General features: G+C 38.8%; 2 protein-coding genes across 2 annotated transcripts; both read left to right on the top strand.

Annotated features, from left to right (window-relative positions):
- The first annotated feature begins 58,206 nt into the window (after window positions 1-58,206).
- Window positions 58,207-61,653, top strand: LOC122019266 (ras-related protein Rab-2A-like). The gene is made up of 5 exons (XM_042576755.1): window positions 58,207-58,648; window positions 59,498-59,609; window positions 60,313-60,403; window positions 60,906-60,980; window positions 61,352-61,653. The coding sequence occupies exons 1-4, from the start codon at window positions 58,207-58,209 to the stop codon at window positions 60,969-60,971; spliced, it is 711 nt and encodes a 236-aa protein (XP_042432689.1). The 3' UTR covers window positions 60,972-60,980; window positions 61,352-61,653.
- Window positions 61,352-108,815, top strand: LOC122019267. Its single transcript, XM_042576756.1, has 3 exons — window positions 61,352-61,607; window positions 61,693-61,746; window positions 108,610-108,815. Exons 1-3 carry the CDS (start codon window positions 61,382-61,384, stop codon window positions 108,813-108,815), a joined length of 486 nt encoding a protein of 161 aa, XP_042432690.1. The 5' UTR covers window positions 61,352-61,381.
- The last annotated feature ends 35,364 nt before the right edge of the window (window positions 108,816-144,179 follow it).

The following is a 144,179-nucleotide window of genomic DNA, read 5'->3' on the forward strand; positions in this document are numbered from 1 at the left end:
TGCATAGGTCCATTTATAGACTAAAGCAAGCTTCTCGGAGTTGGAATCTTCGATTTGATGATGAAATCAAATAGTTTGGTTTCATCAAGAATGAAGATGAACCTTGTGTCTACAAGAAGGTTGTAGGGGTCATAGTTATCTTCCTCATATTGTATGTGGATGACATACTACTCATTGGGAAGGACATCCCTATGCTTCAGTCTGTCAAGACCTGGCTAGGGAGTTGCTTCTCAATGAAGGACTTAGATGAAGCATCTCACATTCTAAGCATACAGATCTATAGAGATAGATCTAAGAGATTGCTTGGCCTAAGTCAGAGTCTATATATTGACAAGGTACTCCTTCGGTTTGCCATGCAGAACTCCAAGAAGGGGTTTCTGCCGATGTCACATGGCGTGAGTCTTTCGAAGACTCAATGTCCCTCTTCTAGAGAAGAGAGAGACCGCATGGATCAGATCCCTTATGCCTCAGCAATAGGATCTATCATGTACGTCATGCTATGTACTCGACCTGATGTCTCGTATGCTTTGAGCATGACGAGCAGATACCAATCAGATCTAGGTGAAAGTCACTGGATAGTGGTCAAGAATATTCTTAAGTACTTAAGAAGGACTGAAGAATATTTCTTGATATATGGAGGTAATGACGAGCTAGCTGTAAAGGGTTATAGTGATGCTAGCTTCTAGACCGATCAGGATGATTATCGATCGCAGTCAGGATTCATGTTTTGCATAAATGGTGGTGCTGTGAGCTGGAAGAGTTCGAAGCAGAACACAGTAGCTGATTCTATGACAGAGGCTGAGTACATTGCTGCATCAGAGGCAGCAATGGAGGTAGTTTGGATCCGCAAGTTTATCACAGAACTTGGGGTGGTTCCTAGTATCGCTGACCCTATTGAGCTCTATTGTGACAACAATGGAGATATAGCACAGGCTAAGGAACCTTGCTCACACCAGCGGACCAAATACATACTACGGCGCTTTCATCTCATTCGAGAGATTATCGAGAGAGGAAATGTGAAGATTTGTAGAGTAGCCACAGAGGCTAACATCGCAGATCCCTTAACCAAGGCTTTGGCACAGAGAAAGCATGATGGTCACACTAGGTCTTTGGGGCTTAGAGCCTACACTGATTGGCACTAGTGCTAGTGGGAGATTGTTAGTTAGAGCCATAGAGCCAATCATTTGATTATTGTATTATGGACTTGTTGTATCATGTTCTTATATAAATAAAGGCATTTGTTTTTGGTGCCAAATAAACTAAGTATAATAGCATCCTTGAGTAGAAGGTTCTTACCTATATCAATCGATTGGTTGAATCGATAGTGAGATGATATAGGGAACACTACTCTTAATCATTCCTAGTCGAGTATTAACATTCAGAGACAATTTAATGCAATAAGACTAGCATGTAGGTCAACTCGATGAATTGATCTCACAAGTCATGGATATAGAGATATCAAGTTGACACATGGGTATGCATTAGAGAATATATACTAAATGACCCACCATGAGAAAGTATCATGGATCGTTATATAAGTGTCATATACTTTCTCATGTGGCTATTAGTATGACTACTAGTCCTTAGACTGAAGTCACCATAGATCCCTACATAAGGAGTTATGTACTTTGGTTTCGTCAAACGTCACCCGTAATTGGGTGGATTATAAAGGCGATTATTGGGTATGTAACAAATTATGCGGAGGGATGTGAGTGATGTAGATGAGATCTATCCCTCCTATATGACGGGAGTGACATCGATATTCTTGATAGAGTGAGACCACGAAGTGCATGGTCATGCCCAAATGAGTCAATATGAGATATTGAGCTCATTTGATTTAGTGAGTCTACTTAGAGTTCAAGATTTAGATTGGTCACAGGATGACATGGTCTATGCCTCACATTGATCAATCTAGATGTCTAGGATAGAAGGACACTTGTCATATTTTGTGAGGAGTCACAATTAGTAGTCACAAGGTGATGTTGGATCTCAACATTCTTGTAACTTGGGTAGTAATGATGTGTTGCTAGATACCGCTCATTACTTATGCTCCTAAATGGGTTTAGGGGCATTGCCAACGTTACAAGAACCTATAGGGTCACACACAAAGGACAATTAGATGGAGATTAGGTTCATATGATGAACCAAGAGGATTAAATTCATGTGATGAATCAAATTGGATTAAGAGTAATCTTAATTGGGCTAATTGAGTTGGACTCAAGTTGATTCATGTGTTCAATGAGTCTAATTTAGATTATGACTCATTGAATCAATTTAATTAAATGAATTAGATTCATTATATTAAATTGGCTTGAATTAAATGGTTGGATTAGATCAACCATGAGAGAGATTAAGTCAAGTTTGACTTGACTTGAGAGGAAGAGGAATAGTCAAGTTTGACTTGACTTTATGCCACATCATTTATGCGTTGGCATTAGGAAAACCAATGATGATGTGCCACATCATCAAAGCTAGCACATGTGTGTGTCATCTCATGGAGGTTACAAGTCTCCTTCCATTTAATGTGGCCGGACACATTAAATGAGAATGAGTTACAATTGTGGTCGGCCACACTAATGCTAGGAGAGGGGTTTTCATTTTGTGAGTTATTCTCATTCATTCTATCTTCTTCCTCAAGCTCTCCTTCTCCTCTCCCTCTTCTCCTTGGCCAAACCACCTAGGTGCTAGCATACCTATTGTTTGGTCTTCTCCACCTAATTAGTTCGTGTGGATACGCATAGAGAGTTGTCTACCTTGACAACTTGAGATCCGGCATCTCCTTGGACAAGCGGAACTCGCGAAGGGCACGCTACGAGGGTAAAACTCTTTAACATATAGTTCTAATATAGATCTATAGGTTGGTAAACTCGTACTCGTAGTTTTTCGAAAGTTTTATTCTTCGCACGGATTCGGTGGCGGGGGTTTCGGGGTTTCCGCGAGGAGAAAAAACGGTTTTCGCGGCCCGAAAAACCCCAACAGATTAAGGATCTAGGCGTAATTTACATTTGATTAGTTAAACCTAGGTATTTCAAAAAAGAAAATTAAATATATAATTTCTTTGAAAGACTCTGTCTAGAAGTGGTAGATGATCGCATACCTAAGAAGGCTAGTGCCTCGCCATAGCCTGAGAGTCAATCCTTGAAATATGTATTTAATTCACTAATTGGAAAACCTAAGTCTAACTCAAATGTAAATTAATCCTTAGATAAAATCTAAATTAAAGATAACCATCTCACAAGAATACATAAGGTTCCCTGATTGATAATCTAGAAAGGGTGAGATGAACCTACGATTAAAATAGTTAATTAGATCAATTAAGATTAACTTAATTAATTTTGAAAAATTAATGGTAATTAATTTTAAAATTATTTTTAATTTCAAAATCTTACTTAATTTTATAATTAATTTTAAAATGATAATTACTTTCAAATGATTATCATAATTAATTGATTTAATTTTAAAAATCTTAATTAATTGCAACTTTAAGTATCATTTAATTAAGCCTCAAAATTATTATAAAATCATTACTTAAAAAAAAGGTTAATTATTTTTCAAATCATAATTTCAAATTATTAATTCTTAGATTTTCAAAATCGTAATTAATTTTTAATATATTTTCAAAATCCTCAAAATTTTAATTATTAAATTTTAAATCTAATTACTTATTTTTAAAAATAAAGGAAATTTTTTTAAATTCAAACTTATATTCTAAATTTCAAATTTAAAATTTTTAATTATTGGTAAAATCAAGATAAAGTTAACTCCGTCTCACACTCACTCATAAGCTGAACATGTTTAATAATCTAAAATGGGTGAGATGAAAAATTAGGAAAATGAATAATGATCTTTATGTTTTTTTCCATGCTTGGACTCTAGGACTTTAATCCTTTTTGGCTGGCATTAATTAAGGGGGAGTGGAAAAAAAAAATTTAAATTAAACCAAGTTAGTTTTAAAAGGTATTTTTAAAAATAATAATATTAAAAATTATTTTCAACTTGGCTTTGAATTATTAAAAATTATTTTCAACTTAGCTTTGAATTAAAATATATATATATATATATATATATATATATATATATATATATATATATATATATATATATATAAAAGCTTAATATTGAATTAAAAAAACTTAATGTTTAAACTTAATGTTTATCAAAAGTATCTTTATCAAAGTTTTTTTAACTAAGTTTTTTATGAAATTTTTTTTAAGTACTTACCTGCACCCCTCTCTACATCTTTTAAAGCTAAGTACTAAACTTATCAAGATTTTTTCACAGCTAAGTATTTTTCAAGGCTAAACTTATGAAAAATCCCTTTAAGCTAAGTACTCTTTTTAAAAACTAAGTAATTAACCAAGATTTTTACTCTAACTTTTTTTCAAAAACAATTATTCTCAAAGCATTTTTAAATTAACTAAGTACTTTCAAAGCTAAAAATTTGCTAAGTGCTGCCCTTCAGGGGAGCTCAGAGTTACATAGAATAATTATTTTTCTATTCTCTCTACGAATTTTCTTTTTGATTTATGTCAAAGGGGGAGAGAAAAGTCAAAGTTAAGTAAGTAAGTAAGGGGGAGTATAAGGAAAATTTAAGTAAGGGTAAGTATAGGAATTTTTTTTTAGAAATTGTTTTTATTGTATTTCTACTTATGCTTAAAATTCCTTATATTACTGTTATGTTTTTACTTAACTTTGAACTGTATTGTCATAATCAAAAAGGAGGAGATTGTTGGTGCGGGAAGCATCGACGATCGAACCTACGTTTTGATTTATGTTAGCTAGAGCCCTAGAGCCAATCATTTGATGATTGTATTATGGACTTGTTGTATCATATTCTATATAAATAAAGGCATTTGGTTTTTGGTTATTATACTTACCTGTATTGGTACCAAATAAACTAAGTATAATAACGTCCTTGAGTAGAAGATCTTACCTATATCAATCGGTTAGCTGAACCGATAGTGAGATGATATAGGGAACACTACTCTTAATCATTCCTAGTCGAGTATTAACATTCAGGGACAATGTTAATGTAATAAGACTAGCATGTAGGTTAACTCAATGAATTGATCTCACAAGTCATGGATATAGAGATATCAAGTTGACACATGAGTATGCATTAGAGAATGTATACTGAATGACCCGCCATGAGAAAGTATCATGGATCGTTATATGAGTGTCATATACTTTCTCATGTGGCTATTAGTATGACTACTAGTTCTTGGAGCTAAAGTCACCATGGATCCCTACAGAAGGAGTTATGTACTTTGATTTCGTCAAACGTCACCCGTAACTGGGTGGACTATAAAAGCGATTACTGGGTATGTAATGAATTATGCAGAAGGATGTGAGTGATGTAGATGGGATCTATCCCTCCTATATGACGGGAGAGACATCGGTATTCTTGATAGAGTGAGACCACGAAGTGCATGGCCATACCCAAATGAGTCAATATGAGATATTGAGCTCATTTGTTTTAGTGAGTCTACTTGGAGTTCAAGATTTAGATTGATTAGAGGATGACACAGTCTATGCCTCACATTGATCAATCTAGATGTCTTGGATAGAAGGACACTTGTCATATATTGTGAGGAGTCACAAGGTGATGTTGGATCTCAATATTTTTGTAACTTGGGTAGTAATGATGTATTGCTAGATACCGCTCATTACTTATGGTCCTAAATGGGTTTAGGGGCATTGCCAACGTTACAAGAACCTATTGGGTCACACACAAAGAAAAGTGGATGGAGATTAAGTTCATATGATGAACCAAGAGGATTATATTCATGTGATGAATCAAATTGGATTAAGAGTAATCCTAATTGGGCTAATTGAGTTGGACTCAAGTTAATTCATGTGTTCAATGAGTCTAATTTAGATTATGACACATTGAATCAATTTAATTAAATGAATTAGATTCATTATATTAAATTGGCTTGAATTAAATGGTTGGATTAGATCAACCATGAGAGAGATTAAGTCAAGTTTGACTTGACTTGAGAGAAAGAGGAAGAGTCAAGTTTGACTTGACTATTTGCCACATCATTAGTGATTTTGCATTAGGAGGACTAATGATGATGTGCCACATCATCAAAGTGTGCCACCTCATGGGGATTACAAATCTATTATCTTTAATAGCCACATTTAATGAGAATGAGGATTACCTTTTTGGTTTTGAATGAGAATGAATTTTTCATTCACTCACATTCACATCATCTTCTTCCTCAAGCTCTCTTTTTGCTCCTTCTCTTCTCTTGGTCGTGGGTTTCAAGCAAGGGAGAAGAAAGGAGAATGAATCTAATCCAAAAAGAAAGGTTAGTGAAAGTCACATAGAGTTTTTAGAGGAGTGTGTTCTCTTCTTTTCCTTTCTTCATCTTCCAATCCTATCCGAGAGCATCAAGAAGTGCTAGCACACTTGTGGTGTTCTCTTCTCCATCCTTGAGTGTTAGAGAACACTTCTTGTTCGTGTGGATACTACTAGAGGTGTGTACATTTGAACACACTCGAGATCCGACGTACCTTGGACGAGCGGGATTTGCAAAGGGCACGCAACAAGGGTAACTTTCTAAACATGTAGATCTAAGTGTAGATCTAGTTAGTAAACTCGTACATGTAAATTTTGTTCTATACTCTTCGCACGGATCCGGTAGCATGGAGGTTTCGGGGTTTCCGCGATGAGAAAAAGCGGTTTTCACGGCCCGAAAGACCTAACAGTGGTATCAGAGCCACGTGCGAAGACAAGTACGATTTTGTTTAGTATTTTTATGAAAAATATAGCTTCTGTGAATTTCTGTAATTTCATGATTTTTATAGTTTTAAAGGGTATTTTTCTCGTAGAAGCGAAGCACAAGTGTTTAGACACTTCTAGGCTTCGACTACTGAGAAGATTTTTCCATAACGACAATGTTTCGACCCAAAACTTTTTGGGACAACGGGCTAAGGCGCTGTAGGATCGCTTAGGAGCAACTCGCGATGGTTAGATCGCGGGTAGGGGTACTGCCCCTAACCCCGCAAGGGGATTTGCTCCGCGATTGCGCCCGAAATCGCTAATCGGGACCGCCGGGAAAAATTTACTCATAAAATTGTAAAAATTATGAAAAATTACAAAAAATTATGAAAAATATATAATTTAGAATTATATATTATTTTTGTGATAGTTATGGCCCAAAAAGACCCAATATGATTGGATTTGTGTTGTAATTTATAATACGGCCTGCGTGCCGTCATATGTTTGTGTGTGCTGTATTTGATACGCGATCTGCGCGTCGTGCCTCCCTATTTATATTTTGGTTGTAAATTAGATTTAGACTCGAATATAACTCGAGTTTCAAAATGTAATGTAAATTTTGAAGCAGTTGAAGGTCCACTCAAGACAGAGTTACGAGGAAGACGCGAGCAACACAAGGTGGTCAAAAGGAAGGCGCTTGAGAAGCTGTTGACCTTAGGTTGACCATCCGATCTTCTCATTGGCTTGAGAAGATCGTAGTAGGGCCATGACATAATCACAAAATTATTTAATTAATTGCTTTTGTGTGTATGTGATGCATGCTAGTTAATTAAGTAATTAATTAGTGTCTAACGATTAGATTAGATCTAAATCGTGCACATGATGCACCCCACGATTAGATTAGATCTAAATCAAGTATATGATACGCATCATCGATTAGATTAGATCTAAATCACGTCGACTCTAATGTCTACCGTGTCGTGATACTTATCACTACCTCGATCAAATGTGTTGTTGAATCTGCCAAAGCAGAGCAACACATATTATCTTGGTAGGGTACGGAGGGACAATCTTGGTCCCGCTTATCAATGCATGGGCGAGTACAAACTCAATTAGATTGAGTATTCCTAGTTTACTCGGTTGGATCGAGTACAACTATAGGCATTCTTCCAACGGTTGGAAAGGTAGGACAAAATCACGTTTATATTAATTCTCGGGTGTATTAGCCAAAGCTAACTCGAGTTTTAATATCAATGCGGATCTTGATCTTATAAACAAGAGTTGCATAGAGATGTAATTGGTAATCGTTACCTACCAATCATACTAAAACTTGGACGTATTAGCCAAAGCTAACTCAAGGGTTAGTATGATGTGGATCTTGTCCCATATGAATTATAGAATTCAGTGGGAGCATCATTTAGTTAAAGACCTAATTAAATGATTTAAAAAGAATATGATATTTATTTTCTGCATTTTTCTGTCGTAGAATTGTCATGACGTCAAACACGAACATCTTCTCTCTGCGTTCTGTCCTTAAGAAGGACAAGCTCAACGGAGTAAATTTCCTAGACTGGTACAGGAATCTGAGAATAGTTCTCACTCAGAAACGTAAACTGTACGTTCTGGAGCAGCCCATTCCGGAGGCATCTCCTACCACTGCCACATGAGCTGACAAAGATGCTTATAAGAAACATCAAGATGACGAATTAGATGTGTCATGTCTTATGCTCGCGACAATGAATCCTGAGCTTCAGAAGCAACATGAGTTGATGAGTGCTTATGATATGGTTGAACATCTTTGTTACCTATATCAAGGACAAACAAGGCATTGGAAGAGAAACTCCAAAGAATACTTGGAAGATCTTAAGAAGAAGAGAAATAAGATTTCTACTTCAGGTATACATGTTATAGAAGTCAACCTCTCTATTTCTTCATCGTGGGTATTAGATACCGGATGTACTTCGCACATTTGTACTAATGTACAAGCGCTGAGAAATAGCAGGGCATTGACGAAGGGTGAGATAGACCTACGAGTAGGCAATGGAGCACGGGTTGCTGCTGTTGCTGTAGGAACTTATCATCTATCTCTGCCCTCTGGGCTTGTACTAGAATTAGATGATTGTTGTTATGTGCCTGTATTAACTAAGAACATTATATCAGTTTCTTGTCTGGACAAGAAAGGTTTCTCGTTTACAATAAAGAACAAATGTTGTTCCGTCTATTTAAACGATATGTTCTATTGTAATGCACCTCTAATAAACGGACTCTATATTCTAGATATTGAAAGCCCTATTTATAACATAAATACCAAGAGGTTCAAGTCAAATGACCTGAACCAAACCTATCTCTAGCACTGTCGCTTAGGTCATATAAATGACAAGCGCTTATCCCAGCTCTATAAGGATGGTTTGCTGGACTCATTTGATTTTGAATCTTATGAGACGTGCGAGTCATGCCTACTAGGAAAGATGACCAAGACACCTTTTAGTGGGTACAGCGAAAGAGCGAATGATTTGTTAGGACTCATACATAGTGATGTATGTGGCCCTTTCAATGTCGCTGCTAGAGGCGGTTATAGGTACTTCATCACATTTACTGATGACTTCAGTAGATATGGTTATGTGTACTTGATGACACATAAGTCAGAATCCTATGAAAAGTTCAAAGAATTCAAGAATGAAGTACAGAACCAGCTTAGCAAGAGTATTAAGGTACTTCGATCAGATCGAGGTGGAGAATACTTTAGCCATAAGTTTCGTGACTACCTAACTGAGTGTGGGATTCTATCCCAACTCACTCCTCCTGGACACCACAGTGGAATGGTGTATCTGAAAGGAGGAATCGTACCCTATTAGATATGGTACGATGTATGATGAGTCACACAGATCTTTCGACATACCTTTGTGGCTATGCTCTAGACACGACAGCTTTTATACTCAACCGAGTTCCAACAAAGGTCGTGATAAAGACACCATATAGGATATGGACTGGGAGAGATGCCCAGGTGTCTTTCATGAGGATTTGGGGTTGTGAGGCTTACGTTAGACGTCAAGTCTCAGACAAATTAGGACTCAAATCCGACAAGTGTTACTTTATTGGATATCCCAAGGAAACTAAGGGATATTACTTCTACATTCCCAGTCAGCACAAGGCAGTTGTGGCAAAGACTGGGGTCTTTCTAGAAAGGGACTTTGTTTCTAGAAAGACTAGTGGGAGCACGTTCGATCTTGAAGAAGTTCAAGATGTGAACGATAGCACTAAAGCCTCGATGGAAGTTGAACTGAAATCACAAAGTGTTGTGGATGATGTTGTTCCACAAGGAATTGAGGAACAACAACCAGTTCAAGTAGACATACCTCTTCGCAGGTCTGATAAGATACGTCGTCAGCCTGAGAGATACTCATTTCTCTTGTCTGACCATGATGACGTTGTGCTCATAGATGATGAGCCTACCACCTATCATGAAGCTGTGATGAGACCAGATTCCGAGAAATTATTAGAGGCCATGAGATCCAAAATGGAATCCATGTACACCAACCAAGTATGGGCTTTAGTTGCTCCACCTGAAGGGGTAAAACCCATTGGATGTAAATGGGTCTTTAAGAGAAAGACTGACATGGATGGACTTATCTATAAAGGTCGCTTGGTAGCTAAAGGTTTCAAGCAGATTCATGGTATTGACTATGATGAAATCTTTTCTCCAGTAGCGATGTTTAAGTCCAATCGGATCATGCTTGCTATTGCAGCTTACCATAACTATGAGATATGGCAGATGGATGTCAAAACCGCGTTTCTGAATGGAAACCTACTCGAGGATGTGTACATGACACAACCTGAGGATTTTGTAGATCCACAACATACTAGCAGAGTATGCAAGCTGTATAGGTCCATTTATGGACTAAAGCAAACTTCTCGGAGCTGGAATCTTCGATTCGATGATGCAATCAAACAGTTCGGTTTCATCAAGAATGAAGATGAGCCTTGTGTCTACAAGAAGGTTGTATGGGATATAATTGTCTTTCTCATATTGTATGTGGATGACATACTACTCATTGGGAAGGACATCCCTATGCTTTAGTCTGTCAAGACCTGGCTAGGAAGATGCTTCTTAATGAAGGACTTAGGTGAGACATCCCGCATTCTAGAGATACAGATCTATAGAGATAGATCTAAGAGATTGCTTGGCTTAAATCAGAGTATATATATTGACAAGGTACTCCTTCAGTTTGCCATGCAGAACTCCAAGAAGGGGTTTCTGCCGATGTCACATGGCGTGAGTCTTTCGAAAACTCAAGATCCCTCTTCTAAAGAGAAGAGAGACCGCATGGATCAGATCCCTTATGCTTCAGTCATAGGATCTATCATGTACGCCATGCTATGTACTCGACCTGATATCTCGTATGCTTTGAACATGACGAGCAGATACCAATCAGATCTAGATGAAAGTCACTGGATAACGGTCAAGAATATTCTTAAGTACTTAAGAAAGACTAAAGAATATTTCTTGATATATGGAGGCGAAGATGAGCTAGCTGTAAAGGGTTACAGTGATGCTAGCTTCCAGACCGACCAGGATGATTATTGATCGCAGTCAGGGTTCGTGTTTTGCATAAATGATGGTGCTGTGAGGTGGAAGAGTTCGAAGAAGGACACAGTAGTTGATTCTACGACAGAGGCCGAGTATATTGCTGCATCAGAGGCAGTTTGGATTCGCAAGTTCGTCACTGAACTTGGGGTGGTTCCTAGCATTGCTGACCCTATTGAGCTCTATTGTGACAACAATGGAGCTATAGCACAAGCGAAGGAACCTCGCTCACACCAGCGAACCAAACACATACTTCGGCGCTTCCATCACATTCGAGAGATTATCGAAAGAGGAGATGTGAAGATTTGCAGAGTACCCACAGAGGCTAACATCGCAGATCCCTTGACCAAGGTTTTGGCACAGAGGAAGCATGATGATCACACTAGGTCATTTGGGCTAAGAGCCTACACTGATTGGCACTAGTGCTAGTGGGAGATTGTTAGCTAGAGCCCTAGAACCAATCATTTGATGATTGTATTATGGACTTGTTGTATCATATTCTATATAAATAAAGGCATTTGGTTTTTGGTTATTATACTTACTTGTATTGGTGTCAAATAAACTAAGTATAATAACGTCCATGAGTAGAAGGTTCTTACCTATATCAATCGGTTAGCTGAACCGATAGTGAGAAGATATAGGGAACACTACTCTTAATCATTCCTAATCGAGTATTAACATTCAGGGACAATGTTAATGCAATAAGACTAGCATGTAGGTCAACTCGATGACTTGATCTCACAAGTCATGGATATAGAGATATCAAGTTGACACATGGGTATGCATTAGAGAATGTATACTGAATGACCCGCCATGAGAAAGTATCATGGATCGTTATATGAGTGTCATATACTTTCTCATGTGGCTATTAGTATGACTACTAGTCCTTGGACCTGAAGTCACCATGGATCCCTACATAAGGAGTTATGTACTTTGGTTTCGTCAAACGACACCCGTAACAGGGTGGACTATAAAGGCGATTACTGGTATGTAATGAATTATGCAGAGGGATATAAGTGATGTAGATGGGATCTATCCCTCCTATATGACGGGAGAGACATCGGTATTCTTGATAGAGTGAGACCACGAAGTACATGGCTATGCCCAAATGAGTCAATATGAGATATTGAGCTCATTTGTTTTAGTGAGTCTACTTGGAGTTCAAGATTTAGATTGATTAGAGGATGACACGGTCTATGCCTCACATTGATCAATCTAGATGTCTTGGATAGAAATACACTTGTCATATATTGTGATGAGTCACAATTTGTAATCACAAGGTGATGTTGGATCACAACATTCTTGTAACTTGGGTAGTAATGATGTATTGCTAGATACCGCTCATTACTTATGGTCCTAAATGGGTATAGGGGCATTGCCAATGTTACAAGAACCTATTGGGTCACACACAAAGAACGAGTGGATGGAGATTAGGTTCATATAATGAACCAAGAGGATTAGATTTGATGAATCAAATTGGATTAAGAGTAATCCTAATTAGGCAAATTGAGTTAGACTCAAGTTAATTCATGTGTTCAATGAGTCGAATTTAGATTATGACTCATTGAATCAATTTAATTAAATGAATTAAATTCATTATATTAAATTGGCTTGAATTAAATGGTTGGATTAGATCAACCATGAGAGAGATTAAGTCAAGTTTGACTTGACTTGAGAGTAAGAGGAAGAGTCAAGTTTGACTTGACTATTTGCCACATCATTAGTGATTTTGCATTAGGAGGACTAATGATGATGTGCCACATCATCAAAGTGTGCCACCTCATGGGGGTTACAAATCTATTCTCTTTTATGGCCGCATTTAATGAGAATGGGGGTTACCTTTTTGGTTTTGAATGAGAATGAATTTTTCATTCACTCACATTCACATCATCTTCTTCCTCAAGCTCTCTTTTTGCTCCTTCTCTTCTCTTGGTCGTGGGTTTCAAGAAAGGGAGAAGAAAAGAGAGTGAATCTAATCCAAGAAGAAATGTTAGTGAAAGTCACATAGAGTTTTTAGAGAAGTGTGTTCTCTTCTTTTCCTTTCTTCATCTTCCAATCCTATCCGAGAGCATCAAGAAGTGCTAGCACACTTGTGGTGTTCTCTTCTCCATCCTTGAGTGTTAGAGAACACTTCTTGTTCGTGTGGATACTAATAGAGGTGTGTACATTTGAACACACTCGAGATCCGGCGTACCTTGGACGAGCGGGATTTGCAAAGGGCACGCAATAAGGGTAACTTTCTAAACATGTAGATATAAGTGTAGATCTAGTTAGTAAACTCGTACATGTAAATTTTTGTTCTATACTCTTCGCACGGATCCGGTGGCATGGGGGTTTCGGGGTTTCCGCGACGCGAAAAAGCGATTTTCGCGGCCCGAAAAATCCAACAATTATGTCAAAGGGTTCAAAGTTAAGGTGTTTTATTATCTGATATGTTGAATGAGCTTTGCAGGAAACGTCCTAAGTGTACTTAGGCAAAAGCCCTAACTGCGATTAGGCAAGTGGAAACCCATAGGGGGTGGTAACCCTAGGTGAAGAAAAGTCCTAGTTGCGATTAGGCAAAGGGAAAACCCTAGGGGGTGGTAACCCTAGGTCCTAGGGGGTAGTAACCCTAGACGAAAAGTATTGACAGGTCGAAGCTTCAGGAAAAAATCCTAGGGGACGGTAACCCTAGGTGGAAAGTCCCGGTGTCGCGAAACAAGTGGAAGACAGGACGAGTCCAGCAAGAAGATCAGAAGACTCGAGCACCGAGTAAAAATCCAGTTGATCTGGAGGATCAACTGGCAATAGTTATACTAAAACATCCCCATGATTATCCCTCAAGTTTTTTTTTTAAAACTATCCTCTTGCCATCTGCTATGTAGATAACTATAGTACAATCCTATCAAGAAGAATTATCTTAACCAATGAAGATGACTACATCGAACAAGAGTTTAATGAATAAAGACAATAATCCCCAAATATCCCTCTTATCAAATACTAAAGAAGAATCTCTCGCAAAGAAACCAATATGCTCTGCACTCCTAGACATTCAAACAGTACCATGCGTCCATCCCGCCTCCTCGTCTACTCCGTCCGAGGGCCTTCCGTCATATCTTGAGAGTCATTCTCACCTGTAATGTAGACATCATGAGTCTACGACCCAGCAAACACAATCCAATATGAATAAAAGGACATCCATGAAGTAGAAGAAATAGCAACTAGAAGCCAACAGAAAACATAACCCAATTACAAAATAGCAAAGAAAGATCTACAATGCACAAGTGATCCTACATAGCTAATAAGGTGAATATGTCACATATCCGATAATCACAATTAGAGTCAATCAACAATCCCATGACCCTAGAGATACCTCTTAGGAGAACATGCAGTCATTTAGCCGAAGCTAACAATAAATTATGGTATCAGTTATAAATTACAGTATCAGTCATGTTTAGAATGGCCCTCTTCGGAGCTCATCCTGGAGCACCCATCCCGTACTATAACCACATAAGCTCATACTCATCCAATTAGCTTTATAGGAAGCCTAAATCTATCTACATTGTAATGTAAACAATTTATCATGCATAACCATTTAATTCATTTAATAAATATACCAATCCATAAGGATCTTTCCATATCCGTATTATACATAACATAAAAATACCCAATATAAATCATGTGTATCAAAATTGATAATCAATCACCATATGAACACACATACGAGTATAGAGAACAGATATAAACATGCAAATCAAACAAAGATCAAGTCACAGTATTACTACTAGCAAGGAAACATGAGTCATGTTACCCAAATTCCTATAGTAAACCCATAGCAGAACCACAGCAACCCACGATAAAACTTCAAAATCAACACTGAACAGTTGTCAAGCATAGCATCGTTTATCAATTTAAAACCACACGAATTCCACAAATGTTCACGAGATTCGAGCGTTGATCAAAAATTCGCAAAGCTACCTCAGTCATCTACAGAAATGAATCAACAACAATTTGTTTTCTCATCAACTCATAATGTTTCAGTGGAGAAGAACCAAATCACGTGAAAATCCACCCAAAACCACAACAGTTAGGAGAATAGACCAGCAGCCAATTAGAACAGCAAGAAGAACGAAAAAAAAATGTTAATCAGCATTCTATCTGAAGCTTTCAGGAACCTAAGACGAAAAGAGATCATCCTCCAAATCGACTTGAAGACCTCACCGGAACCAAAACCAACTCCAGGACTCCACAGAAAACTCAAAATGAATCCCATTCCACCAATTAACATCTCAGCCACACATATAAACAAGCAAGTAACATTCAGAAACTCGCAACATCAACAACATAGAGGAAATCGAATCCAATCCCATTCACAGCCAAGCGAACAGCGTGAAAGTCACAAACAGACAATTCCACTGCCATCAAACTCCATCGATACAGAATGCACTGGCAAAATCTAGAAAATCATGCGAACCAAGCAAGATCTTCATTGAAACCTCAAAGCGAAACAATACTCCACAAATGTGAAACCCATCCAAGAAAAATCAGTGCAACATCCCACGGTAATAAGCATAATCACATCGAAACCCAAATCCGCATCAAATTACCATCACAGCACTTGATTCCAGCATCGTTGCAACCAACCCAACCACCAAACGGAACACCGATTAAAGCCACCATCCGACAAGAACCTCATGACAATCTCAAATTTCAAAGCATGAACCCAACAAACATTCTCCGAATCAAAAGAAAACACTGAAACCTCGATTAAAACACAAGCATCACTGGATAAGATGTATTGCGATCCTTACAGTCAAACGAAACTCATCACTGGATAAGATGAAACCTCACAGATTTCGCAATTAGCATAGAGATTGAACTTGCCTTTCTCTTGCCCTGTCCTTCCTGGATCACCTCTGGAAACCCTGGTGTGTTGCCAACGTCATCGGTGAGGTCGTCGAGGGTCTTGTGGCTCGGTCACAGTGCCCCCGCGGAGTCGCCGACATGGTGAGATGCTTGGCCGGAACTCGAAGCTCGGTGGAGAGCTCGACCGGAAGCCGCGACGTGGAGAGGAAGAAGCAAATCGGTGATTTAGGGAAGAAGCAGTAAAGGAATCGGCGATTTTTTTTTCCTTGGTTTCCTTTTATCCCTAGGTCACTAGCTTAGGGTGATTAAAATTAATCAACTCCTAGGTATCATTTGCTTCCCTTGATCTTAATCATTCTATCCCCTTAAATCATGTTATTTAAGTTCATTTAAAATCCTGAATTTATTTCCTAAAATTTGTAGAAAAATTAGTAAATAAATTCTTTTATTAACGCTTGTGAGACCTTAATTTATTATTATTATTATTATTTAAATTAAATTTCTTAATTAACGTTTGGTAGACCTTATAATTCTCCCTCCCTTATAAAAATTTTATCCTCAAAATTTTGACTTACCAAATAATTCCGGGTAGCAGTTGCACATATCTCGTTCGGCTTCCCAGGTAGCTTCCTACATTGAATGGCTTCCCTATAGAACCTTTACCATTCTGATCTCCTTGTTCCACAGTTTTCGAATTTGGCGATACAGGATTTATTTCAGCATCTCCTCAAAAGACAAGTCCGACCTCCACTGAACGGACTCATGACCAATTATATGTGAAGGGTTAGAAATTACCTTTTAAGCATGGATACATGGAACACATTATGAACTCCTAACAGATTGGTTGGGAGGGCAATATGATTCGCTCAGGTTCCAATCCACTCCAAAACCTCGAATGGTCCAATATACCTTGGACTAAGCTTCCCCTTCTTTCCGAATCTCAGCACCCCCTTCATTGGTGACACATTGAGAAATACATGATCCCCTACTGAAAATTTCAAATCCCTTTATTGTTGATCGACATAACTCTTCTGACGACTTTGCGCTGCTTGCATTCTGTCCCGAATCTTAGCCACCAAATCCACTGTATGGGTCACTATATCTAGGCTCAGAACTGTCCTCTCTCCGACCTCATCCCAATGCAATGGTGTTCTGCACTTCCTTCCATACAACACTTCATACGAGTCCATACCTATAGTGGTCTGATAACTGTTATTATAGGTAAACTATACCAGAGGCAATTTTGACTCCCAGCTTCCTTTGAAATCTATCATACATGCTCGCAGCAAATTCTCCAACATATTCTACTCTTATCTGTGCAACTCTTCAACATATAGAAACACAGAATATATTGAGTAATTTTGACTATGCTAATTCCAACTCTACCAATTTTCTCTAGGTTTACCATCTATTGGAGCTCAACCAAATTACATTCAATTTATTAGTATCACCAAATTGTTTCTAACATAAAATAAATATTATATATGTATAGTATCTAAGAAAAATGAATGAACGAATTCATCACCTTGTAAATCTCTCACATGGATAATTGAAGACACGACATGAAGGTATAGATAATTTAGATGGAACATTCTAATCAAGTTATGTTTAGCTCCTCTATGTAACCTTGGTTCATAGAAATACCAAGTGAAAAATATAATAGTTTTATAGCAATGAATACCAAGAATAACCAAACCTACTTCCAAGAGAAAACCTTCACATAGGAGTTAAATATTAGTCTGCTAATACGACACTAAGAAAAGACTGTTATGCAGCAGATACTACCCATCTTAAAAAAAATGACAAGAGAATAAGTTTAAATTCTTTTATAAAAATAATTTTTTGATAATTAAAACAAAGCTCATTGTGCAACAGGAAGAAGTTGAAACTTTAGTTAAAAGGACTTATAACATGCGCTCTAAAGTTATAATCAACCAACCTTTTACACTTTCTACTCAAAATTATAGATATAACAACCTTACATTGCATAAACTATGGTTGACATCTCACACTTCACCGGGTGACACTCGGCACAAACAACGTCTCATATATCGGTGTGTCAATCATGTCAATAAGTGTCATGTCATTCCAACACTCAACAGCCCTTGATAATGTTGTATCTTCTTCTTTTCTTATTTAGTTATTTTCTCCTTTCACATCCAATTCACCATCGGCACCTCAAAATGTCGACATGATGCCCAAGATACAATTCGAGATTTCAAATCTTACCAAAAACTAACCCACAATTTAGAAAACCATACGACTGAAAGTCACTTAACTTGGACGAACTCGTACTAAAAATACTGAAAATCCCACCAAAATAAAGAACACTGTGCAGTGACCAAACCACAACCCCAAAACCAACCCTAGATGACACCAGATTGCACTTAGAAATGCTACACCTATCTTTAACTAACCCCTTTCCATGTTGTGTTGAGTCATTATAGAGGAAGTGAGACCATCCACCAACTTAAACTTTAGTTTTAGAGTATCCTCACATATCAAGCCGGTTCAGTTTTTATTAATTAGCAAGCAGGACAGAATTCAAATATGTCATATAAGAAAATGTAAGTTCCAAGATCATTTGTTCTAATAGAAAGATTGCGTAATAAAACATTGGATATCAAACCCTACCAATGGATGTCTTATGTAACCATAAGGTCCATAACATGACAAGCCACACAATTCAAATTCGTAATAGCACTACATCATATATAACTTTATATAAGTGCTCAGGAAATGCTGAAGAGTCCGGAATGGCAGGGACTAGGGAGAGAAGAATGAAGGATATCAAAGGGCTATCTAGGATGGCCAACAATAACATGAAGATCTAATTACAATGTTTGGGCATCAAATGATACACACTCAAAACCCTGTCATTAAAAGGCAGCTTTGGGATAGAAACCACAAACTTGAAGTCGAACTATATAGCATATACAATCGTAAAGGGCAGATTGCATCAGGAACCCATGTTATGTTGTTCAGGTAATTTTGCAGCATTACAAAATAATGACTAGGCAAAACAACTATCAATAATCACCCCCAAAATACTTAAGTTCATAACAAACCCTCAAGAATTCCTTTTTTAGGTATCTTATCTTTCCATTTGATCTTTGCATTGTTCATCTATGGAAATTACCTGAACACATTTTACATCCAATGACAAAGGACCTCCAGACGTAAGCTAAAGTTGTTTATTTAAGCAAATTATAATTCACCATTCAAATTCAGAATTATAATGAAGGCAATCTTACAATCTTGTGGACAGAAGTAGATGAGTTCCTGACAAGATGGCTTGCGCATGCTATCCCTTAGGAGTGTGCTCTGATACCAACTAAAACATCCCCATGATTATCCCTCAAGTTTTTTTTTAAAAAAAACTATCCTCTCGTCATCCGCTGTGTAGATAACCATAGTACAATCCCATCAAGAAGAACTATCTTAACTAATGAAAATGACTACATCGAACAAGAGTTTAATGAATAAAGACAATAATCCCCAAACATCCCTTTGATCAAATACTAAAGAAGAATCTCTCGCAAAGAAACCAATATGCTCTGCACTCCTAGACATTCGAGCAGTACCATGCGTCCATCCCGCCTTCTCGTCTACTCCGTCTGAGGGTCTTCCGTCATATCTTGAGAGTCATCCTCACCTATAATGTAGACATCATGAGTCTACGACCCAGCAAGCATAATCCAATATGAATAAAAGGACATCCAAGAAGTAGCAGAAATAGCAACTAGAAGTCAACAGAAAACATAACCTGATTACAAAATAGCAAAGAAAGATCTACTATGCACAAGTGATCCTATATAGCTAATAAGGTGAATATGTTACATATCTGGTAACCACGATTAAAGTCAGTCAACAGTCTCATGACCCTAGAGGTACCTCCTAGGAGAACATGCAGTCATTTAGCCGAAGCTAACAATAAATTACGGTATCAGTTATAAATTACAGTATCAGTCATGTTTGGAACGGCCCTCCCTGGAGCTCATCCCGAGGCACCCATCCCGTATTGTTACCACATAAGCTTATACTCATCCAATTAGCTTTATAAGAAGCTTAAATCTTGTTAGTGTATACTAAAGTCTAGTTTTTTGTAAATATTTATTTTTGAAATAAAGAATCACATTGGTCAAATGTCTACATTTATATGCTAAGTGTAGTTGTTCAATTAATTTATATTGTAGATAACATGGTGAGTGGTGTCACACACAGAAGATCATGTTATCAATTTCTTATAAATTATAAACAGTAGCTCACGACTAAGATGGAAAGGAATAAACCATTAGAATAGTCGTAGTGTAATTTGGTATTAGTTTATTTTAACTACAAAATTACACTAGTACACTCTGAGTATATTGATCGGGACCATTTAAGGAAAGTTCTTTTATACTGACTGCATAAAAGAACAAGATCTTTATTATTATGGAAGTGTGTGCTTTTAATCATGATAAAATAGCAAGCACATATACTCAATATTCATTTCTTCAATTTAAGAAAGGGTGCGATTTAGTTCGATAAATCAATAGGCCCGATAAGTTGGGAAATGGTATTATTTATATAGTGTGTTATTGATTATATAATGAAACTGTGTCCTAGTAATCTAGGTTGACAATGTCCGTAAGAGGAGCTCATAAGGATTGTCATGTAAACCCTGCAGGTGGACTTAGTCCGACATGACGATAAGGTTGAGTGGTACTACTCTTGGAGCTAGATATTAATTAAGTGAGTTGTCAGTAACTCATTCAATTAGTGGGCATTTTATATCTTAAACACAGGGAGACTAACACACTCATGATAAGAAGGAGCTCATATATTAATATGGGATTGGTGCGGTAGTTCAATAATAACTCTTTAGTGGAATGAGATATTATTGATGAACTCGAGTTGGTGTTCGGGGCGAACACGGGAAATTCAAGTTCATCGGAAGACCAAAACCAATTCCTCCTCTCGGACTCTGTCGTAACCTCTTATTTATAAAGTGTTATACTCACCCATACCCACCTTCTTATCCACCTTAAGGTGGTCGGCCAAGCCTAGCTTGGAGCCCAAGCTAGGGCCGGCCAAACCAAGGTGAGATGGCGGCCGGCCCTAGCTTGAACCCAAGTTTAATTTGCCGATCACATTAAAATAAAAGGATTTTATTTTTTAAAATCTTTTCTTATGTGGAAGTCATGGTTTTAAAAAAGAGTTTAAAATTTAAATCTTTCATTTTATAGTTTTCTACAAAAGATTAAGAGAAAGGTTTGATATCTTTCCTTATTTGTAATTAAAAGGAAGATTTTAATTTTTGATAAAACTTTCCTTTTTTAACCATCCTCATGATTTTAAAAGAGAGTTTTAAAATTTAAATCTTTCCTTTTATAATTTCTACAAAAGATTAAGAAAAGATTTGATATCTTTCCTTATTTGTAGATTGAAAGGAAGATTTTAATTTTAGAGAAAATTTTCCTTTTTGTAAATCATCCACATGTTTTAATAGAGAGATTTTAATTTATAAAAGTTTCCTTTTATGACCAACCATGAAGGGAAGTTTTAAAAGATAAATTTTTATTTAAAAATTTTCGGAAACAAATTAGAAAGTTTTAATTTTGTGTTTAAAGCTTTCCTTCCTTGGAGGATTAGATATAGCCAACCACACTAATAGAGAGAAGGATTTTTAATTAGTTAAATTTTCCTTTTCAATGGCAAGGAAAATAAGGAAGTTTTTATTAAAACTTTCCTTATTTGCCAAGACTAAGAAATAAAAGAGAGGGTAGAGGTGTCTCACCTCACAAGAATATACATCTAGTATTCCTCTCTTTTCTTCCTTCATGTGGTCGGCCCTCTTCCTTCCCCTCTCTTCTTCTTCTTGTGGTCGAACCTCATCTTCTATTGGAGTTCTTGTGGTGGCCAGATCTTGTTGGGAGAAGAAGGAGAGAAAGGAGGCTTTGTTTCTAGCATCCCTTGGAGCTTGGTGGTGGTGGCCGAACCTCATCTTCTCTTGGAGTTCTTGTGGTGGCCGAAACTTGTTTGGAGAAGAAGGAAGCTTGGGTGGATTCTCGTCTCGGTAGATTGTCACCCACACAACGTCCGAGATAAGAAGAGGAATACGACAGAAGATCGTGAGGTCTATAAGCTATAAAAGGTATACTAGTTATTAGTTTCCACATCATAACTAGTTCATCCTTTTATTTAGATCTTTAAATAACAAACACAAGAGACTAATGAATCTTGGTAAAAGAATTTATGTTTTCGATTTTGTGTTTCTTTTGTTTTTCGAACTTGTGATTCGATTATTCTTTTTGGTTAAATCTAGGGTTACTATAAGAAAATTAAATATTAAATTTCATTGAAAGACTTTGTCTAGGAAGTGGTGGATGCTCCCATACCCAGGAAGGCCTAGTACCTCGCCATGTTTAACCTGGAAGTCAATCTCTGTAATTAGTATTTAATTGAATTTGTAACATGGGTGGATTTGGATTAATAATGTTAAGCATCGTTTGTGATCCAAGAACAGATAAGTTGAATTTAGAATCAATAATGTTAAGTTCTGTTTGTGATTCCAAATTTAATTTCTAAAGAATACAATAGGTTGTTAGGAATGGTTCAGGACTTGTACAAAATTTTTTGTACTGGGGAACCGGTACGATATTCCCAACAGCAACCAACAATTGGTATCAGAGCTAGGGTTTGCCTCTGTGTGTTTGGTTTTCATTTTAATTATGCACATGTCATACATAATTTAGGCAGGATTATAGTAGGATATGCTAACTCTTTGGTTGCAGGGTCCAACTATTATGACTTATAGTGATTGTGTGTGATTGGACCCTTGAGCATGTCAAGAGCATTTTATGTGTATGCATGATTGTATGTATTAAATACAGCATGAGCTATATTAGTTTTAGGATTTTACATATTTATTTCGATTTAGATTACATGTACATTCCTTCGTGAAATATAGGATCGATAAATGTAAAATTCTATTTTTGTCGCGGATCGTATCCTTGCGAGGCGTGGTACTATTTGTAGACTAGAGGCGTAGCAGAAAAAGAGGCAAGATAGATGTAACGACTAGACCCGATTGCGATGGCTAAAGATGGCAACAGCTAGGGTTGGCAGCACACGGAGGACAGTGATGGAAAAGGTCATAATAGTTGGAAAATTATTTTTCCATATTTATTGCTTTATTTGCTGTAATGTGTGTGTGCATGGTTAAAATTCCTCACCTTAAATAACTAAGTGGAAAAGGAATTAGTAAATAAATTCCACGGTCTCCATTACTAGTTTGTAAGTGATGCAACAAACTGCGTGTTAGCTCTGAGTGCCTCCCTCCACAACGGATGAGTTTGTTTGCGGATCACTAGGTCAAACTTTCTTTATGGATGGTTATAAGAAATTATTTAGGAGTGTGTGATCTTCTCCAACTGAAGGGGCACAATCCTATTTAATTGACTAAGTATCAAGTAATGGTATACACTTAGGCACATTTAATAGTATCCTCCCCAACGGAGTCACTGCTATTATTTGTGTGACCAAAGGAATACCAACTATTAATTTTATTTGTCATAAAGTTAGGATGACAAGATAATAAAATTAATGGGTAAGACCCTCCTTTTACAAATGTTTGATTTTGTATACGTCTACACTAATGTGGCATGCAAAATTCACGATGTTTTGAGGTGTTGGTAAATTTAAATAATATTGTTTGAGGAATCAATATTATTCTAAATTTAGAGTCTTGACCAAAAGTTTATTTTGTGATTCTTAGGATGACTTTCAACCCATTGCTATTATACTGAAAGAGAACAAACTTACTGGTCCCAATTATATAGATTGGAAAAGAAACCTAGACATTGTCCTATCTGCTGAAGACTATAAGTTTGTACTGTTAGAGGTCTGCCCTAATGTGCCTAATAGAGATTCTAGTGAAGAGGAGATTGAGTATCATAGCAAATGGGTCAAGGCAGATGAGATGGCGCGGAGTTATATTTGGCTTTTATATCAAATGTGTTGCAACATCAGCATCAGACCATGCCTACTGGCCATGACATGATGTACAATCTCAAGGAACTCTTCGAACACTAGAATCAGGCTGACAGGTAGGACTGTATGATCTCTAGGTACTGGACTAAAAGTAGGAATGAAGAAGCCGAAAGGTAAGTGCTTCATTTGCATGCAGTCTGGACATTTGTAGGTGGACTATCCTCGTAGGAAGAGAACAATATAGGTATATCTTATTCTCTAGTAGTTGGAACATATTTAGTGGTGTTATCCATTGGTACCTGGCGTGTAGACATGATAACCACTGATCATGTCAGCAAATCATTGCAGGGGTTCTAGGAAACCCGACAACTACACGAAGGAGAAATCACTATTTACATGGTGCTACAGAAGTAGCAGCTGTTGCAGTGGGAGATGTTTATAGGAATAAAATATTGGTTTTAAGAAATTGTCTTTACGTACCAAGTTTTAGAAAAACCTTGATTTCAGTTTCTAAACAATACAAGGATGAATATTCTGTCTATTTATGATAGCAAAGGTGTTATCAAAATAAATAGGGAAGTTATCTGTTCTGGTACGTTCGTTGACAATTTGTATACTCTAAATCCAATAACTCCCATAATGCAACAAATGAAAATTAATAACACATCTTCTAAATCTAATAAAAGAAAGAAAACTTCGGATATGAACCAAATATATCTTTGGCATCTAAGGCTTGGTCATATTAACTTGAGTAGGATTCAGAGGCTCATAGCCGATGGACTCTTGGGTTCATTAGTGTTGGAAAACTTTCCAACTTATGAATTTTGCTTGAAAGGTAAAATAACCAAGAGACCTTTTAAGGCCAAGGGGTATAGAGCCAAAGATGTGTTGGAACTAGTTCATTCTGATTTGTGTGGTCCTATGTCTATCCAGGCAAGAGGTGGTTTCGAATATTTTGTCTCTTTTATAGATGACTATTCGAGATATGGGTATATTTACTTGATGCGCCGCAAGTCTGAATGCTTTGATAAGTTCAAAGAGTACAAGGCTGATGTAGAGAAACGTTATGGTAAAAGTATCAAGACACTACGATCTGATCATGGTGGCGAATACCCCTTTGGAGAGTTTAGGAATTACTTATCAGAGGCAGGTATTCAATCCCAATTGTCTACACCTGGTACACCCTAACAGAATAGTGTGGCAGAACGAAGGAGTAAGACTCTTATGGAAATGGTTAGATCGATGATGAGTTATTCAGAATTACTAAATTCATTTTGGGGATATGCTCTGGAAACAGCGATGTATATTCTAAATATGGTACCTGCTAAATCAGTACCCTTTACTCCCATGGAATTGTGGAATGGGTGTAAGCCTAGTCTGAGTTATATTTGGATATGGGGTAGTCCAGCACATGTGCTGAAGGGAGATACTGACAAGTTGAAATCACGTACAGAAGTTTGTCTGTTTGTAGGATATCCTAAGGAAGCGAAAGGTGGCTTGTTTTATAATCCTAAAAATCAAAAGATCATTGTTAGCACCAATGCTCGATTTTTAGAGGAAGATTATGTAATGAACCATAAGTCCATGAGTGAAATTGTTCTAGAAGAAATACGAGAGGACACGCCTACTTTAGTTCCAACAGTGCAAGATGAAATATCACAAGAAACTGCAACACGTATCATAAATTATACACAACAATAGACAATGTCTCGTCGTAGTGGAAGGGTAGGCAACCTGAGAGATTCATGTTTTTGAGAGAGCCTTCGGACTTGATCCCTGGTGAACATGAATCTGATCCCCGGACATATAACGAAGCACTCCAAGATAAAGATGCAGCATCTTGGCAAAGTACGATGAATTCTGAAATAGAATCTATGTATTTTAATAAGGTCTGGGAGCTTGTAGAACCACCAAATGGTGTAAAAGCCGTTGGATGTAAGTGGATCTACAAAAGAAAAAGAGGGATAGATAGGAAGGTGGAAACCTTCAAAGCAAGGCTTATTGCGAAAGGGTACTCAGAAAGAGAGAATCGATTATGAGGAAACTTTTTCGCCGATGGTCATGTTTAAGTATATCCGGATACTCTTATCCATTGTCGCTCATATGGATTATGAGGTTTGGTAAATGGATGTCAAGACAGCTTTCCTTAACGGAAGTCTTGAAGAAACATCCATATGAAGCAACCAGAGGGGTTCATTGAAAAAGGCAAAGAGTATCTAGTGTGCAAGCTAAAATGGTCTATTTTTGGATTGAAGCAAGCTTCAAGATCTTGGAACATCCGATTTAATTAAGTAATCCAGTCGTATGGATTTATTCAGTGTCCGGATGAGTCTTGTGTATACAAGAAGTGTGATGGAAACGTGGTGGTATTTCTTATACTATACGTAGATGACATTTTGTTAGTTGGAAATAATATCAAAGTGTTGTCGGAAGTAAGGGTATAGTTGTCCAAGCAATTCAATATGAAGGACTTAGGAGAATGCGCACATATTTTTGGAATCAAAGTAATAAGAAATCACAAGAAAAGGATGTTGTGCTTGTCCTAAGCTTCATATATCGATACAATCCTTGCTCGTTTTAGCATGCATGACTTCAAGAAAGGTTTTTTACCTTTTAGGCATGGAGTAGCTTTATCTAAAGAGATGTCTCCGAAAACATCAAAAGAGATAGAAGAGATGAAGGCAGTTCCTTATGCTTCACCTTTAGGAAGTCTAATGTATGTTATGTTGTGCACGAGACCGGATATCTGTTTTGTTGTGGGCATGGTTAGCAAATATAAAAGTAATACAGGGTAGGGGCATTGGACTATCATAAAGCATATATTAAATTACCTAAGAAGGACTAGAGATTATATGCTGATATACCAAGCAGATGATCTGCTCCCTGTGGGTTACACAGATTTTGACTTCCAATCAGATAGGGACAATAGTAAGTCGACCTCAGGATTTTGTGTTTACTTTAGGAGGTAAAGCCATAACAATAGAGGAGTGTTAAGCATAAATGCTTTTCGGATCGCATCATGGAAGCTGAGTATGTGGCAACCTCTGAGGCAGCCATAGAAGTTGTATGACTCAGAAACTTCATGATGGACTTAGATGTGATTCTTGATTTACCCAAAAATTATTATAGTGTATTGTAATAATAAGTGGTGCAGTAGCAAACTTTAAGCAACCACAAGCTCATAAGACAAGTAAATACATAGAGCGCAAGTACCATCCAATACGAGACATCGTATAACAAGGAGAAGTTGTTACCACCTACATTGCATCAGATGATAACCTGGGAGATCCTTTCACTAAGGCCCTTAAGGCAAAATCTTTTAATGGTCATGTTGAGGGGTTGAGAATCAGATGTATGGCAGGGTATATGGCAGCATAGTCTTTTAGTATAAGTGGGAGATTGTTATAGTGTATACTAAAAGCCTAACTTCTGTAAACATTTATTTTTGAAATAAATAATCACATTGGTCAAATATCTACATATATATGCTAAGTGTAGTTGTTCAATTAATTTATATTGTAGATAACATGGTGAGTGGTGTCACACACAGAAGATCATGTTATTAATTCGTTATAAATTATAAACAGTAGTTCACGACTAAGATGGAAATGAACAAACCATTGGAATAGTCGTAGTGTAATTTGGTATTAGTTTATCTTAACTACAAAATTACACTAGTACACTCTTAGTGTATTGATCAGGACCATTTAAGGAAAGTTCTTTTATACTGACTGCATAAAAGAACAAGATCTTTATTATTATGGAAGTGTGTGCTTTTAATCATGATAAAATAATAAGCACATATACTCAATATTCATTTCTTCAATTTATGAAAGGGTGTGATTTAGTTCGATAAATCAATAGGCCCGATAAGTTGAGAAATGGTATTATTTATATAGTGTGTTGTTGATTATAGAATGAAACTGTGTTCTAGTAATCTAGGTTGACAATGTCCATAAGAGGAGCTCATAAGGATTGTCATGTAAACCCTGCAGGTGGACTTAGTCCGACATGACGATAAGGTTGAGTGGTACTACTCTTAGAGCTAGATATTAATTAAGTGAGTTGTCAGTAACCCAATTAACTAGTGGGCATTCTATATCTTAAACACAGGGAGACTAACACACTCATGATAAGAAGGAGCTCATATATTAATATGAGATTGGTGCGGTAGTTCAATAATAACTCTTTAATGAAATGAGATATTATTGATGAACTCAAGTTGGGTGTTCGGGGTGAACACGGGAAGCTCAAGTTCATCGGGAGACCAAAACAAATTCCTACTCTCGGTCCATGTCGTAGCATCTTATTTATAAAGTGTTATACCCACCCATACCCACCTTCTTACCCACCTTAATGTGGTCGGCCAAGTCTAGCTTGGAGCCCAAGCTAGGGTCGGCCAAACCAAGGTGAGATGGTGGCCGGCCCTAGCTTGAACACAAGCTTAATTGGTCGACCACATTAAAATAAAAGGATTTTATTTTTTAAAATCTTTTCTTATGTGGAAACCATGGTTTTAAAAGAGAGTTTAAAATTTTAATATTTCTTTTTATAGTTTTCCACAAAAAGATTAAGAGAAAGGTTTAATATCTTTCCTTATTTGTAGTTAAAAGGAAGATTTTAATTTTTGATAAAACTTTCCTTTTTTAACCATCCTCATGATTTTAAAAGAGAGTTTTAAAATTTAAATCTTTCCTTTTATAGTTTCTACAAAAGATTAAGAAAAGATTTGATATCTTTCCTTAGTTATAGATTAAAAGAAAGATTTTAATTTTAGAGAAAACTTTCATATTTGTAAATCATCTACATGTTTTAATAGAGAGATTTTAATTTATAAAAGTTTCCTTTATGGCCAACCATGAAGGGAATTTTTAAAAGAGAAATGCTTATTTAAAAATTTTCGGAAATCAATTAGGAAGTTTTAATTTTGTGTTTAAAACTTTCCTTCCTTGGAGGATTAGATATGGCCGACCACATTAATAGAGAAAAGGATTTTTAATTAGTTAAATTTTTCTTTTCAATGGCAAGGAAAATAAGGAAATTTTTATTAAAACTTTCCTTATTTGCCAAGACTAAGGAATATAAAAGAGAGGGTAGAGGTGTCTCACCTCACAAGAATATACATCTAGTATTCCTCTCTTTTCTTCCTTGGTATGGCCGAATCTCTTCCTTCCCCTCTCTTCTTCTTCTTGTGGTGGAACCTCATCTTCTCTTGGAGTTCTTGTGGTGGCCGGATCTTGCTTGGAGAAGGAGAGAAAGGAGGCTTTGTTTCTAGTATCCCTTGAAGCTTGGAAGTGGTGGTCGAACCTCATCTTCTCTTGGAGTTCTTGTGGTGGGCAAAACTTGCTTGGAGAAGAACGAAGCTTGGGTGGATTCTCGTCTCGGTAGATCGTCGCCCACACGACGTCCGAGATAAGAAGAGGAATACGACAGAAGATCGTGAGATCTATAAGCTATAAAAGGTATAATTAGATATTAGTTTCCGTATCATAACTAGTTCATTCTTTTATTTAGATCTTGAAATACCAAACACAAGAGGCTAATGAATCTAGGTAGTCGAATTTATGTTTTTGATTTTGTGTTTCTTTTGTTTTTCGAACTTCTGATTCGATTGTTCTTTTTGGTTAAAACTAGGGTTACTATAAGGAAATTAAATATTAAATTTCGTTGAAAGACTTTGTTTAGGAAGTGGTGGATGCTCCCATACCCAAGAAGGCCTAGTACCTCGCCATGTTTAACCTGAAAACCAATCTATGAAATTAATATTTAATTGAATTTGTAATATGGGTGGATTTGGATCAATAATGTTAAGTATCGTTTCCGATAGGGCTGTAAATGAGCCGAGCCGAGCCGAGTTTTGGGGTGTTCAAGCTTGTTTGATAAGATAATCGAGTTGAGCCGAGCCGAGCTTAAAATGAACTAAGCTTTTGAAATGAGTGTTCAAGCTTGGCTTGGTTTATTTTTTATAAGCTTGAGCTTGTTTGAAGCTTGGCTTGAGCTTGGTTCCTTTAGATGTTATCAAACTCTCAATTCAAGCTTGGCTTGAGCTTGGCTTGGGCTTGGTTCGAGCTTGGCTTGAGCTTGGCTTGAGCTTGGTTTGAGCTTGGTTCGTTTAGATGTTATCAAGCTCTCGATTCAAGCTTGTTTGATTGTTTGAAACTTTTAATTGTTTGATCAGTTATTAAAATTGATAATTTAAATTTATTTATTTTATTTTATTATTTATTTAGCATATTGAAAGAGTTTTATTAATAAATATGGTTCGTGAATATTGTTCACGAACGTTGTTCACGAACATTGTTCACGAACGTTGTTCACGAACGTTAACGAGTTGAACACATATGTGTTCAAGCTTGTTTGTTTAGCTTAACGAGCTGTTCAAGTTTGTTTGTTTAATTAATCTTATGTATATTGAACGAACATAAACAAGCTCTTACCAAGCCGAACACCAAGCTTGTTCACGAACGCTTGGTTCATTTACAGCCCTAGTTTCCGATCCAAGTCTAAACCACTAAGAACAGATAAGTTGAATTTGGAATCAATAATGTTAAATTCTGTTTGCGATTCGAAATTTAATTTCTAAAAAACACAATAGGTTGTTAGGAATGGTTCAGAACTTGTACAAAATTTTTTGTACAAGGGAACCGGTACGATATTACCAGTAGCAACCAGCAAATCTATCTACATTGTAATGTAAACAATTTATCATGCATAACCATTCCATTTATTCAGTAAGCATACAAATCCATAAGGATCTTTCCATATCCGTATTATACATAACATAAAAATACCCAATATAAATCATCCGTATCAAAATTGATAATTGATCACCATATGAACACACATATCAGTATAGAGAACAGCCCACAATATAAACATGCAAATCAAAACAAAGATCAGGTCACAGTATTACTACTAGCAAGGAAACATGAGTCCTGTTACCCAAATTCCTATAGCAAACCCATAGCTGAACCAGGGGAAATACATTATTATGTCCTTATTATTACTGAGTTTTCCCATTTATATCCCTAAAATATTTTCGTTCTCATTTATATCCCTCATAAATCGTTTTTGTTCTCACTTATGTCCCTGCCGTTAACTGGTCCGTGAATACGAGACGGAATCGGCATGTGATCTGCACGTGCTTATAAAAATCCCCTAAAAATCCTAATTCCTCATTCATTCGACGCAAACCCTAACGTTTCTCTCCAAATCTATTCTTCCTCTTCGTTAAACCCTAGCTCTCCTATCACACTAGATTCTGGCCCCATAGCTTAGTCGAGCCGATGACTATAAGACAGATTTACAGCATGCATCTTGAGTCGAATCCCGGCGAAATAGGTTAAAAGTGCCCTCTCTCCCTCCGCTGGAACAATGGGGCCTTTTGCCTTTTGCCTTTTGCAACGTGATCACAGTAGATTCTGAGAAGTGCTGCTTCAGGGTCTTCTGGATGGCACTGTCTGTTGCTTCGTCAAGAACTAAGATCTTGCTTTTTTTTTCAGGATCGCCCTACCCAAACAGAGAAGTTGGCGCTGGCCACGCTCCAATTTTCTCCATTTTCAGCGACTGCATCAGAATGAGTTTTAAGATCACGAGGCAAAGGCAAGAAATGAAGGCTATTTACCTTCAGAGTCGATAGAGCAAAGCGACAAGTGGTCACCTTCCATATATCTTCGGCTTTCTACTCCTCAAGTGCGCCAATGTTGCCACAAATGGTTCGCTCAAACATGGTCGGGTCTTGTGGGATCATGCTCAATCTCGGTCTTAGATCGTGAAGTCCTAAAGTCTAGATGTCTATGCCTTCGATAACTATCCGGCCGACTGTTGGATCGATTACGCGGAAGAGTGCTTGCATTAGAGTGGACTTTCCACGACCAGTTCTTCCCACAATCCCAGTTTTCAATTCTCCAAGAAAGGTGTAAGTCAACCCTCTCAACATGAAAGGTATGCTTTCTCCATATCGAACATGCACCATCATCGAATCATCACTGTAGTTATTGATTGTATAAAATTCACGAGAAAGATTGGTGTCACCTGTAGTCCATGCAGTTTTATTTCTCCAGGGGATGGCCAACTGGTATCTAGTTTGCTCGATGTTATTGAGAGAGGTGGTCCACTGAATGTGGTGTACTGCAGTATCCTCTCCACGGATATCACGGCAGAAATTCCAAATCACGCTGAGTAGCAGTATATCTAGACTAAGTCCGTACATCACAGCAACACCAGAAATGCTTGAAAGGGAAGAACCCCAACTGGAAATGGTCACAATCCTGAATTAAATGCGATAAATAATATCACAAAATTGAGGCATTTACAAGAAGATGATTTAATTGGAGAGGAGAGCTAGGGTTTAACGAAGGGGAAGAATAGATTTGGAGAGGAGCGTTAGGGTTTGCGTCGAATGAATGAGGAATAAGGATTTTTAGGGGATTTTTACAAGCACGTGCAGATCACATGCCGATTCCGTCTCGTATTCACGGACCAGTTAACGGCAGGGACATAAGTGGGAACAAAAACGATTTATGAGGGATATAAATGGGAACGAAAACATTTTAGGGATATAAATGGGAAAACTCAGAAACAATAAGGACATAATAATGTATTTCCCCGCTGAACCACAACAACCCACGATAAAACTTCAAAATCAATACTGAACAGTTGTCAAGCATAGCATCGTTTATCAATTTAAAACCACACGAATTCCACAAATGTTCATGAGATTCAGACGTTGATCGAAAATTCGCACAACCACCTCAGTCATCTACAGAAATGAATCAACAACAAATTGTTTTCTCATCAACTCACAACGTTTCAGTGGAGAAGAACCAAATCACGTGAAAATCCACCCAAAACCACAACAGTTTGAAGAACAGACCAGCAGCCAATTAGAACAGCAAGAAGAATGAAAAAAAACGTTAATCAGCATTCTATCTGAAGCTTTCGGGAACCCAAGAAGAAAAGAGATTATCCTCCAAATTGACTTGAAGACCTCGTCGGAACCAAAACCAACTCCAGGACTCCACAAAAAACTCAAAATGAATCCCATTCCACCAATTAACATCTCAGCCAGACATATAAACAAGCAGGTAACATTCAGAAACTTGTAACATCAACAACATGGAGGAAATCGAATCCAATCCCATTCACAGCCAAGCGAACAGCGTGAAAGTCACAAACAGACAATTCCACTAGCAATCAAACTCCATCGATACAGAATGCACTGACAAAATCTAGAAAATCATGCGAACCAAGCAAGATCTTCATTGAAACCACAAAGCGAAACAATACTCCACAGATGTGAAACCCATCCAAGAAAAATCAGTGCAACATCTCACAGTAATAAGCATAATCACATCAAAACCCAAATCCGCATCAAATTACCATCACAGCACTTGAATCCAGCATCGTTGCAACCAACCCAACCACCAAAACCACACGGAACACCGATTAAAGCCACCATCCGACAAGAACCTCATGACAATCTCAAATTTCATAGCATAAACCCAACAAACATTCTCCGAATCAAAAGAAAACACTGAAAGCTCGATTAAAACACAAGCATCACTGGATAAGATGTATTGCGATCCTTACAGTCAAACGGAACTCATCGATAAGGACTCCATCGTCTCCCAGTTCCCTATTCCATACCTCACAGAATTCACAATTAGCATAGAGATTGAACTTGCCTTTCTCTTGCCCTTTCCTTCCTGGATCACCTCTGAAAACCCTCGCGCGTTGCCAACGTCGTCGGTGAGGTCGTCAAGGGTCTTATGGCTCGGTCATAGTGCCCCCACGGAGTCTCCGGCATGGTGAGATGCGTGGCCGGAACTCGAAGCTCGGTGGAGAGCTCGACCAGAAGTCGCGACGTGGAGAGGAAGAAGCAAATCAGTGATTTAGGGAAGGAGCAGTAAAGGAATCAGGGGGGAAATACATTATTACGTCCCTATTATTTCTGAGTTTTTCTACTTATGTCCCTCAAATGTTTTCATTCCCATTTATGTCCCTCATAAATCGTTTTTGTTCCCATTTATGTCCCTGCCGTTAACTGGTCCGTGAATTTGAGACGGAATCGACACATGATCTGCAAATCGTCAGCTGAGTTATGTGTTGTTCATCATATTGACAACTAGAGATGCTGATGCCAAACATTGCTGTATCCTATGCCCATGTTCTGTCTCGTTATTTGCAGACATAATATTATTTATTCATTATTGTTATTGTTGTTGAATCGTCGAATTTTCCATTATTAATAAAATGAAGTAGATGGAAAGAGTCTTCAAACATGCATGAGTTTTACTCAGTCATAGGACATTCATTACGAGGAAACTGTGATTAAATTTGGGTTTCTGACGTGCTTCAGCCATGCACCAGCCATGAAACTCGAAGAAATGCTCCACATGAAATCTTGGTTCCTCTTGGCTTGCTGCTTCCTCGTCCTTCTCCCACCTCCTGCCTTCCCTGCTCCATTCTCCACTAGCCATTGCTTGGCCGTCAACCTCTGCTTCTCTCCATCCCATGCAGTCGCCTTACTGTTGGAGCCCAACTTGAGCCCTCCCACATGAACACTCTCCAACTTGAAGCTCCTCTCCTCCTCCACTACTTCACCCAGCTGATCCTCTGCCAAGGCTTGCACCATGGCTATCATGGGAGCTCCCACTGCCTCGTACCCCCTCAATGGAGCTCTCAGTTGAATCACCACTACAATTGTAGCTCTGCTGCAGTTCATGCAGCAATCCTCATGTTTAAGGACCAAATTTAGAGTGTTATCGGAAGGTGGAGCTTCCATGGGAGCTTCTTCATCGCTCATGTCAGCCTGGATTTTGAGGGCGTCCACGGCCATGGCCTCCATCTTATGCAGGGCAACGAACAAGACTTCATCCAGAGTCATCGCTTCCTCACTCGAAGCTCTCTCTTTTCTTCCCTTGTTCATCGCTGCAGCCATCTTTTTGACCGCCGCGATCAACCTGGCGGCCATGCTGGAGCTCGCTCCTTCCTTGTTCCGGCCACTTATTATGGCAGATGCGATGCCCTCGAACGCCATCTGCTCTGCTGTCTTGCCCGTCAGATCCTCCATGGCTGTCAAGGAACACAGTTCTTCTGGTCCCAACAGGGCCAGCCTCTGGAACACTTGGAACCCAGTCGCCGACTTGTCGTCTCCGACGATCAACTCTCTGGAAATTTGCATGGCAAGCTTAGGGGTATCTGTTTTTGACACCGGCGCGTGGAAAGGATTCATCGACGCTAAGTAGCCCCCGTCGCTTGTTTGAACTATGCAACCCAAGTTCTTTCCGAGATCTGGAATGAGGTCATCGGTTGGACTAAGATCGGCGAGGTTGTGCTCGCCGTTCTTGAGCTCCTTCTTGTCGTCTCCAATCTCGAGCAGATGGAAGAATTCCTTCGTGATTGATTCCTCCTCCGTGTCCAATCTCTGGGGCTTTGGTTGTTGAGTCATTTTTCTGGTCTCCGGAGCATCCGCCATTATCAACATCTCGAGCTCTTTAATCTCCCTAGCGATCAGATGAAGCTCCTTCGCTCTGCTTCTTTGAGCGCGGTCATGCACCACCTCTTTGACGACCTCGCTCGAGGCGCTTGAGGTCCTCTCGCTGCCGTTCTCCGACGCTACCATCTCTACTCCCTTGTCGACGACATCGTAATCTGGCAGGTCAAGATCTTGTTCTCGATCAAAGATCGGTTTGCGTCGGATGAACGAGGAATCAGGATTTTTTTGGGATTTTTACGAGCACGTGCAAATCACGTGCCGATTCCGTCTCATATTCACGGATGAGTTAACGGCAGGGACATAAATGAGAACAAAAACGATTTACGAGGGACATAAATGGGAACGAAAACATTTGAGAGACATAAGTGGGAAAACTCAGAAACAATAGGGACGTAATAATGTATTCCCCCGGAATCAGCGATTTTTTTTCCCTAGGTTTCCTTTTATACCTAGGTCACTAGCTTTGGGTGATTAAAATTAATCAACTCCTACTTAATTTGGTATCATCTGCTTTCCTTAATCTTAATCATTGTATCCCCTTAAATCATGTCATTTAATTTCATTTAAAATTTCGAATTTATTTCCTAAATTTTGTAGAAAATTTAGTAAATAAATTCTTTTATTATTGCTTGTGAGACCTTAATTTATTATTATTATTATTTTTTAAATTAAACTTCTTAATTAACGCTTGGTAGACCTTACAATTCTCCCTCCCTTATAAAAATTTTGTCCTCAAAATTTTGACTTACCAAATAATTTCGAGCGCCCGGAAGGGCCTATTTAAGGAGCCTCGACCAAAAGCTGCAGAACAACTCAACGAACAACCTCCGCTTCTTCGAGTTGCTCAGAAAACACCTCCACGACGCCCGAAAGCTTCGACGACGATCCTTCCAAAGGAATTTCTCACAAGAGTTGTCAATATTTTGTTTATTTCGAAACCTATTGTACTACAATTGTAATTCTTTGTATTATTTCGAATTGATTAGTATTTTCCCATCGAAAGCACTTTTACATGCGGGTCTTGGAGTAGGAGTCGCCACAGGCTCCGAACCAAGTAAGAAATCTTGGTACCTTTGTTCTTTGCGTGTGTTTTTAATTCCATTCCGCTGCGTATTTTGAGATTTTCAAAACGAACGAAAAGTGAAAGTCACGACTGTTATTCAACCCCCCCCCCCCCTCTAGCGCATCTCGATCCAACAGAAGAGGAGGAGGAAATAGGGTGTCAAGCCAAATGAGAAAGAGAAGGAGAGGAGTGAATTTAATATTCACAAACTTAGGTTAATTTCCTCAATCAACTCCTACTTTATTGATATCCCAAATAGGCTTTCTCTGTTTCTAATCAATTCATCCCCTTAAACGTGTCAAACGGACTTCGTTTTAATCTTGAAAAAATTTTAAAAATTTTCAAAAAATCTCATAAGGTTATTTCTCCAATTAACACTTATTATTTAATAATTATTTGGATGTCATATTTTACATTCTCTCCTACTAATAAAAATTTAGTCCAAAAATTTACTATTCTAATTTAGGGATCCTCATCTGAGGATAACAATTAAGCAGTACCCTCATATATCAGTCCATCCTAATATCATGAACAAATCTCTAACTGTAAGGGATGACTTTGTGGGTTATGAGTTCACCCTACTTCCGCTACTACCTATCCAATTGTGGGTAAAATCTACTACCCAAAATTCATAACACACATTATCAACAGATCCTCTAACATCTATATAGTGCGCTCAGATTGTTCATCTTTCTAAGAGTGGAAAGTTATACTAAAACAAAGCTCTAAACTCATGGCCTGCTGTATGCTCCACTAGAACTGTGATATGGGTCAAGGATCAATATCCAGTATGGTACTCAAGGGTACCCATGAAGTTGGAGAATCTCTCTATAATATAACTCTGCTCTACCATATAGACTTCAAGACCTTAGATAAATGATCATGTAGTCAAGGCTTAACTACTTGATGGAGACAATGTTAGTTGAGTCGACTAACCATTGTTTTATAACCCATTATACTACGATTGTTGTACCTAAGGTTCAGAAATCTCTAGCAACGAGCAAAAGAAAAAGAGGCAAAGAAATACTGACTCTCTATAACATCTCAAAATCAACACCAAATGCTGCTTTGCCTCTGAAGATCATCTTCTTTACCTTATCCCTAAGCAATGTCATGATCTCACAAGTGATAAGTAAATAACTCCGTCTTCTCCACATCATTGTGGGTCATATATCCTAATATATCATCAAGGAAATCTAATCATATCTAATCAGTCTATTTGGCAGGGTCTCCCATGGAACAACGTTAGGCGAGTCAACTAACCATCACCCTATTTTCAAAATCATCTTCTGCATCTTCCTTTACATGGTATCTAGTCATGTAAAGGATAAACAATGACCAGAAAAGGATAAACAACTAACTCTACACTTTTCCATATCAGTGGGAGTCATCTATCCAAATGTACCTTCTAAGCTATATACCCAAGTAGGTACAGTCCATGGTCAAAGTCCCCATGGAATAGGATACATCGATCCTATTGATTGGTCAAGCCAATAATGATGTACATCTAGTTCAATTCTTTCTATGTCTGTACAAATCATGTACTCATATGTGCTCTCTAGGTTATCTAACTTAGCACAAGTAATCCAAGGGTCAGAATCTCTAAGAAATAGAGTAAGTCGGTCCTCCACTGACTGAACCAACAAGAGTAAGTTAGTCCTCTACTGACCGAACTATTATAAGTAAATCGGTCCTCTACTGTCCAAGTCAATAAGGGTAAATCAATCCACTACTGACCGAACCAACAAGAGTATGTAACTCTAACTCTCACCCAATTAATAATAGCAGAAGCTTGCAATCTTAGTGATATGGTAGAAGAAATCCCCTGAGACAGTAAAATTTGATCTCCAATAATTTATTAATGGACCCGACCCTTGTTTCCCAACTCGATATTAGTTGGTACCATAGAAAATTCTACATTCTCTACATCAGGTTCGAGTCCTAAAGTGTCAACTAATCACGTCCATGGTCGTCCCGACCATGACTACAAATTAGACTGACTCACTAAGTGTCACTATGTTAACACCAGGTAAATGTTGGAGCAATCCCAATGGTCAGCGGGACCATGTGTTTTGGTGTTTGGACAAAGGGTTTAAGTTAGATTTACCCTTGTTATTTGATATGTGTACTTGAGTTATGCAGGACTGCAGGTGACACATATGACTCAGGTTGACGGCTTCGGGTCCGGTGAAGGATGGAGCATCCGAGGGACCATGGACAAGGCAGCAAGGACAATGGCCGAGGGAAGCGACTTCGAGGCATACGCGAAGGATGACATTGGGGACGAGCCGCGGGCTTGGATGCATCCGAGGGACGAGAGCCAAAGGAAGTAGGCTTGAAGGCAAGAGGTCAAGGCTGTAAAAGAAGAGTCAAGTGAGTCGTGAGGGTACGAGTGCATGAGAGATTGTACTCGGAGTAAAATCCTAGTTTTAGGGTTTTACTGTAGCGGCATTGTAGCAGTTACTGTAGCATACTGTAGCAGTCGACTGGTGTATGGACCAGTCGACTGATGCACTGTAGCAGAGAGCCGTTGAGATAGCCGTTGGGCTGGCATCAGTCGACTGGTGCAAGGACCAGTCGACTGGTAACGGGCAAATCAGATTCTGATTTGTTCCAAGCTCTATAAGAAGGAGCTTGGTATGACCGGCCAAGGCGACGAAATTAGACTTGGTTAAAGCCTAATTAGTAGTCACAAGAGTTCTCAAGTGTTTGTGGAATCCAAGAGGTCTTGGTGTGTTGTGGTGAGGTTTCTCCACCCACAAGGAGCGACTTGAGATAGCCGGAGTTTCCGGGGGCTAATCCACCGAAGGATCGGGATCGTCCACCTTACGGACAGCCGTGGAGTAGGAGCATCATCTCCGAACCACGTTACATTGACGTGTATTGGTTTGCTAGTTCTTTTCTTTGTCTTTAGCTTTCGTATTCATTGTTTTAGTATTTGTATTTCCGCTTGCGCACTAACAAGTGTAGGGTGAAAGCGAGTATTTGGGGGTGCCGTCTATCCAACCCCCCTTCAAGCTGGCCACCGATCCTCCAACAAGTGGTATCAGAGCGAGGACGCTCTCCATCGGACTAACCGCCGAGAAGAGCAACACATAAGAAGATGGCCGGGTTGATTGTCCCTCCAAAGTTTGAAGGAGGAAGCCTTGGGGACATCACCTATTGGATGATGAAGATGGAGATATTTTTCAATACGGATTGGGACACCATGATGGTGGTAAATGAACCGTTCAAAGTCCCAAAGGACAAGAAATGAAAGAAGTTCCGAACACGACATTGGACGGAGGAGCAAACCTCACGATCGGAGGCAAACTCAAAGGTAATAGCAATTTTAATTGATTTATTGCCTCCTAATGTGATAAGTGGTGTAGGTAAATATGAGAACGCCCATGAATTGTGGAGCAAAGTGAAGAAATTTCCATGGGAGGAATTTTTGCCTACACAAGAAGAAGAAGAAAAATCCGAAGAAAGTGATGGAGTGGTCCAAGAGGAGAAGAAGGACTAATCGGATGTGGAGCCCAAGGAGATGGTTTTAATGACTCAAGAAGAGGAGGAGGAGCAACCGGAAGTTAACTCATGCTCAACTTCCGAGGAGGAGAAGGAGGATGAAGAAGCATCGTTAACATCCTCAAGGGTTGAAGAAGAATCCAAGACGGAGGAAGAAGAGATCTTGGAGGTCAACCTAGTGAGCACCTCCACCGAAGCAAAGTCAAAGGACCACATCATTTGCTTCGGTTGCAATGAGAAGGGACACTACAAGAGTAGGTGTCCTATGGGTAAGAAAGAGGTAGCTTCTAAACTCAATTCAATTCATTTTGAATCTAATTTGAGTTGTAGGAAGAAGAAGGAGAAAAAGCACATAGTGTGCTTCACGTGTGGTGAGCGGGGTCATTACCACACCAAATGCCCAAAGAAGAAAGAAATCAAGAAGTTGGCGCATTTGAAGAAATGGGAGAAGAAGAGAAGCAAGAGTCAAGGGGGAGCTTCAAGGGTAAGGGAGGTATACCCTAACTTGAATTTTAATTCAAATTTAAACTCCTCCATGCATGTTAGAAATAATTCTTATATTCCCATGCATGCTAGGATAAATAATGATAATCATTATATAGCAATGAAGAATTTTGGATTTAGATATCATGATAGGAATAAGGTAAATGCTAGAGATAACCCTAGGAGACCTATGCATGATAACTCTAAAAATGTTAGACCTAAGGAGACCCAAGGCATTAATCCCAAGAAGGGGAGACACATGCCTAGAAAGGGTAGGTCTAGGAATGTCCAAGGTGGACATGTTGACGCTAGGTTTAGGAACCTAGAAAGGGAGAATCAAGCTTTGAAGGCAAAGCTTGATGGTTTAGAGAAATTCCTTAAGAGATTCACTATTGGATCTAAGGAATTAAGGATGGTGTTGGGTAGCCAAAGACCCAACAATGATAGATCAGGCTTGGGATACCGATCTAGTCCCTCCAAGGCCAATGAGAGTTCATATGCTAGGGTGGCACATGATAAGGGTAAGGGAAAGTCATTTAATGGTAAGAAGAAATTAACCAAGGATAAGGTGTCCAAGGTTAAGAAAGTTACGTTTGTAGGCCAAGTGTCACCGGGGGTGGACCGATGTGGCCTAGCCATTATGGATGAGTCACCTAGGGAGGTGACTAAGGCAAAGAGCTCTAGGGGGAGCTCTAAGAGTCAATTTGGGACCCATGGCCAATGGACCTCAGGTGGGTACTACTTGGGAGTCTAGAGGAGCCATGGAGTGTGCCAAAAGGTTTGGAGATGGATTTGAGTCTCAACCCTAGGGATTTGGCACACATGGTTTGTGTTTCATGCAAGAAATATGACATTTGGGTTCATATAGCATGATAAATGGTTTTGGATGTATAGATGCCATATAAACCAATGCTAGGGATGCATTGTGGGTTGGTATGGGCAAATACATCAAGAGGAAGTCAAAACTAGGACTTTAGGTCAAGGTTCAATTGAACCATTTAGCTAGTTTTGGATTTTGGGTCAATCTTGGAATTGGTGATAGATATATTTTTTAATATATTTTTCCCAAGTAGACAAGGGTACAATAGACCTCTCCACAAAATTTGGGGATTTTTGGAGGTCTAGGGAATTTCTGGTACATTTCTGAAGTTGGCCTGAAAAGACTGATTTTTTCATAAATAGGGTACCAGTCGACTGGTACAGATACCAGTCGACTGGTAACAATGTTTTTGAGCACAGAATGGTTCTGTAAGCTCATTTTGATGAGGGCAGTCGACTGGTACCGACACCAGTCGACTGGTAACAGTAAATTTCGACCACAGAATGCTTCTGTAAGGTTCTATCGAAGGGGGCAGTCGACTGGCACTTGGGGCAGTCGACTGATACCAGTCTGAAACTGTTTTTAGCATTGGTTTGTGACCATGTCAACTCACTTAGATGTATGGGATCCAAGGGGGATTAATACATGAGTTTAGGGTCAGTTTGGATGAGAAATTTTCAACAATTGGGATATTGTTGGAGAACTTTTTGGATGTTAGGCAAAGGGGGAGAATTAAGGTTTAGTTGGGAAAACCTTTAGTGCCTTTGCGTAGGGGGAGCCTTGTGATAGGTTCTTAAAAAACCCGTGGTAAAATCCTAGCTCATTGGGGAGCTTAGGTGTAGGGGGAGCTTTGTGATCGGTTCCAATACATGATACATTGTTTCGGCGGTTGCCAAGTGTGTAGCCTTGGCAATGTAAGTCCATTCGGCGGTTGCCAAGTGTGTAGCCTTGGCAATGTAAGTCCATTCGGCGGTTGCCAAGTGTGTAGCCTTGGCAATGTAAGTCCATTCGGCGGAGTAAGTCCAAGTGTGAAGTCTTGGCATTATAAGTCCATTGTTTTTAGCATGTTTATTTGCTATATGTTTTCCCTAACTTAAAAGTATTGCCAAACACCAAAAAGGGGGAGATTGTTGGAGCAATCCCAATGGTCCGCGGGACCATGTGTTTTGGTGTTTGGGCAAAGGGTTTAAGTTAGATTTACCCTTGTTATTTGATATGTGTACTTGAGTTGTGCAGGACTGCAGGTGACACATATGACTCAGGTTGACGGCTTCGGGTCCGGTGAAGGATGGAGCATCCGAGGGACCATGGACAAGGCAGCAAGGACAATGGTCGAGGGAAGCGACTTCGAGGCATACGCGAAGGATGACATTGGGGACGAGCCGCGGGCTTGGATGCATCCGAGGGACGAGAGCCAAAGGAAGTAGGCTTGAAGGCAAGAGGTCAAGGCTGTAAAAGAAGAGTCAAGTGAGTCGTTAGGGTACGAGTGCATGAGAGATTGTACTCGGAGTAAAATCCTAGTTTTAGGGTTTTACTGTAGCGCACTGTAGCAGTTACTGTAGCGTACTGTAGCAGTCGACTGGTGTATGGACCAGTCGACTGATGCACTGTAGCAGAGAGCCGTTGAGATAGCCGTTGGGCTGGCATCAGTCGACTGGTGCAAGGACCAGTCGACTGGTAACGGGCAAATCAGGTTCTGATTTGTTCCAAGCTCTATAAGAAGGAGCTTGGTATGGCCGGCCAAGGCGACGAAATTAGACTTGGTTAAAGCCTAATTAGTAGTCACAAGAGTTCTCAAGTGTTTGTGGAATCCAAGAGGTCTTGGTGTGTTGTGGTGAGGTTTCTCCACCCACAAGGAGCGACTTGAGATAGCCGGAGTTTCCAGGGGCTAATCCACCGAAGGATCGGGATCGTCCACCTTACGGACAGCCGTGGAGTAGGAGCATCATCTCCGAACCACGTTACATTGACGTGTATTGGTTTGCTAGTTCTTTTCTTTGTCTTTAGCTTTCGTATTCATTGTTTTAGTATTTGTATTTCCGCTTGCGCACTAACAAGTGTAGGGTGAAAGCGAGTATTTGGGGGTGCCGTCTATCCAACCCCCCTTCAAGCTGGCCACCTCCCCAACAAGTGGTATCAAAGCGAGGATGCTATACATTGGACTACTCCAAGCAATCAATAACATGGCCTACTGGATATAACCAACCAAAGTTATAAGGACGAAGCTGAAAGTAAACACAACCATGTAGTTGATAAACAGTCTGTTGGAACCCTAAGGTATTTTGGTGTGATCAACAAAGTTAGGTTAGGTTCTGTTATGTTTTGATCCCTGTGTCTAAGTGTGCAGGAGCTTAGGAGAACAGAAAGTAGAGCAAAAGACGCAGCTAGCGAGAAGGACGGCATGGGAGAGAGTCGATGGGCTCGATGCGTCTGAGGGACGAGGTACTGCGGAAGAGTACATCGGTGGACGAGAAGGACGCGCGCAGCGGTCCGAGGGACGAGAAGTCGAGGACGAAGGCTGCTTGAGGAGAAGGCTGAAATTGGGTTCGGGTGAGCCTTATTTCAGTTGGTCGAAATCACCCAAGAGGAAGAGTGAGAAAAAGAAGTGTAGCTAATACTAGCGAAGTCACACTTGGAAGTCGAGTAATAATCATGTAAGGCGCCCTTCCAGAGTGTATAAGAAGGGTGGTTCTTTCTTTATGAAAGGCACATTCTCTAGCATCACACACACATCAGCATCAGCCTTGCCGTCTCCAAGTAAGAAAGTATTTAAATTCTTTCTTTATTCTGCTTTCCTTATTATTAATTGCAATATAGAGTATTTGTTTTTGAATGCTTAAGTAAGATAGAAGATTTTGTTTCCCTTTTCTATATTCATATATAAGTATTATTAGAAGGGTTAGAGAAGCTATCAAGCCTTTTCCTCTGCATAATTAGATGCCAAGAAGTGGACGTCCCTGTACCGTTCATACTGAGGACCGAGTTCAGGAGAACGAAGAGCCCAGAACCCCTGGGCCTATTCTCTCTGAAGTTGTTGCTCAACTTCAGAGACAAGTAGCGAGCAGCAGCAAGTGATTGCCAATCTAATGGCCAATTAGAAGCCAGCTCCTCCCACTTCCCCAACCATTAATGTGGAGACCCCAGTGGTGACTGAAGTCCTATCGGTTGCCCTAGAAGTCGCCACAACACCTAGAAGACAAGAAGCATACCTCATCCAGTGGCTGAAACTGAAACCAGAAAGATTCTCAGGCACGACTGAGCCCTGGGGTGCCCAGGCTTGGTTCAAGACACTTGAGAGCACAATGGAGCTTCTTGACTGACCAGAAGTCGAGAATGGTAAGTGTGCCTCTTTTTGCCTATCGGGAGATGCTCGTATGTAGTGGGAGCGAGTTAAGAGTAGGAGAGTAGTCAACCAGATGAGCTGGGCTGACTTTGAGACAGAGTTTTAGGAAGAGTTCTTCCGCCAACGGATCACCAATAAACATTATGAGGAGTTTATAGAATTTAGACCAGGTGACCTACCAGTAGAAGAAGCGGTCAAAAGATTCAACAGGCTAGCTCATCTTTGCCTAGAGTTAGTAAGTACGGAGAAAGAACAAGTCAGACTGACGCTCCGAATGCTGAGACCAGAAATAACACCTAATGTGAGTAGTGAAACTCACCGACCATAGATTAGTGAAGAGCTGGTCAGCAGGGCATTAGTGAGCACTATCTGAATAGCAACAATGCACAACAAACGCAACACAAGCCAGTCAAGATTGAAGACAAGACAGTGGGGAAATAGAGACCCCAGTCAAGTAATCAGAACTGGAAGGACAAAGATAATAAGAAAGACCCAAGTAGGAAGATGTTCGAGTAGTCTGTGAGTATCCAAAGGTAATTCTAGAAAGGCTACCTGGACTACCTCCCAACAGAAAAGTGGAGTTTGAGATTGAATTGGTTCCTAGTACCGGTTCAATTTCAAAAGCTCCGTATCGCATGTCTCCAGCAGAGTTGAAAGAGTTACAAGTACAACTACAGGAGTTACTTGACAAAGGCTCCATTCGCCCTAGTCACTCACCTTGGGGAGCTCCTGTGTTATTTGTCAAGAAGAAAGATGGATCTATGCGAATGTGTATAGATTACAGAGCTCTGAATCAAGTGACGATCAAGAACAAGTACCCCCTTCCCAGGATCGACGACTTATTTGATCAATTAAGAGGGGCAACAGTATTCTCGAAGATAGACCTGCGCTCTGGATATCATCAGCTGAAGGTGAAAGAAAGAGACATACCCAGAACAACTTTCAGAACTAGATATAGACACTACAAGTTTGTAGTCATGCCTTTTGGTGTGACTAATGCACCAGTGGTCTTCATGGACTTAATGAACAGAGTGTTCAGAGAATACCTTGACAAATTTGTCATCGTATTCATCGACGACATTCTGGTCTATTCAAGGACTCCAGAGGAGCATGACACGCACTTGAGGATAGTACTGCAGACTCTTCAGCAAAAGCAGCTTTACGCTAAATTCTCAAAGTGCGAGTTCTGGTTAGATCAGGTGACATTTCTAAGTCACATCATTTCTAAAGAAGGCATCTAAGTGGATCCAGCCAAAATAGAAGCAGTCAACAACTGGAGCAGACCCAAGAACGCCAGGGAGATCAGAAGCTTCCTTGGTTTAGCTGGGTACTACAGGAAATTCATGGAGGACTTTTCCAGGATAGCCTCTCCACTAACAACCCTCACCAGAAAGAACAGAAAGTTTGAATGGTCAGATAAATGTGAGCAGCGTTTCCAAGAGCTCAAGAAGAGACTGACCAATGCTCCTATCCTGACAGTTCCAGAAAGTGACAGGAGTTTTGACATCTACAGTGATGCTTCCAAGATGGGCTTAGGAGCTGTACTCATGCAGGAAGAAAAAGTGATAGCTTATGCTTCCAGACAACTCAAAGATTATAAAAAGAACTACCCCACTCATGATCTTGAGCTGGCAGCTGTGGTCTTTGCACTAAAACTCTGGCGACATTATTTGTATGGCGTTCAGTGCAGAATTTTCACAGACCATCAGAGTCTTAAGTACTTTTTCACTCAGAAGGACTTAACCATGAGACAGCGTAGGTGGCTAGAGTTGCTCAAAGATTATGACTGTGAAATCCTCTACCACCCAGGCAAAGCTAACAAAGTGGCAGATGGACTAAGCAGAAAATCCAGTGTATCTCTGATGTCTTTGTCATCATTAGCCCTGCCACTGCAGAAGGAGTTGTCAGATTATGGACTTGAAATTATTGAAGGGCAACTCTCTGCATTGACCTTAGAGTGTACATTGCTTGAGGAGATACAGAGAAAGCAAAGTGAAGATCCAGACATCCAGAAGATCAAGCAAGGGATACAGAAAGAAGACAAGTCAGAGTTTCGAGTAACAGATAGCGAGATTCTTTATCAGGGAAGTCACATTTGTGTGCCCAATGATGAAGAACTGAGAAAGAAAATTTTAGAAGAAGATCATAGTACACCTTATTCCATGCATCCTGGTTCTACCAAGATGTATCAAGACGTGAAACAGAGATTCTAGTGGTCTGGACTCAAAAGAGATGTAGCTAAATATGTCAGTACCTGCCTGACATGTCAGAGGGTCAAAACAGAACACCAGAGACCAGGAAGAGTTCTACAGCCTCTTCCTATACCAGAGTGGAAGTGGGAAGACATATCCATGGACTTCATAACAGGTCTCCCAAGAACCACAAATGGATATGATGCGATATGGGTGATAGTGGGCAGATTGACCAAGTCTGCTCATTTTCTAGCCATCAAGGTGTCCCACTCTATAGAGCAGTTGGCACAGCTGTATGTTAAAGAGGTGATCAGACTTCACGGAGTTCCTAAATCTATTGTTTCTGATAGAGATGGGTGCTTCACCTCTCACTTCTGGGAATGTGTTCAGACTGCACTAGGCACCAAACTCAAGTTCAGCACAGCCTTTCATCCTCAGACTGATGGACAGACAGAGCGAGTAAATCAGATTCTAGAAGATATGCTCTGAGCTTGTGCACTAGATTTCAAAGGAAGTTGGTGCAAGTATATATGCTTAGCTGAGTTTGCCTACAATAATAGCTATCAGGCCACCATCAAGATGGCACCTTATGAGGCGTTGTATGGCAGGAAGTGCATATCACCCATTTGCTGGCAAGAAGAAGGTGAAAGAAAAAAAATGGAAGTAGAACTGGGCATTCAGACAGAGCTGATAGATGAGACTACTCAGGCTATCCAGAAGATCAGAAAGAGGATTGAGACTGCCCAGAGTAGACAGAAGAGTTATGCTGACACACGCCGTAGGCCACTTGAATTCCAAGTAGGGGATTTAGTCTTTCTCAAGGTCGCTCCTATGAAGGGAGTGATGAGATTTGGCAAGAAGGGCAAATTAAGTCCTCGTTATGTAGGACCTTACCTGATCACAGAAAGGATTGGGGAAGTAGCTTACAAGCTGGACTTACCACAAGACATGTCAGCAATACATAATGTATTTCATGTCTCCCTGCTAAAGAAGTGTCTTCACGACCTTAGCCAAGTGATTCAGCCTCAGTCAGTGCAGATCCAAGAGGATCTTAGTTATGAGAACAGACCTACACAGATAGTAGACAGAGCAGTTAAGAGACTAAGAAATAAAGAAGTACCACTAGTGAAGGTCATCTGGCAGAACCAGAAGCACGAGGAAGTCACTTGGGAGCGGGAGGACAGTATGAGACAGACGTATCAGAGCTATTCTAAGTTCGAGGACGAACTTTTTATAAGGTATGGGGGATTGTAACGACCCAATTTTCCCTATTCAAGTTCTAAATGTCCTCAAAAATATCTTGAAATGCTTTTAAAATGTTCTAGAGATTTTTAGAGTATTTTTACACAATTTTTGGAGGTCGTTTGGTATTTTTACAAAACGAAGAAGTTTAGAAAAAAATTGTATAAGCCGAGATTCGACCCGTAGACCTCGGACAAGTCATAATCCTTAAGCAAAGCGAGGCAACCAAGTGAGCCACGGGTCTTTTGTGAATATATATGGAACAAAATGTATATATATGCAGTAGTTGGAACATTTAAAATAAATCAAAATAAAAAGGGCGTGGCTGAGGGATTGAAGCCGAGACCTTGGACTCAGTTAAAACCCAGCCAACCAATTGTGCTAGCGGGCGTTTCTTATTAAAGAAGGAGAAATATTATAGTTAAGCAGTAGTTAATGATTAGGGAATAAATAGGAAGAAAAATGGTTACAGCCGAGACTCGAACCCGTGAGCTGCGCCTTAAGCAAAACGCAACCAACCAACTGTGCCAGCGGCTGTTGTTAATTAAGGAAAGAACAGATTATATTTAAGGTATAGTTAGTAGTCGAATATCCTAGTTATAAAGGGAGTTTTATTTTCTCCCGTGACCTAACTTTCTTCTCTTCTCTTCTCACGCGACGGCGCCGACTCCTGCTCGGGCGAAAACGCAGCACCTCCTAGGGCTCTCTCTCCGGCGTCGGCGAAGGGCTTTTCCGGCGGGTCCTCAACCGTGTGCGACCACCATCGTCGAGGAGGATCTGTGGGCGCAAGAAGAAGCCGAAAACTCAAGTTATCCGAACCCTAGAATCCTTCATCTTCTTCGGTTGTAAGTTAAAGAAGCAAGGTGAGTTGCTACTCACCTGCAGTAGGAGTAGTTCCGTGAGCTTTGATTCTTCTTTGTTTGCTTTTGGGATTTGTAGTTTGATTTTGGTGGATTCATTCGGACTGGGTGATTTTGTTTCACTGAGTTGTTGTAGGAGTGGTTTCAGATTTATGTTAGTCCTTGTGTTGATTTCGGAGCATGTTTCATGAAGCTTTTATTTTTCTTTGTTTGCTGCCGTGAACCCAAAAGAAAGAAGAGAAGGATTAGTTTAGGTTAGGCATGAAGGACAGTTACAAAATTTAGGTTTCCAGTAGCAATTTATCCTATTAGCAGCACATTGGTATCCTTTTGGTTGTCTACTGTGGTTTTCATGAAGCAATTAAAACCTTGAATTGTTCCTTACCAATTTGATAAAGCATAATTGGAAATTTTGGGTTGCTTTACAATAAGGGTTAAGCTGTGAAGGTGTTATTTAAGTTTGTTTTAATTTTACAGCAAGATGAAGTTGATGCTTCATCTTTGGTTGTCAATGCTTTTCAAATTGTGCTAGAATAAATTAGATAGTTGTGGCATAATCAACAACCTAAATGTCGTATTCCAGTTTTAGTTACCCTTGGCCACCTTAGGTGCTTGAGCAGTTTTATTTGTGTTATTTAGAGGGCACGAACAACCTTTAGTCTAAGTACATAGTATTAGTTTTCTTTGCTATTTAACAAACATGATCAGCCCTATGTTTAGCATTTTCTGTTTAGACCTTTTTGTGCTAATTTAATGAGCATGAATAGTTTTTTTTAGCATTGGCAGATTCTGTTTATTATTCCAGTAGGCATGAAGTTCGGGGTTTTCTTAGCTGCAGTTTAGTATTTTTGTGGCTGCCGTGAGCAGGATAGTCCTTGATCATGTTCTGGATTTTGATACATATGCTTATATGTGTTAGTTAGCTTTTAATAGCTCTTTAATCTAAAGCATATAGTTAGTTGTCTTTGCTATTTTAATAAGATGAACAACCATGTATTTTAGTGGAATGATTATGTGTTCCATTAAATCCTTTTGGATTATAAGTAAGAAAAGACCAAGGTCTTAAATTGATCCTAAATTCCAGAAGTTTAGGATTAAAAGCACACTAAGTGTTTGAATAAATGCCAAGGCATTTTATTATAAGAGAATTAAAGAATAACAAGTATAAGGAAGTAATAGTTAAAAGAAAATAAGTATTTTACTTTTAAATGGCATGTACCGGACACAAGGTCCATTGGGTGGGCTCCTAGATCGCCCCTAGGCACAAGATCGCCTAAAAGTACCTTAGTAGTTTCGGGATTAGCTACCTCGACTCTTATTAAGGATGCGCACAAATTGGTATAATGCCAGGCCCAAGAGAAGTTTATTATTATTTTGAAGTATAAAAGTATTAAAGTATAAGTATTAAGCAAGTGAAATAAGATACAGAAGGTGTTTAGAATTCAGTAAGTTAAGTTCTTTATGCTAGCATGATAGTATAGACTTGCCTTACATGTTTAGTATTTCAGTTAGTATGATTCTTTATTGGTTTATGAGCATGATTAGCTATACATGTTTAGTATTTCAGTTAGTATGATTCCTTTATTGGTTTATGAGCATGATTAGCTATACATGTTTAGTATTTCAGTTAGTATGATTTCTTTGCTATGTATGAGCATGAGTAGCTTTACATGTTAGCATTCAGTTTTAGCATGTTTTTATTTATATACATGCATATCGAGTTTTTGTGAGTTAGATAGCGCTCACTAAGCTTTATGCTTATAGTTTGCATTTCCTCCTACTGCGGATAAAGGAAAAGCCAAAACGATATGAAGGAGGCGACAAGGGGAGGCTTGATGAGCGTGTGATGTTTGGACTATGGAGTGATCTAAGAAGTTGTCAAGAATTTATTAAGAGTGTTTTGGTTTAATTGTTTAAAGTATCTAGAACTTGTACATGTTACTTGTTGGATTGTTTTGTCGTGTTTTGTTAGAGTTGGTTTCCTTTGGTATTTTGCTTCTTTTTGTTATATATAAACTGCGTGGTAGTTTGAAATAAGTTCCAGCCGCCTGTGGCTGTGTATATAGTGTTTGTATATCAGTTTAAGGTTACCGGTACAGGGGAGACTCTGCCGAAATTTTTCGGTAGGGTTTTCATGTGGTTTTTAATCATACCGGTTAAGTAGAGTTAGTAGTTAAGTAGCATCCACCTTTAGAGTAGTAGTAGTAGTGTAGAAGGTGGGTTGTTACAGCCTAGAAGCCAATTACCGAATTGAATATTTAATTGACAAACTGATAAGCTTGTGAAATTAAATTATTGTTTTTAATCTTTGTTAATTGTTTGAAAATTTCATTACTTAAAAAATTGTTTTTACAAAACTTAAAGTTTCTAAAAATATTGACGTTGCATTTTTTTATTAACAAAATTATTTTTAAAGTTTATCAAAACTTCAAAATTATTTTCAAAATTTTATCGAACACTTGATAAGTTTTTTTAAATTTTTTAGAAAATCTAAATTTTTTCTGAAAACGTTACCCTTAGATTTTTTTTTATACCCCAATTTTTTATGTAATCAAAGGGGGAGAAGGGAAGATTAAGTATAGGGGAAGGTAGTAGTTCAATTCAAATTTTAAATTAAATTTAAAATTGAAAACCTTTTTACACTTTATTGTATAATTATAATTTTATTATCTTTACTTTATGGTTAGTTTACCCTAACTTAAATTGGATTGCTCACATAAAAAAGGGGAGATTCTTGGAACCCCAAGGTTGTTTTTGGTGTGATCAACCAAGTTATGTTAGGTCCTATTATATTTTAATCCCTGTGTCTAAGTGTGTAGGAGCTTAGGAGCATAGGAAAATCAAACAGAAGACGCAGCTAGCGAGAAGGATAGCATGAGAGAGAGCTGACGGATTCGGTGTGTCTGAGGGACAAGGTGCTGCAAAAAAGTACACTGATGGACGAGAAGGACGCGTGTGGTGGTCCGAGGGACTAGAACCCGGGGAAGAAGGCTACTCGAGGAGAAGACCGAAATTAAGTTCAGATTAGCCTTATTTTGATTGGCCGAAATCACCCAAGCGGAAGAGCGAGAGGAAGAGAGAAAAAAAAAACTAAAGCCTTCTGCTGGAAGGCGCCTTCACTATGTATGGAAGGCGCCTTCAACTCATCATGGAAGGCGCCTTCGATGGTTATGGAAAGCGCCTTCGACCAAGTTAGTTCAAGTCATTACAATGGATAAAACTTTATCCACCGGCGCCTCGCTAAAGGCGCCTTCCAGCCCTATGGAAGGTGCCTTCAGCCTGCGGATATATTTTTTCATGGGATATAGAAAGACCCATGGACCTAGGAAAGATGTAACAACTTGAGTATTCATTTCCTAGCAATAGTCTAAACTGTTAGTGTGTGTAAAAGGCTTCTCTGCCTTCAATAAAGTAGATTCTTAGTGAGTTTTCATCTGCCTTGGATTAACAACCACCTCGGTTGTAACCAAGTAAATTCCGAATCTCTTGCTTTTAGTTTCGTATTGTTTATTTTTATGTTATTGCTGTTAATCTAAGTTGGAAGATGAGAAAGGTGTTTTGTTTTTCTGTTTCAGGCAACTCAACCCTATCCAATCGGCCTACTCGGTCCAACAAAGTCCACACGGCTAAAACAAAACACACCTGAAGACATAAACAAAATATAATAATAACACAACATAATAGACTGACTACATGCCGACATGACTTACATTACAATACAAACCCAAAACAAATAAATAAAGCCACAATGCTCAAAACCATAAACAAATTCACATAACATAATACCAAAACCAAATACAAAATATCAATAGCACAATACGAAATAACATGAAAAACTGAACTCAGATGTGACATGGGACTGGCAGCTAAGATCCTCCATGCAACTCCAGCATCTACCTATTACCTGGCAAAAGAAAATTCAATACAAGAGGTAGTGAGTGCGGATCAATTAGCGAGTAATAAGAACATGGTAGTGCAAAGATATAAGTGTAAGACATTCAAAGATACAGTCTCAGTAGGGAAATAGGAACATGATCATATATAAATGACATAATAAATATGCATACCCGTACCAGTCTAACACAAACAGTATAATGATCAGTAACAAACTTGCTCATAACACCTGCGCAATATACATGACAGTATAACCATGTATGATATACAATAATAGAACATCAAATGTGAGAGCATCACTCCATCACAAGAAATACATCATATGTGGGAGCAACGCTCCACCATAAGCAATCCATTATATATGGGAGTAATACTCCACCAACAACAATCCACAGTATGTAAGAGCAATGCTCTACCACGAACAATCGGCAATATGTGAGAGCAACGCTCCACCACAAACAATTCGTAATATGTGAGAGCAATGCTCTACTACAAATAATCCGCAAGTGACCAAGACATCTAGCTATCTAGCTAGGGATTGCGTGAGATCACTCTACCATAGATCACTGTGGGCAGTTCAAAATGTCAGGGTCCCTATCTGCGCGAGATCACTCTACCACAGATCACTATAAGCAGAGAGGAAGTAGTTATCTAGCTACGGGCTGCGCGAGATCACTCTACCACATATCACTGTGGCCAGCCTAGGGTATAATAACTTGAGGATAAAACCATAAGAAAACCATCATATATGGGAGCGACACTCCACCACAAGAAATACAAGTAACTAAGACATCTAACTATCTAACTAGGGACTCCACGAGATCACTCTACCACAGATGAGATCACTGTGGGCAGTTCAAAATGTCAGGGTCCTTGTCTGCACGAGATCACTCTATCACAAATCACTATGGGCAGCCCAGGATACAACACTCACTGTCGACTAGCTCTAACTTCACTCTATAATGGGAGGGAGGCCTGGTCTATAGGAAACTATCACTGTCGACTGGCTCCGACTATAAGGGAGCAATGATCGTCAAACTAGCTCATACCACATGGGAGCAATGACCGTCAAACTAGCTCGTATCCCAAGGGAGCAATGGTCATCAAAGTAGCTCATACTGCAAGGGAGCAATGGTCATCAAAGTATCTCATACCACATGGGAACAATGGTCGTCAAGCTAGCTCATACCGAAAGAAAGCAATGGTCGTCAGCATGCATATAGTGCAATGATGAACATGATGCAAATAACCATGATACCGATACAATGATCATAATGCAACAACTCACTCAACATAGGTACAGTATAATCAACATGATCCTCCAATAGTACACACTAGACGCGTGTGCACATACTACAAAGGTATAATCAACATGATACCTCTAATAATACACACCCGACATGTGTGGACATTCAACGTAGGTATAATCAACTAGATACCTCTAATAATACACACTAAACACATGTACACACACCACAACATAGGTATAAATGACAGGATACCTCCAATACTACTCACCAGCCAGTTGTACACACGACAAACACGTGTACACTCACAACATAGGTATAATCATCAAGATACTTCCAACTAAACATATTAGATACCTGTACACATAATGACAAAGATATAATCAAAAAGATACATCTAATAATACTCACCTGACATGTATGCACACAACACACGATAAATTCAGAATCATGATCCATCAATCACATACACCTATATGCATGAAAAGATCCAACATGTGTCTACCAACGACATCTACCATACGTAGCAACACCTATACACATGTGCACACTAATAATTCATAATCAACATGATAACTCCTACAGTGCATACTATACACATCTATACACTCCAGAGTAAGAATAACCAAAGATGAGACTGTATAGATAATTAACAGATCATCTCAAAGATTAAGCATAAAAGTATCAAATGCAGATAAAATATGAGTGGAGTCAAGATAAAGTAACATAATCCATAAGATAATCCATGCACTAAGTTTAACGAACTATAGAGGCCAAAAAAGAAGTACCCGCCTTTATTGTAAGTCACATTGAAAATCTTCAAGTCCAATAGTCTGCTTCAAATCGAATCAAAACTCTGCAACATAAAATACAAATCAATCCAATCCACTATAATTCAAATAACCAAACTAAATCACGTTAAATCCTAAAGATTAACCTAATTTCCACATCACCAAACCTGGTGGCTAAAAGAGGTCGCTTACATAAGGAGGAATCTATGACCGTTGCTCAAAGATACCATCGTGATGTTCAACCAATCAATTACACAGACCAGCCACGTCTCAAATCTCCACATCCCACTTTAGTTTTAATTTCATGCATAAATCAATCCAACCTCACCCAAATCCTTATACAACGACTTAACTTGTCGATGGAACACCGGTTTCTCGAACAGTAGCCATAGCAAAGTGGAGTCGCTAATCTTCACATCAAGTACCCATGATTTGTAGTCAATACAGCCACGTATGGGAGTTCAGTCCTAATCTTACCTCGACAGGTGTGATCCAACATGGTCTCGTGTTCGCTTCCGCAAGTGTACGGAAATGTCGCAAGTAATATAAAAGATTATCGTATCCACAGGGATTGGAATAAGCACTAGAAATGATTCAACACGAGTTAGCTAAACAACTAATCAATTGGTTTCCAAAAGCTAAATGTAACTAATGAAAAGTAAACATAGAAATGAAAGATCAATAAACAAGATTATGGGCTATGATAAAGGAATGTTCTAGGAGTTTTGGTTTCTTTGTAAGATTCCTCAATGTAAATGATCTACCAAATCCTATTTCTCAATTGTCCAACATTTATAGAAGGTTGTCGTTTCTCTCTTGCAATAGACAACCGGCCTAGGACTGAAATCTATACCTAAATGTGATCAATTAGATATGAACTTATGTTGTCCTTACACGGGCATGTTCCTGTCACGAAGATCCCTCGGAAAATCAACACAAAGATCATACTTCTCAACCCATAAGATATAAAGATTAATCCCTAAATCTATCCTACCCTCTTGAATCATCCTATTTTTCCCTAAATCTTATTCCCTCAAACGTCCTTACACGGGCTTGCACCTTTTGCGTGTTTCCCTCAGAAAATCGAGTGGGAGATAATCTCTACAAGATCCATAGGGCATTCAAACAATCAATCTAAAATGAGAATTAGGTCCATATCACAACAATTCATTCAAGATTGAATTGATACAAACAAGACAATATCATAGAAGCAAGGAAATGGCAAATCCACAAGGGTTTACATCAATTCATCATACAAATACTCCCTCCATCCTAAAACAAAGAGATCTACTCCATGAATCGAAGAGAGAAATATGAAAATACAAAGATTACAAGCATTTCTTGATCCCCAATCCAAGAAGAGGAGAGAAAGAAAACTTATCTAAGATGAAGCTTGGTCTTCGGATCCAATCCACGCTCCCGGAGTCGAATCCGTTGAAGATCCTCCCTTAGATCACCCAGAAATCCTCCCAAGATCGGAAGGAAAGACCCAAATCTCGCTCTCTCCCAAGAGGGAGAAGATCCTCTTTCAAATCTTGAAGAAGGGTTTAAATAGAGGTGAAGTTTGGGCGCCACACGACCCTGTGGCACGGCCGTGTGAGGTTCACATGGCCCTGCCCACTCTCCTCTCTGCCAGCCTCGCACGACCGTGTGTGAGACACGGCCGTGGCAAACATCCGCCAATGGCCCCTTTACATGGCCATGTAGATCTACACGACCTGAACTGCCTTAGCCTGTGAAAATCTGGCACGGCCGTGTGATGCACACGGCTTGCTTCCTTCCCTGCCACTGAGAACCTCACACGACCATGTGAGACACACGGCCGAGGCCTCTCCTGTTTCTGGAAAACTTACATGGTCATGTGATGCACACGGCCTAGGCTTCTTCTCATGTCTGGGTTCTTCAGATCCTTGCATGGCCATGTGAGGTTCACACGGCCATGACCACTTCGTTTCCTGCTGCAGCTTTCTGGCCCGTGATCTCCACACGACCTAGGCAACCTCCCAGAGTAAGGCAATGCGTGGTTCAGGTAGGGCACCTTCTTCCCTTGCTTTGCTCACAAATTTGGCTTCGAACACGAAATCTTCACCAATTTCGACTCTTGTGTACAGAAAATGCACAAAAGCAGATCTCCGAACAAAGAGAGTAAATATGCTAAAAAGAAAAGCTGAAAGTATGAAAATGCATGGATCAAGCATGCTCAAAGCATGTGAATGTGCATCAAAACATGTCAATAAGTGTATACAATCTACACACATCACCCTGGAGGTAGATGGTTGGCCGAAGGGGAGAAATCGACCGATATGCATCAGAAATCGAGTTCATTCGGGTGTTGGCAATAAGCGATCAGTGGCACGACACGGGCGACAACACTAGGGCATGGCTCAAAGAACACTACAAGAAAAACCCGCATAGACATCAGTGGAACAACAGCAGTTTTAAGCAAAAACCGATGTCTTTGAGTATTTTACATCGATTTTTCCAAAAATCGATGTCTATAAGTCCAGATTTTCGCTCATAGACATCGGTTTTTTAAGCCGATGTCTATGAGCGCCTTTTTTTCATTAATAGACACCGATTTTAACAGCGGTTTTTAAAACCCGGTGTCTATGATAAAATAAAATAATATATTTTTCCCACCAATACTTAGCCGAAATTTGCAACACTTCACTCTTCCCTCTAAACCTAAACCTATATCGCGCCGTTCACAGTATACCGTCACGACGCCACCGCCACTTTCCTCCTCGCCGCAGGCAGTCCAACCATCTCTCTCAGCTTCATCTTCCTCTTTCCCTTCTTAGATTGACGCCTCTTCCTCTCCTGATCAGGATTGACTCACGACGCATCTCCTCCACCTCCTCCCTTTGGGTAAGAAGAGGAACGAGAAAGGAGAGGTGACGAGTTGGTCTTGTTTTCTAGGGTTTCAGAGTAGTAGCGGCGGAGGCAGGCAAGATGAAGACGACTAGAGGGAAAGGTGATACTAAGTTCCACTGATCAAGACGATCAAATCGTACCTTTTATTTCTAAATTCTAAGTTTGCAGGAACCTCACCGCTGCCCTCTTTCCTCTCTCCCTCTTCATCAAATTCTAAGTTTTTGATCTTCTTTTTTTTCGAGGATCTCGACATCTCATCATGGAGGAGACCAGAAAAGCGAAGCCCAACGCTGGCACTTCCCTTTCCCAAGTCGCCATCAGTGTAAGTTCCCACCTCTCGAGCCGCCGTCACTTCCCTTTCCCGAGCAGCTCAATCGGCCAAAGCATGCCCAGTCTCCGACGCCACCCACCGCGATCCTCGTTGCCTCAGCGCCATCATCTCCGGCCTCGCCCTCGACGGTCGCCGCTGGAAGCTCTTCGCCTCTTCAAATGGTTCCAGACCTCCGCCCTCGACCCCGACAAGTTCACCCTCTCCAATGCGCTCTCGCTCTCCGCCAATCTCAGCGCGCTGGACCAGGGAAGGCAGATCCAAGCTTTCGTCTTCAAGAAGAATCTACCCATGGACGTCGCCGCCACCAACTCACTCATCAATCTCTACTTCAAGTGCGGCAGCATCGCCGACGCGGAGAAGGTGTTCGACGGTATGCTTCTGAGAGACGTCTACACTTGGAACAATAGAAACAAAACGTCATCTAAAACACTCCCTAGATTCCAAAAACTCTACTCGAGAAGAAAACTCCTCTCTACAAGTTCTTGTTCTCCAAGATTCATTGCACGTGCATTAATGTGTTGTTTGAACTTTAGTATGCAATTGGGGTAAAAAAAAATCATAGTACCGAAGTTACAACTCATCACATGCTTTGTGTAGGTCATGCATGCTGTGCACAAGTGTCATACTCATTTGGGCACATGATGTTCTGCTCAATACTGAGAAATATCATACCAAGCAATTCTCAGTAGAAATCATATTAAGTGGAAATCTCCTTGAATGTGTTTGGACGATCTACTTGCACGATTTGTTCTTAGACATAACATAGTTCATGTTTTTTTTTTATTCCTCTAAATATTTATTCTTTTGAAAGAAACATTGGCTAGTAGCTTCTATATCCAAAATGTTCTCTTTTAAAGTTTTTCTGAATCTCAATCATCTCTAGGGACACTGTTGGACAAGAGAGATTTAGGAGCCTCATCCCAAGTTATATTCGTGACTCATCAGTTGCAGTGATTGCTTATGATGTTGCAAGTATGCTTCCTTGGTAAATCTTGTGCTGTATTTAACAATAATTATCCAAAGGGCTCAATCCCTGAGTGTTTTCTTCTTCTTATTTTTTTTAAATTTTTTTTTCCTTTTTCTCTCTTGACTTTCTTCTACTTCTTGTAACTTTGATTGTTTCACTCAATATTAATGTATGATAAATGTAGGTAAACATTTAGTTTTATATCCTCTATTTGATATAGAAAACTTATTAGTTGCTTTGTATTTGATGTAGATCGTCAGTCTTTCTTAAATACTTTAAAATGGATTGAAGAGGTTCGAACGGAGAGGGGAAGTGATGTTATTATTGTCCTTGTTGGGAACAAAACTGACTTGGTCGACAAGAGGTGATTGATATCTCTTATTTAATTTGGTTTACTTCGAAACTATGCTATTGTTAGGTAACATGCTTACCAAAGAATAAGTGTTATCATTGTTACATTGATGTTTATCTATATCTTCATGTATCACCATATTCCATACTTTGGGCCTGTTCAAAATGAACCTGAGAATTTTTTGTAAGAAAACAACAAATTCTTGCATATGTAGAGGATTGAGATTGTGAAAGTTGGTGAAGTTCATATAGAGAATGTAAGCCCACCAATGGTTAAAAAAGAACTTGATGATTTTTTTTTCATTTTCAATTGACAAATTTTTATCTTATTCATTTAATTGGTCAATTGCTTGAGTAGCATGTAATTATGTTCTATTACTTGAGTTTATAGATCACTATGACCTTCTATATTGAAAGTGTATCCCTCATAGAGTGACTAGTCATTTTAGGATGAAATGAGTTTTACTCATTAATCCCACATGGATGAATGTCGGTTGTCCATTATACCTATATATTACAAGTGTGTTGCCCTCTCAAGTGAATAAGCTATGCTTGAATTCAGCACTAATGCTGCAAAGTGGTCACCAACAAGTCATCAAAAATACCATCAGTCACTATAAATGTTTCTTATCATCTCATGTCAGCTTCTTTTTCCAAGTCTGTCCTTGAGGGTGGGAACTGACTCATTGCATTGTTCTTTTTATTGTTATTAATAGGCAAGTCTCCATAGAAGAAGGAGAAGGTAAAGCGCAAGAGCTCGGTGTCATGTTTATCAAAACAAGCGCAAAAGCTGGCTTCAATATAAAGGTAGCTATCATACCATGACAAGAACCTATTATGCTTCAAAATCACTTCATGTTTATGCTTTTCAAATTACCAATGCATATATGTCTGATCACAGCTGAAACAGACAAATACTTGTACTGCAAACATCTCCTTTAGGTGCACTAATGACTTGGCCCAAAGATCATTAAACTAATGATGTTATACTTGTTAGACAGATGCACTGAAAGCAAACATATGTCATCTTTACGTGCCTAATTATGTTCAATTCCTGACAAAATGCTTAACAATGACATGCTAATTTAGTCTCACAAGGCTAGCAAGGGAAGTTAGCTAATGAATAGGATTTATATGGACTTAACATATACACTATTATTAACTCGGGCTTCAATATTTTATTCTCATGGCTGAGAATAAGTTTGTGGATCAATTTTTCCATCAAATCCAATGGCTTCTTATTTATTTATTTGAATATTTCTGATTTTTCAAGGACTGCGGTTACTAATTGCTTCCTCAATCTTTTCAGGCTCTCTTTCGAAAGATTGCGGCTGCCTTGCCCGGGATGGAAACCTTTCTCCTCCATGTTGCTTAGATTTATGAGGTTTAAGAATGAAGGAAGAATCTTTTATTTTGTTCTTTTGAAAATTTATTATGTCAATATAAGTAGAATCTTTTTGAGTTTCTGAGGTTATCTATTTAAATAAAAATCTTCTCTTCCTATTTCATTTTGTTCTTTTGAAAATTTATTATGTCAATATAAGTAGAATATTTTTTGAGTTTCTGAGTTTATCTGTTTAAATAAAAATTTTCTCTTCCTATTAGCTAATTTTGTTGCTTGCTAGTGATTATGCTTATCTACTATTTGCTTTACTCTCACATGTGAGAGTCAGTTCTTTTCTTACATGTTTCTTTATATCAGATATTTAAGTTTATTTTATTTATAACAAGTACTCTCTTTTTTCCTCTATTTAGGAAAGTGAAAGTGAGGATGATGGTCTTGACATGGGTGATGATGATGATGTTGAGGAACTTGAAAATGAATCAGAGGCTGTTAGGAAAGAACCAACCATTGAGAAACCTGCTCCTGTTTCAGCACCACCCAAAGATGCTGAAAGGCAACTGTCAAAGAAGGAGCTTAAGAAAAAGGAAATGGCAGAGCTGGATGCACTTCTACATGAAATGGGCATTGCAAATAAAGATAGTAATACTGCACAAAATGAGACAGCTAGTAATGTCTTCTTTCACATAATTAGTTTATTTTTGATAGATAGTAAAGTTAATTCCACTGATGTCTATGTGGGTTTTTCTTGTAGTGTTAAAAACTACAAGTAAAGTTTACCTACCCTGTTATGACTTCAGAAGAACATGCTGAATTTTCCATGTATGTTGGCCTTTAATATAGAGGGCTACAAGAGGATTATATCTTAGGTCAAGACACTCCAAATCCATCATAAACCAAAGGGAAAATAGTTTCTAATTACTAGAGGATTGAATGGACCCAAAAGGAAGCTCTAACTTACTGTTTTGGGTGCTGAACTAAGGAGGCAGCTGCCTTCTTGCCGCATTCCTTGCTGCTGTGGTTGGTAGCAGAAATCACAGAAAATAGGGGGCTTAGTGCAGGATATTCAAGATACCAAGATGGCATCAGAGGTAGTACAATAAATAGTATATCTCTTCATCAGAGGTAGCTTTGTTCTTCTATGCTTCCTTCACTGGATTTGTTGTGTAGTCATATTTCTTTGTTCAACCATTATCATGCCTAATAAGTTGTTGTATGATGCTATCGGTTCTTATCAATCTGTACACTTGAATTAGAAGGAGCAAATTATCTATGTTATATTCTAAGCAGCATATACTAAGTGTCATATATGAAAGTTTTAGATTCTATGTTATATTCGTTATCTTCCACAGCAGCCTTTAAAAACTCAGTATTATATTTTATTTGATACATGTACACATTTGTTTTAGTTATTTGACATATGGTGGATTGTTGGGTCCTGATCATGAATTAACTTTGTATAAAGTATTGTAGATTATCTTTATTGCAAGTATCAATTAGAAAGGGACTTTTTTTGGTTTAGATATTTTGCATTCCAAATTTAGTTTATTGGTAGTTCTCAACCCAAAATCAGATCACTGAAAAGCTTTCAAAATGCTTGATTTCCAGCTTTCAAAATTGCATCTTTAGACTGGCCTCGTTAGAGCTAGAGCAGATATTTGGAAAAAAATAAATAAATCAAAATTGCATCTTTACCATTTCCAGCTTTCAAAATTGCATCTTTATCATTTCCAACTTTCAAAATTGCATCTTTACTAATATATTATTTATGTGTTTTTACAGTTTACAAATCTCAGGTACTCCAGAGTTGAAATTGATGAAGTGCAGTTCGAGTGGGCTGAATGCATGCTAGATTACATTTAAAGTGCGGTTCTACCTTGATGTGTTGTTAAAAGAATGTTCTACCTTGATTTTGATATCTATTAGCTAGCTTTTGATGTAAAAAGAATGTTTGTGTATTTTATGGATACTGTTGTAAGAAGATTATTTATATAATTTGTGAATATTTGTGTATTTTATGGATATTGTTGAATGAAGAATATTTGTATAATTTGTGAATATTTGTGTATTTTTTTTTATTATTGTCAGTTTTTCATTGTTTCGGAAATCAAATTTGTGCTGTTAAAAAATATACATATTACATCAGTTTTCCACCGCTGCAAAATCGGTGTTATTAACTAATATTACATCGGTCATTTATCGCTGCCAAAACTGGTGTTATTAACATACAATATTACATCGGTTTTATACCGTTGATGAAACAGTGTCGTTAAGTGATACTACACCGGTTAATAACCGATTCGAAGACCGGTGTCGTTAGGTGATACTACATCGGTTTTAACCCGATGTCTAAAATGACAGACTTTTAACATCGGCTTCATAGACATCGGTCGAAAATGAAATAGACACCGGTGGAAAACCGATGTCTATGAGGGTTTTTTTTTTGTAGTGGAAGGTGCTGGAACTGTGCCAGTGTTAGGGCACAACACAGCGCTAGGGCCCGATGATGGCAATCTAAGCCGACGATGAAGAGAGGTGAAGGGCGAGCTTCACCGGCAAAGGTCGCCCTCCCTAAACGCCAGCATCGGCAGTCGAAGATCAGCATAGTGGCTGCGTGTGAGGAGTCGGGTGATGACAACAATGGAAGAGAGGGATCTAGGGCACGAGAAGAAAGAGGGGTCGGTTGCGTTGTTGATCTACCCTCAAGCAAGGGGTGGTCATTGTAAGTTGATGACAGATGATTGACGAGGGCTAACATCCATCAGTGGCGTTGGGTGGTGGCATGAGGAGGCAAAGAGGAGATTCAACGATGAAGAGGGGGAGGAAATGGGGTGTTAGGCCAAATAGGGAAGAGAATAAGAGGAGTGAATTTAATATTCACGAACTTAGGTTAATTAATTTTAACCTTAGGTTAATTTCCTCAATCAACTCTCACTTTATTGATATACCAAATAGACTTTCACTATGTCCAATCAATTCATCCCCTTAAACGTGTCAAACGAACATCATTTAAATCCCAAAAAATTTCTATAAATTCTCAAAAAATCGAATAAGGTTATTTCTCCAATAACACTTATTATTTAATTATTATTTAGGTATCATATTTTACAATACTTCCTAGTAACAATATAGGAATAATTGATATCAAACCAACAAAAACACCAATGCAAGATAATATCATAAAGTTATAAATGAAATGTGTGCATATATGCATATACATATAAACTTACCCCACTAAACGAAATCAAAGTCATGCAATTCTAACAAACCCCAAAATAGATGCGGAAGAAAAACTATAAATACAAGCAGTGGAAAAATAACTCAAATAACTTAAATAAACATTTGAACTCAAGTGGGACTAGTAGCCAGGACCTCTGAGCAACATGACACATCCTTTATCTGCCAACCAGAAAGATAAATTAAAAACAAGGGATAATGGATACAACAACTCAGTGAGTATTAGAAGATAGCGCATGATACTTAATATGAAGAGATTAAAGGATGCAGTCTCAAGTAGAATACTTATTATAAAAGTAAGCACTAATATAATCATTTGCTTACCAAAAGCATAACTAATAATAAAATATTCCACTAACCTACTCATCTAGGTATAACCAATAGACTGGGAGTACATATAGTACATCCAAATCTGCACAAACAAATACATAGCCTCCATATAACCAGTCCTGACTAATGCAATAATATACGATCACGAATGGGTCTCGTGGGTGATCAGGCTATATAAATAATTTCTATCCACGAGAGAATGTTTTACCACGGATGGTCCCATAGACGAATAGGATAAGGTAGCTTTTTATCTCCTTAACCACTAAGAACGGAAGAACGCTTTACCACAAATGGTCTCGTGGGCAGTCACGGTATGTCAACAGTCACTATTTGTGGGAGAACGCTCTATCATGGATAGTCCCGTGAGTAGTTAGGTATGTCAACAGTCACTATCTATGGGAGAATGCTCTACCAAATATGGTCTTATAGGCAGTCAGGGTATGTCAACACTCACTGTCTATGGGAGAACACTCTACCACGGATGATCTTGTAGACAGTCAAGGTATGTCAACAGTCACTGTTTATAAGAGAACACTCTACCACAGATGGTCCCGTGGGCAGACATATGCATCATAATTATTGACGACTCTCTCAATCATGAATGGGAGACAATGGTCGACAAGATATACTAATAGTCGCTGACGACTTTCTCAATCACGAATAGGAGACAATGGTCGTTAGGATATAACAATGTAATGATAAACAAAAAGTGAATAATTGTATCCAATATAACCCTCTAGAACCATATCTTGGCCTAACTTCACTAGCGTATAAGCATGAGCCTAAAAACACACAAAGGTCTAAAAGAATACTCAACCAAGGGTCTAGTAGGATACTCAATATCCTACACTTCAGTATAATCTTACTAAAGTATAGGCCTGAGCCTAACCAAGAATCTAGTAGGATAACTCGATATCCTACACTATGATATATTCCTACTAAACTATAGGCCTAAGCCTAAGTAGTAACCAAGGGTCTAGTAGGATACTCGATATCCTATACTACGGTATAATCTTACTAAAGTATAAGTCTAAACCTAAGTAGAAATCAAGGGTCTAGTAGGATACTCGATATTCTACACTACAGTATAATTTTACTAAAATATAGGCCTGAGCCTAAGTAGCAACCAAGGATATAGTAGGATACTCGATATCCTACACTTATAGTCCTAAGCCTAAGTATATAACTATATACTATGGTATAAATGCATGAGCAAAATTCTACAACTACACTATAGTCTGGTTTATCCTATATATATAACTAATCCTAACATTAAACAATGACATTGCATAGATGTAAATATCGACAATCAAATAAAGACAAACAACAAATATCAATCGCACAAACAATAAAAATGGATATAAGATAAGCAAGTAGGTGTTGCCTAATCAACTGATGTCAGCCCACATGTATACAGGTGTCGTCAAGTAATAAAAATATCGATCCCATAAGAACTATTGATTAAGCGCTAATTAACTTTGCACGGTGAGTTATCTAGACAATCGAATGTGGGCTCACGAATATTTAAGGGAGAAAGAGAAGGGGAGAGAGAGAGTAGAGAGAAAATAAGCGTAAGTGAGTGAAGAATGATCGATTCTAGGATTTTATTTTAACTATGATGCTAATTAATGTCCCAATATGTTATTCATTTCCTTACCTCCACCCTTATGCACATGTAGGTGTTGGATGCAACTCGAAATTTCGTTATGTTTCCCCTGTACAAAAATTTGTACAAACACAGAACTTTCCTAACAACCTATGTGTTCCTCATGAGTTAAACTTGAATTGGAAACGGAACTTAACATTTTTAGTTCAAGTTCAACTCATGTGTTCTTCAGTAGTTAAAACTTGGATTGCAAACGATACTTAATATTATTAATCCAAGCTCATCCCATGTTACAGAAGTTGATTAAATATCTATTTCAAGGATATTGACTTCCAGGTTAAACATGGCGAGGCACTCGGCCTTCTTGGGTATGAGATTATCCACCACTTCCTAGGCAAAGCCTTTCAAAGAAATTGGATATTTACACTTCTTATAGTAACCATAGGTTTAACTACAGCGATCTCAATAGAAGCACAAGATCAAAAAACTAAATCGAAACACAAAAAATGAAACACGAAATTGCTAGCCTCTTGTGTTGGTATTTCATGATCCATACAAAGAAAAAACTAGTTTCGCTGCGGAATTAAGAACTAGTTATACCTTTCTTTGTAAACAAAGACCTCTTGATCTTCTATTGTATTCCTCTCCTCCTCTTGGACGTCATGTGGGTGACGATCTACCAAGATGAAATCCACCCGAACCTTATTCTTTGTCTACAAGTTTCGGCCACCGAAAGAATGCCAAAATAGGAAACTTCCTTCTCTTCTTCTTCCCTTCCAAGCAAACTGGCCACAAGAAGATGGAGCTTGATGTGCCACCGGCCTTAAGAGAAGAAAACGAAGGGAGAAGGGAAAGAGAGAAGGGTCGGCCACCAAGGAATCAAAGAACCACCGGCCACCAAGGATATATAAGGTAGAGTTCCTCCTTCTCTTCTTCTTCTCCTTCAAGCAACTAGCCACCAATGGAATCAAAAGTGTGTTGCTGGCCCTAAGCTTTAGAAGAAAAGAGAGGAGTCGACCACCAAGGATAGAACAAGAGAGGAATCATGTAGATCATTATTCTTCCTCTAAGGCACCATCTATCCTCTTTTATAATCCTTGGTAATGGCTAAAAAGGAAAGTTATAATCCTTGGTAATAATAATTAAAATCTCTCTTTTTTAAATTTCCTATTGTGAAGGCTACAAAAGGAAAGTTTTTAAATTAATCTCTCTCTTTTAAACAATGAAGGCTACAAAAAAGGAAAGATTAAAATTGAAACTTCTCTTTTAAATCATGGTTACAAAAAGAAAAGTTTTGTCAAAACTAAAATCTCTCTTTTAAAACATTATAGATAACTACAAAAAAGGAAAGATTAAAATTTCTATTTCAAACCTTTGTAAATAGCTATAAAAGGAAAGATTTTAAAATTTAAAACTCTCTTTTAAATTAAAAGAAAAGATTTATAATTAAAATCTCTCTTTTAAATCCCTTTAAGGATGGCTATAAAAAGAAATATTTTCACAATTAAAATCTCTCTTTTAAATCCCTTTAAGGATGGTTATAAAAGGAAAGATTTTTATAATTTAAATCTCTCTTTTAAATCCCTTTAAGGATGACTATAAAAGGAAAGCTTTTAAAAACTAAAACTCCCTTTTAATTCCATTGTGGTCGGCCCCTTGCTTGGGCACCAAGCAAGGCTTGGCCGACCACATCTTGGACACCAAGATGTGCTTGGCCGGCCACATCTTGGACACCAAGATATGCTTGGTCGACCCTAATATGGACTAGAAGATGAGCTTGGGTGGATACAAGGCTTTATATATAGAGGCTACAACAAGGACCGAGAGGAGGAATTGGTTTTGGCCTCCCGATGAGCTTGAGCTTCCTGTGTTCAACCCGAACACCCAACTCAAGTTCATCAATAATAACTCATATCACTAAAGAGTTATTATTGAACTACCGCACCAATCCCATATTACATTATGGGCTCCTTCTTATCATGAGTGCATTAATCTCCCTGTGTTTAAGATATCGAATGTCCATTAACTAAATGAGTTACAGACAACTTACTTAATTAATATCTAGCTCCAAGAGTAGTACCACTCAACTTTATTGTTATGGCGAACTATGTCCACCTACAGGGTTTACATGATAGTCCTTATAAGCTCCTCAAGGGGGCATCATCAACCTAGATAAATAAGACACAGTTTCCTTTTATAATTAACAACATACCATATAAATAATATTATTTTCCAACTTATTAGGCTTATTGATTTAACGAATAAATCTCACCCATTGATAAATTAAAAAAATAAATATTAAGTATATGTGCTTGTTATTATATTGGGATTAAGAGTACGCACATCCATAATAACAGAGGTTATGTTCTTTTATGCAGTCAGTATAAAAAGAAACAACCTCAAATGGTCCTTTTCAATACACACATAGTGTACTAGTGTAATTTTATAGTCAAGATAAACTAATACCAAATTATACTACAATCATTCCAATGGTTTGTCCCAATCCATCTTGGTTGTGAGCTACTATTTATTATTTATAAGGAACTGATAGCATGATCTTCTGTGTGACACCACACACCATGTTATCTACAATATAAATTAAATGGACAACTACATTTTACTAAATGCAGACACTTGACCAATGTGATTCTTATTTCAAAATAAATATTTATACAAAAAGTTAGACTTTTAGTATACATCCTAACAGTAGGAAGTTAGATTCATTATCGGCTCTTATCTGCGGAAGTCAAGCCAGAATGATATCTTGGGCCATTTCCTATATTACTAAATGGTAATGATTCCCGTGAAGTCCGGTAACGGAATACACCTGTCACTAGTATCCCTCAGTCATAAATTATAAGAACACACTAACACTCAATAACATAGAGATAGAAATAACAATTATGTCTAATTCTCTACTTCCTTGTGGAGAATTGTCCTCCCTCTTAAGACAATGCCCTGAATGTCCGGAAATGGGATACTCTTGTCACTAGGGCCCTTTGGTCATACGATCTATGTCATTCCCCTTATGGGGTGAACAATCAATACACATCTACATATTTACATCATTCACGCATTTCATTAAACACATAAAAGGCACAACATGTTGGAGCAATCTAGTGACCCTAGGTTTTGATGTTTGGGCAAAGGTTTAAGTTAGTTTTATTGTTGTATTTGATATGCATTGTGAGTGTGCAGGATACAGGTATAACAAGGAAGTCCAAGTGTGATCTTGGCAAAGGAGGAAAGTCCAAGGATGAGTCTTGGCGGTGTAAGTCCAAGCATGTAGTCTTGGCAACGTAAGTCCAAGTGTAACTTGGCAATGGATGAAGTCCCGGAGGCGCGACCTCTTGGCAAAGGAAGACCCGACAACAATGACAAGGCCGATGGAAGCTCTAGAAGGCAAGACGTGAAGGATGGGGAGGCATCCGAGGGACGCAAGGCTGATGGAGGAGGCTAGAAGGCTAGGTTTAGGTTGGTCGGGCAGGGACGAGTGCTGAGAGATTGTACTCTGAGTAAAATATAAGGATTAGGGTTTACTGTAGCAGCACTGTAGCGCTACTGTAGCAGTACTGGTGCAGTCGACTGGCAGCGAACAGAATGTGTGAAATCGAGCCGTTGGGGTGTAACGGTCGAATTTCCACAGAGGGCAGTCGACTGCATGTTTTAGCAGTCGACTGGTAGGCGGGGTTTTCAACCCGCGGGCTATAAAACCAAAGCTTGGGAGCTTGGTTTGAGTTGATGAAATTAGACTTGGTTAAGGTCTAATTAGTAGTCTACAAGTGCTCAAGAGTTTTCCTTGTGTCCAATAGGTCTTGGTGAGTTTGTGGTGAGGTTTCTCCACCCACAAGGAGTTTGAGCTAGCCGGAGGTCTTCCGGGAAGTAATCCACCGACGGATAGGGATCGTCCACCTTACGGACACGCCGTGGAGTAGGAGCTTTATCTCCGAACCACGTAAATGATCGTGTAGCTTGGTTTGCATTCTTTCTTGTCTTGTATTTTGTTTAGCTTGTTTATTTTTGTATTATTCCGCTGCGCAAGCTAACAACGTAGGAAGCGAACGATTTGGGTGAGCCGCTATTCACCCCCCTCTAGCGGACGTCAAGGTCCCAACACAACATACATAGAATATGACATAAACACTTTATTGAATAAGAAACTATCTAAATATATAGTTCATATATCACATCGCATCATAGTTACTTCCTACATCCTATATTTAGATAATCTACTCTATTATAAAATATTACAATCCAAAGACGAAGACGATGGATGCATAGCATCTCTGGCGTAATGGCCAAGGGTCGATTCTCAGGAACTGATGACCTAGGGTTATCCCACCATGTGCCTATGACCTATGTACCTACATGTACCTCCCTTTATATATGTGGGGTCGGCACTAGGGGGCCACTAAGGTAGCAGATCTACCTTTTTTTAGGATTTTCCCCTAATGGGAGAAACCCTTCTCCAAGGAGAGAGACGAGATCCCAAACTCAAGATAAGTCAAAGAATAGGGTTCTTGACCCTTTATACCTCCTCCAAACTGCCCAGGAAAATCAGGATTACATGGGTCCGGTAAACCGAGATTTTCATCGATTAAACCAGATTTTCTCATAATTCATCCTGAACTAAAGTTATAACCCCTGAAATTATCTACAATATGATATTTAGAGCGAGCATTGGCTCCAAGCGAGCCGAAAGTTATGGTGGTTTAAATTTTGATCTGCAACCTGAGCAGAAGTTCTAATGAAACCACAATTGAGAGGCACGACCGTGCCTTTTAGCATGGATAGACTATGCTTTCTCTCTGTTCAACCTGAAGCAAAGTTTGCAATCTGCTCAGAATTATGGTCATTTTACGATTAGTTTGCAATCTGCTCAGAATTCAGCATGGCTCTGTTTTTGCGTGACACAACCTCGGCTTCTTTGCCATATAGCCGTGGCATGTATGGCCTTAGCCAAACAAGCACAGTCTGTTGGAGTGTATACTGAAAGCCTAAGCTTTTGTAAACATTTGTTTTGAATAAAGAATCACATTTGGTCAAATTATCTACATTTGTTTGTAGTTGTTCAATTAATTTATATTGAAGATAACATAGCATGTGGTGTCACATGCAGAAGATAATGTTATCAGTACCTTATAAATTATAAACAGTAGCTCACGACCAAAATGGAAAGGAACAAATCATTAGAAGGTCATAGTGTAATTAGGTATCAGTTTATCTTGACTGTATAATTACACTAGTACACTCAGAGTGTATTGAGTAGGATCATTTGAGGTCGTTTCTTTTATACTGACTTTATAAAGAAACAAAGACCTCGGTTATTATGGAAGTGTGTGCTCTTAATCCTAATATAATAACAAGCACATATATTTGATATTTATTTCTTTAATTTATCAATGGGTGAGATTTAGTTCGATGAATCAATAAGCCCGATAAATTGGGAAATGGTATCAATTATAGTGTGTGTTGTTGATTATAGAAGGAAACTGTGTCCTAGAGATACTAGGTTGATAATGTCCTCAAGAGGAGCTCATAAGGATTGTCATGTTAAACCCTGCAGGTGGACTTAGTACGACATGACGATAAGGTTGAGTGGTACTACTCTTGGACTAAGATATTAATTAAATGAGTTGTCAGTAACTCACTTAATTAGTGGACATTCGATATCTTAAACACAGGGAGACTAACACACTCATAATAAGAAGGAGCCCAAAAATGTAATTTGGGATTGGTGCGGTAGTTCAATGATAGTTCTCTAGTGGAATGAATTATCATTGATAAAAATAAGTTGTGTGTTCGGGGCGAACACGGAATGCTTAATTTTATCGGGAGACCAAAACCAATTCCTCCTCTCGGTCCCTATCGTAGCCTCTTATTTATAGAGTTCTATACCCACCTATACCCACCTTCTATACCCACCCAATAGGGGCCGGCCAAGCTAGCTTGGGAACAAGCTAGGGCCGGCCTAGGTATAAGATTGGGTGGCCGACCCTAGCTTGAACCCAAGCTAGTAGGGCCGGCCAAAATAAATTTAAAATAATTTTAATTTTAATTTTTATTATGTGGAAGAAATAATTTATTAAAGAGAATTTAAATTAAATTATCTCTCTTGTAAAATTTACAAAAGATTAAAGAAAGAGATTAGATCTCTTTCCTTATTTGTAGATTGGTGAGATATTTTATTTTCTCTTTAAAAATTATTCACATGTTGTAAAATTAAAATTATGGAAATTTCTTTTTATTAATCATGAAGAGATTTTTTGAAGAGAAATTTTATTTTTAAAATTTCCGGAAACAAATAAGGAAAGTTTTAATTGTTGATTGAAACTTGTCCAATTTGCTTCCCATTGATGTGGCCGGCCACTTGATTTTAATTGGGGAAATTTTATTTTATTTTTCTCAATTAAATCATGTCAAGGAAATTGAGGAAATTTTATTGTAATTAAATTTCCTAATTTGCCTAGGCCAAGGAATATAAAAGAAGGGGTGAGTGTGCCTTCATGAGACACAACATCTATTATTTCTCTCCCTCTTTTGTTTCTTGGTGTGGCCGGCCATCCTCTCCCTCTCTTCCTCTTGTGGTTGCCGAATCTCCCTCTTCCATTGGAGCTCTTGTGGTGGCCGGATACTACTCGAAGAAGAAGAAGAAGAAGGAGAGAAAGCTAGCATCTCTTGGAGCTTGGTTAGTGTTTTGATTTTCTTCCTTGGTGAAGCTTCCTCTTTGTTGGCCGAACCTAGCTAGGAGGAGAAGAAGGTGGTTGGTGGTTTCTCATCTCGGAAGATCGTTGCCCACACAACGTCCGAGGTTAGAAGAGGAATACGGTAGAAGATCAAGAGGTTTTTCTACAAGGTATAACTAGTAATTTTTCTTTCCGCATCATGCTAGTTATTTATGGAAATAATACCAAATACAAGAGGCTTACGTTCTAGAATTTCGAATATGTTTTTTGATGTTGTGTTCTTTTGTTTTTTCTTTTCCTTGTGATTTGATTGTTCTCTTTGGTTAACCTAAAGTTATTTTAGGAAATTAAATATTAGCTTTCTATAATAGGTTTTGTCTAGTCGGTGGTGGTTGCTCCCATATCCAAGAAGGCCATGTGCCTCGCCACGTCAGTACTGGGAACCAATTATGGAAATTAATATTTAATGGAATTAATAACTTAAGGAGACTTGGGTCGAACGTGTAAAGTTCAGGAGATCCAAGTCAAAACCTAAAAGAACAAATAGATTAAGTTTTGGATCAAACGTGTTAAGTTCCGCAGGCGATCCAAAATTTAATTTAAAAGAACACATGGTAGCTAGGAAAAGGTTCAGACATTTGTACAAAATTTTTGTACAGTGGAACCTATAGGTTTTCCGAGTAGCAACCAACAATTGGTATCAGAGCTAGGGTTTTGCCTCTGTGTATTTGGTATTTAGTTTAATTATGCATATGTCATACATAATTTAGGCAGGTTAATAGTAGGATGTGCTAACTTTGTGGATGCAGGATCCAACTATTATGACTTTTAGTTATTATGTGTGTGATTGGACCCTTGGACATGTCAAGGGCATTTATCTGTGTGTGCATGATTGTATTAAAATACAGCAGGAGCTGTATTTAGTTTTATTAGGATTTTATTTTTGATCTAGATACATGTACATTCCTTTTATGGAATATAGGATCAAAAATGTAAAATTCTATTTATGTCGCGGATCGAATCTTGCAAAGCGTGGAACCTTCTAAGGACTAGAGGCGCAGCGGAACTAGGAGCAAGATGGATCCGGTGGCGGTGGCCAAATATGGCAGTAGCTTGGGATGACAACACACGGAGGACAATTAGAGATAAAAGCCATAATAGTTGAAAATTAAATTTTTTATTTATTGCTTTTATATTATGCTGTGTGTGCATGTTAGTTTACAAGTTTTAGTAGGCTAGCATAGTTAAAATTCCTCATTTATAAATAACTAAGTGGGAGAGGGATTTTTAAATAAATCCCATGGTCTCCATTACTGGTTTGTAAGTGATGCAAACAAGCTTGCGCGTTGGCTCTGAGTGCCTTCCTCCATAACGGATGAGCTTGTTTGTGGATCACTAGAACAGACTTCCATTTTTGGATGACTATAGGAAGTTAATTAAGAGCGTATGATCTTCCCCAACGGAAGGGGCATAATCTTATTAATGGACTTAGTGTCAAGTAATGGTATACACTTAGACACATCTAATAGTATCCTCCCCATCGGAGTCACTGCTATTATTTGTGTGACCAAAAGATACCAACTATTAATTTTATTTGTCAAAAAGTTAGGTTGACAAGATAATAAAATTAATGGGATAAAACCCTCCTTTTACAAATGTTGAATTTGTATACGTCCACACTAACGTGGCATACAAAATTCACGGTGTTTTAAGGTGTTGGTTAATTTAAAATAGTATTGTTTGAGGAATCAATATTATTCTAAATTTAGAGTTCTGACCAAAAGTTATTTGTGATTCTTAGGATGACTTTCAACCCACTGTCCATCATACTTCAACAAAACAGACTTACTGGACCTAATTACATAGATTGGAAAAGAAACCTAGACATTGTTCTTACTGCTGAAAGCTATAAATTTGTACTGACTGAACCGGTGAATCTACCCAAGAGGAGATTGAATATCATAAGAGATGGGTAAAGGCAGATGAGATGGCACGGTGTTACATTTTGGCTTCAATGTCAAATGTATTGCAACATCAACATCAAGATTTACCAACAGCTTATGATATTATGAACAATCTCAAGGAACTCTTTGGTCATCAGGACAGGGCTTCTAGACAAGAAGCTATGAGAAAGATAATGACAGCCACCATGCAAGAGGGTACTCCTGTAAGGGATCATATCCTAAAGATGATGGCTTATCTGAACGAGATATAGATCCTTGGAGGAGAAATTGATGGGGAAACCCAGATCGATATGATCCTCCAAACGCTACCTAGAAGTTTTGAGCAGTTCCGCCTGAACTATAATATGAATAAAAGGATTTATTCATTAGGGGAACTACTGACAGAACTTCAAGCAGCAGAAGGATTATTTCGTCACAATTCTCAAATTCACTATGCTGAAAATGGTTCTACTTCTAAACCGAAAGGAAAGAAGAAGAAGAAACAAGCTGGCTCAGCAAAGAAAGTGAATAAATCTCAGAGTACGGGATTTAAAGCTGGAGTGAAGAAGCCCAAGGGCAAATGCTTCATCTGCAAGCAGGCAGGACATTGGAAGGCAGACTGTCCTCGTAGGAATCAAAACAAAGGTATATCTCATGCTCTAGTTGTTGAAACATGTTTAGCGGTGTTATCTACCAGCACCTGGTGTGTAGATACGGGAGCCACTGATCATGTCTGCAATTCCTTGCAGGGGTTCCAGGAAACCCGACGACTATCTGAAGGAGAAATTACCGTCTACATGGGCAATGCTACTAAGGTGGCAGCTGTTGCAGTGGGAGACGTCTACTTATCTTTTAGTAGAAATAGAAATTTGGTTTTAAAAAATTGTCTTTATGTACCCAGTTTTAGAAAGAATTTAATTTCAGTTTCTAAACTATTTTTAGATGGATATTCAGTTTCTTTCAGTAACGATGTAGTTATTAAAAGAAATAAAGTGATTATCTGTTCTGGTGCATTGGTTGGCAATTTGTATACTTTAAATCCAAATTCTTCCACAAAGCAAAACATGGAAATTTATAACTCATCTTCTAGTTCTAATAAGAGAAAAGAACCTTCGGAAATGAATCAAGCATATCTTTGGCATCTAAGGCTTGGTCATATTAACTTAAGTAGGATTCAGAGGCTTATAACCGATGGACTTTTGAGTTCATTAGAGTTGGAAAATTTTCCAACTTGTGAATCTTGCTTAGAAGGTAAAATGACCAAGAGGCCGTTCAAGGCCAAGGGGTATAGAGCCAAAGAAGTGTTAGAATTGGTTCACTCTGATTTGTGTGGTCCTATGTCTGTCCAGGCAAGAGGAGGTTTTGAATATTTTGTCTCTTTCATAGACGATTATTCAAGATACGGATATATTTACCTAATGCGCCGCAAGTCCGAGTGCTTTGATAAGTTCAAAAAATACAAGGCTGATGTGGAAAAACGATTAGGTAAAAGTATCAAGACACTACAATCTAATCGTGGTGGCGAATACCTCTTAGGAGAGTTTAGGAATTAATTATCAGAGGCTGGGATTCAATCCCAATTGTCTGCACCTGGAACACCCCAACAGAATGGTGTAGCAGAACGAAGGAATAGGACTCTTATGGAGATGGTTAGATCGATGATGAGTTATTCAGAATTACCAAATTCGTTTTGGGGATATGCTCTGGAAACAGCAGTGTATGTTTTGAACTTAGTACCTTCTAAATCAGTTTCTTCTACTCCCATGGAATTGTGGAATGGGCGAAAACCCAGTATAAGACATATTCGGATTTGGGGTAGTCCAGCACATGTGCTGAAACCAGATGCTGATAAGTTAGAATCCCGTACAGAAGTTCGTGTGTTTGTAGGATATCCCAAAGGAACGAAAGGTGGTTTATTTTATAGTCCTAAAGACCAGAAGGTCATTGTTAGCACCAATGCCCAGTTTTTAGAAGAAGACTATATAATGGATCACAAGCCCAGTAGCAAAGTTGTTTTAGAAGAACTTAGAGAGGACACGTCTACTTCAGTACCAACAGTACAAGATGAAGTACCACAAGAGACTGCAACACGTGTCACACATGATACACAACCACAGACAATGCCTCGTCGTAGTGGGAGGGTTGTAAGGCAACCTGAGAGATTCATGTTTTTAGGAGAGTCTTTGGACTTGATCCCGGGTAAACATGAACCTGATCCACGAACATATGACGAAGCACTCCAAGATATAGATGCAGCATCTTGGCAAAAGGCAATGAATTATGAAATAGAGTCTATGTACTCTAATAAAGTCTGGGAGCTTGTAGAACCACCTGATGGTGTAAAAGCCGTTGGATGCAAGTGGATCTACAAAAGAAAAAGAGGGACAGACGGGAAGGTAGAAACCTTCAAAGCTAGGCTTGTTACGAAAGGGTACACTCAGAAAGAGGGAATCGATTATGTGGAGACCTTTTCACCGGTGGCCATGCTTAAGTCTATCCGGATACTCTTATCCATTGCTGCTCATATGGATTATGAGATTTGGCAAATGGATGTCAAGACAGCTTTCCTTAATGGAAGTCTTGAAGAGAACATCCATATGAAGCAACCAGAAGGGTTCATTGAAAAAGGCAAAGAGCATCTAGTCTGCAAGATCAATCGGTCCATTTATGGACTAAAGCAAGCTTCAAGATCTTAGAACATCCAGTTTAATGAAGTAATCCAGTCATATGGATTTATTCAAAGTCCGGATGAGTTGTGTATATAAGAAGTGTAACGGAAACGTGGTGGTATTTCTTGTACTATACATAGATGATATTTTGTTAATTGGCAACAATGTCAAGATTTATCAGACGTAAGGGTATGGTTGTCCAAACAATTTGATATGAAGGACTTAGTGTTGGTGCAATCTTAGGTCAAGGTTGACCTGGTTGACCTGACTCGAGTTGTGTTTTGATGTTTGACGATGTTTGACGAGAAGAGAGTTGTATTCTTGATGTTTGACAAGAATAGGTGTTTGGGAGATTGTAGGTGCAACCTTAGGTCAAAGTTGACCTGGTTGACCGTGATTCGGGAAAAGTCCAAGCAGGGAGCTTGGCACGCGAAAAGTCCAAGTACGGAGACTTGGCACGGGGAAAGTCCAAGCAGGTAGCTTGGCACGCGGAAAGTCCAAGCAGGGAGCTTGGCACGAGGGAAAGTCCTAACTGGGATGTTAGGCAGTGTGGAAAGTCCTGGTGAGTGAAGCCAGGCAGTGGGAAAGTCCTAACTGGGACGTTAGGCAGTTGGAAAGTCCTGGTGAGTGAAGCCAGGCAGTGAAAAAGTCCTAACTGGGATGTTAGGCAGTGTGGAAATCCTGGTGAGTGAAGCCAGGTGAAAGTCCGGGTGAGTGAAGCCAGGCAAGGGAAAATCCAGATGGATCAGGGATGATCGGACATCTGGTGTTGAGGAAAGTCCAAGTAGGTCAAAGGGATTGACCGGACACTTGGCGGAGAATTCTAGCAGGTCAAGGGAGTGACCAGATGCTAGGAATGAAGTACCAACAAGTCAAGATTGACCGGATGTTGGTTTGGACTTGGTTTGGGCGAAAACCATGAACTAGATCGATCTGGTGATCGATCCAGTGATACCTCGAATATTCTGATCGACGGTGACCGATCGATGCTATCGATAGCTCATTGTGTGATAACCGATCGATCGGTGACCGATCGAGTCGATCGGCCGAGCGAGGCGGGCGCAGAGGGGTTGATCGTGCGGGACCGATCGGCCTGCTGATCGGTCCCGCCGATCGAAGTTCCGATCGGTCGTGGACCGATCGGAGGTTCTGATCGGTCCATGGACCGATCAGGGACGGAAGCGAAGCTTCTTCCCGATCGATCTGCGGACCAATCGGGATCTTTGCTGCTATATTCAAGGTTCTTAAGTTCATGTTAGCCTGAGTTTCTTCATTTTCTTCTTGCGGTATAAGGAGACGAGGGCATCTTCTGTGAGAACTCTCTCTTTCTTTTTCCTTCTTAGAACTTCTGTTCTGCTGCTGAAGTTTGAGCTTCGACTGAGCTTTGTTGAGCTCACTTCCGAAGCCCCGCGTGAGCTTCTTTCGGCTGAGCTGCTTGTTGGCATTCGTCCGTGAAGTTGTTGCTTCCAGGACTTCAGTCGACGACAAGAAGGCAAGCTTGTATTGTTACATTCATTGTATTTACTTCTTGTATTCCTTGTATTCTATCTTGCTGTTGCGAGTTATTGTGGCGAGGTTTCTCCACCCACAAGGAGTATCTATTAGCCGGTTTTCCGGGGGCTCATCCACCGACGGATTGACTGGACTCGTCCACCTTACGGACACGCCAAGGAGTAGGAGCCCTAATCTCCGAACCTCGTTACATCCTTGTGTTAAGGTTTGGTTTTCTTCTCTTTCGTTTCTTTGTATTTTCCGCTGTGCTAACTCGATTTGTAGAAAGAAAGCGAATTTGGGGTCGGCTATTCACACCCCCCTCTCTAGCCGAGTACGAAAGATCCCAACAAGTGGTATCAGAGCGAGGTCGCTCTTCGCCGGATTAACATCCGAGGGAGCACAAGCTAGAGATGGATCAACTCGGAGAAGACATCACGATTCCACCCTTCTACGATCGCGACGACTTCGCGTTTTGGAAGGTAAGAATGAGATATTTTCTTATGACTAACCTTGAGAATTGGAGTTGTGTTCAATTAGGTTTTACTCCTCCATTGGATAAAGAAGGAGAACTTTTGGAGAAAAAGAAGTGGACAAAGGAGCAAGTCCACCAATCAACCGTCAACGATGAGGTATTGAAAATTTTTGAATTTTCTTTACCTAATGATGTTTTGTGTAGGATAGGTGGATACAACAATGCCAAGGAGTTGTGGAACAACTTGGCTAAGTTCCATGAGGAGAACTCCACTTCAAGCCATGAAGAGAAGTCAAGTGAGTCAAGTCGCTCACATCATGGAGGCATGGATTTAGAGGTTGAGGGTCACTCAACATCTAAGGATGAAGAAGAGGAGAGTTCTTCTTCAAGTTTGGAGCAAGAAGAAGAAGCTTCTACCTCCGGAAGGGATGAAGGAGAGAGCGTTCAACCATCCTCAACCCTAGGTAACTCAAGCAATTTAATTTCTTGTAAATTACGTATAATGTGCTTTGAGTGTAGGGAGTATGGACATTACAAGAGTAAGTGTCCAAGGAGGGTTAGGAAGACTCCACCGGCGCCAAAGGTCAAGGAAGTCGGAGTCCCAACACGCAAGGGCAAGGAGCACGTGGTGTGCTTCCAATGCAAGCGAAGGGGACATTATCGGAGTCAATGTCCGAGGGGGAGGCAACCTCACAAGGACAAGAAGACGAGCACATCGATAGGGGGAGCTAAGGCAAATCCTAAGGTAACCTTTAAGGCTCATTATTGCAATACTAGTAAGATGCATGCTAGTAGTTTGATTGCAATTGACAATAATGATAAGCATGATAATTATAAAAATCGATACACGTGCTTAGGTGCCAAACATGTGAGCCTAGATAAGGATAACACTAGGAAAGCCAACCCTAGGATCAACTCATCTAAGGTTAAGGATAACCTAGGTAGAAATCCCAAATCATCTAGACATATGCCTAGGAATACCTCAAAGAAAAATGATAAATTAAAGTTTGAGGTATTAGAGAAGGAGAATCAAGTCTTGAGGTCAAGACTTGATACTTTGGAAAAGGCTCTTAAGAACTTGGAGAAGTCATCTCTAGGGTTTAAGGGTCAAAAACCAATATCCAAGGACAAGAAAGGTTTGGGTCACAAACCTAAGTCCCAAGTGGTCAAGCCCACTTATCATAATGTTCCATTCGATTATGGAACAAAATCTAGGGCTAGGAAGACCATCACCAAGGTCACAAGGGGAGTCACCCCTAGAGTTGATCTTGATGAGTCCCAAATGACCAAGGCTTTAAAGCCTAGGAGGGTCATTAGGAGGGTTGCTAGGGAAGTCATCCCTAGTGAATATTTAGTGAACCCAATGAGCTCAAATAGGTATTGGGTTCCTAGGAGCGTGATTTCATCACGCTAGATGGATTAGAGTGTGCCAACCTTATTTGGATAGATAGTTAATCTATTCATAGCAAAAGGTGGCATTTGAGGAATTTTCAAGGTGTAATCAAGCCTTGAAAATGAAATGGAAAATTATTCCTAAGGTGATTAGGATGTGCCAATCTCAATTAAGGAGTTTTCTAGAGTCAATCTAATTGGCACATAGTGATCTAAAAATCTTTTGTATTTGATTTTAGGTCCATTACACTTAGGAATATAGAATTTATGGCAAAATGATCAAAATTATCAAAAATTGCAACTAAGACTAGAATTAGGTATTTTCTATACCTTTATATGCTATTTGCCATGTATTGTTTGCCATATGCCATGTCATGACATCATATTTATTTTATGATCATTTAAAATGTCATGATAATGCTTAGGTTAGTTATATGTCATGCCTTAGTTAAAGTTTCATACTTTATGCCATGACATCATGACATTGGCACATGTTATTATGTATGATATCATTTTATGCCATGTCATCATTTCTTGCATTTATAATCAATGAAATTGATCTAAGGATAAACAACACAATTTGATATGGAGATCAAGTTGTTGTTTTAGAAAAATGCATGAGAACTTAGACTAAGCTAACCTAAACCCATATCTCACACCAAAATTGACTTGAATGTGTTTGATACACCTTAGATGTGTGTGAGATATTAGGATGATGAGTTAGGATCAAGGTGCATGGTTCTTGTACCTAGATGAGCCTAATTCTAAATGGGGGATCATAGGGAAAGCTTGTGTACAAGTCATGTACATTTAGCCCTAAGATTATGGTCCCAAATTAAAGGGTTTAAAAGCATTTTAAAATTGATTTGAAAAACCTTGATGAAGCTTTCCTAGTGATAGCATTCATCATTGAACATTGTGATACAAAGTTGAGTTAAACTTGAACTATTTCAAAGTTTTTGAACTTTGTATCAAGATTGAAAAATGAAAACTATTTTCATAGAAAACTATTTTTCCTTGATAGTGTATGATATGAGGAATGTATCCTCAAAGTTTCGTAATTTTTGGAATTTTCTGTAATTTTATGTGAGTTTCGAACTTCTCCCGGAGAAAATCAGAAATCTCTGATTTCAGAGGCTGGATCGGTCACCGGACCGATCCAGGGAAGGCCTGATCGGTCTGGTGACCGATCAGTGACGATCCAGTGCGATCAGTGAAGCGTGGATCGGTCTGGGGACCGATCCATGGGGCTTCTGATCGGTCTGAGGACCGATCAGTGCGTGCCAGTTTCTGATTTTCAGCAGGTGTCTGAAATTTCAGTTTTTGGGAGTGAGTTTCGGGTTTCTAAAGGTTTGAAACTCTCCAAGACATTGTTGGTGCAATGGTCAAGGGGGAGTTGACCTTTAGGGGGAGTTTTACCTAATTGTCAAGGGGGAGTTGACTTTTAGGGGGAGTTTTTACTCCTTAAGACTTTCGAGGATTAGTGATATGGGATTATCACTAAATTGAGTGTTGAGTTTAGTTTCAAGGGGGAAATTAAGGGTTTCAATGAAAGGTATGGGACTTTCATTAGGAAGAAACTCTTGACCTTGATTCCCTCTTTTTGATGTGTGTCAAAAAGGGGGAGAGATGTCCCAAGGGGGAGAGTGTAGGTTTTGGAAGAATGTTCAAGGAAGAACATTGGAAAACCTAAGTTAGGTTATCGGGTTAACCTAACTTGATTTTGGATTTTGTCAAACATCAAAAAGGGGGAGATTGTTGGTGCAACCTTAGGTCAAGGTTGACCTGGTTGACCTGACTCGAGTTGACCTGACTCGAGTTGTGTTTTGATGTTTGACGATGTTTGACGAGAAGAGAGTTGTATTCTTGATGTTTGACAAGAATAGGTGTTTGGGAGATTGTAGGTGCAACCTTAGGTCAAAGTTGACCTGGTTGACCGTGATTCGGGAAAAGTCCAAGCAGGGAGCTTGGCACGCGAAAAGTCCAAGTACGGAGACTTGGCACGGGAAAGTCCAAGCAGGTAGCTTGGGAAAAGTCCAAGCAGGAGCTTGGCACGAGGGAAAGTCCTAACTGGGATGCTAGGCGGTGTGGAAAGTCCTCGTGAGTGAAGCCAGGCAGTGGGAAAGTCCTAACTGGGACGTTAGGCGGTTGGGAAGTCGTGGGGAGTGAAGCCAGGCAGTGGGAAAGTCCTAACTGGGATGTTAGGCAGTGTGGAAATCCTGGTGAGTGAAGCCAGGTGAAAGTCCGGGTGAGTGAAGCCAGGCAAGGGAAAATCCTGATGGATCAGGGATGATCGGACATCTGGTGTTGAGGAAAGTCCAAGTAGGTCAAAGGGATTGACCGGACACTTGGCGGAGAATTCTAGCAGGTCAAGGGAGTGACCAGATGCTAGGAATGAAGTACCAACAAGTCAAGATTGACCGGATGTTGGTTTGGACTTGGTTTGGGCGAAAACCATGAACTAGATCGATCTGGTGATCGATCCAGTGATACCTCGAATATTCTGATCGGTCTGGTGACCGATCAGTAACACATCAGTAGCCTACTGTGATAACGATCGATGCGGTGACCGATCGAGTCGATCGAAGCGAGCGAGGCGGGCGCAGAGGGGTTGATCGGTCGGGGACCGATCGATAAAGCCCGATCGGTCCCGCCGATCGGGAAGTTCCTGATCGATGCGTGGACCGATCGGAGGATCGGTCCATGGACCGATCAGGACGAACAAGCGAGCTTCTTCCGATCGGTCCGCACCGATCAGATCTTCTGATCGGTCCACGCATCGATCAGGTTCTAGCCAGACGCAACGGCTAGTTTCTTCGCTGTTTCTTCTTCGCAGGTATAAGGAGACGAGGGCATCTTCTGTGAGTACTCTCTCTTTTCTTTTTCCTTCTTAGAACTTCTGTTCTGTTGCTGAAGTTTGAGCTTCGACTGAGCTTTGTTGAGCTCACTTCCGAAGCCCCGCGTGAGCTTCTTTCGGCTGAGCTGCTTGTTGGCATTCGTCTGTGAAGTTGTTGCTTCCAGGACTTCAGTCGACGACAAGAAGGCAAGCTTGTATTGTTACATTCATTGTATTTACTTCTGGTATTCCTTGTATTCTATCTTGCTGTTGCGAGTTATTGTGGCGAGGTTTCTCCACCCACAAGGAGTATCTATTAGCCGATTTTCCGGGGGCTCATCCACCGACGGATTGACTGGACTCGTCCACCTTACGGACACGCCGAGGAGTAGGAGCCCTAATCTCCGAACCTCGTTACATCCTTGTGTTAAGGTTTGGTTTTCTTCTCTTTCGTTTCTTTGTGTTTTCCGCTGTGCTAACTCGATTTGTAGAAAGAAAGCGAATTTGGGGGCGGCTATTCACACCCCCCCTCTCTAGCCGAGTACGAACGATCCCAACACTTAGGAGATTGTGCACACATTCTTGGGATTAAAGTTATAAGGGATCGTAAGAAAAGAATGTTGTGTCTGTCCCAAGCTTCATATATAGATGCAATCCTTGCTCGTTTTAGCATGCAGGATTCCAAGAAAGGTTTCTTACCTTTTAGACATGGAGTAGCTCTGTCTAAAGAGATGTCTCCAAAGACGTCGAAAGAGATAGAAGACATGAAAGCAGTTCCTTATGCTTCGGCTGTAGGAAGCCTAATGTATGCAATGCTATGTACGAGACCTGATATCTGTTTTACCATGGGCATGGTCAGCAGATATCAGAGTGACCCTGGACAAGGACATTGGACTACGGTAAAGCATATATTAAAGTACCTGAGAAGGACTAGAGATTATATGCTAGTTTACCAAGCAGACGATCTGCTCCCTGTGGGTTACACGGATTCAGATTTCCAATCAGATAGGGATAACAGTAAGTCTACATCAGGTTATGTGTTTACTTTAGGAGGTGGAGCCATTTCATGGAGGAGTGTTAAGCAGAAATGCGTTTCGGACTCAACCATGGAAGCTGAGTATGTAGCAGCCTCTGAGGCAGCTAAAGAAGCAGTATGGCTCAGGAACTTTCTAATGGACTTAGATGTGATTCCTGGTTTGCCCAAAATCATCACAATTTATTGTGATAATAGCGGTGCAGTTGCAAACTCAAAGGAACCACGAGCTCATAAGGCAAGCAAACATATAGAGCGCAAGTACCACCTGATACGAGATATCGTGAAGCGAGGAGAAGTTGTCATCGCCAAGATTGCATCAGCGGATAACCTGGCAGATCCTTTCACTAAGGCCCTTCCGGCGAAAGCTTTCGATCGGCATGTGGAGGGAATGGGAATCAGATGTATGGTAGAAGATATGGCAGCTTAGTCATTAGTATAAGTGGGAGATTGTTGGAGTGTATACTGAAAGCCTAAGCTTTTGTAAACATTTGTTTTGAATAAAGAATCACATTTGGTCAAATTATCTACATTTGTTTGTAGTTGTTCAATTAATTTATATTGAAGATAACATAGCATGTGGTGTCACATGCAGAAGATAATGTTATCAGTACCTTATAAATTATAAACAGTAGCTCACGACCAAAATGGAAAGGAACAAATCATTAGAAGGTCGTAGTGTAATTAGGTATCAGTTTATCTTGACTGTATAATTACACTAGTACACTCAGAGTGTATTGAGTAGGACCATTTGAGGTCGTTTCTTTTATACTGACTTTATAAAGAAACAAAGACCTCAGTTATTATGGAAGTGTGTGCTCTTAATCCTAATATAATAACAAGCACATATATTTGATATTTATTTCTTTAATTTATCAATGGGTGAGATTTAGTTCGATGAATCAATAAGCCCGATAAGTTGGGAAATGGTATCACTTATAGTGTGTGTTGTTGATTATAGAAGGAAACTGTGTCCTAGAGATACTAGGTTGATAATGTCCTCAAGAGGAGCTCATAAGGATTGTCATGTTAAACCCTGCAGGTGGACTTAGTCCGACATGACGATAAGGTTGAGTGGTACTACTCTTGGACTAAGATATTAATTAAATGAGTTGTCAGTAACTCACTTAATTAGTGGACATTCGATATCTTAAACACGGAGACTAACACACTCATAATAAGAAGGAGCCCAAAAATGTAATTTGGGATTGGTGCGGTAGTTCAATGATAGTTCTCTAGTGGAATGAATTATCATTGATAAAAATAAGTTGTGTGTTCGGGGCGAACACGGGATGCTTAATTTTATCGGGAGACCAAAATCAATTCCTCCTCTCGGTCCCTATCGTAGCCTCTTATTTATAGAGTTCTATACCCACCTATACCCACCTTCTATACCCACCCAATAGGGGCCGGCCAAGCTAGCTTGGGAACAAGCTAGGGCCGGCCTAGGTATAAGATTGGGTGGCCGACCCTAGCTTGAACCCAAGCTAGTAGGGCCGGCCAAAATAAATTAAAAAGAATTTTAATTTTAATTTTTATTATGTGGAAGAAATAATTTATTAAAGATAATTTAAATTAAATTATCACTCTTGTAAAATTTACAAAAGATTAAAGAAAGAGATTATATCTCTTTCCTTATTTGTAGATTGGTGAGATATTTTATTTTCTCTTTAAAAATTATTCACATGTTGTAAAATTAAAATTATGGAAATTTCTTTTTATTAACCATGAAGAGATTTTTTGAAGAGAAATTTTATTTTTAAAATTTCCGGAAACAAATAAGGAAAGTTTTAATTGTTGATTGAAACTTGTCCAATTTGCTTCCCATTGATGTGGCCGGCCACTTGATTTTAATTGGGGAAATTTTATTTTATTTTTCTCAATTAAATCATGTCAAGGAAATTGAGGAAATTTTATTGTAATTAAATTTCCTAATTTGCCTAGGCCAAGGAATATAAAAGAAGGGGTGAGGGTGCCTTCATGAGACACAATATCTATTATTTCTCTCCCTCTTTTGTTTCTTGGTGTGGCCGGCCATCCTCTCCCTCTCTTCCTCTTGTGGAGGCCGAATCTCCCTCTTCCATTGGAGCTCTTGTGGTGGCCGGATACTACTCGAAAAAGAAGAAGAAGAAGGAGAGAAAGCTAGCATCTCTTGGAGCTTGGTTAGTGTTTTGATTTTCTTCCTTGGTGAAGCTTCCTCTTTGTTGGCCGAACCTAGCTAGGAGGAGAAGAAGGTGGTTGGTGGTTTCTCATCTCGGAAGATCGTTGCCCACACAACGTCCGAGGTTAGAAGAGGAATACGGTAGAAGATCAAGAGGTTTTTCTACAAGGTATAACTAGTAATTTTTCTTTCCGCATCATGCTAGTTATTTATGGAAATAATACCAAATACAAGAGGCTTACGTTCTAAAATTTCGAATATGTTTTTCGATGTTGTGTTCTTTTGTTTTTTCTTTTCCTTGTGATTTGATTGTTCTCTTTGGTTAACCTAAAGTTATTTTAGGAAATTAAATATTAGCTTTCTATAAAAGGTTTTGTCTAGTCGGTGGTGGTTGCTCCCATATCCAAGAAGGCCATGTGCCTCGCCACGTCAGTACTGGGAACCAATTATGGAAATTAATATTTAATGGAATTAATAACTTAAGGAGACTTGGGTCGAACGTGTAAAGTTCCGCAGGAGATCCAAGTCAAAACCTAAAAGAACAAATAGATTAAGTTTTGGATCAAACGTGTTAAGTTCCGCAGGCGATCCAAAATTTAATTTAAAAGAACACATGGTAGCTAGGAAAAGGTTCAGACCTTTGTACAAAATTTTTGTACAGTGGAACCTATAGGTTTTCCGAGTAGCAACCAACACAGTCGTGTGAAACCATATGACCATGGCATGGACGACCTTTGGAAAAATGGGGCGGCCTTGCCATTTGGCACAGACACGCCTTACTTCGCCTCTAGAAATTTGGCACGGTCGTGCCATTTGGCATAGCTAGAGCCTACTTTACTTCGAGATGGCCACACGACCGTGTGTTTTCACACGGCCTGAGTTTGATTTCTTTCAGAGTTGCTCCTGTGTGCATTTTTTCTCCATTTCGCTCCAAATTATGTCTTATCAATAAGAAAATACACAAAGAGCAGATCTCCGACAAAGAAGTAGAAATATGATATTATAATGAAATAGAGTGTAATAAATAGAGATTATACTCATGAAATATAAGTAGATGTGCATCAAAATATATATAAAATGTATATAATTTACGCACATCATTAACATATAATAATAAAATAATCATGCACTAAGATCAAAGAGACTATAGAGGTCAAAGCAAAAACTACCCACCTCGATTGTAGATCGTCCCAATCGTCTTCAAATCAGAGGGTCCACCTTTATTGAATAATATATTAACCGATCAATAAATTTTTGATTTGTTAACTTAACCAATCTACAATAAATCCAAATCCCCAATCCAATTACTTAATTTTATTCCACCTTCGTTTAATTATAACAAATTAATTAATCAATATTAATCAAACTTAATTGAACCATTGATTGATTATCGATTATTCTTCCTCAGTCATAGCTCACGACAACCCAATGGCCAACGATGGCACCAGGTTAGGAATAGTATTTAGCGACCGGTAGTGATTGCAATAGTGGTGGCAGGGCAACGATGATAGTGATTCACTAAATTCTAGTGGTGGCAACGAGCACAGAAGCGTACAGACTACATGGCAAGGGCAATGATTGGCAATGACATTAGGGAAGGAGAAGGAAGAGCCCGCATCAATGAAGAGTGGTGGCAACTGCAAGCGACGACGACACTACAGAGACGTCACAAGCGCACGAGATAAGAAGGAAGCGATGGAGGAAGGAGAGAGGCTTAGTGTCGACCTTTCACGGGGACGACGACGACCACTCACGGTATGACGTCAACAGTCACATGAATATAGGGGATGTCGCACGGATGAGAGGAACAAGAGGGGAGAAAAATGACACCGTGTTGCTGTTTGGACCCAACGATGGTCGACTATGGCCAACATCAATGTTGGGCTGGAGAGGCGTCGAACGACGACGAATCGAGGAAGGAGGGAGTTCATGAGAGGGAGAGGGGGTGGCACGACAAGATTGCGAGAGAGGGGAGAGAGTGTCACAGATTAGGGTTAAGATGATAAAAAGAATAAATTTTTAGAAATTAAATATTTTCTCGTTTAAATAAGATTGCTAAAACAGGTTTTTGTTTTATCTCATTTATCCCCAAAAAATATAAAAGGGCTCATATATAATCTAGAAAAATTCTAAAAAATTCCAAATAACTCTATAAATTTATTTTTCCTTATTAATTATTAATTATTTTACCAATATTTTCATCTATAACATCCATTAAATATAATTTTTAATCATTTTAGTCTTTCCCTCCTATATATATATATATATATATATATATATATATATATATATATATATATATATATATATATATATATATATATTACATTTTTCTCTACTAATAAAAATTTGGTTTCTAAATTTCTCACTTCAATTGTAATAATACTAAGATGTATTTCGCAATACGAGTAACACCAAGTCGATACTTTCATATTAAAATCTGGAAGTTGTCATATCCTTTAGTTAAACTACGGGATAACAACTAATCAGTACTCCGTTATACTAGTCCATTTTTGTATCTTGAAACATCTAGAACGGTTTGGGATCCCTCATACACTACATGATCTACTTCAAAAATAGATAATCAATGTTATGTGGATTATAAGTCCATCATGCTTCCATTACTCTGATATTCCAATCTGTTGTTGTTGTGAATCCACTAGACGTAGTTGATCTTTCCCACTGCTGTCAAAGTTCATCCCACATGTTGTAAGTAATTCTTCTAGTGTCTAAATGGAACGCTCTGTCTGTTTGTGTCTGTCTAAAGTTTTACACAAAATGAGTACATATGACTTATTGAAAACTCCACCAAGTAATTCAAAGAGTCAGACTAACGAATCAGTAGAAAAATGAACTTGATAGATCAATTCCACATCAAACTCCTCAATTATATTCCTCTATTCTATGTTTTCGTCATTTGATTTGGTCAATATGATGCCGTCGGAGAAAAATATGTTCAATATAGAACCAATATACTATCATAGTTGTTCTAGTTCAAATACTAGTTTTATTAAACATCATGTGAAGCAGTCCAAGCTTATAAACCTATGTGTTCAAAGATAGATATTAGCTAGAATACTAAACTGAGATTTTTCTCTCTTACCATTTAAATGCAATAAGTAGTAACGAATAATTTAAAACCAAAATAAGCTAAATAATCAAAATTTTCCCGTGAATTCTAGGACCTAAATTCCCTACTTCAGAAGGACTGCTATCTTTTGTCTCCTTTCCTTTCTGTGTACCATCTTCTATCTTACAGCAGGTAGATGGTATATCACAAGATTAATAGAAGAAAGCAAAAGCTACATATTACTGGCTGCAAAATGAAGGCAACCAATAGCAGTCCTCCTTCTCAATAATAATAGGTGTTAACATGAGGAATGTTGGGTGTTACAGGAGACAAAGGGGGTCGTCTCTTTCGTTCATGCAAACGTCTCGTTGCTGCAAACGCCAAGGAGACGAAGGAGCATCCTTTCCCCTTCGTCTTCCTCAACCTTCCTATAAAAGGAGTGTCCAAGCAATGCATAAGAGACGCAGCAGAAGGTGATGCGAAGGTGATCAAAGAGGGGCAAGTGAAACTGTGAGGTGATTTGGTTGAGCAAAGGAGAACGCCCAGAGGCTGGGATTTGGCTCGTAAACCTTGAAACACTTTCTGATTACTCGTGATCGTGTTTCTGACAACAACGACATCCGACGATTCTTCTGCGATTTCTTCGGGAGATCACTGTAAGTGGTTACCGCTTTGTTTTATCTTTGTTTCATGCTCTCAAAGAACCAACAATGGTATCGAAGCATAGTTTTGAAAGCATGAAAATCCCTGCGGCATGAGATCACTCTCGCGTTTTTTTTTCTATCGCGAAGAAGATGAATAGTGAGCACTGTTCATCAATTGAATCGATTAACCAATCGATTCAATTGAATTGAATCGATTGAAGTTTCATTTCAATCGATTCAAAAAACGTGAACAGTGCACTGAATCGATTCAGGAATTGAATGAAGAAAAAAATGAACAGTGCTTCGTTTTGACGAAGCACAGTGAATAAATAAAAAACACGTACACTGAATTGATTTATGAATCGATTGAAGAAAAAAATGACTTAATCGATTCATGAATTGATTGAAGAGAAAAAAAAGATGAACAATATTGTTTTGACGAAGCACAGTGCATGAAAATTTTTTCTCTTCACGTATATAAATCACTTGCAAGTTTAAAGTTTAATTAACATGCATGAAAAGTAGCCTAAAATTTAATTAAATATTTATTTATTAATTAATAATACATATCTATGTATTTAATTAATTAATAAAAAAATTAATTAATTTATGGTTCAATTTACTGAAAATAGAACCATACCAACTTGTCCGATCAAACTCAGGTCTGATTTAAATTATTAGTTGATTTAAGCAGAACATTTTGATTCAATGATACCTAGATCTGGTTCAAATTATTTGTTGGTTTAACCAGTTTGATTTATTATTGAATTAATTGGGGTGATCTTGATTACAGAAGTTGGGCTGATCAAGTATGGCCAGATTAGTTCTGTTGTATCAGATTTGATAAAAAAAATTAGATTTGTTCTAATAGGTCAGACTTAATCCAATGAGCAATTAGACGAATCAAACGGACCTAAGTTTGATTAATAAGTCTGAGATTGACTCAAATGAGCTTAAACAATAATAGAACATAGGTCAGAAATCCCTATCTAATTAAATTAGTTCTAATAAGGACAATAGACTAAGCTTAAGATGTGGACTCCTGATTGACCGGTCTAATAGGATCAGTCAACTTAAACTCCTGAAAATCAAGAAGATATATTTTTCTTGATTTATAATGATGGTTTTATGCCTGTATAAATTGAATTAAACTGGTTTTGTACTAGTTTGTCAATTTTGTACTGACTTATTTAAATTCAATTTTTCAGATAGCACGGACTATTACCACATTGACTCATCGTGAAGTGCGGCGAAACCAGCTCCGAGAGGAGATTCAGGAATAGAGTATAAGTCTGCTTATGGAGTCGACGGACATGTTAAACGACTTGATAGACTATTTTGGAAACTTGAGCAAGAAGAGTTTCCAGTCTTGGACAGTTATAGGATCTAGGCATTGATGCATTCATTAATAGCAGACTATGTATGTGGACGTCATGAAGGGCGCGTCGTATATTCAGAACTGTGTGAGGAACTGCTTCACCATATGGGTGAAGAAGAGCCTGAAGAGTCTAAAGAGGACCAAGAAATATTCAAGGAAGATCTAGAAATGGATCCAATGGAGAATCCTTGTAACGCCCGAAAAATTCTCAAAACTATTTTAGAAATATTCTATGATTTTTCTGGAATTTTAGGATATTTTTATGAAATTTTTAGGGTAGCGGAAGTGGCAAAAATAAATGTAATCGTAAAATGGCCTAGGCGGGAATTTAACCCGAGACCTATTGGGTTCTACGACTTATGGTGAACCTTAGTAACCAGGTGAACCCAGCAGGGTCATGCTGAAAGGAAAGGGAAACAATTAAATTTATATTAGAGTTGGAAGGAATTACCCACTTAATATAAATAGGGAATTAATAAGTGAAGAGTTATTTTAACGTAACTTTTCCTCTCCCTCAAACCCTCACCGCCGCCCACTTCCCCTCCTCCTTCTCTCGGCGCCAACCACATGCACACCTAGGGATTTCATCCCTAAGGCCATAGGAGGACTTTCCAGCGACATCTTGGATACGAGGACGCTCCCCTCCGCGAGAGGAACGCATAGACGCGAGAAGATCGTCGAAAGGATCGTCTCCTCCGGAAATCTAGCGATTAGAATCGTAAGAAAATCCGAACAGGAGGTAAGAAACCCCTCACCTGCAGTATAAGTAGCTTTCGTGTGAATTCCATGTCTTAGTTTAGTAATATGTAGATTATCGACACAAAGGATGCTAATTAGCGCATACCAAGTGTTCGATTAAATGTTTAGCACAGAAAAATGCAACTTAGGCATTTTAGTAACTTAGATAAATGCAATAGAAGCATTTTATAGCTTATTTAGTCTTGCTCCAGCTTTTACAGGACTAGATGTCCAATGGGTGGGCTCCCACAGTCGCCTCTAGGTTTAGATAACCTAGTTCTAGGTTTAGACAACCTAGTAAAAGCAAGACAAGAATTTATTAGCTTGTGTTCAGTATTTTACTTTTCAGTGGCACTGTACTGGATTAGATATCCATTGGGCTGGGCTCCCATAGTCAGTCCCTAGGTTCAGATAATCTAGTAACCCTACTAAATTCGGGACTTGCAAACCCGTGTCTAGTTAGGGATGCGCGCATAGCATGTACAGTTGCCGGGCCCATTAGCAGCATGATTATATATTTTCATCTATTACATGTATAGTTTTTAAACTCTCACAAATCAGTTGTGTATACAGTTTAAATTCAGTACTAGCTTAGTTTAGTTTAGCTCAGTTCATGCTTCAGCTCAGCTCACTCTTATGATTATGTATGATAGCCCTATGTTCAGTTCATGTTACACATGCTTTAGATGATAGTATGCCATGACTAGCTCTTGATTTCTATGTATTGTATGATAGCATGCCATGTTTTAGTTCAATCAGTACATGTTTTAAATAGCATGTTTTCAAAGCATGATTTGCATCGATTGCATGTTTTATTGAGGTAGATGGTTTCTTACTAAGCGAAAGCTTACAGATACTTTCTTTTCCTTATACTGCAGATAAAGGTAAAGGAAAGATGGACTAGCGGAGGCTGGAGGGCAATGCGATGGAGATGTGTGTGGATGGAACTTGGAATAGAGATCCTAGGGAATTTCAGCAAGCTTGGTATAAGCATTAGAACCTTTTAGCGTTTTGGTTATTTTGCACCTTAGTAAGTTAAATGTTATGAACTAGTTAATCATGCATTCTATCATGTTAGAACACTATTTTATAATGTTAGAATGTTTTGTATTTGATTTAGAATGGTTATAAGTAACTTTGGCACGAACAAGTGCTGAATTTAGACCTTTGGCACGAAATCAGAAACTCGAATCGATCAGCTGATCGATTCGAGAGTTTCCAATCGATCGAAGGATCGACTGGGCAATTGGACTCGCAAACAGTAGGCCTCTGGATCGATCAGCCGATCGATCCAGCAAGTTCTGTCGCGAACAGAAGGCTCTGGGATCGATCACTGGATCGATTGGCCAGTCTGGATCGATCAGCCGATCGATCCAGAATATTGCCCCGAGCACAGTAGCGTGCTGGATCGATCCAACCCACGTCCCGGATACAGTAGCCCTCTGAATCGATCGCCGGATCGATTCAACCATTCCAATCGATCGATGGATCGATTGGGAGGCCTGATATTAGCTAGAAACCCTTAGTTAAGTTCCTTGACCATTGGGGGATGTAATAGATGTCATGAATAGCTTAGATTACACCCCTTAGCACATTTAGAATAAAGAAATGACAATAGTTTAGCAAAATTTTGATTAGTACAGCTTCCGTATCTAGATTTAATGATGGTCAGGGTATAGTTATTACAGCATAATGTGGCGGTCCGACCTTACAGCTTAGTAAGTAGATGGCGGGTCGTTACAGAGTGGTATCAGAGCAGTTTCCATACTTCCTACACACACATCAGCATTGAACCTGCAACTTCCAAGTAAGAAACGTCTCTCACTTTATTATGTTCTTTCTTTCATGTTTATAGATATTGTAGCATGTTGATTGATGATAGTACCTAACATGATAGTGATAGTAGTTATATAAACATGATTGCCTTAGTTATGTATATCCTCTATGTCTTTAGAAATGGCACGAGGACGCCCAGCTAGAAGGGCCCCAGCTACTGAGCCCCAGCATGAGACAAGCAGTTCAGTGCCTTCCCCAGACCTTACAGCATTAGTGGCTCAGTTACAGCAGCAGCTAGCTCAACAGCAACAGGAGATAGCCACCTTAAAGTCTAATCAGCAGAATACTCCCACAGTCACCCCGGAACCAAACCTAGCAACGCCAGTAGTCTTAGAGGTTCCCCCAGTCCAGCCTACAGTACCAGTAGCCCCAGCAGCAGAGGCAAAGAGAGAAGCCTATCTGATCCAGTGGCAGAGAGTCAGGCACCAGTGAACCATGGGATGCTCAAGCCTGGTTCAAAACACTGGAGAGTACGATGGAGCTGCTGGACTGGCCAGAACATGAGAAGGTGAAGTGCGCCTCCTTCTGTCTGACAGGAGATGCACGCATGTGGTGGGAGAGGATTAGAGCGAAGCGCCCAGTAAACCAGATGACATGGGCTGACTTCGAGAAAGAATTCTTCGAGGAGTTCTTTCACATGCGGGTCACAAACTGCCACTATGACGAGTTCACTGAGTTTCGTCAGGGCAACCTATCAGTCGAGGAAGCTGTGAAGAAATTCAATCGACTGGCTCATCTATGCCCCGAACTAGTCAGCACAGAAAAAGAAAGAGTTCGGTTGATGCTCAAGATGCTGAAGCCGGAAATAGCAATGAACGTGGCTGGCAGCATTCTTAGGCCGCAAACCACTGAAGAACTAGTTAGCAGCGCCCTGACCACTGAGCATTACCAGAATAGCATCAAGCAGCAGAAGCAAGTTCTCTCAGAATCTAAAGGTCAAGGAAGCTCAGGCACTCAGAAACACCAGGGTCACATCTCCCACGGCTCTACCTGGAAAGGGAACTCCAGCAACAAGCGCAAACTAGGGAGTTACCCAAAAGGAGGACCAGCTAGCAAACAACCCAGTTATCCAAAATGTGCTACTTGTGGGAAATTCCATCCTGGAATTTGTCGTAAGGGCACATGAGGATGCTTTGAATGCGGACAAGAAGGGCATATGGCCAAGCAGTGTCCGAACAAGGCCAGCTTTCCTCCACCACAGCAGATCCAGTATGAAGCCAAGCCAGCACAGTTGCATCAGATGTAGGCCGCTTTAGATGGTCCACACATCAGCCAGGGCAGACTAGAAGCCCCTCCAGCCACGACAAATGCACGAATCTACTCGCTAACTAGAGAGGATGTAGCAAATACCTCGACAGTTGTTATAGGTCAGATTAGCATTTTACAGCAAAGTACAACTGTCTTATTCGATACTGGGGCAACCCATTCTTATGTATCTAGGGCATTTGCAAAGAAGTTAGCAATACCTCCAGAGGTACTTAGTAGTCAGTTTCTGACGACACTGCCTTCAGGAGAAATTATGGCATTCACGCACTGGCTCAGAGCAGTGCCAGTCATTATAGCAGACATAGAACTCTTTTGTGATCTGATAGTGCTAAATATGACTGACTACGATATCATATTTGGAATGGACTTCTTGATCAGATACGGTGCCTCCATCGAGTGCCGTAAGCAGAAAGTCGTATTCCAACCTGAAGCAGAAGCACAGTTCGAGTTCATTGGAGAACCCAAGAGAAAGGCCAAGAAGTTTCTCTCAGCTATGAAGGCACAGAAATTAATGGATTCAGGATGTACGAGATTTTTAGCGCATGTAGTCAATGTCAGTCAGGACAAGGACCAACAGCTAGCAGAGGTTCGAGTCGTATGTGACTACCCAGCAGTCTTCCCTGAAGAGTTACCAGGCTTAGCACCAGACAGGGAGATTGAATTCGAGATAGAACTCATTCCCGGTACAAATCCTATTTCCAAGGCGCCGTATCGCATGGCTCCAGCAGAACTAAAGGAACTTCATGAGCAACTACAGGAGCTGCTTGACAAAGGCTTCATACGTCCTAGTCACTCACCATGGGGAGCGCCTGTATTGTTCGTGAAGAAGAAGGACGGGAGCATGCGCCTGTGTATAGATTACCGAGCGCTGAACCAAGTCACTATCAAGAACAGGTATCCTCTTCCCAGAATAGATGACCTGTTTGATCAACTAAAGGGAGCAGCAGTGTTCTCTAAAATAGACCTCAGATCAGGTTATCATTAGGTGAAAGTTAAAGAAGGGGATATACCCAAGACAGCATTCAGGACCAGATACGGACATTACGAGTTCGTAGTCATGCCCTTTGGCGTGACAAATGCTCCAGCTACTTTCATAGACCTCATGAACAGGGTATTCAGGGAATACTTAGATAAGTTCGTTATCGTATTCATCGATGACATCCTTATCTACTCCAGAACTCAGGAAGAACACGCAGAGCACCTGAGAACAGTGTTGCAGACCCTTCAGCAGAACCAGTTGTACGCCAAGTTCACAAAATGTGAATTTTGGCTAGATCAGGTATCCTTCCTGGGTCACATCATTTCAAAGGATGGTATCACTACAAGAAAAAAAGCTAATAGACAACGCTTTTAAAGCGTTGTCTTTGTGCCTGAAAAAGCGTTGTTAAAGGCACTGTTGTTAAAAGTATGCTCAACGACAACGCTTTTAAAGCATTGTCGTTTGTAGCGAAGACAACGCTTTAAAAGCTTTGTGTATTTTTTGCAAAATCATCATCTTTGCAACGCTTTAAAAGCGTTGTTGTTTTTGGCAAAGACAACACTTGTGCAACGCTTTAAAAGCGTTGTCTTTTTAAAATAAAAATTAAAAAAAAATCTATTTATACAATTATTTTTTTTATATTTACAAAACTATTAATTTTCTTTTATCATGTCTAGATTTGAATTTGATATATAAAATAACATTAATTAGCTCAACTAATGATTTCAAACTCGTACCAAAATAATAGAATTCAATTACAAAGTATTAGTATTTACAGGAGAATTCAACTATACACAAAGACTAAATAGTTCTGTTTCAAACTAGATAGTGACATTCAAATTTAAAACAAAAAAAAAACACAAAATAGCTAGTCGGCCTCGAAGACAACGATCTGCATGCTTACTTCTACTAGATATACTGATCAAAAAGGATTGTTGGCTTGAGACTTGGACAAAACACCTACCACTGTGTATCTGCCACAGAAAACAATACCATCAGTATTATGCAAAAGAAATTTTCACTCTTAAAGTTGAAAACAAATGTCACAGTTCACACCATACAGCAATGAGAAAATTTGGATTGAGAAAGACAGAAGAAAGAAATGGATCTTTGGCAGGTAAATTAGTGCGCAAGAAAAAAGGCAACCAAAGCCACACATGATTCTATACATAGAACCTAGAATGATATCTTGGATTGGTTTTATATTTTACTAGCTACATTTCTTTAACCGACATATTAACACTATAAATCACATAGATATATTCTTCTCGCATTACTGAAATTCTTTCTCATTGTCAAATGTTTGACAAGATAATCAGTAGTCCTCGTCTATTGAAAAAGCAACAGTAAGATATATCTACAGATTATATTATTTAAAAATAATGAACATCCCCTTCAATCAGTAACACAACACTACAACTAGTAACACAACACTACATAAGCTAGCAGAAACAAGGAAAATTACTAGCAATAAGAGTGCGATATTTGCTGGTAGATCCACCATAGTCCCCTGTCACAAACTTTGTAGGATTGCACTTTTGATTGGAATTGGACACTGAAACAGTAGAATTCATCCATGTTTACACTTGGAAAATAAAAAAGAAAGATATAATCATGATGTTAATCCTAATTCTTCTTTGTATCACGGACTCACGATCAAAATTTGATCTTAGTTCTTAGTTATTACAACAAATTTGCTGCAAATGGTTAAATAAAGCATGAACAACTTGATGGATCGAAAGCGCTAGAGGGGGGGGGGTGAATAGCGCTCGTGGCTATTTTTAACGATTTAAAACACAGAATAGAAACGCAGCGGAAAGTAAAATAAAACACACAGAGACGCAGGTGTTTTACTTCGTTCGGAGCCTATGGCGACTCCTACTCGAAGGCCCACGGTCCTTGACCGCTTTCGGTGGGCAACAACTATACATCGAAAAAGATTACAATTTGAATTACAATCAGTGTAATAAAAGAACTAATACCGACAACACAAAATTGAAGAGTCTGAGCTTTGGGTTGTCGACGTCGAGTAGTAGCACTTCAAGATCGTCTCGTTGGCAGCACTTCACAGAAGACAGCTTAGCAATTGATTGTTTTTGGCTGCACCCTCGACCCTCTTTTTATATGACCTTCCGGGCGCCTGGACCCCTTCCGGACGCCTGGAGTGTGACGTGGCCAACCAACCAGGATGCTCCACGTGGCGAAGTCGCGGCAGGGATAACATTTGGTCCCGGGCGCCCGGACCCCTTTTTCCAGCAGGTTCTTCACCTGCAAAACAAGGTTAGTCCAAGCAATAATACCCTGCAAGACAGTGTTAGATTCTGATAAAACATAGTAACGAATAACTGACAATCTTCGGACTGTCCGAGTCTGACTTCGGATTTCCAACCGGAAACCCTAGGTCGACCCGACGCCTACTGTTCCCTCTACGGGGAACGCGTCCTCACCTACTCCTCTCAGGCGAGATTACCTGATGCCAGTCCGGTCCTCCAGACCGACTGGACTTTCCGCCTAGGGTTGCCACCCCCTAGGACCTTGGGTTACCGCCCCCTAGGGTTTTTCTCCACCTAGGGTTACCACCCCCTAGGACCTAAGGTTACCGCCCCTTAGGGTTTTCCTCCACCTAGGGTTACCGCCCCCTAGGACCTAAGGTTACCGCCCCTTAGGGTTTTCCTCCACCTAGGGTTTCCGCCCCCTAGGACCTAAGGTAACCACCCCTTAGGGTTTTTCACCTGCCTAACCGCAGCTAGGACTTTCCTGAAACACTTATTCAAACATATTAGATCACACACTAACTTAACTTTGAATCCTTTGCCATTATCAAAACTAAGGTTCGATCGTCGGATGCTTCCCGCACCAACAATCTCCCCCTTTTTGATAATGGCAACCGAAATTTAATGTTAAGTACAAGAAATATGCTGTTATGTATAAGCACAAGACACAGGATAAGCGTGATAGCAAGATAAACATAGCTCCCCCTTAATACAAGCTCCCTTTAAACTATTTTCTTTGAATTTCTCTACTCTTTCTTTGAATTTGAATTTCTATTTGAATTTCTATTTTTATTTCTTTCTTTGAATTTCTCTACTCTCCCCCTTTGCCATATATAAAAAATGAGCTAGTTTTTTAAAAAAACTTAATTTTTCAAGACAAAATTTAGCAGAACCATTTTAACTTAGGCAAGGAGCAAGGAAAAAAAAAATTTAATTTCAGAAAATTTTCAAACAAAATTTTTCAACTTCAAAAATTTTCAAACAAGATTCTCAAAAATTTTCAAGAAAAATTTTCAACTTCAGAAATTTTCTAACAAAATTTTCAACTTCAGAAATTTTCAAACAAGATTTTCAACTTCAAAAATATTCAGGTGTTTAAAGAAAATTTCCAAGGAAAAAATTTTTAACTTAAAAATTTCAAAGTTTTAAATAATGCTGCTTTAACTTAAAAGTTTTTAAAAGTTTTAAAGAAAATAATACTTTAAAAAATTTTAAAGTTTTAAAGTAGAGAACACTTGAAAGTTTTAAATTTGGAGAAAGTTTTTGAGAAAGCTGCTTAAGGCATGTTTTTGAAATGTATTTCAAGAATACTTAAGGCAAAGGAGAAGCGATGACCTTATTTTTAAATAGCTTGCCGTTTGTTTTAGTAAGGTATCAGAACCCTAAAGTCCAAGCATGAGTCAAGATTTGTTTTGATCAGGTATCAGATCTTTTAAGTACAGACATGCTTAAACTTATTATTTCCTTCACCAACTGTCTAACCATTTAGCTACTTGCTGATTGCCTAGAGGGCAACAGTGTTCACTTGGTTAGTCGAGTCAAGTCAATAGATCCAGTTAGATTTGACTAAGGCTGGAAGACTTGATTCGATTACTTTTAATCACGTATTTAATGCCCAGACTCATATTGATGCACAGAAATAAGCATTCTCGAGTCCAGGTTGTACCCTATGCATCTCACACCGTTCTATGTTTTACAAGCATAAGCAAGGTATACCTAGGTGTTTGTGAGATGCTCTGGTTGAATCCTGGGGGAACATGATTTCTAGGGGGAAATCCTAGGCTAAATCCAACTTTTGAAAGTCTAGTAAATTAGGGATTTTGAAAAATCAAGTTTTGCCTAGAAGTTATAAAAACAAAACATTAAAAGGACTGAATTGAAAGTATCTATTCTACCCAACACATTCCTATTTGTCTTCTAAGTGTACTGAACTCAAGTTCAGGTAAGGGTTTGGTAAAGATGCCAGCTAAGTTTGATTTTGACTCAACATAGTTGAGTACAATGTCACCCTTAGCTACATGATCCCTTACAAAGTGGTGTTTTACTTCTATATGTTTAGTCCTTGAGTGATGAATTGGGTTTTTTGTTAGATTTATTGTACTTATGTTATCGATTAAAATTTTTGTTTTTTGCTATTCAAGTTGATAGTCTTTAAGGGTATGCATCATCCATAGTAATTGAGATGTGCATTCATCTAGTGCTATATATTCAGCTTCAGTGGTAGATAAGGCAACACAGTGTTGCTTTCTACTTGACCAACTTACTAGACAGTGCCCTAAAAATTGACAACTGCCGCTTGTGCTTTTTCTATCTAGCTTGCACCCGGCATAGTCAGAGTCAGAGTAGCCGGTTAGATCAAGGGTGCAAGATCTAGGGTACCAAAGTCCTACGTTTAGGGTTCCCTTAACATACCTAAGGATTCTTTTTACTAGGGTTAAGTGAGACTCTTTTGCACAAGATTGGTATCTTGCGCACATACCTACTGCAAAGATGATGTCTGGTCGACTTGCAGTTAGGTACAATAGACTTCCTATCGCACTTCGATAGTATTTCAAGTCCACTGGTTTACCTTCTAAGTCTGAGTCAATTTTAACATTAGTAGCCATTGGTGTATTAATGATTTTTTAGTTTTCCATTCCAAATCTACTAATTAATTCTTTAGCATATTTGGTTTGATAAATATAAATTCCATCTTTGGTTTGCTTAATTTGTAACCCTAAAAATAAATTAAGTTCACCCACTAGACTCATTTCGAATTCATTTTCCATTAGTTTGGTAAACTCTTTTAAAAATTTTGAGTTGGTTGATCCAAAAATGATATCGTCGACGTAAATTTGTGCTATAAAGATGTCGTTTTCAAAGGTTTTTACAAAAAGGGTTGGGTCTATTTGACCTTGGTTGAACTCTTTTGATATTAGATAGTTGGACAGTCGTTCATACCAAGCCCTAGGTGCTTGTTTTAGTCCGTACAGGGCCTTTTTTAATTTGAAGACATAATTTGGATGTTCTATGTCCTCAAATCCTGGAGGTTGACCTATGTATACTTCTTCTTTAATAAATCCATTTAAGAACGCGGATTTTACATCCATTTGAAATAGCTTGAATCCTTTGTGTGTTGCATAGGCCAGCAGCATCCTAATGGATTCAAGTCTTGCTACAGGAGCATAGGTCTCATCATAGTCTAGCCCTTCTACTTGACTGAACCCTTTGGCTACTAACCTGGCTTTATTTCTTACTATTTCACCTTGATCATTTAATTTGTTTCTAAAAACCCATTTAGTCTCAATTATGGTTTTGTTAATGGGTTTAGGCATTAATTCCCATACCTGATTTCTTTCAAATTGGGTCAATTCTTCTTGCATTGCTATAGTCCAATCTGGGTCTAGTAGGGCTTCTTCTATGGTTTTGGGTTCAATTTTTGAGATTAAAGCTATTTGACTCTAGTTTCTATAGGATGACCTAGTTCTTATGCCTACAGTTGGATCACCCAAGATTTGGTCAGATGGGTGATTTGTGCTTGTTCTGGTTGGTCATATGTCATTTGAATTGTTCTTCAGATTCAATAGGTTCAGGTTGAGTTTCGTCATCTTCTCTGTTTATTGGATTAACACTTTGTATATTCTCAGTTTCAACTATAGTGTCTTCATCAAATTTTATATTTGTTGTTTCTTCTACTTTTAGGGTATTCTTGTTATATACTCTATATGCTCTACTAGTGGTTGAGTACCCTAAAAATATTCCTGGGGTTGTTTTTGATGTAAATTTTCCTAAGTAATCTTTAGTGTTTAAAATAAAGACTTTACACCCAAATACTTTTAAATAGTTTAAGTTAGGAATTTTATTATAATAAATTTCATGGGGGGTTTTATTTTGAAATTTATTAATTAAGATCCTATTTTGAATGTAGCAAGCTGTACTAACTGCTTCAGCCCAGAATTGATTAGACAGATTATATTCGTTTAACAGGGTTCTGGCAGCTTCTTGTAAGGTTCTGTTTTTACGTTCTACTAAACCATTTTGTTGGGGGGTTCTAGGGCAGGAGTATTCATGTTTGTACCCATTTATTTCACAAAATTCAGTGAAGTTGCGATTCTCAAATTCTCCTCCATGATCACTCCTTATCCTTTTAATTTTAGTATCTTTTTCATTTTCGGTTAATTTGCAAAAATTACTAAATATTTCAAAGGTTTCATCTTTTGTTTTTAGAAATTTTACCCAGGTGAACCTGGAGTAGTCATCAATTATAACTAAGCAATATTGGTTCTTGCTTAGTGACTTGGCTCCATGTGAATCAAATAGATCTAGGTGAAGGAGCTCAAGTAGATGGGTAGTTCTAACTATATTGGTTGACTTGTGGGTGGACTTGGTTTGTTTTCCTTGTTGACATGCATTACAGATTGAGTTTTCAATAACTTTTAATTTGGGCAACCCTCTAACTAGTACATTTTGACTCATTTTTGAAATGAGTCTTGTGTACATGTGACCGAGTCTTCTGTGCCATAACTCAGTTTCCTCTTGTTGTGTTAGAAAACACTTTATTGAGGATGATGGTAGATAGACAGTGTAGACATTATCTTTTCTAGTGCCCTTAAGTATGATTTTTGGATTATCGACATGTTTGACTATACATTCAGACTTGGTAAAATTGACTGAATAACCAGTATCGAATAATACCTTAATAAATTGAAATTAAAATTTTCAACTAAGAGTATTTTTCGAATAATAAAATCAGAATTAAGTTCAATATTACCTTTTCCGATTACTTTCAGTTTTCCATCGTTGCCGAATGTAACTGATCCTAGGTTCTTTAGTTTTAACTTAGTGAACTTCAACCGATCTCCAGTCATATGTCTGGAACATCCACTGTCCAACATCCATTGATCCAATTCCTACACATAAAGTAGTTGATGGATCAAAAGACAGTTTGATTGAGGTAAGTTCCTAATTTTGTATCTTACCTAATCTGAGTTGATTCTATGGGGGTTTGTTTGGTGATTTGATGTTTAAAAAAATGTTTAGCTTAACTTAAGTAAGATTTAAAATTGAGTTTGCTTAATCATCTCACCCGATGTATGTTTTTCAATCAGGGGATCCTATTATTTTGTGAGATGAATTAGTTCAATTTTTAGGGTTTGTTTAACTTTACGTTAGATTCGGGTTTAGCTTTGGGTTCAACAAGTAAGCATTCTTTGGATAAACTTCTGGGCTATGGTGAGTCACAAGGAGCTCGTTAAAGTAACCATGCCTTTGAGGTTTCCCAAATAGTCCTACCCATTGAGCTTAATACTAAACCTTGGTCTAACTAGTTAGGATCCATTTAAGGGTAGCTTCGGTTAGTTCCACTTGGCCAAATGCACCAGGTCGAAGCCATATCTTCCTAGACATGCGATGCCCAAGTTTTCCCAACGTACTATCATCCAAAAACTTCACCATTACTGTGTTTCAAGTTAAATCTAACCCTTTTTAATCTATCCTTATTTACCCTGTCGGGTAATCTACTCTTGTTTACCCATTTCGGGTAGATTAAGTTCGGTTACCCATTCGGGTAAATAGATTTTGGAGTTGCCAGCTATTCTGGACCCTCCTTCTATTTTGATTTTTGGATTTTTGAATTAATTTCAAATTTATGAATTTTGAATGATTAATTTCGAATTTTGAATTTTCAAATTTTGAATTTTAATAATTAATTTCGAATATGAATTTTAAATTTTAATAATTAATTTCGAATTTGAATTTTAAATTTTAATAATTAATTTCGAATTTGAATTTTAAATTTTAATAATTAATTTCTAATTTGAATGAATAATTAATTTCGAATTTGAATTTTGAATTTCAATAATTAATTTCAAATTTTGAATTTTAATAATTAATTTCGAATTTTGAATTTTAAATTTTAATAATTAATTTCGAATTTGAATGAATAATTTGAATGATTAATTTCTAATTTGAATTTTGAAATTTTAATAATTAATTTCGAATTTTTAAATTTGAGTTTTAGATTAAGTTCGAATTTTTAACTTTGAGCTTTTAGATTAATTTCGAATTTTTATTGTTTTAGCTCCCCCTGGATCATAGCCTCGATAAGGTTTATTGAGGTAATGTATTTGATCCTTAGGAACCCAATAATATCCAAGTCCAACTTGATTGATCAGGTTGGACTTGGCAACCCATGCTTGGACCATTTTTCTATTTGGTTTTATTAAGGATAGGTAAGATTTATACTTCTTTTTATATCCTAGTCCAGTTCGATTGTAGATTGCCCTTTGAGTTCCAAGAATTAAGTCAAGATTCTTGGATCCCAAGGAAAATCGCTCTAGAGTTATTTTCAAATCCTTGACTTGACTTTTCAGATTGGAATTCTCTTCCTCAAGTTTTTGAACTTGAGTTTAGGTTCCAGTCTGAACTTGATCAGTTAAGGATTCGTTATTAGGCGTTTCTTTAAGGAGTGTTACCTCCTTTAGAAGCGCTTTAATTCGAATCTTAGACTTAGCTACTTTATGCATTAAATAATTAATTAAACTATATAACCGACTTTTACTTACAGAGGGGTTCGGCCCTTCGGAAATGGATGCGGATCCGTGGCTTCTCTCGGACTCGGCTTCCGATTCGTCCTCACTTCCGGATCCGTTGGTGAAGTCCCGGGCTGTCAAGGCAAGAAAGTTCGTCTGTTCTTGTTCTTCGTCGTCGGATTCCTCGGAAGAAGACTCGTCCCATGTTGCCTTCAATGCCTTCTTTCTTTTGGGTTTCTTTGGATCCTTCTGGTTCGGGCAATTCGCCTTGATGTGACCCTTCTGATTGCACCCGTAGCATGTCACTTCGAATTTGACCTTCGAGCTTGGTTGGGCTTCTTTAGACTGAATGACCTTTCTGAGATCCTTTTTGTTGAAGCCCTTCTTTTTGCAGAGCTTCTTTACTAAGCTGACTATTTCGATTGTGAGTTCATCGTCGTCTTCTGAGTCTGGTTCTTCTTCTGACTCAGGTTCGGTTCTTCGCTTGACCTTTGACTCACGCTATCTCCCTATTCCTGCAACCAAAGCCAACCCTTTCTCGGTCGGGCGTGCATTAGTCTGTTCGTGAAGTTCGAATTCTGCAAACAGTTCATCTAATTTAATGGTAGACAAGTCCTTGGAGACCTTGTAGGCATCTACCATGGATGCCCACAAGGTGTTCCTTGGAAAGGCGTTTAGAGAATACCTTATGATGTCCCTGTTGTCTACCTTTTGTCCAATCGCATGAAGACCATTGAGCAGATCTTGAATCCGGGCATGGAGTTGGGCGGCTGTTTCACCTTCCTACAATTTGATGTTAAATAATTTATTAAAAATTAAGTCTCTTTTACATACTTTGGTGTCGGATGTCCCTTCGTGAAGTTCAATTAGCTTCTCCCACAATTCTTTGGCGCTGTTGAAGGGGCCAACGCGGTTGAGTTCTTCTTTTGATAGGCCACACTTGAGGGTGCAGGTTGCCTTGGCATTAGCTTCCACTTTCTTGATCGAAGATGCATCCCAGTCCTCGTACGGTAGTGGTTTGCCGGCGCTGTCAGATGGTCGCTCGAATCCGGTTTTGACAATCATCCAGACTTCAAAGTGAGTCTGGAGATATGCCTCCATCCGACTTTTCCAGTACCCGAAGTCGTCTCCGGTGAATAGCGGAGGGCGAGCAGTACTATAGCCTTCTTGAATGCCATTTCAGTTTTACCTAAAGCGAAAAAACAACAAAAAAAATGTCCTAGGACTTGGTCCTGGCTTAGTAGTGCGGAAGAAAAAAATGAATCACGAACTCGGGTGGTGTTGCACCAATTCCGAGAAAAATCGATTCGAGGGAAAACTAATTAGAATATAGCTATGAGGCTAAATTCTAATCGACTCCGAAAAAAATACCACGACAAAAATATTTTGAATGGTGGTTGCACCGATTCAAAATGACCCCGCTCTGATACTAATTGATGGATCGAAAGCGCTAGAGGGGGGGGGGGTGAATAGCGCTCGTGGCTATTTTTAACGATTTAAAACACAGAATAGAAACGCAGCGGAAAGTAAAATAAAACACACAGAGACGCAGGTGTTTTACTTCGTTCAGAGCATATGGCGACTCCTACTCGAAGGCCCACGGTCCTTGACCGCTTTCGGTGGGCAACAACTATATATCAGAAAAGATTACAATTTGAATTACAATCAGTGTAATAAAAGAACTAATACCGACAACACAAGATTGAAGAGTCTGAGCTTTGGGTTGTCGACGTCGAGTAGTAGCACTTCAAGATCGTCTCGTTGGCAGCACTTCACAGAAGACAGCTTAGCAATTGATTGTTTTTGGCTGCACCCTCGACCCTCTTTTTATATGACCTTCCGGGCGCCTGGACCCCTTCCGGGCGCCTGGAGTGTGACGTGGCCAACCAACCAGGATGCTCCACGTGGCGAAGTCGCGACAGGGATAACATTTGGTCTCGGGCGCCCGGACCTGTTCCGGGCGCTCGAACCTCCGGGCGCCCGGATCCATCCCGGGCGCCCGGACCCCTTTTTCCAGCAGGTTCTTCACCTGCAAAACAAGGTTAGTCCGAGCAATAATACCCTGCAAGACAGTGTTAGATTCTGATAAAACATAGTAATGAATAACTGACAGTCTTCGGACTGTCCGAGTCTGACTTCGGATTTCCAACCGGAAACCCTAGGTCGACCCGACGCCTACTGTTCCCTCTACGGGGAACGCGTCCTCACCTACTCCTCTCAGGAGAGATTACCTGATGCCAGTCTGGTCCTCCAGACCGACTGGACTTTCCGCCTAGGGTTACCACCCCCTAGGACCTAGGGTTACCGCCCCCTAGGGTTACCACCCCCTAGGACCTAAGGTTACCGCCCCTTAGGGTTTTCCTCCACCTAGGGTTTCCGCCCCCTAGGACCTAAGGTTACCACCCCTTAGGGTTTTTCACCTGCCTAACCGCAGCTAGGACTTTCCTGAAACACTTATTCAAACATGTTAGATCACACACTAACTTAACTTTGAATCCTTTGCCATTATCAAAACTAAGGTTCAATCGTCGGATGCTTCCCGCACCAACACAACTATCAATTGAAATTTCTGAATCAAAATGGAGACATTAGTTCCCACTACCTCAAGTATGTAGTTTTCTGCCTGGAAAGGTTATTGAAGCAAATAAACACCTCTGCTTAGTGCATAGCAAATGCTTATTGAAGGCATTTTGGCAATCACAGAAGTTGAGATGGGAGAAGATTGATTAACAATGCAAAGTCCGATCAGCAAAAGCTATTAGTAGAATTGTAAAATACTGACATGCATACACACACACAAACATGTTTTGGTGCAAGTATAATCCATGATTTTTTTTTTTGTTCCTTTTTGTTTATACTTGAAGACTTTCCTCGACTCCTGAACAGATGATGACTAAAAGTGAGCCAAATAGAAATTAAAATGCAAATTTAAAGCAATCAGATGCGAGAACAGAAGAAGGATCATGCGAGAACAGAAGAAGGTTCATATTGTAGAGAAAATGGAGAGAAGAGAAGAAAGAACCACCTCATTTTTAAGCCCAAGAAGGTTCATATTGTAGAGAAAATGGCTCCAACCTCACCTTCTGTTTTTGAGCTCACACCCACCGTTTGGTTTCTAGGGTTCCGTGAAAGCCCCAAATTTCCATTCTCTACCAAGAATGCTGGTAACGATCTAGAGCCAAAATCTTCAGTCGAAGAGCTTGACAATAGGGTTCTCGAGCTTGGATTTAGAGGAAGCCAGCTACCGATCATGCCGCTGTCATTTTCCATCTCAACCATTATCTATTCAGCTTTCATCCTGATTCAACTGAAATTGGGGCGATGAGGAGGTACTGCACGGCCACCTGTTGGAGGTCGAACTGGGGCTTCTTGGGCTTGAGGATGAGGACGATGACGAGAGCGATGGCGACGGCGAGGAGGGCGAGGAAGGTGAGGAGTAGGAAGAGGCAACAGCAACAACCCTTGAAGGAGGCGGCGGAGGAAGAGGAGGAAGGGGTGGCGATGGGCGTACCGAGGTAGTGGCGCTGCCTCCGAGTGTCGGGCGGAGGGTGTGGGCGCTGGTGGTGGCCGCCGTTGGGAAGGTTGTTAGGCGTCGTCATCGCCGGCGAAATCCACCACCGCACTTCCCGATTCCTGAGAGGGGTCTGTGCGGCAGTGAAGAGAAGAAAGAGTTGCTGGGTGAGGAAGAAGAGACGGCTGGCGGTGGGAGGTCGCGTGCCCTAGCCGCACGAGAGGAGATGTCGCGAAAGAAAGGAATCACCAGCACTGTTTCGTCGCATGGGTAAAAGGAAACGAAGTTTTCTCCTCCTTTAATCTAGGTCGTCCATATTGTGATGAAGATGGATGAAGATCCAACCGTCAGATCTTGAGATAAGCGGTCTAGATCATTTAAGATTGAGATGATAACTTGATAGTAGACAACGCTTTTTAAAAATCGTTGTCGTAGACACTAAAAAAAAGACTAATAGACAACGCTTTTTACGAAGCGTTGTCTTTGACCCATAAAAATCACTAATAGACAACGGTTTTTAGAAAAGCGTTGTCTATTAATAAGAAAATAATGAAATAGACAATGCTTTTCACTAAAAGCGTTGTTAAAAAAAAATAAACAACGCTTTTTAAAAAAAACGTTGTCGTTTAAGTGTTGTAGAATCCCAATTTTCTTGTAGTGTATCATGGTAGACCCCAGTAAGATAGAAGCTGTGAGTAATTGGAAGAGACCCAAGAACGCCAGCGAGATCAGAAGCTTTCTGGGATTAGCAGGTTATTACAGAAAATTCGTAGAGAACTTCTCCAGGATAGCCTCTCCACTGACAGCTCTCACCAGGAAGAACAGAAAGTTTCAGTGGACAGAGGACTGTGAGAACAGTTTTAGCGAGCTGAAGAGGAGGTTGACCAGTGCACCTATCCTGACTCTACCAGAGAACGCAGATAGCTTCGATATATATAGTGATGCCTCGAAGTTGGGACTAGGAGCAGTGCTGATGCAAAATGGGAAGGTGATCGCCTATGCCTCCAGACAACTCAAGGATTATGAGAGGAATTACCCCACTCATGACCTTGAGCTTGCAGCAGTGGTGTTCGCTCTCAAGATTTGGAGACATTACTTGTATGGAGCTCAGTACAGAGTGTATACAGATCATCAGAGTCTGAAGTACTTCTTTACTCAGAAGGATCTGAACATGCGACAGCGCAGATGGCTAGAGCTGGTCAAAGACTACGATATAGACATCCTCTACCACCTAGGAAAAGCAAATAGGGTAGCGGATGCACTTAGCAGAAAGTCCAGTGCTGCCCTATTATCTCTAGCAGCCATGTCACCGCCCCTACAAAAAGAGATCTCCGATTTCGGTCTCGAACTCATAGTTGGATAGCTCTCTACTATGACATTAGAGTCTACCTTGCTTGGTGATCTCCAGACAGCTCAGGAGCAGGATCCTGAAATTCAGAAAATCAAGCAAGGATTAGCAGAAACAGAAAGTGGAGAATTCAGAGTGTCCGCTAGCGGGGTGTTGTACTTTGGCGACAGATTATGTGTTCCAGATCAGGAGGAACTACGAAGAAAGATTTTAGATGAGGCTCACAAGACTCCCTATGCGATGCATCCTGGCTCCACCAAAATGTATCAGGACTTGAGGAAACGTTTTTGGTGGCCTGGGATGAAAAGAGACATCGCTAGATACATTAGCACCTATCTGACCTGTCAGAGGGTCAAGGCAGAACATCAGAGACCAGGAGGAGTTTTGCAGCCTATTCAGATCCCAGAATGGAAGTGGGAAGACATTTCTATGGATTTCATAGTGGGATTACCCAGAACCACGAATGGTTTTGATACCATCTGGGTAATAGTCGACAGGTTGACTAAATCAGCCCACTTCTTAGCTATCAGGATATCCTACTCCATGGAACAGCTAGCACAGTTGTATCTCAAGGAGATCTTTAGATTACATGGAGTCCCACGAACCATTATTTCAGACAGAGACAGTAGGTTCACATCACACTTCTGGGAGTGTGTACAGTCAGCTTTGGGCACGAAGTTGAAGTTTAGCACAACCTTCCATCCTCAGACAGATGGACAGACGGAGCGAGTAAATCAGGTACTCGAAGATATGCTCTGCGCATGTGCCCTAGATTTCAAAGGAAGTTGGTGCAAATATCTGAGTCTAGCAGAATTTGCATACAACAACAGCTATTAGGCCACTATCGGTATGACACCTTATGAGGCTCTCTATGGGCGGAGGTGTAGATCTCCAATCTGCTGGTATAAGAGTGGTGAACAGAAAGAATTAGAACTTCAGGCAGATCTAATAGCAGATACCACAGCAGCCATATAGCAGATCCGCCAGAGGATAGAGACATCTCAGAGCCGCCAGAAAAGCTATGCTGATACACGGCGCAGACCTTTAGAGTTTTCAGTTTGGGATTCAGTGTTCCTCAGAGTAGCTCCCATGAATGGAGTAATGCGTTTTGGGAAGAAGGCCAAACTAAGTCCCAGATATGTGGGACCATACCTTATCACTAGGAGAGTTGGCAAGGTAGCATATGAGCTAGAGTTACCACAGGAAATGTCAGCCATCCATAATGTATTTCATGTCTCTATGCTGAAGAAGCATATCCCAAATGCCACCCAGGTAATTGAGCCCCAGTCGGTACCAGTCCGCGAAGACCTCAGCTATGATAGTCGGCCTATTCAGATAATAGACCGAGCAGTTAAGAAATTGCAGAACAAGGAGGTACCATTAGTAAAAGTCATTTGACAAAGTTACACAGCAAAAGAGGCAACCTGGGAGACAGAAGCTAGTATGAGACAGAAGTACCCAAAGTTATTCTAAGTTCAAGGATGACTTCTTATAAGGTATGGGGGATTGTAATGCCCGAAAAATTCTCAAAACTATTTTAGAAATATTCTATGATTTTTTTGGAATTTTAGGATATTTTTATGGAATTTTTAGGGTAGCGGAAGTGGCAAAAATAAATGTAATCATAAAATGGCCTAGGCAGGAATTTAACCCGAGACCTATTGGGTTCTACGACTTATGGTGAACCTTAGTAACCAGGTGAACCCAGCAGGGTCGTGCTGAAAGGAAAGGGAAACAATTAAATTTATATTAGAGTTGGGCGGAATTACCCACTTAATATAAATAGGGAATTAATAAGTGAAGAGTTATTTTAACGTAACTTTTCCTCTCCCTCAAACCCTCACCGCCGCCCACTTCCCCTCCTCCTTCTCTCGGCGCCAACCACAAGCACACCTAGGGATTTCATCCCTAAGGCCATAGGAGGACTTTCCAGTGACATCTTGGATACGAGGACGCTCCCCTCCACGAGAGGAACGCATAGACGCGAGAAGATCGTCGAAAGGATCGTCTCCTCCGGAAATCTAGCGATTAGAATCGTAAGAAAATCTGAACAGGAGGTAAGAAACCCCTCACCTGCAGTATAAGTAGCTTTCGTGTGAATTCCATGTCTTAGTTTAGTAATATGTAGATTATCGACACAAAGGATGCTAATTAGCGCATACCAAGTGTTCGATTAAATGTTTAGCACAGAAAAATGCAACTTAGGCATTTTAGTAACTTAGATAAATGCAATAGAAGCATTTTATAGCTTATTTAGTCTTGCTCCAGCTTTTACAGGACTAGATGTCCAATGGGTGGGCTCCCACAGTCGCCTCTAGGTTTAGATAACCTAGTTCTAGGTTTAGACAACCTAGTAAAAGCAAGACAAGAATTTATTAGCTTATGTTCAGTATTTTACTTTTCAATGGCACTGTACTGGATTAGATATCCATTGGGTTTGGCTCCCATAGTCGGTCCCTAGGTTCAGATAACCTAGTAACCCTACTAAATTCGGGACTTGCAAACCCGGGTCTAGTTAGGGATGCGCGCATAGCACGTACAGTTGCCGGGCCCATTAGCAGCATGATTATATATTTTCATCTATTACATGTATAGTTTTTAAACTCTCACAAATCAGTTGTGTATACAATTTAAATTCAGTACTAGCTTAGTTTAGTTTAGCTCAGTTCATGCTTCAGCTCAGCTCACTCTTATGATTATGTATGATAGCCCTATGTTCAGTTCATGTTACACATGCTTTAGATGATAGTATGTCATGACTAGCTTTTGATTGCTATGTATTGTATGATAGCATGCCATGTTTTAGTTCAATCAGTACATGTTTTAAATAGCATGTTTTCAAAGCATGATTTGCATCGATTGCATGTTTTAGTGAGGTAGATGGTTTCTTACTAAGCAAAAGCTTACAGATACTTTCTTTTCCTTATACTGCAGATAAAGGTAAAGGAAAGATGGACTAGCGGAGGTTGGAGGGCAATGCGATGGAGATGTGTGTGGATGGAACTTATAATAGAGATCCTAGGGAATTTCAGCAACCTTGGTTTAAGCATTAGAACCTTTTAGCATTTTGGTTATTTTGCACCTTAGTAAGTTAAATGTTATGAACTAGTTAATCATGCATTCTATCATGTTAGAACACTATTTTATGATGTTAGAATGTTTTGTATTTGATTTAGAATGGTTATAAGTATCTTTGGCACGAACAAGTGCTGAAATCAGACCTTTGGCACGAAATCAGAAACTCGAATCGATCAGCTGATCGATTCGAGAGTTTCCAATCGATCGAAGGATCGACTGGGCAATTGGACTCGCGAACAGTAGGCCTCTGGATCGATCAGCCAATCGATCCAGCAAGTTCTGTCGCGAACAGAATGCTCTGGAATCGATCACTGGATCGATTGACCAGTCTGGATCGATCAGCCAATCGATCCAGAATATTGCCCCGAGCACATTAGCGTGCTGGATCGATCACTGGATCGATCCAACCCACGTCCCGGATAAAGTAGCCCTCTGAATCGATCGTCGGATCGATTCGACCATTCCAATCGATCGATGGATCGATTGGGAGGCCTGATATTAGCTAGAAACCCTTAGTAAAGTTCCTTGACCATTGGGGGATGTAATAGATGTCATGAATAGCTTAGATTAGACCCCTTAGCACATGTAGAATAAAGAAATGACAATAGTTTAGCAAAATTTTGATTAGTACAGCTTCCGCATCTAGATTTAATGATGGTCAGGGTATAGTTAGCACAGCATAATGTGACGGTCCGACCTTACAGCTTAGTAAGTAGAAGGCGAGTCGTTACAATCCTGAAGCTGCCTCATCTGAGATTATCCCAAATGAGTCTAGGTTAATAGAGATAATGTTGGCCGCTACACTAGTATTTGTCCTAGTGGGAGCAGTATTGACCTATCTAGTTTATTAGTGTTCTATTTACTGTCGTTATGTACGAACAGTGTTAGCTCATTTAGTGTTTGAGTCACGTAATAATTTTTGTCGTTATGTATGAACAGAATTATTTAATGAAAAGTAATGTTATATGTTAACAAACTTGAAAATGATTAGTTCATTTCATGATATGATTAGTTCATATATCTATATGATTAGTTCATATAAAAAATGATTAGTTCATTTTAATAATGATTCGTTTATTAGATGGGATGTGTGTAATATGATTGATTGATGTTAATTAGATTAGAACATATAAATGATGAGTGGAAACAATGTTATCACTTGATTTTGTAAACTAATTCTAATTTACACTGAGTCAATAAATAATTGCACATATATAAATTACACTGAAATAATAAATAATGTGTTTATTTATGTAGATCATGGCAACTAAAGATATTATAGCTGAACTCAATAAGGGTGAGAAATTATATGGGGATAACTACAAAATCTGGTACCTCAAGATACAATACGTTCTTGAGGAACAAGAAGTTTTAGAGGCTGTAAATTAATTTATAGAGGAACCGGTTGATGGTTCTACAACACAGCACAGACATGACCTTGATGCCTATAAGGCGTGGAAAATGAAGGACTCCATTGCTAAGGGAATATTGATTAGTTCAATGGTGGATGACCTGGTATTTGAGTATAAGCCATTACCATCGGCTCATGCTGTCTGGCTAGCCCTTAGAGAGAAGTACAGTGGAGTAAGTCTGAGTAAGCTCCGTCAGCTAACTATCAAGTTTGATAGCTGTAAAAAGCGCTCGAATGTTATCATGGCCCAACATCTCAGGGAGATGAGTAACATGATTCGAGAGCTTAAGATTGCTGGTTATGCATTGACTAATGAACAACAGGTTCAGGCAGTTATCCATTCCCTTCCTGATTCTTGGGAAACAATGAAATAGAATCTAACCCACAATGGGAGTATCAAGACTTTCACCGATGTCTCATGCTATGTTGAACTTGAGGCGGAGAGGATTGAATCCACAAGGATTTCTGGTCAAGCTTTTGTAGCTGAAGGTTCTGATTCCAAGAATATGAAAAGATGGTTTAAGAAAGGAAAGGGAAAAGGAAAGGAAGCTAGTGCTATTGCTGTTAAAAACCAAATCAAGAAGAAAGGAAAGAGATATGAACAAAGACCTATGAGCAAGTTGACCTGCTTCTACTGTGGCAAAAATGGTCATTTTGCTCGGGATTGTACTAACCCTAAAAAGGTAGGTCCATTGTTATCTTCTTTCCACGAGCAATATGTTGCAAGTACAGTGTTGTTAGCTGATTCATATCCTTTGTGGATTGTAGATTCAGGAGCAACGAACCACGTAGCACGTGATCGAGCTACATATGTGGAGTACCGTCAGGTACCAGCTGGCAACAAATGGATATATGTAGGAAACAATGCAAGAATTGAAGTCAAAGGCATTGACACTTGCAAGCTCAACCTACGTGGTGGGTGCACCTTGTTTCTACATGATGTCCTGTATGCTCCTGAGATTCGACGGAATCTAGTTTCTATCATTTGTCTTTTTGATTTAGGTTACAATGTAAATTTTTATAGTCGTTGTGTGGAACTTTGAATTAACTCTGTGTTAATTGGGTATGGTTATATAACAAATGATTTTATGGTTCTTGATGTAGAACCAAATAATAATGATGGTTGTTTTCCAAACATTGCTCGTAATAGTAATGTTGATATTAATGATGAAATTTGGCATGCTAGGCTAGGACATATAGGACAAGAACAAATGAATAGATTAGCTAAGGAGGGCCTTTTAGGCACTTATGCTAAGATTAACTAGTCTATATGTGAGCATTGTCTTGCTGAAAAGGCGACTAGGAAATCATTTAGTAAGGCTATTAGGGTTGAATCATCATTGCAATTAATTTATTCGGATATTTGTGGTCCAATGAATATGAAGGCTAAATGGAAGTTCTTATTTCATTACATTTATTGATGACTTCACGTGTTTTGGTCATGTGTATTTGATTTCTCACAAATCTAAAGTATTGAATTGCTTTATTCGTTACTTGAACGAAGTTGAGAATCAATTAGAATGTAAGGTTAAAACCTTGCGCACTGACCGTAGAGGTGAATATTTGTTTGATCAGTTTAAGACAATATGTAATGAGAAAGGGATTATTAGACAACTAACTATCCCTGGAACTCCACAACAAAATGGGGTTGTTGAAAGAAGAAATAGGACTCTTCTTGAAATGGTTAGGTCTATGATGGTGCAGGCTAATTTACCAATCTCCTATTGGGGAGATGCATTATTAGTTGCGGCCTATATACTTAACAAAGTGCCTTCAAAGTCAGTTCCATCTACCCCCATGAATGTTGGACAGGTAGAAAGTCGGATTTAAGTAATCTGAGACCTTGGGGGTCAGCTGCCTACGTTCATGATAAGACTCATGAACATGGAAAATTAGGACCCAGAGATAAGAAGTGTATCTTTATAAGGTACTCTGAGACTTCTAAGGATTATGTTTTTATTGGTGAGCGACAAGATGGAACCGTCTCTGAAATAGAGTCAAGAGATGCTACTTTTCTTGAAACTGAGTTCCCAATACGAGGTGAAGTTGATAAACAATTCCTCTATATGAGATAGAGGAGAAGGATAGTATTCCTATATCCATGGATCAAGAGATGCATGAATCTAGTCAACTTAGTGGGAGTAATTTACCACTGAATGAGTCAGTTTCTCAATAGTCTAACCTTCGGAGAAGTAGTCGTCATATTATTCCTCGGAGAAGGTTTGATATTGAGAATGAGGCATTGATGATTCTCTCGGTTGATGATGAGGAACCTCCAACAGTTGAGGAAGCTTTGAGAAGCTCAGTTAGAAAAGAATGGAAAATTGCTATGGATGAAGAAATGGAGTCAATGAGAAAGAATCTGTAGAACCGTTGGGTCGGCTAGAAGGGTTGGTAAATAACCTGTCAATTAAAAACAAACAACCCTTCCTCGAACGATTAAGCTAACACTTGTAAAATGAATTAAGCAGATAAATAACAGCATAAAAGAAAAGACGAGGCACCAGATGTTTACTTGGTTACAACCGATGTATGTGGTTGTTAATCCAAGAAAGATTAAGCTCAAAAACTCCTTCAGGCGGAGAAGCCTCTTACAGCGTTTAGGCACAGAAAACAGAAGCTTAACTACAACTAAAGCATACAAGTGTTTGGAAATAGAATGATCGTGATTGTTGAAAAGCTTCTGGACCAAGGCTATATTTATAGCCTTGGTCGGGGCGCCTGGAAGGGTTCCGGGCGCCCTGGGGGGATAAAATTTATCCCCCAACGGTTGGATCGAGTCAAAGCTCGATCCTGGGAAAAAGTCACTTCCGGGCGCCCCGGACAGTTCCGGGCGCCCCGGAGCCAAAAGTCAACCCTGTTGACTTTTGGTCCGTGCTCTCTTCTCCGGTTCAGCTCGCCTCTGGTCCGGGTCTTTCTGCTCCGGCTCCGCTTGCTTGGGTGATCTCTGACATCCGGAATAGGGCTCACCCGAACCCATCTTCCGGTCTTCTCGAGCGTGCTTCCCTCCGGCTTCTCGTCCCTCAGAATTGCCGCGTGTCCCTTCTCGTCCACCAGCGTACTCATCCGCAGACTTCGTCCCTCGGTCGCACCCTGTGCCGACCTTCGCGCTAGTTGCGTCTCTTGCTCCCCGAGCAATCTTCCGCTCCGGCTTTCGTACCTCGGAACCACCGCGCGCACTTCCTTCTCGTCCGCCGCTGTACTCTTCCGCAGCACCTCGTCCCTCGGACGCACAGCGTGTTGTCCTTCTCGCTAGCTGCGTCTTTCGCTCGAGTACCTGTGCTCCTAAGCTCCTGCACACTTAGACACAAGGTTAGAAACAACGCAGGACCTAACTTAACTTGTTGATCACACCAACACAACCTTGGGGTTCCAACAATTTCCCCCTTTTTGGTGTGATCAACCCAAGTTAAGCTAGGGTCAACAATAGATATGAAATTAAACAGTTTATTGCAATAACATGCAACATGATAGAAAAAATTAAATTTCAAACATTCCAAATTTTAATTTTCAATTTTCTACCTCCCCCTAGACTTATATTTTCCTTCTCCCCCTTTGATCACAATAAAAATGGGGAACAACCAAAATCTAAGGGTTGACAAAAAAAAATTTGAAAATATATTTCAATAATTTTCAGGGAAATATTTCTAAGTCAAGAAATAAAAAAAAAATTTCAAGTATTCGTCATCAATAATTAAAAACTTTCTAAGCCGAAAAATTTATGCAAGAAAATTTTAAGAGAATTGATAACATTAAAAGAAATTTTCTATGCATTTATTTATTTATATATTCTAATGCTTTTATCAGAAAATTTTAAATTTCCATTTTAATTTATCATAATTTCTTAACTTTGAAGCAAGAAATTTTGAACATGTAGAAATTTGTGCAAATTGTAACATGTCATTTTGAATTTCTAATTTGCAAAGATATTTCGATAATATAAACTTGATAAAGTTTTTCGACAATACTTCTGATTTGCAAACTTCGTTCGACAAAATATTTTGTAATTTGCAAAAGTATTTTGACAACATAAATTTGCAACAATCTGTGGATAATAGATTTACTACTCCGAAAAACTCTTTCGATAATATCTCTAATTTGCAAACTTTGTTTAAAAAAATGTTTCGTAATTTGCAAGATTCTTTTGTCAAATCATTTTGCGATTCGAAAAACTCTTTCAACGAGATAATTTGTACTTCGGAAAAATTTTTAGATCCGGAAAAAGTTTTCGAAAATTACTTTGTGATTTGCAAGAATCTTTCGTCAAAACACTTTGTAATTCGAACAAATTTTTAGATCCGGAAAAAGTTTTCGATAATATTTCTAAGTTGCATAATTCTTTCGTAAAAATATTTTGTAGTTTGCAACAATTATTCGACCGAAGATTTTCTAATCCGAAAAGTTCTTTCGATAATTCAAATTTTGGTTCCCAAAAATCTTCAGGTAATTTGATTAATTGAACCAGTTGTTCAGAGGGCAGAGGCCATACCTTACTTACCTCGTCGGTCGTTGGTTCTCCCCCTGTTGAATTAATTTCTTCCGAAGATTCTCCCCCTTCATCGATCTCGGGATGTACTTCGGCTGTTGGGGCTGTCTTGGTAATTTCTTCCGTCTCGGATTCTTCTGATGACGGCTCGATGTCTATTGAGGAGACGACTTCAACCGGTTCTTCGTAGAGCATTGAGAACTTTTCCCAAAGTTCTTTCGCACTTTTGTACTCTCCGACTCTGTCGAAATCTTTAGTTGGTATTGCGCTTAGAATGTGAAACTCTGCCCGAGCATTCGCCATGGACTCTTCACGTTGCTTCTCGTTCCAGAGGCGTATGCCGATTTTCTCTCCGTTCGTGTCTTTCGGTGCTTCATAACCTGTTTTCATTATTAGAGAAATACCAATATCAGAGTTAAGAAATACCTTCATTTGTTGCTTCCATGAAGAGAGCTCCCCCTCGAATTTTGGTGGGTAGTCGTTAGCTCCGGCCATTGTTGCTTCAGACGGCGGTTAGTCCTTCTGAGGCGTCTCGGCTCTGATACCACTTGTAGAACCGTTGGGCCGGCTAGAAGGGTTGGTAAATAACCTGTCAATTAAAAACAAACAACCCTTCCTCGAACGATTAAGCTAACACTTGTAAAATGAATTAAGCAGATAAATAACAGCATAAAAGAAAAGACGAGTCACCAGATGTTTACTTGGTTACAACCGATGTGGTTGTTAATCCAAGGAAGATTAAGCTCAAAAACTCCTTCAGGCGGAGAAGCCTCTTACAGCGTTTAGGCACAGAAAACAGAAGCTTAACTACAACTAAAGCATACAAGTGTTTGGAAATAGAATGATCGTGATTGTTGAAAAGCTTCTGGACCAAGGCTATATTTATAGCCTTGGTCGGGGCGCCTGGAAGGGTTCCGGGCGCCCTGGGGGGGATAAAATTTATCCCCCAACGGTTGGATCGAGTCAAAGCTCGATCCTGTGAAAAAGTCACTTCCGGGCGCCCCGGACAGCTCCGGGCGCCCCGGAGCCAAAAGTCAACTCGTTGACTTTTTCGGTCCGGTTCAGCTCGCCTCTGGTCTGGCTCCGCTTGCTTGGGTGATCTCTGACATCCGGAATAGGGCTCACCCGAACCCATCTTCCGGTCTTCTCGAACGTGCTTCCCTCTGGCTTCTCGTCCCTCACAATTGCCGCGTGTCCCTTCTCGTCCACCAGCGTACTCATCCTCAGACTTCGTCCCTCGGTCGCACCCCGTGCCGACCTTCGCGCTAGCTGCGTCTCTTGCTCCCCGAGCAATCTTCCGTTCCAGCTTTCGTACCTCGGAACCACCGCGCGCACTTCCTTCTAGTCCGCCGGTGTACTCTTCCGCAGCACCTCATCCCTCGGATGCACAGCGTGCCATCCTTCTCGCTAGCTGCGTCTTTCGCTCAAGTACCTGTGCTCCTAAGCTCCTGCACACTTAGACACAAGGTTAGAAACAACGCAGGACCTAACTTAACTTGTTGATCACACCAACACAACCTTGGGGTTCCAACAGAATCAAGTATGGGATTTAGTCGATCTTCCTCTAGGCCAAAGGGCTATTGGGATTATGTAGATTTTCAAAGTAAAGAGGAAAGCAGATGGATCGATTAATCGATACAAAGCTCGATTAGTTGCAAAAGGATATACCCAAATAGTGGGTATTGACTTTGAAGAGACATTCTCCCCAGTTGTGAAGTTTGTGTCAATACATGTCATCCTAGCTATAGTAGCACAATATGACATGGAATTACATCAGATGGATGTAAAAACATCTTTCCTTAATGATAATCTTGACGAAGAAATCTATATGGTACAACCAGAAGGTTATGTTGTTGAAGGCCAAGAAAAGAGAGTATGTAGACTTAGGAAGTCTATATATGGGCTAAAGCAAGCGTCAAGACAATGGAACATAAGATTCAATGAAGTCATTTTGTCTTATTGTTTCGAAATGATCAATGAGGATCATTGTGTTTACCTAAGAAAGGAAAAAAAAGAAAGTTTATCATTTTATCATTATATGTTGATGATATGCTAATAACTGGAAGCAACAAAAAGTGTGTGATAGAAGTCAAAAGTTGGCTTTCATCACAATTTGACATAATAGATATGGGAGAAGCAGAGTACATCTTAGAAGTGAAGATCGTTAGAGACCGATCAAAAAGGCTTTTGGGTTTGTCTCAATAATCTTATATCACTAAGATGCTACAATACTTCAATATGTCAGATTGCAACATTGAACAGACGCCTATAGTGAAAGGTACTGTTTTGAGCAAAAGTATGTATCCCAAGACTCCTGATGAAATAGCCGTAATGCAGAAGAAACCATATGCCAGTGCTATTGGTAGTTTGATGTACACTATGTTGTGTACTCGTCCTGATATAAGCTATGTCGTTGGCTTAGTTAATCATTTCCAGTCAAACCCAGGATCGAGACACTGGAAAGTGGTGAAGAGGATATTCAGATATCTCAAAGGAACAGCTGATTATTGCCTCTGTTTCCAAGGATCAGATATGAGCCTAAGTGGCTACTCAAATGCAGATTGGGCAGGGGACCTTGATGACAGAAAATTCACATCTGGCTATGTCTTCTTGCTGAATGGTGGCGCCATCTCATGGAACAGCAAGAAGCAGGCTTGTGTAGCCTTGTTGACAATGGAAGCTGAGTATGTGGCTTGTGCAGCGGTTGTGCAAGAGGTTGTCTGGCTAAGAAGGTTCCTGAAGCATCTGAAGATTGCTGAGGACAACGGGAGTCCTGTTACAGTGTATTGTGATAGTCAAGCTGCGATAGCTTTTTCCAAGTATCCCAAATATCACAGCAAAGGTAAGCATATAGAAATTAAGTATAATTTTGTAAGGGATATTGTTGACAAGAAAAAGATTATTCTTGAGTACATCCCTACACGGAATATGTTTGTTGATCCTTTTACTAAGTCACTGACTAAAGAGTCATTTCATGGGCATGTGAAGTCTTTGGAACTTCGAAGAATGTAACTTGTTGTAAAGACATTTTAATAAATAAAAAATATCATGATCTATTCAGTGTATATGTCTTTGTTACATTCGAATAAAAGTCTCGATAAGCATGTTGGCAGATTGAGATTGGTCTACTTATATGGACAATCATCTCTATTTGTTAAGTACAAATAGAGGTAAGACCGTTGCTTATGGGATAACTTATGTAGCTGTGAATAGAGACATACCCATAAGTTAAGGTCGCCTTGATAAGTGTGTCAAGATGAGATTATTTGTGTTATGATTGGAGTAAATGCACCCACCATTTAATGAATCTGCTTAAAGGCCAGATTAGAATTCATATGTCGAATTCAGGATTAGACATTAGGTATGTCTAGATCAAAATCTATACGATGTTAAATTTGGAAAAAACATGCGCTCTTTTTAGTAAAGAGAATAACATCGTAGCATGTAATTTATACCACATGTGCTATGGCGACAAGAAGGGTAGTAGGAGAATGGATCTCTGCTTCTCTACTATGTGAGACCCTTGAGATAATAAGTTAATCTTGATCTTACCCTAAGTGATTATTTAGCTGTCTACTTGAAGTTATGATCAGTGTCTGCTACTTTAGCATGTTTCCTATTGGCTTTGGATGATTCGGTCTATGGAACATAACTAGGAAACCGACTGATTAGAATGAATAGGTTCTAGCTAAAAAGGAAGATTAAGATTGATTTACATCTGTGACATTTATTCACTGGTACCAGTTACGTTTTTAGTTCAGTACATAAAATGTAATTGTGAATAGTTTGTTTGATTGGAGATGTTGAGCATGCTCTTGACATATAGTCAATGTGGGGATTAGAGATGTTTATAATGATGTAAATAATTTAATCTAGGGTAAAGGCAAGTCATTTATGTCTCTGATTCGTTCTATGGACATTTATGTCTCTGATTCGTTCTATGGACATTTATGTCTCTGATTCGTTCTATGGAGCAGCTAAGTAAGGTGTGACAATCTTCTTAGCAGTTGAATGCTCAATATGCTTGCTGTCGCACGAACCATTTTCCCTAATGTATGGAATGGATATTCTTATTTGATCTTTGTGACTAATTAATTTTGCTCTGGTCTTCGTGACTTGATCCTCATAAAGTCTACGTGACATATTTGGTCTTTGTGACTAATTTTGCTCTGGTCTTCGTGACATGATCACCATGTAGTCTATGTGACCATATAACCTTATGGATTAACTTGGACGAGTGGGAGATGTTGGGTGTTACAGGAGACGAAGGGGGGCGTCTCTTTCATTCCTGCAAACGTCTCGTTGCTGCAAATGCCAAGGAGACGAAGGGGCGCCCTTTCCCCTTCGTCTTCCTCAACCTTCCTATAAAAGGAGCGTCCAAGCAATGCATCAGAGACGCAGTAGAAGGTGATGCGAAGGTCATCAAAGAGGGGTAAGCGAAGCTGTGAGGTGATTTGGTTGAGCAAAGGATAATGTCCAGAGGCTGGGATTTGGCGCGTGAACCTTGAAACACTTTCCGATTACTCGTGATCGTGTTTCCGACAGCGGCGACGTCCGGCGGTTCTTCTGCAATTTCTTCGGGAGATCACTGTAAGTGGTTACTGTTGGATCGTGATCGTTCGATATAGGGGGGGTGAATATCGATTACAAAAATTCATCAAGAGTAGGCGCAGCGGAAAAGTAAAACAATGCTAACACATAACCTTTTTACTTGGTTCGGAGCCTGTGTCGACTCCTACTCCAAGGCCTATACTCGTTGAGTACTTTCGTTGGGCAATCACTATCAATTCGAATAATAATTATAAAAGAGTTAAGTACAAGAATTGATAGAAGTAAAATACCGACAATAGAGCAATAATAAAGAAATCGAAGCTTTGTCGGAGTGGCTCGCAAGATCGTAGGAGAGCAGATCGTCAATTCAGAGTTGTGTTTTGAGCTCCGCCTTTGACCCTCCTTATATAGGAGGCTCGGGGCGCCCCGGATCCATTCCGGGCCCCCTGGTGTGATGTGGTAGGCCCAACCAGCGAGCTCCACGTGTCGACACCGCGAACTGGATAAAACTTGCCTCTGGGCGCCTGGACCACCTTTCTCTAGAGACTCCTTCTCCTGCAAGACAAGGTTAGTCCGAGGCAATGTATATCCTGTAAAACAAATTGTTAGCACAGTTTGTAGTTTGAATCATAAGGAGTATGAATTAGATTCCATCTCTCCGAGACCAAAATCTAGTCAAGATCTCGACTTAGAGTTCCGAAATGGTTCTAAGTCAGATCGGCGCCTAAGTTCCCTTCCCGGGAACGCACCCTCACAATCACTCCCTTCCAGTGACTTACCTTTACTCACCTGCCAGACGTCCGGTCAACCCTTTGACCAGTCTAGACTTCTCGCTAACTATCCGGTCAGCCCGTCGACCTAGCTGGACTTCGTGCCAAGCGTCGGGTCAGCCCGTCGACCCGCTTGGACTTCGTGCCAAATGTCCGGTCAGCCCGTCGACCCATTTGGGCTTCGTGCCAAGCGTCTAGTCAGTCCGTCGACCCGCTTGGACTTCGTGCCAGACATCCAGTCAGCCCGTCGACCTGTCTAAACTTCGCCTGCACACTGGTCAGAGTGTTAGATAAAGATAAACTTAACTTAACCCAATTTGTCATTCATCAAAACATGAGTTAGACTGTTAGTGCTAACCGCACCAACAATCTCTCCCTTTTTGATGGAATGACAACCTGGTTAAGTTAGTGAAAGAATATGCAAGTAAAATAAACATTTAAAGGGTTTTTAAGTTAGTTTGTATTTTCAATTTTGGTTTAGCTAACTTAACCACCTAACCCTCCCCCTTTGGCATTCATCAAATACATTCATGGATCCAGTAATCATAAATACAAAAGAAGTTTAAAAGATACAAGCATGAGTCAGATTAACTTGGGAGAGTTTTTAAATTTTAACACATAGTATTTTAGCTTTTATTTCTTAATTTTTGTAAAATAAGTAAGTTTTGAAAAATGACTAATTTAGCAACATAACTTAGTATATTTTGAGTAATTTGAAAGATAGTGAATTTACAAATTCAAGAAATTTTTTTTTAAAATCTAATTTTCAAGTATAAGTTTAGATAGTCTAATTTTCAAATATAAATATTTAAGTTCAAAATTTCAAAAAAAAAATTAAAATTTCAAAATAAGTTTAAACTTTGAAATACTTTACTAACAAGAGTTTTTACAACCAAAGTTTCAAGATCAAGGTTTAAATTTTCAAAATAAGTTTCAATTTTGAAATAATTTTCAAACATGACTTTTCAAAACCAAAATTCAACGTTAATTCGACGTTAAATTTATTAAAGTTATTAAACATAGTTAAGGTTCAATTTGAATCAATCGTTAATAATGATAAATTATGATTTAATTATATTTTAATTAACAATAAAATTAAGATTTATTGAATTAAATTAAGGTTAAGCATTAATTAACTGTTTAATATAAGGTCACATTTAGATCACAGTTAATTTTTGAAGTCTGTACTTCCATTATTAAATTTACGATCTTAAGTTAATCAAATTTTAATGATTTGTTAATAATGTCATTGGGGTTTAGATTTAGTTCAAATATTTTATTGTAATTTGAATTTAGGGTATACGGTTTATTATTATATAATTTTATTTTATTTAAACTTTAAGTTTGCTTTTTGAATTACAATGACTTTTAAAACAAATTTTAAAGAAAAGCTTAATTTTTAAGTTAAAAGATTTAAGTTAAAAATAATTTTTTTTTAAGTAAAAAGGATTTTTAATATAATTTTTTAAAATGATTTAAGTTTAATTTTAATTGTAAATTTCAAATTAAGTCAAAATTTAAAGTTTTAAATTTAAATTAAGTTAAACTTTAATGTGAAGTTTTAATTTAATTTAAAATTAAGTTTTAACATTAATTTTAACGTTTTTAGTTTAAGTTTTAATTAGCATATGTGTCTTAATTTTAAAATGACTTTAAAATGATTTTTAATGATTAAAAGAATTTTGTTAACATATATTGTTTTTAAAAAATGAATTTTTAAATGTTTTTATAGAATTTTAAACTAATTTTTAAAGAATTTTTCTAAAATAATTTTTTTTAAAAAATTAAAATAGTTTTTAAAAAATTTTTACAATAGTTTTTTAAAAAAATTTTAAAATAGTTTTTAAAGAATTTTTAAACTAATTTTTAAAGAATTTTTTTAAAATAATTTTTAAAAAAGTTTTAAAATTGTTTTTAAAGAATTTTAAAAATAATTTTTAAAGTAAATTTAAAAATAGTTTTCTAAAGAATTTTTAAAATAATTTTTTTAAAGAATTTTTAAAATAATTTTTAAAGAATTTTTAAAATAGTTTTAAAAAAATTTTTAAAATAGTTTTAAAAGAATTTTTAAAATAGTTTTTTAAAGAATATTTAAAATAGTTTTTAAAGAATTTTCAAAAGAATTTTTAAAATAATTTTTTGAAGAGTTATTCAAGAATTTTTAAAATAATTTTTAAAGAATTTTTAAAATAGTTTTTTAAATAATTTTTAAAATAATTTTAGAGAATTTTTAAAATAATTTTTAAAGTATTTTTAAAATAATTTTTTTAAAGAATTTTTAAAATAATTTTTGAATTATTTTTAAAATAGTTTTTAAAGAATTTTTAAAATAGTTTTTAAAGAATTTTTTAAAATAGTTATTTAAATAATTTTTAAAAGAATTTTCAAAGTGATTTTTAAATCATTTTTAAAATAATTTTTAAAAATATTTTTTAAATGATTTTTAAAAGTTTTTAAAATAATTTTTTAAGTTAAGATAATTTTAATAATAATTTTTTTTAAGTTAAAATAATTTTTAAAATACTTTTTAAATTGACTTTTAAAAGAGTTTTTAAATGATTTTTAAAATAAAATTTAAAATAATTTTTAAAAAAGTTTTTAAAATAATTTTTAAAATGATTTTTAAACGAGTATTTAAATAATCTTTTAAAATAATTTTTACAATGATTTTAAAAAGTGTTTTTAAAGAATTTTTAAAAGTTTTAAAAACAATTTTTTAATAGAATTTTTTATGATGATTTTAAATGTTTTTAACATAATTTTTAAAATGATTTTAATATAATTTTTTCCAAGATTTTTTTAAAATGATTTTTTAAAATGATTTTTTAATGTTTTTAACATAATTTTTAAAAGGATTTTTTAATAATTTTCGAAAATGATTTTTAAATGTTTTTTAACAGAATTTTTAAATAATTTTTTAAAAGAATTTTTAAATAATTTTTAAAAGAGTTTTTAAATAAATTTTAAAAGAATTTTTAAGATGAGTTTTATAAGTTTTAAAAATTATTTTTTTTGAAAGAATTTTTTAGAATAATTTTTACAAGTTTTTAAAAGAATTTTTTTTAAATGAGTTTTAAAAGTTTTAAAATAGTTTTTAAAAAGTTTTTATAAGTTTTGATAAGAATTTTTAACATTAGTTTTAAAAGTTTTAAAATAATTTTTAAAAGAATTTTTAAAATGATTGTAAAAGTTTTTAAAATGATTTTTATAGATTTTAAAATAATTTTTAACATGATATTTCAAAGTGTTTAAAAGAATTTTTGAAAATGAGTTTTAAATGTTTTAAAATTGTAAAATAATTTTTAAAAAGATTTTTAAAATAAGTTTGAAATAATTTTTTAAAATAATTTTAAAATAATTTTTAGAAGAGTTTTAAAAATAAATTCTAAAATAATTTTTAAAAAGATTTTAAAAATAAGTTTTAAATAATTTTTTAAAAGAATTTTTAAAATGATTTTTAAAAGAGTTTTTAAGTAATTTTTAAAAGAATTTTTAATATGATTTTTTAAAATAGGTTTTAAATAATTTTTTTAAAAGAATTTGTAAAATAATTTTTAAAATAATTTTTAAATTATTTTTAAATAATTTTTAAGTCAAAATAAATTTTTAAATAATTTTTAAAATGATTTAATTTTTAAAATAATTTTTTAATTTAAAATAATTTTTAAAATAATTTATTAATTTAAATAATTTTTAAAATAATTTTTAAGTTAAAATTATTTTTGAAAGAATTTTTAAGTTAAAATAACTTTTAAAATAATTTTTTTAAGTTAAAATTAATTTCAAAATAATTTATTAAGATCTTTTTTTAGTTTAAAGTTAGTTTTAATTATAATTAATTTTAATTTTAGTTTTTCTTTAATTTAATTTTAATTTTAATTTGAAATTCAATTTTAATTTTAATTTTAATTTTAATTTTATTTTTAAAATTAATCCTTAGTTATCTCACCCGATCTAAATTTTCAACTAGAGAATTCTATAATTTTGTGAGATGAATTACGTTTAATTTTAGGGTTTAGTTTAACTTTGTGTTAGATTCAGGTTTAGCTTTGGGTGCAACAAATAGACATTCTCTGGATAAACTTCTGGGCTATGGTGAGTCACCTGAACATCATTAGAGTAACCATGCCTTCGAGGTTTTCCAAATAGTCATATCCACTGAACTTAATACAAAACATTGGTCTAACTGGTTAGGATTTGTAAGGGGTAGCTTCGGCTAGTTCCACTTAGCCAAATGCACCAGGTCGAAGCCATATCTTCCTAGACATGCATAGACTAAGCTTCCCTAACGTACTATCATCCAAAACTTCACCAGTACCATTGGTCAAGTTAAATTTTGTCCCTTTTCAACTAGTCCTAATTACCTTGTTGGGTAGATTTGTTTGGATTACCCTTTCGGGTAGGTTAGTTTCGGAGGTGCCAGCTATTCTGGAGCTTCCCCCTGAATTATTGACTTTTTATTTTAAGATTTTTTGTATAATTAGAGTTGGTTTTAGTTAAGTTTTAATGTTTAATTTGTAAATTAAATTTAAGTTTTTAATTTTGAATTAATTAAATTGGTTAAATTAACTTTCTTTAAAAGAGTATCTTTAATATTTAAATTTTCTTTCAATTTCAATTTTATTAGGTTAATTGAACTATCTTTCTTTAATAGGTCATTTTTAAAGTTTAAGTTTTTATTAATTTTTAAATTTGAGTTAATTAAATTGTTTGAATTATATTTCTTTAAAGGTTTATCTTTTAGTTTTTTTATTAATTGTTAATTTTGAAGGTTTGTTTGGGTTACCCTTTTAGCTTAAAGGTTTATATTTCACTAGCGTATATGCATAAGCCTAAAAACATACAAAGATCTGAGCCTAAGTATATAACTATATACTACAGTATAAATGCATGAGCAAAATTCTACAACTACACTATGGTTTGGTTTATATATATATATATATATATATATATATATATATATATATATATATATATATATATATATGTTGTAGTCTTGGTTTATCCGATATTTACATCTATGTAGTCTTGTTGTTTTCATACTCGGGTTGGTTATATATATATATATATATATATATATATATATGTTGTAGTCTTGGTTTATCCGATATTTACATCTATGTAGTCTTGTTGTTTTCATACTCGGGTTGGTTATATATATATATATATATATATATATAGTAGTCTTGTTGTTTTCATACTCGGGTTGGTTATATATATATATATATATATATAGTAGTCTTGTTGTAGTCTTGGTTTATCCGATATTTACATCTATGTAGTCTTGTTGTTTTCATACTCGGGTTGGTTATATATATATATATAACCAACCCGAGTATGAAACCAACAAGACTACAGACTACATAGATGTAAATATCGATGAGCAACAAAGATCAATTGCAAGACCAATATAGAGTGGATATAAGGTAAGCATGTAGCTGCTGCCTAATCAACATATAATAATAACATAATCATGCACTAAGATCAAAGAAACTATAGAGGTCAAAGTAGGAACTATCCACCTAGATTGTAGATCGTCCCAATCCTCTTCAAATCATAGGGTCCACCTTTAGCTTGCATCTACATGTAACAGATACAGACCAATCTAAGTAAATCATCCTACTAATTAATTAAACAACTTGTCTATTAATTAATTAATATATTAACTCATCAATAAATTCTTTATTTGTTAATCTCTTAATATGATTAATTTAACCAATCTACAATTAATCCAATTACTTAATTTTAACCCACCTCCATTTAATTATAACAAATTAATTAATCAAACTTAATTAAACCATTAATTGATTACCTGTTCTTCTTCCTTAGCGGTGGCTCATGGTAGGTCAGCGGCCGGTGAAGGCACTGAGTCAGGAATAGTACGGGCGGCCAGTGGTGACTCCAACAGTGGTGGCAGGGCAACGATGACAGCCGTTCGCTGACTTTTAGTGGTGGCAGCGATTACGAAAACGTGCGGACTACTTGGAGAGGGCGATGATGGACGATGATCGTGTTAGAATATATACTAAAAGTCTAGCTTTTTGTATAAACATTTATTTTGAAATAAAAATCACATTGGTCAAATGTCTACATTTATATACTAAATGTAGTTGTTCATTTAATTTATATTGAAGATAACATGGTATGTGGTGTCAGACAGAATATCATGTTTTCAGTTCCTTATAAATTATAAATAGTCGCTCACAACCAAGATAGAATGAGACAAACCATTGGAATGGTTGTAGTATAATTTGGTATTAGTTTATCTTGACTATAAAATTATACTAGTACACTTTGAGTGTATTGAGCAGGACCATTTGAGGTTGTTCTTTTTATACTGACTGTAAAAAAAAACAGGACCTCTGTTATTATGGATGTGCGTACTCTTAATCATGATATAATAACAAGCACATATACTTAATATTTATTTCTTTAATTTATCAAAGGGTGAGCTTTAGTTCGTTAAATAAATAGGCCTGATAAGTTGGGAAATGATATTATTTATATGGTGTGTTGTTGATTATAAAATGAAACTGTGTCATAGTGATCTAGGTTGATGATGTCCCCTTGAGGAGCTCAAAAGGATTGTCATGTAAACCCTGCAGGTGGACTTAGTCCGACATGACAATAAGGTTGAGTGGTACTACTCTTGGAACTAAATATTAATTAAGTTGTCAATAACTCATTTAATTAGTGGGTATTCGATATCTTAAACACAGGGAGACTAACGCACTCATGATAAGAAGGAGCCCATATTGTAATATGGGATTGGTGCGGTAGTGCAATAATAACTCTTTAGTGGTATGAGTTATTATTGATGAACTAGAGTTGAGTGTTCGGAGCGAACACGGGAAGCTCAAGCTCATCGGGAGACCAAAACCAATTCCTCCTCTTGATCCCTGTTGTAGCCTCTTATTTATAAAGTCTTATATCTACCCAAAGCCCAGCTTCTTAACCAAGCTTCAGGGCCGGCCACATCCTTGCTTGGAGCCCAAGCAAGGGGTCGGCCAAGCCAAGCTTGTAGCTTAAGCTAGGGCCGGCCAAGCCTTGCTTGGTGCCCAAGCAAGGGGTCGGCTATATCATAAGAGAAAAGGAAGTTTTATTAATAAAATTTTGATAAAGTCTTTCCTTTTATGATGTCATCCACTATAACGACCACCCTTCTCACTACTCTCTAAAGGTGTCCATTACATAACTACTATAAACTCTTACTTAACTAGTGTAACAAACTGTACTTAACTTTTTCCAGAAAACTTAAAATTTCGACAGAGTATATGCTGTTCTGTAGGACTAAAATACAATACAATACTCCAAATTCAGAACATGCACATATAACTCATAATAACAGAAACATATGGAACTATATCTCAATGCAAACACAACGTATCTACTTACTAAACAAAACTCATCTTAGCATACGATTTAAAACAAGAATAATCTCAAATGACATGAATATAAGGTACAATCTCAAATGTTTCTTAACCACTAAAACACGGAAACTTAATAATGCCCCAAGTCTCTCCCATAGTCCTGGCATCACACATCATCGAACACCTCCTTGTCGCCTTCCTTTGCTATAGCTTTTCCTTTCCTTTATCTACAGTAAGAGGAAATGCAATCTATAAGCAAAATTGCTTAGTAAGCGCTATCTAACTCACAAAACTCGGATATGCATGTATTCAAAAAGAAACTAGAAACTGAATGCTTTAACAGGGAAACTGCTCATGTTCATCTGATAGCAAGGAAAATTACTCAGGCTCAACTAATAGTAAGGAACTAGAAATAAGAATCAATACTGCTCATGCTCGAATCAATAGCAAATGAAAACTAAAGAATCTGCTCATGTATATCTAATAGTAAAGAAAACTGGTCATGCTCAACTCATGGCAAATAAAAGCTGCACGTGCTTAATAATAGCAAATGAAAACTAGAAAATCTACTCATGTAATTCTAATAGCAAAGAAATCTAGAAATCTGCTAATTAAAAATTAATATCTGCAATGCTTCATGAAAGTAGCAATCAAACTAAGGTTCGTAGAGCTAAAAGAAACCATCAATTCTAACTTGCTAAAATAAAGAAACTAACTTGCTGAATTAAACTTTTATGACACTTGCTTTGCTAGTTCAAATACATACCGTTTAATACTTCAAAATAATAATAAAGCTTCTCTTGGGCCCAGTATTAGTACCAATGCACGCTCCCTAATAGAGACTGTGGTAGCTAGTCATCAGTCCTACGAGGGTAAAGGTCTTGGTCTTACCAGGGCCAAGACCTTGGAATTGGTCACCTGGATTTGTTTAACGACAACCTTGGAAGTCGGGTACTAGCCTTTTAAAAATAAAATACTTGTTATCTTTAATATTCTTATAATAAAATGCCTTGGCATTTCTTTGAGCACTTGGCGTGCTGCTGACCCCAATTCTTGAAATTTAGGGATCCTATCAAGACCTTGGTCTTTTATTACTTATAGCTACTCATAATCCCCTACAAAGGTTTAATAGAACACATAATCATTCCACTAAAATACATGGCTGCTCATGCTTGTTAAAATAGCAAGAAAACTAACTGTATGCTTCAATTTAAAGAGCCATTAGAAGCAAATGAACACATATGTGCATATGTATCAAAATCCGGAACATGATCAAGGACTATCCTGCTCACGGCAGCCACAAAAAAAAGAACACTAAACTGTAGCAAAGAAAAAAATGGAACTTCGTGCTTACTGGAATAACCAACAGAATTTTTAAGGGCTAATATAAGCTCACAGCAGTAACTAAGGCTCTAAACAAAAAAAACAAAAATAAGCAAGTCTGGCTGCACACTTGAATTAAAATGGTACATGCTCAAAATTAACAAGTAGTCTGTACTAGGATGCTAAACCTCTCAATCAGTGGTTCTCAAACTGCATGAAGAAACTAGGAACTAAAGATCTACAGCATGTTAAAGAATAAATGGAACAATAGTCTAATCAGCATGTTTATAATTTTAAAACCAAAGGTCTAACAAAGCCACTGCAATCTACTGTAATTCTACAAAGAAAACTAACCTTGCTTTACTTACAACAACCCATAAGTCTCTAAAGGTCTACTAGACACAAATCCATTTTACTACATCCTCATTTAGAGGGCTTTTCCTACACATGGCAGCACACTTCGAAAACCCTATTCCTTACAACGTGCTTCGAAATAAAATCAAGGAGAAAACAATAATCTAAATCCTCAATTCACGGCAGCAAGGAAAGAAGATCTCGGAACTACTCTTACTGCAGGTGAGTAAGCAACTTACAATGGTTTCTTGGACTCACAACCGAACAAGGAGGGCTTCTAGGGTTCGGATAACTCGAGTTTTCCGGCCTCTTCTTGCGCCTACGTGATCTCCTTGCCGAGAGGATCGTGAGGATTAAGAAATCTCTCGGAATCGAGCCTTGGCCGACCGCCGGAGACGTGCCCTAACTCCCCCTTACTTTCTGCCCGAGCACCGCCCGACGCCGCGCGAGAGAAAGAGGGAAAAGGGTTTTAGGTTTCGGTCACGGCAACACCTAAGTTCTCTTCTTATAACTTCAATATTCTGTTAACTAACTACCATATAAATATATTTCACTCCTTCCTTAATTAGCACAGCCCGCTTGGGCACTTGGCTATCACGCATCGCTTAAGACTTGATTCGTGTCGGAGGTCGCGGGTTCGAACCTCGGTCGAACCTCTTTATTTTTTAAACTTCTTCCTTTTGGTAAAAATACCAAATAACCCCCAAAAATTACATAAAAATACTCTAAAAATTCTTAAAAATCTCTAGAATATTTCTAAAGCATTTCTAAGTATTAGTAAGGACTTTTAGAACTTAAGACAAGGAAATTTTGGGTCGTTACAATCCCCCATACCTTATAAAAAGTTCGTCCTCGAACTTAGAATAATTCTGGATATTTCTGTCTCATACTGTCCTCACGCTCCCAAGTGACTTCCTCATGCTTCTGGTTCTGCCAGATGACCTTCACTAGTGGCACTTCTTTGTTTCTTAGTCTCTTGACTGCTCTGTTCACTATCTGTGTAGGTCTGCTCTCATAGCTAAGATCCTCCTGGATCTGCACCGACTGAGGTTGAATCACTTGGCTAGGGTCGTGGATGCACTTCTTTAGCATAGAGACATGAAATACATTGTGTATTACTGACCTGTCCTGTGGTAAGTCCAACTTGTAAGCTACCTTCCCAATCCTCTCTATGATCAGGTAAGGTCCTATGTAGCGAGGACTTAATTTGCCCTTCTTGCCAAATCTCATCACTCCCTTCATAGGAGCGACTTTGAGGAAAACTGAATCCCCCACTTGAAACTCAAGTGGCCTACGGTGTGTGTCAGCATAACTTTTCTGTCTACTCTGGGCAGTCTCAATCCTCTGTCTGATCTTCTGGATAGCCTGAGTGGTCTCATCTATCATCTCAGTCTGAATGTCCAGCTCTACTTCCATTTCTTTTCTTTCACCTGCTTCTTGCCAGCAAATGGGTGATCTGCACTTCCTGCCATACAACGCCTCATAAGGTGCCATCTTGATGGTGGCCTGATAGCTATTGTTGTAGGCAAACTCACCTAAGCACAGATACTTGCACTAACTTCCCTTGAAATCTAGTGCACAAGCTCTGAGCATATCTTCTAAAATCTGATTTACTCGCTCTGTTTGTCCATCAGTCTGAGGATGGAAGGCTGTGCTGAACTTGAGTTTGGTGCCTAGTGCATTTTGAACACACTCCCAAAAATGAGAAGTGAAGCACCCATCTCTATCAGACACAATAGATTTTGGAACTCCATGAAGTCTGATCACTTCCTTAACATACAGTTGTGCCAACTGCTCTATAGAATGGGACACCTTGATGGCTATAAAATGGGCAAACTTGGTCAATCTGTCCACTATTACCCATATTGCATCATATCCGTTCGTGGTTCTTGGAAAACCTGTTACAAAGTCCATGGATATGTCTTCCCACTTCCATTCTGGTATTGGGAGAGGTTGTAATATTCCTCCTGGTCTCTAGTGCTCTGCTTTGACTCTGGCATGTCAGGCAGGTACTGACATACTTTGCAACATCTCTTTTGAGTCAGACCACCAGAATCTCTGTTTCACATCCTGATACATCTTGGTGGAACCAGGATGCATGGAGTAAGGTGTACTATGAGCTTCTTCTAAAATTTTCTTTCTCAGTTCTTCATCATTGGGGACACAAAGACGACTCCCCTGATAAAGAATTCCACTGTCTGATACTCGAAACTCCGAATTCTCCCCTTTTTGTACCCGTTGCTTGATCTTTTGGATATATGTATCTTTACTTTACTTTCTCTGTATATCCTCAAGCAGGGTTGACTCTAAGGTCAATGCAGAGAGTTGCCCATAAATAATTTCCATTCCAAAATCTGACAACTCCTTCTGTAGTGGCAGGGCTAATGATGACAAAGGCATTAGGGATGCACTGGATTTTCTGCTTAGTGCATCTGCCACTTTGTTAGCTTTGCCTGGGTCGTAGAGGATTTCACAGTCATAGTCTTTGACCAACTCCAGCCACCTGCGCTGTCTCATGTTTAAGTCTTTCTGGGTGAAGAAATACTTTAAACTCTGATGGTCTGTGAAGATTCTGCACTGGACTCCATACAAGTAGTGTCGCCAGAGTTTTAGTGCAAAGACCACAACTACCAGCTCAAGATCATGAGTGGGGTAGTTCTTCTCATAGTATTTGAGTTGTCTGGAAGCATAAGCTATTACTTTTCCTTCTTGCATGAGTACAACTCCTAGGCCCATCTTGGAAGCATCACTGTAGATGTCAAAACTCTTGTCACTTTCTGGAACTATTAGGATGGGAGTACTGGTCAGTCTCTTCTTTAGCTCTTGGAAACTCTGCTCACATTTGTCTGACCATTCAAACTTCTTGTCCTTCCTCGTTAGGGTTGTTAGTGGAGAGGCTATCTTGGAAAGTTCTCCACAAATTTTCTGTAATACCTAGCTAAACCAAGGAAACTTCTAATCTCTCTAACGTTCTTGGACTTATGCCAATTATTGACTACCTCTATCTTGGCAGGATCCACTTGGATGCCTTCTTTAGAAATAATGTGACCTAAAAACGCCACCTGATTTAACCAGAACTCGCACTTCAAGAATTTGGCATAAAGCTGTTTCTGCTTGTAACGCCCGAAAATTCTTAAATCAAATTTAGAAATATTCTATGATTTTTCTGGAATTTTAGAATATTTTTATGGAATTTTTAGAGTAACAGAAGTAGCAAAAATAAATAAAAATGTAAAACAGCTTAAGCGGGAATCGAACCCGAGACCTAGCGAACCCTACGACTTATAGATAGCTTTAGTAACCATGTGGCCCCAGCAGGGGTGTGCTGAAAGAAGAGAGGAACAATAATATTAATAATTGAGTTGGGGTGAAATTAATCACTTAATATAAATAGGAGATTTAAGTGGGGATTGGTTATTTTTGATCGATAGTTTTCTCTCCCTCAAACCCTCACCCGCCGACCCCTCTCCCTTCCTCACCTCTCGGTGCCCATGTCCAAGGAAGAACCTAGGGTTCCATCCCTAGGGCCATAGGAGTAGCTTCCGGCAACATCTAAGGTACGAGGACACTCCTCTCCGCGAGAAGAACGCATAGACACGAGAAGATCGTCGAAGAGATCCCTTCTCCGGAAAACCTAGCGATTGGATTGTAAGAAAAACTAGCGCAGGAGGTAAGAAACCCCTCACCTGCAGTATAAGTAGCTCTTCATGATTTTATGCCTTAGTTTAGTTGTTTACAGATTTTCAGTACCTAGGGTGTGAATTAGTGCACACCAAATGGTTGATAAAATGATTAGCTCAGTTAAATGCAACATAGGTATTTTTAATAGCTTAGATAAATGCAATAGGAGCATTTTATAGCATACTTAGCCTTGCTACGACTTATATGGGACTACGGTCCAATGGGTGGGCTCCCACAGTCGCCTCTAGGTTCAGATAACCTAGCTCTAGGTTCAGATAACCTAGAAATAGCAAGATAAGTTAATTCAGTTATAAAACAGTATTTTACTTTTATCCGTGGCACTGTACTGGACTTCAATTGTTCTTGGGTTGGGCTCCCATAGTCGTCCCTAGGTTTAGATAACCTAGTAAACCCTACTAGATTTGGGACTTGCAACCCCGGGTCTAGTTAGGGATGCGCGCATAGCAAGTACAGTTGCCGGACCCATCAGCAGCATGATTAGTATTTTCATCTATTTATGATAAATAGTTTTTCAAAGCTTCACAACTTAGTTATGTGATTACAGTTCAGAACTTGTATCAGCTTAGCATTAATTTATTTAGCTATTGTATCCGTTTAGTTCTATCTTGTTGATACTAGAAGATATTGTCATGATCCGCTTTTGATTTCTATGTTTTAGTATTCATGTTAGTGATTTCAGTATGCCATGCTTTAACATGTTCAGCATATGTTTTAAATAGCATTCTTTAAAAAGCATGTTTTCATCGTGTGCATGTTTTTGTGAGGTAGATGGTTTCTTACTAAGCTCCCGAGCTTACAGATACTTCCTTTCCTTATATTGCAGATAAAGGAAAAGGAAAGATGGATTAGCGGAGGCTGGAGGACAATGTGATGAAGATGTGTGTGGGCAGGAACTTGGAATAAAGATCTTAGGGATCCATCAAGTTTTGTTTTGAGCATTAGAACTCTTTAGCATTTTTATTATTCCGCACTTTAGTATGTTTAAGTGCCATGAACTAGTGAACTATACACTATACCATGCTTAGAATACTAGTTATTTGATATCGGGATGTTTCCTAGCCACTTAGAACTTATATATGCGATTTGGGCACGAACCAGTGCTGAAATCAGAGCTCAGCTGCGAAATCAGAAACCCCAATCGATCAGCTGATCGATTGGAGGCCCTCAATCGATCCGCGAATCGATTGGGGAGCTTTTTCCGCGAACAGTAAGCTCCTGGATCGATCAGCTGATCGATCCGGTCGCGTTCTGTAGCGAACAGAGAGCTTTGGAATCGATCACTGGATCAATTGACTAAGTTGGATCGATCCGCCGATCGATCCATAAATTCTTCCATGCACAGTAGCACGCTGAATTGATTAGTGGATCGATCAACAAGTCTGGATCGATCAGCCGATCGATCCGAACGAAGTTTCCGTATATAGTAGCAAACTGAATCGATTCACAGATCGATCCAGTAGCTGTCAATCGATTGAGTTGAATTTGAATCGATTGGGAAGCTGGGTTTCGACCAGGAAACCTTGTAACTCAGCTCCTTGACCATAGGGGATGTAGGATACGCCATGTATACCTTAGAATGCACCCCTTAGCATAGGCAGAACAAAGAAATTGTATTAGTTAGCAAAATTTTGAATTAGTTCAGTTTTCCGCACATTAAGAATAGTTTAGCAACAACATAATGTAACCCCCGGCCTTACAACTTAGTTAGCAGAAGGCGGGTCATTATAGAGTGGTATCAGAGCAAGTTCCATACTTTCTACACACACATCAGTATTGAACCTGCAGCTTCCAAGTAAGAATAACTTTTACCGTATTATGTTCTTGCTTTCATGTTTATGGATAACAGTAGCATATTTATGTATATGATAGCATTTAACCTGATAGTAGAAATCATATAAACATGATTGTATTAGTTATGTATGTCCTCTATTTCTTTAGAAAATGGTACGAGGACGCCCGCTAGAAAGACACCAGCTACTGTGCCCCAGCATGAGGCAGACAACTCAGTGCCTCCTCCAGACCTTGCAGAGGTAGTGGCTCAGTTACAGAAGCAACTAGCTGAACAGCAACAGGAGATAGCCACTTTAAGGGCTAATCAACAGAACACTCCCACTGTCACTCCAGAACCTAATCTAGCGACTCCAGTAGTGATAGAGGTTCCACCAGTCCAACCTGCAACACCAGTGGCCCCAGCAGCAGGGACACAGAGGGAAGCATATCTGATCCAGTGGCAGAAGATCAAGCCAGAGAATTTCTCAGGCACCAGTGAACCATGGGATGCTCAAGCCTGGTTCAAAACACTGGAGAGTACGATGGAGCTTTTGGACTGGCCAGAACATGAGAAGGTGAAATGCGCCTCTTTCTGCCTGACAGGAGACGCACGTATGTGGTGGGAGAAAATTAAAGCGAAGCGCCCAGTGAACCAGATGACATGGGCTGACTTCGAAAGGGAGTTCTTCGAGGAGTTCTTCCACATGCGGGTTACAAATCGCCACTACGACGAGTTCTTGGAGTTTCGTAAGGGCAACCTTTCAGTTGAGGAGGTCGTGAGAAAATTCAACAGACTGGCTCGTCTATGCCCAGAACTAGTCAGCACTGAAAGAGAACGAGTCCGGTTGATGCTCAAGATATTAAGGCTGAAAATAGCAATGAATGTGGCCAGCGGCGTCCGTAGGCCGCAAACCACTTAAGAACTAGTAAGCAGTGCTCTGACCACCGAGCATTATCAGAATAGCATCAAGCAGCAGAAGCAAGCCTTTTCAGAGTCAAAAGGCCAAGGAGGCTCAGGTGCTCAGAAACACCAGGGCCACAGCTCCCACGGCTCTAACTGGAAAGGGAACTCTAGCAACAAACGCAAACCAGGGAGTTACCCAAAAGGAGGACCAGCTAATAAACAACCCAGCTATCCCAAGTGTTCCACTTGTGGAAAATTTCACCCAGGAGTTTGTCGCAAGGGTACTCGAGGATGTTTCGAATGTGGCCAGGAAGGGCATGTGGCTAAACAAGACCAGCTTGCCTCCACCACAGCCGATTTAGTATGAAGTCAAGCCAGCACAGTTGCATCAGATGCAGGCTACTTTAGATGGTCCACACATCAGCCAAGGCAGACTAGAAGCCCCCTCAGCCGCGACGAACGCGAGAATCTACTCACTTACCAGAGAGGACGTAGCGAATGCCTCGATAGTTGTTACAGGTCAGATTAGTATTTTACAGCAAAGTGCAACTGTCTTATTCGATACTGGGGCAACCCATTCTTATATATCCAGGGCATTCGCCGAAAAGATAGCAATACCCCCAGAGGTATTCAGTGGTCAGTTTTTGACGACGCTACCTTTAGGGGAAATTATGGCATCCACGCACTGGCTCCGAGCAGTGCCGATCATTATAGCATACAGGGAGCTTTTTGGTGATCTGATAGTATTAGAGATGGCCGACTACGACGTCATCTTGGGAATGGACTTCCTGATGAAGTACGACGCCTCCATAGAGTGCCGTAAACAGAGAGTTGTATTCCAACCTGAAGTAGGAGTGCAGTTTGGGTACATCGGAGAACCAAAGAGAAGAGCCAAGAAGTTTCTCTCAGCTCTGAAAGCACAAAAACTACTGGATTCGGGATGTATGAGATTCTTAGCACATGTAGTCAGTACCAGCCAGGACAAGGACCAAAAACTAGAGGAGGTCCGAGTCGTATGTGACTACCCAGCAGTCTTTCCTGAGGAGTTACCAGGCTAGCACCAGACAGGGAGATAGAATTTGAGATAGAGCTCATTCCCGGTACAAATCTCATCTCCAAAGCACCCTACCGCATGGCTCCAGCAGAACTGAAGGAACTTCAGGAGCAACTACAGGAGCTGCTTGACAAGGGCTTCATACATCCTAGTCACTCACCGTGGGGAGCGCCTGTATTGTTCGTGAAGAAGAAGGACGGGAGCATGCGCCTGTGTATAGACTACCGGGTACTAAACCAAGTCACAATTAAGAACAGGTATCCTCTTCCCAGAATAGATGACTTGTTTGATCAGCTAAAGGGAGCAGCAGTGTTCTCTAAAATAGACCTCCGGTCAGGATATCACCAGGTTAGAGTTAAAGAAGGTGATATACCCAAGACTACTTTCAGGACCAGATACGGACATTATGAGTTCGTAGTCATGCCCTTTGGCGTGACAAACGCTCCAGCTACCTTTATGGACCTTATGAACAGAGTATTCAGAGAATACTTGGACAAGTTTGTTATTGTGTTCATCGATGACATTCTTATCTATTCAGGAACTCAGGAAGAACACGCAGAGCACCTAAAAATAGTACTGCAGATCCTTCAGCAAAATCAGTTGTACGCTAAGTTCACGAAATGTGAATTCTGGCTTGACCAAGTATCCTTCCTAGGGCACATCATCTCCAAGGATAGTATTATGGTAGACCCCAGTAAAATATTGACTGTGAACAACTGGAAAAGACCTAAGAACGCCAATGAAATCAGAAGCTTTTTGGGACTAGCAGGTTGTTACAGGAAATTCGTAGAGGGTTTCTCCAGGATAGCCTCCCCACTGACATCTCTTACCAGAAAGAACAGAAAATTTCAATGGATAGAGGACTGTGAGAATAACTTCAGTGAGCTAAAAAGGAGATTGACCAGTGCTCCCATTCTGGCTCTACCAAAAAACACGGACAGCTTTGATATATATAGCGATGCCTCTAAATTGGGACTAGGAACAGTAATGATGCAAAATGGCAAGGTGATCGCCTATGCCTCCAGACAACTCAAGGACTATGAGAGGAATTATCCTACTCATGACCTTGAGCTTGCAGCAGTCATCTTCGCTCTCAAAATTTGGAGACATTACCTGTATGGAGCTCAGTGCAGAGTGTATACAGATCATCAGAGTTTGAAGTACTTCTTCACTCAGAAGGATCTGAATATGTGACAGCGCAGATGGCTCGAGCTGGTCAAAGACTATGACATAGACATCCTCTACCATCCAGGAAAAGCCAATAAGGTGGCAGATGCACTTAGCAGGAAGTCCAGTGCCACCTTATTATCCCTATCAGCCATGTCACCATCCCTACAAAAGGATATTACAGATTTTGGTCTCGAACTTATAGTGGGACAGCTCTCCACTATGACTTTAGCATCTACCCTACTTGGTGACATCCAGACAGCTCAGGATCAGGACCCCGAAATTCATAGAATCAAACAAGGGTTAACAGAATCAGAAAGTGGAGAGTTCAGAGTATCAGATAGTGGGGTATTATATTTTGGTGACAGACTATGCGTTCCAGATCAGGAAGAACTACGGAGGAAGATTCTAGACGAGGCTCACAAGACTCCTTATGCGATGCATCCTGATTCCACCAAAATGTACCAAGACCTGAAGAAACATTTTTGGTGGCCTAGGATGAAAAGAGACGTCGCTAGGTATGTTAGTATTTGTCTGACCTGTCAGAGGGTCAAGGCAGAACATCAGAGATCAGGAGGAGTTCTGCAGCCCATTTCGATCCCAGAATGGAATTGGGAGGATATTTCCATGGATTTCATAATGGGATTACCCAAAACCACGAATGATTTTGATGTCATCTGGGTAATAGTCGACAGGTTGACTGAATCAGCCCACTTCTTAGCTATCAGGATATCCTACTCCATGGAGCAGCCAGCTAAGTTGTATCTCAAGGAGATTGTCAGACTGCATGGAGTCCCACAGACCATTATTTTAGACAGAGACAGTAGGTTCACATAACACTTCTGGGAGTGTGTACAGTCAGCATTGGGCACCAAGTTAAAATTTAGCACAGCCTTCCATCCTCAGACAGATGGTCAGACGGAGCGGGTAAATATGGTACTCGAAGATATGCTCCGAGCATGTGCCCTAGACTTCAAGGGAAGTTGGTGCAAATATCTGAGTTTAGCATAATTTGCATACAACAATAGCTATCAGGCTACTATCGGTATGGCACCCTACGAGGCTCTCTACGGGCGGAGGTGTAGATCTCCAATCTGCTGGTATGAAAGTGGTGAACAGAAGGAATTAAAACTTCAGACAGATCTAATAGCAGATACCACAACAGCTATACAGCAGATCCGCCAGAGGACAGAGACAGCTCAGAGCCGCCAGAAAAGCTATGCTGATACATGGCGCAGACCCTTAGAGTTTTCAAGTTGGGATTCAGTGTTCTTCAGAGTAGCTCCCATGAAGGGAGTAATGCATTTTGGGAAGAAGGGTAAATTAAGTCCCAGATATGTGGGACCATAACTTATCACTAGAAGAGTTTGCAAAGTAGCATATGAGCTAGAGCTACCCCAAGAGATGTCAGCTATCCATAATGTATTTCATGTCACTATGCTGAAGAAGCATATCCCAGATGCCACTCAGGTGATTGAGCCCCAGTCGGTACGAGTCCACGAAGACCTCAGTTATGACAGTCGGCCTATTCAGATAATAGACTGAGCAGTTAAGAAATTGCGGAACAAGGAAGTACCATTAGTGAAAGTTATTTGGCAAAGTCACACAGCAGAAGAGGCAACTTGGGAGACAGAAGCCAGTATGAGAAAGAAGTACCCAGAGTTATTCTAAGTTCGAGGACGAACTTTTTATAAGGTATAGGGATTGTAACACTCGAAAATTCTCAAATCAATTTTAGAAATATTCTATGATTTTTTCGAAATTTTAGAATATTTTTATGGAATTTTTGGAGTAACAGAAGTAGCAAAAATAAATAAAAACGTAAAACAGCTTAAGCGGGAATCGAACCCGGGACCTAGCGAACCCTACGACTTATAGATAGCTTTAGTA

The sequence above is a fragment of the Zingiber officinale genome, chromosome 9A (genome assembly GCF_018446385.1).
Source record: "Zingiber officinale cultivar Zhangliang chromosome 9A, Zo_v1.1, whole genome shotgun sequence".
Classification (NCBI taxonomy): domain Eukaryota; kingdom Viridiplantae; phylum Streptophyta; class Magnoliopsida; order Zingiberales; family Zingiberaceae; genus Zingiber; species Zingiber officinale.

Excerpts from the sequence above, each read along its gene's own strand:
- LOC122019267 (XM_042576756.1), top strand. The coding sequence starts at position 61,382 with ATGGGTGATGATGATGATGTTGAGGAACTTGAAAATGAATCAGAGGCT. Across the intron at positions 61,608-61,692 it reads TGCACAAAATGAGACAGCTA|TGTTAAAAACTACAAGTAAA; the intron begins GTAATGTCTTCT and ends TTTTTCTTGTAG. Across the intron at positions 61,747-108,609 it reads TTATGACTTCAGAAGAACAT|GGTTCCGTGAAAGCCCCAAA; the intron begins GCTGAATTTTCC and ends TTTGGTTTCTAG.
- LOC122019266 (XM_042576755.1), top strand. The coding sequence starts at position 58,207 with ATGGAGGAGACCAGAAAAGCGAAGCCCAACGCTGGCACTTCCCTTTCC. Across the intron at positions 58,649-59,497 it reads CGCGGAGAAGGTGTTCGACG|ATCGTCAGTCTTTCTTAAAT; the intron begins GTATGCTTCTGA and ends TATTTGATGTAG. Across the intron at positions 60,404-60,905 it reads AAGCTGGCTTCAATATAAAG|GCTCTCTTTCGAAAGATTGC; the intron begins GTAGCTATCATA and ends CAATCTTTTCAG.